At 48.7% G+C, this 143,422-nt stretch overlaps 1 protein-coding gene and 1 long non-coding RNA gene across 2 annotated transcripts; one reads left to right on the forward strand and one right to left on the reverse strand.

The window, feature by feature from the left end:
- Positions 1 to 25,510: 25,510 nt before the first annotated feature.
- On the reverse strand, positions 25,511 to 39,155 carry LOC144225895 (uncharacterized). Its single transcript, XR_013333461.1, has 4 exons — positions 39,096 to 39,155; positions 36,216 to 36,344; positions 35,646 to 35,748; positions 25,511 to 25,636 (listed from the first exon to the last, which is right to left on the reverse strand). It is a non-coding gene; the product is annotated as an uncharacterized LOC144225895 (long non-coding RNA).
- Positions 39,156 to 47,342: 8,187 nt separating this feature from the next.
- SH3PXD2B (SH3 and PX domains 2B) lies at positions 47,343 to 118,594 on the forward strand. Its single transcript, XM_077757317.1, has 13 exons — positions 47,343 to 47,386; positions 49,275 to 49,355; positions 61,030 to 61,105; positions 68,979 to 69,055; positions 81,051 to 81,142; positions 83,426 to 83,451; positions 91,006 to 91,140; positions 94,980 to 95,084; positions 99,081 to 99,198; positions 102,361 to 102,587; positions 104,455 to 104,504; positions 105,403 to 105,528; positions 112,249 to 118,594. The coding sequence occupies exons 1-13, from the start codon at positions 47,366 to 47,368 to the stop codon at positions 113,797 to 113,799; spliced, it is 2,685 nt and encodes an 894-aa protein (XP_077613443.1). The 5' UTR covers positions 47,343 to 47,365; the 3' UTR covers positions 113,800 to 118,594.
- Positions 118,595 to 143,422: the final 24,828 nt, after the last annotated feature.

Genomic DNA, 143,422 nt, shown 5'->3' on the forward strand with positions numbered 1-143,422 from the left:
CCTTTACTCTTCTCCCCATTGGGCCTTGAGCACTTCCTTGCACCCCAAAGTCACCTTGTACTCTCCGTGCCCCAGTGCGGGAATTGGCCATTTCACCAAGGAGCTCTTTGTGGTATATTTAGAAACCGAGGTCTGGGGGACAGAGGTGCTCACTGATGCTGTACTTTAGTGTTAGTTATGAGTTTATAATGATTGTTCCGAGTCAAGTTCAACACCACAGATTTATTCTGCACTTTCCTCCATCCCAGAGCTACACCTTCCTTCTTCCAGAGGGAGAACTCTGGCTCACAATAACATCAAGATATTAACTCCATTCCACAGTAGGCACAAATTACCACCCCATCGTGACGCACAACACTGACTACAAAAGCCCTACTGAGTAAAGATCGTGATCTATTTGAGGTTCTTTTCACCCTTTCATTATATCTGACTAAGAGTATGGAGTCACAGCCCTGGAACTGCTTTCATGGTCTGAATGGTGGTCACCAATTCGACAGACAGGTTTATTTGTTTCTGTCTGTATTCAATTCTAAGGTTGCTTTCTCCATCATGGTCGTTCAGGCTTTTTTTTTTTTCCTTTTTTTCCGATTACTATCTACATGGCCGAAAAGTCAAAAGCTATAAAAAGATAGTGACTCTTTCAACTATATCTTTCTTGCCTTATTCACACTTACTCCCACAGGTGACCATTTTCATTCTTTTTTTTTTTTAATTTTTTACATTATTTTTGGGAGAGCGCAAACAGATGAGGGGCAGAGAGAGGGGGACAGAGGATCTGAAGAACAGGCTCTGCGCTGACAGGCTGACAGCAGCAAGCCTGACACAGGGCTCAAACTCACGAACAGTGAGATCGTGATGTGGTTGAAGTCGGACGCTCAACCAACTGAGCCACCCAGGTGCCCACCATTTTTATTATTTCTGCCTTATTCTCCCCATGTTCCATTTTTATGAAACAAAAAAAAAAAAGGACAAATACACGTGCATGCCTGTTCTTATTTCTCTTTCTTAAAAAAAGAGTGCACACTACAAGAACTTTTTTGCACTTTGCCTTTTTTTTTCACTTAAAGATACATCTTAGAAACCACTCCAGATGAGTTCCTGGAGATGCTCCTCGATCTATTTGAAAAATTAATTTTTAATCACACAAGCAATGACAGCTCTCTTCTCATCCTTTAAAAGCAGACCCAGGACGCCTGGGTGGCTCAGTTAGTTTTGGCTCAGGTCATGATCTCATGGTTCGTGAGTTCAAGCCCCGTGTTGGGCTCCGCGCTGACAGTGCAGAGCCTGCTTGGGATTCTCTCTCTCTCCCCTCTCTCTCCACCCTTCCCCTGTTCACACACACACACTCTCTCTCTCAATAAATAAACTTTTAAAAATTTAGTAAAAGAATAAAAGCAGAGCCTGTAAGGCTTAATTCTATCTCAACATTTCCCCAGTCTCCCACCTCCTTGTGAAGCTATCTCGAGTTCGGTGATTATCTTCCCAGACCTCTTCCCCATGAATGCACGTAAGGTACACACACTTGGAAAAGGTTTCTTTGCATAGATCGTATCATATTTTAAACACAATTCTGTAGACCAGCTTTCTTGACTGAACAATGCGTGAGTATTCAGCCATGCCTCTTCGTAACGTCCCCCCTTCCCTATCTGAAGAAATACTTCACCTCCTGAAGGCCCAGGCCAAGTGTAACCTCCTCTTAAAGCCTGTAGGCATTGCAGGAGTGAAGTCGTCCTTACTCCTATGCTCCCGCTGCCAGTGAGGATACAGCCTTTATCCGGATACATTCATGGTATCTTTAACTATAGTCTTTATCCTGATACATTCATCATAACAGGAATGCTGTATAAGGTATGTGTGGTGTCTGTGACACACACCAAGCCCTTAGCACAGCCTTAGACAAGCACGTGCTGGCTAAGTATGGGTGCTCCTGAGAAGAAGAGGGCCCATGTTTTCACTGAACATTCTTCCAACAGGCATTAACCGCAGACCTACTGCATGCCAGGCCTGGGTGAGACACTGGGTACAGAGTGGAGGAAAAGGCAGACGTGGCCCACTGGTCAATTCCAAAGGCAGCATGGGGTAGTAAATAGCACAAGTTCTGCAACTTGGCTGCCTGGGTTCAGATGCCAGCTCTGCTTCTTAGGAGCTGTGTTACCTCCTAACCCTGCTTTTGTTTACGATTCTGCTACATCCGCGGCGCCTGGGTGGCTCGGGTGGTTAAACGTCCGACTTCGGCTCAGATCATGATCTTGTGGTTCACAGGTTCGAGCCCCATGTTGGGCTCTCTGCTGACGGCTCAGATCCTGGAGCCTTCTTCAGATTCTGTGTCTCCCTCTCTCTCTGACCCTCCCTTGCTCATGCTGTCTCTCTTTCTCTCTCAAAAATAAATAAAACATTTAAAAAAATTTTAATAAAAAATATTTTAAAATTTGCATCTGAGGTGAGTGATTCACTCAGCTGACCAATGTCCTGGCCCCATCTCATGCCATTATTTCATCCCTTTGTGCTTCGGTTTTCTCATCCGGAAAACAGGAAAAACAATAGCACCTCCCTCTCAGTGTTTCAAGAATTAAATAAACTAATATATATACAGAGGTTAGACCAGAGCTCAGAAGGTGTAAGATGAGTATTCGCTGTCATTAGGACCATAGTGCCTGAGAAGTGGGGCACACACAGTTAATGTTGGCTACTAAATGAATACTACAATAGTCAGTGCATGCTTAATATTTAATTTGGCACCTCTTACAATCTTCATATCAAGCAGGATTTTTCCATAATCATCTGGAATATGCAATGTGCTCAGTGGTGCTCTTTGCCCTGCAATGACTTGCTTTAAGTGTAATCCCACAGTTCTTTTAAAACATTCCCCACTCAGACTCAGAATTCTGCATTCTTGCAAAACTCCATTCGTCTGTATCCATGATCACGTCATTCCTCTTCCCCCAGCACACTCTCTGAAGCTCCGGGGCCCCCACTGGACAGGGTTACTAATGGACCTCAATCGCCCGCCATCATTGCCTTCATTATCTTGCTTCCTTTTCACATTCAGTCGACTAATTCATGAAGGGCATTTACAAAAACTGTCTTCTGTTGAACGTCTTCTGTCAAAGCAGAACCCTCAGGATTGCCAGGCAGACCCGCCTCCCTCCTGACTTAGAATCTTCCAACCTAGAGCCCGCCATCCATCTTTGAGCTCTTCCTTCCACTCAGCCTAGCCCCTCCCAGTGCTAGTTGGCTTTTAAATACACCTCAATTATTAATCTTTCTCTCATTGAATTGTTCCTGTTTCCTTTCTTACTTCATAACATGTTAATTATTTTTCTTCCATTTTCTATATCATTTTATTTGCTTTCCATTCAGAATCTTGATATTCTACTCTCTAGCTTCCTTGCCTATTTAGTTCAAAGCAACAAATATTGATCTCCATTCCGTTGATACTTCCTAGTTGTCCCCAGGGCCATTTAATGCAGCCATTTGTAAAGCTTCTGTCTTCCCGAATCCGTTTCCCTTGTGATTAACTTCACAACAGAAGCCATTGCCACAATCAAAGCTATGGTGGGCCCTGGCTCCACTCTTGGGAAGCTCATCTACCCTGGCCTTGATCTCCAGGTCCTCCCACAACCTCTTAGTGCCTACAGGAACCTCCAGTGCCTGTCCCTAACTCTACTGAGAAAAGATGGCCCCAGGGGTCGCCAGACACTGGGAAAATGAAGTACCCCCAGCAGAATCACTGACAGCTTCTCAATCACAGTAAGGGCACATTTCATTGATGTTTCTCTTGGGTCCAAGATCTACTCAGGAGAATGGCTTTTATTTTTTGGGTTTTTTTTCTTTTTCTAAGTAGTTTGAGCTTTTTCTTTTAATTTAAATTAGTGTTATTTATGTCTTTGTTCTGTTGCCTTGTGGGTGAACGATACAGACAATGTGCTTTCTGCCTTTGGTGTGTAATTTCACTCTTCTTAGTGGTTTCAGGTAGGATCCATTTTTGCAGCTGGTATGCAGGCACCATAAAGAAGGTGTATTTTTTATTTGCCGGGTACAAAGTTCCATGGATGTCCATGGCACCAGGAGGAAGAGCCACCCTCCAATGAGGGCTTGCTGTGTGTCAGGCTCTGTACCATGCCCTTTCCTCACAGTCTCGCGTGTACTCCCCCTGCAAGAAATGTCTCCCGTGATCCTCACCTTACAGACAAGAAAACTACGGCTTAGAAGGGTTCAGTAACTTGCATAAGGTCACACAGTGAAAGGCGTGGAGCTGGGATTCAAATGAAAGTCTGATTGTTCAGTTCAGGCTAGTTTATGATGGAAGACTTCCATATCAGTGACTCAGGAGCTCCTGGGGGACATAATGAGCACCCCCCATCCCAGTTTCCAAAATACGAGCATGCCTACAGATGTGCATTTTTCTGAAGCAAGGGTTTGTTGAGCTCATTGGATTCTCCAAAAAGGTCAAGAGGCACTGTTCTGTGTCCATATATATTTTTTGTCCATTTCATCTATCAAAGATGGGCATGGGTACTTTAACATGCCCCCTTCCATCTTGGGTTTCTTTCTATTTCTATTCTGTTTTATCTATTTTGCTGTTTTCCAGTACATCAATGCCTAGAACTCATATCATCAATGCAAATGGTACCAGTTTCTCGAGAGAGAGGGAAACAAACCACAAGATGCTCTTAATGACAGAGAACAAATTGAAGGGCGATGGAGGGAAGTGGGTGAGAGAGAGACTAGATGGGTGACAAGCTTTAAGGAGGGCACTTGTGATGAGCACTGGTTATTGTATGTAAGTGATGAATCACTGAATTCTACTCCTGAAACCAATATTGCACTCCATGCTAACTGAAATGTAAATAAAAAGCAAAGCAAAACAAAACAAAAAAACCCAGAAAACAAGTTGTACTTCTTTCTCAATAAAAGATAACTCTCTACACCTAAATAACTACGTTTTAGAATCCAGGTTTACTAACCTTTGGTGGCTATATACCATAGACCCCACATTTCCCTTCACTGAACTTTGGTTCTAGAAAGTAAGACCCCCATTCCTGTCATTAGGAATTCCTAATCATTCCTGTCTGACCCTGGTTAGACTCGGCAGAAACCTCAAGCCCACAAGGCCAGACACACGTGTCTACAAATGAATTCCTACTTCCTCCCTATAGACATGCTTCCGCTCCCAGTTCAAGCAGGTAGCAGGCTCCGGGCTTCCTTGCCTCTCGGGAGATTGGAAGCAAGGCTTTTTCCTTCCCAAACCCAAGGACGAACAGGATTCCCCAATGAGAACACGCTTGAAGAAGAGGATGAAAAGTAAAGGAGTTTGATGGCCTCCTGCTCCCAGTCAGGCTGTGCTGGTCCATCCTGAACATACGCAGTCTCCTAGATCACCAACGTTGGCCGAGGACGTTCTGTGACAGGGATGGGACAGAACGAAATAGACCAGTTGTCAGTCACACTCAAGCAGAGAGAAAAACAGAGACCCTCAAGCAATCCCTTAAATTAGCAAACATCCCCTCCCCCCTCTCCTGAGTTCCTCCCACCTCCTAGGCACAAAGTATTACCCGATCACTGAATTGCCCCACTTCCTGACAGCACCCAATCCAAAACAACCCCCCATGTCCCCTAACAGAGACCCCAACTCTCTAATAAGCCCCCTAACCTCTCCTACCCAGATGCCACAGCCCTCCATGGTGTGTGTCCTGCTCGATGCGGCAGGTGATACGCCCATCACCTGAGCTCTTGGGCTGGAGGGCATCACCGAGGATTTCCCCCAACAAAAAGAGCCCCCCTCCCCAGGCTTGGGGAGAAGCAAGAGGGTCTGTAGAAGGGATCTGTGTCCCCTCTAGAGCTGCACCCTGAAGAGCAATGGGAATTCTGCAGAGACCCTGGGGATTCCCAGAAAGGCTGGATCCTGGCCTGGAGCGCCCCCAAGCCTCCCCAGAGACCCTGCACCCCTAGCAGGGTGTGGATGTTCTGGGCAGGGGACATGGAAGACCGCATGTGCTAGAGCCACGGGCAGCTCCTCAGAAACGGCTGGCCACGACGCCTGGAAAGAAGTTGCCCCGCTAGAGCCTAGGGGAAGGGCTGCCTTGAGAGTGGCTGAGATGAATTTATCCAATAACCAGCAGGTTAGAGACAGTCAACAATTAGATGATTTAAGAAAAAGAGAGGCTCCTGGGTGGCTCAGTCGGTTGAGCATCTGACTTTGGCTCAGGTCATGATCTCGAAGTTCATGGGTTCGAGCCCTGTGTGACAGCTCTGAGCTGTCAGCACAGAGCCTGGAGCCTATTTCAGATTCTATGTCTCCCTCTCTCTCTCTGCCCCTTCCCTGCTCATGCTTTGTGTATCTCTCTCCCAAAAATAAAGATTTTTAAAAAAAAATTTTTAGAGAAAATTAAGAAATTAGGTCTTTCTTGGATACATACATCCGTGGCCTGAGTTCCATACCTACTACACTGGATTAAGTAAAAACGGGGATTAAAGAGACACTGCCATGTCTTGATTAACTACAGAGACGAAGCTGGACTTCCAGAAACTCTGCACCCAGGTCTGAAAGGAAGCCTTCACTCTGTGTTCATCTCCCATCCCCGTTTCTTTCTGCAGGTCTGTCTGATCCTTCTCTGCCATTTCACATGACCCACCATCCAGCGCTCAAGCAGGAGATGCCACCTCACAGCTCCCGAATGGACCCCTCTGTGCAGCCTGGGGTCCTGGGAAAGCACAGCTTGAGGCCAGGGGAAGCACTTTCCTGGAGACTAGGATTCAGGGAGCAAGAGAGAAGGGCAGGAGGGGGAGCCGTTTGAAGATGTGTCCCCAAGCTGCCAGGGTTTCAGGTGACTGGCTGCTTGATCCCACAGGCCTAGCAGAGAAGTCATCCTTCTGAGGGAAGGGAGGGAGGGCATCTCAAATGCCTTCTTACTGTTCCTTGAAAGTAATTACCATTCCAGAGCTGCCTGGACCTTTGGTCTACCACCCAATAACGTGATCAGGTGAGTCCTACTTACCCATCAGCTCTCCACTTAAACGTGACCTACTTAGGGCAGCCAGCAGACAACTGGTCCCTTTGTCATTGCTGTGACCACAAGTTCACATGCGGCCATGCACACAAGTCATGTGATCTCTGCAGACACACCGCTTCTGTTCAAATTCTGACTATGCCACTCATCAGCTGTGAGACCTTGAACAAGTCATTGAATCTCTCTGTATTCAATTTCTCTGTCTGCAAAATGGGAACAAAAATAGCATCCACCCCACAGTCCTGCAGTGAGGATCGATTTATTATTTGCAGAGTGGATAGAAGTGTGGGGCCCAAGGTAAGTGCAATGGTTGTGTAAATAAGCAAATAAATAAAAACACATTTGTTATATTAATGGCAGGTTAATAGTAATAGAAGTTTTGTTTTTTTAAGCTGGAAGTATTTTTAAATCTCCCCAAAATATGTCACGCCTGGGTGGCTCAGTCGGTTAAGCACCCAACTCTTGATTTCATCTCAGGCTATGATCTCATGGTTTGTGAATTCAAGCCCCATGTCTTGGGATTCTCTCTCTCCCTTTCTCTCTGTCCTTCCCCCACTCATGCTCATGTTTTCTCTCTCTCTCTCTCTCTCTCTCTCAAATTCAATAAATAAACTTTTAAAAAATTGAATAAATCACCCAAAAAGCATCAGAAACATAATAATATATGTGTCCTAGGCCAGGAATCCAAATTGGTGACCAAAGAAGTCAAGGCCAGTTTTATTCTAGAGGTATTGGCCAGTGTGACCAATTGAGAGCCTAAATTGCCCTTCTGTCAGGTTCAAGGTGCTCGGTGGGCACAATTTAGAATCCCTGCCAAAAGCAGGGATCTTTGTACAATATCTTTGGTCTGGGACTCTGACAGACTGTCTTCCAGAAATAATTACAGATCAGAAGGAAGCCAGCCATGGGATAGACTGAAGCCTGACTTTGTAGCACTAAGCCCAGAGCTTAGGCAAAATCCTTTATGAAGGAAGATAATATCATGTGGGGCCTCAAACTATTTCTACAAATCCTTTCTCAAATAAAATGTCTAGGGAACAAAAAATGAAGATACGAGGAAACAAGACAAAAATAAACTAGAAACAGCAGAAACAACCAACCACAGAAATAGATCCATAGAATTCCGGATGTTGAATCCTTAGACAGACTGTGAAATGCTATGTTATCAACTCAAATGCCATTAATGCTTAGAGATAGCATTATTGATGTCTTACCAAAAGAAGAGAGTTAGGATGCCAAGAGGTCTCATGAGCCCCTCATTGCTTTGAAATGGATTTCAACCACATGATGAGATCAGGCGATTTCTTTTGCCTTCAGTAGCATTGCTTGGTGAATGATGGGCAATCTTTTGCATAGTTTCAGGATCTAAATGCAATACAGGGCTTCTAGCCAAGATGAACTAACAGAGGCCAGATTTACCCTCCAATCTGCAATAACTGGAAAGTAGGATAAGGTGTACGCAACCACGGCAGCTGTGATATTGGGCATCAACAACAAAGGATGGTGAGTGACTCCAGGGAGTCAAGGAATAATTGAAGGGAGCCCTGTGGTGCCGCAAACACAGCTCAAGGAGGAGAGACCTTGGCAGCCTCCCTGATTACAGAGAAAAATCTGGGAGTGTAGGGAAGCCAAGATAGCTAGAGTTTGCAAGACAAAGTATTGGAGAGAAGGATTCTCAGAGAGAACCCAGAGATCTACAGAGGGTCCCCTGTAAGTATTCAGTTGAAAGTTGATCAGCACATGCATCTGAGGAAACTACCCAATGCCAGGCAAAGATCTACCTTTAAAGATTAGAGGAAAATGTGTGCGGAGCCCACCCAGGGGCAGGAATCATGCCGTTATCTAACAGCAAGAGCATAAAACCTCCTAGTGATGCTCCCACTCATTTCTAAGGGACCTCAGGGTATCATTTAGGCATCTAAATGAGGCATCTTGCGTCAGTAGTGGGGAAAAATTAGCCCTGATTAAATGCAGCTCTGCTATTTCATAAAAAAAAAAAACCCATAAAGATCTGAAAAGATCAAACTGTCTCCAAATAATGTAAGTGCATCCCAGAACAAAGCTCAACAACGTCTATATGAATATAAGAATGTCCAGCACCCAACAGGAAAAAATTCACCGTATCTAGAATCTACCATCTTCAACATTTCTACTGCCAATACTCTGGTCTGGGCCACCATCATCTCTCACCTGGATGATTACAGTCACCTCCCAGGAGGTCTTCCCCTTTGCCCCTTGCTTCTAGCAGTCAGGATAGGCCAAGTTATGCTGCAGTAACAAATAACTCCAAAAAGCCCAGCCACTTAACTAGCAATGATTTCACTCTACACCCACATTCAGCAGGTCTAGGGGGGCTCTCCTCATTTGTCTTGGTCCATTCGCACTGCTATCACAAAAAATGCAACAGACTGGGTAGCTTAGAGACAATGGAGATTTACTTCCCACTGTTTGGGAGACTGGGAAGTCTGAGACCTAGCATGGCTGGAGACCTCGCTGGGTCTTCACAGGGTAGAAGGAGCAAGGGCACTCTCTTGGGTCTCCTTCACAAGGGCACTAAGCCCATTCGTAAAAGCTCCGCCTCCCAAAGCCCTCACTTTCCTAACATCATCACTTTGGGGGCTAGGTTTCAACATACGAATTTAGGGGCACGGGAGTCACATTCAGACCACAGCATCTTGGTCTTGGCAGGACCCAAGCTGGCAGAGCAGCCGTGATCTGGAGCACTGCCAGGCAACAGAGTAGAGGTGACATCGCCTATTTGCCCTTCTGCCTGGAAGTGAGACACTTTGCTTCCCGTTCACATTTCAGTGGCCACGGAAGTCTCATAACCCACTCTGAATAGGGGGTGGAAGCCTGCAATCCAAGCATGTGTCCGGGAGAGCCGGAATCCGTTCTCCTTCTAGCAGACACAGTGATCTCGGTAAAACAGACATCAGATCACTCTGCCCCTCAGGGTCAAAGCCATTCCATGGTCCCCACGAGGCCCTGTGGAAGTCAGTGTGCCACTACCTCTCTGAGCCCATGTGTCCTGCTTCTCTTCATTTTCCCTGCTCCCCTCCAACCACACTGACCTCCTTTCTGTTCTCAGACATGCCAGCCAGGCTCCCATTTTTGCACTGGCTATTATCCTCTTCTAGAGGCTTCTTCCCGTAGCCACCAACATGGCTCACTGCCTCACCTTCAAGATCACCTCCTTAATGAAGCCTACCTGTTCCACCCTATATAAAATTGCTTCCTGCTCTCCGACCCCCATCCTCCTAGGCCCCATTAGCTTGCACTACTTTTATTTTGCTCCTAACACTTTTTACCTTCTAATATCCCTATTTCTTATGTTTATTGCTGGAATTGGACTACCACAAAAAAAGGACCGTTACCTGGTTTATTCACTGATGTGTCCCAAGAACCTCTTGCAGTGCCTGGCACATATTAGGCACCCAATAAGCACTGTGTATGGAAGTGATAAATACTTGCTTACAAGTGATAAATAAGTACTAGTGAATACCTAACCGGGCTCCGTGGGCTACCTGCACTTTGGGATCATGCTCTGACACGCTTTATATGAGTAGGCAAGGCTGAACCCTAATCTTCATATTCGATGCAACAAACTTATAGAGTAACCAAGCAGTTAGATTCACCATTCATGGGGTTGTGGGAAGCACTAGGGATGATTAAACAGTAATTGATGGGGGCGCCTGGGTGGCTTAGTCGGTTAAGCGTCCGACTTTCACTTAGGTCATGATCTCGCGGTTCGTGGGTTCGAGCCCCGCGTCGGGCTCTGTGCTGACTGCCAGCTCGGAGCCTGGAGCCTGTTTCAGATTCTGAGTCTTCCTCTCTCTCTGACCCTCCCCTGCTCACGCTGTCTCTCTCTCTCTCCTAGAAAAAAACAAAAAAAAAAAAAACAGTAATTGATGTTCCTGGGGCAGGAATGGGGGGGGCAGGGGCGTGCCACTTGGCAGCAGTGACAAGCTGGCTGCCACCCTGTGGCTGAGTGAGGAAATGCACCCAGTCTGATTTTGGGAAACTGACAGGCAATCTCTGTCGTGTAACACTTTTCTGCAAGTTTCTCTAGGCTCTGTGACCGAGATGGGAGTCCTCAGGCTTGGCCTCCTCAGAGATCTCTGGAGTATGTGCCCAATGACCTGAAATGTAGCCCAAACCCCTTTTTGTTATCTGTATGACCTCTCGCACACTCACACATCCAATTTGTTCATTTGTTCATTTCTCTCTTTTTTTTTTAAGACTGGAATTTTTAAAAAATATTTATTTGTTTGTTTGTTTGTTTGTTTTGAGAGCATGAGCAGGGTAGGAGCAGAGAGAGAGAGTTAGAGAGAATCCCAAGCAGGCTCTGCACTGTCAGCGTAGAGCCCTGTGCAGAAACTCGAACTCATGAACATGAGATCATGACCTGAGCCAAAATCAAGAGCCAACATTTACCCGACGGCACCGCCCAGGCGCCCCTCCATTCATTTCTTCAACAAATATTTGCTGAGCAGCTGCCAGGGATCCAGACACTGTGGGAAAGAAGAGGCCCTACCTGCCTTGTGGGGGAGAAAGCCATTCATTTTTTCCATAACTATTCACCTCTGATGAACCTATGAGACCGTGCTGATGTTGCAGATAATAACTGATGACAGACTGAGGTGGCTCATGGAGCTGATGCCTAGTGACAGAGAAGTAAGATCATGACAACATCAGTGACAAATGCTGTGAAGGAAATGCACATGGGAGAGGGGGGCTCCTTTAGGGAAGGTCTCAGAAGAGATGATGTTTAAACTAAGGCCTGAAAGACAGCAATGGGCCATGTGAGGGATAAGCATTCCAGAAGGAGGGAACAGCACGTGCAGAATGGTGAACATTCTAAGAATGGAGAGAAGGCCAGAGTGTCTGCAGGGGAGTGTGCCAGGGGGAGGGGATGAGATGAGGTCAAGAGGTCAGCAGAGGCCAGACTCTGCAGGGCCTTGACCATAGTGAGACCTCGGCCTTTGCAGACATTCTCTAACTTCCTTTTCTAAAGACCCACCTAGCTGGAGATACAGAATGGTGTTAGAGGTGTCCGTCCATTTGGGCAGCAATAACAGAATAGTATAGCCTGGCTGGTTTATAAACAACGGAAAGTAATTTCTCATAGTTTGGGAGTCTAGGAATTCCAAGATCAAGGTGCTGATTTGGAGTCTGGCGAGAGTTCACCTCCTAGTTCATCAACAGCTGTCTTTTCACTGTGTCCTCGCAGGGCAGAAGGGGTGACGGAACTCTCCAGAATATCCTTTATGAGGGCACTAATCTCTTTCACAAAAGCTCCACTATTGTGACCTAATCACCTCCTAGAGACCCCTAGCTCCAAATTATATCAAACTGGGAATTAGATTTCAGTATGGATATGGGGACGCACACACATTCAGCCTGTAGCAGGGCATCTACTTAATGAAGATGAGTGCATACAACATTAAGAAATCACCAGTCCTGGGCACCTGGGGGGCTCAGTCGGTTGAGTGTCCAACTCTTGGTTTCAGCAAAGGTCATGATCTCACAGTTCATGGGATCGATCCCCACATCAGGCTCTGTGCTGACCGTGAGGAGCCCGCTTAGGATTCTCGCTCTCTGTCTCTCTGTCTCTCTCTCTCTCTCTGCCCCTCCCTCACATGTGCACACTTTCTCTCTCTCTCTCTCTCTCAAAATAAATAAATAAACATTTAAAGAAAAGAAAACACCAGTCCTATCCTCAAGTGGGGTCTTGCTTCCAGAAAGAACATGGGTCACGCACCCACTAGATCCGAGTTCAAAGCCCAGCTTCACCACTTTTCTGTGCTATGACCCTTGGGCAACTTCTCTGAACTTTGCTTTTCTCACTTGAAAATGGGAAAAATAACACACTGCACGTTTCTTGGACAAATTAAATAGAGGAATGGGTATAGAATGTCTGGGGCTGTACATAGCACCTGGCAGATGCTCAGTAAAAGCCACATTACAAGACACACACACACACACACACACACACACACACACATACCCCTTTACAAAGTAGGGAAAAGACAGATACAGGCACAATTTACAAACACAAAGGAGATAGAGATGAAAGCAGTACTGAAGGGTCCAGGTCATGGAGGCCTTGAATGCCAGTCTACAGCACACCAAACACCTTGAGCAGTGGGGGTTGGGGGCAGGGGTGGGGTGGGGCATTGCTTCTCTTTAGGAGGAAGATAATTATGGCAGCTGGGAAAAGGAAGAAGATGGAAGGAAGCTGTGCTCTCCTTCCAGCCCCTGAAATGTAACTTCACTCAAGTTCCTCCCCACCCCCCAAGGCTCTGCCCTGCAGCCTGGGCCCCTGGAAATTTGCTTTAAAGCCCACTTCCTTACAGCTCATAAGCTATTCTGCGGATCACGTGTGCCTGGCCACTGAATGTTTGCAGGTCCGGCTGTGTTCATTATGAGCATCTTGCTGTGGCAGTCTTGGAGCGAAAGAGTCTCTTTTCAAGTCCCCTGCCTCTGTTCTGGAAAGAGGTCTGATTCCATCTCAGACAGCTGATGGAGAGAAGAAGGAAAGGAGTGGAGCCTCAGTTCCCTGGGCCTGGCCGTCTGTCTTGGGGACTTGGGATTTGGGAGAAGTAAAGCCTGGCAGTCAGGCAGACATCAAAAATCAAAAAAAGACCAGAACCTCACTCAGCCTGATGGACTCAATGCCCCTCGAATGTGTAGCCCTCCTCCCAAATAAACCTGCCATATGGAATTCCGTGGTCCGTTGGCTTCAGCATTGATTTTCTGTGGTAGGCAGCTCTCGAGTTTGCAAAATGCACATCTAGAAAAGAAATATAGAAGAATGAAGTCAGCTAAGGCAGCAAATTTACCTTTTTCTCTGCCCTGTTCTCTTCACACCCCAATCAGGGAAAATGCCAGCGTTCCCAGGAGTGTGGACACAGTGAAGCTTGGTGTGAAGAGGTCTCTGAGGAACAGGTAAGGACGAAAGCCAGCCCAACCCTGGAGAGGACTTAGGTTAGAGTTAAGTATATGGAGATAGATTCATTCATCCCACAAGCATTTCCTCGGGGGCCTCTCTATGCTGGTTTGTGCCAGACTCTGGGGGATCTGAGACAAATGAGACCCATTCCAGCTTCTTGGGGGCTCAGAGTCTGGCAAAGGAATCAGATCTATAAGAAGGAAATAATGACTATGACAACGGATAGTGATAGCTGGCGGGGGGGGGAGTGATGGGGGGGCTGGGGAAAAAATTACATATCAGGGATGCAGGGCTTCCTGGAGGAAGTGACATCCAACCTGGGCATTAGAGGCTGAATAAGAAGTCACTGGCAGACAGGGTGGGGAAATGAATCGCTTATGCTTAGGTATGCAGGTAGGAAACAGCAAAAATATTATTTCCTTCTGGAGATCACAAGTCATTTCTATTTTGGGGAACATGGAGGCAGGTGGTGGGAGATGAGGCTGGACACAAAATCAGGGGCTAAAAAGAGAGTCAAGACTAGGAAAGAGTAGACGTAGTTCATGGCAGTTGGGATTAAAATTAGGTTTGACTAATAGGCAACCAACGGAATGGGAAAAGATAGTTGCAAATGACATATCAGATAAAGGGTTAATATCCAGAATCTATAAGGAACTCACCAAACTCCACACCCGAAAANTAAAATAAATAAAATAAAATGTGTTTTAAACAGCAGGAAAAAAAATAAAATTAGGTTTGAGATTTGGATGCACTTAAAGGGCGATGTTTGGCTGTATCAGATCAGCTAATAGCAAAATAACAAAAATACATATACTTCATATGCATTATCTCATTTAGACTTCAGAACAAGCCAATGAGGTCAGTGGCTATTCTTATTATATCTCACAGGTCAGGAGATAGAGTACAGAGAGGTGGTGTGCCTTGCCGAAGCTCACACACTTGGTAAATGGTAGTTGCCAGGGGCTGGGCAAGGAGGAATGGAGAGATATTGCTTAAAGGGTACAGAGTTTCAATTTGTGAAGGTCAAAAAAGTCCTAGAGACAGTTTTTGGTGACAGTTGCACAATGATGTGAATGTACTTAATGCCACAGAACGTTACACTTACAAAGGGTTAAAATGGTAAAGTCTATGTCATGTATATTTCACTACAGTAAAGAAGAAGAAAAAGGAAGACAAAGGAAGGGCACGGAAAGATGCAGATATTGCATTTTCTGCTACAGACAGGTGGCAGGAAAGTTCGTCTTCTCAGGCCTTTCCTGCCACCGCAGAAGAGGTGAGCACAGGCAGGCTGAGGACCCAACTTTGCCACTCGGGGTGTAACTAGGGCCAGGTCGCGTTGCCTTTTGGGGAAAACCGAGGAAGCTGGCTGATTCACAGATTTCCTCTAGTGTCTGCCTTCTGTGGTTCTGCCTTATTAGGAAGGCCTGGCTCATTCAGAGGATGAGAAAGGAACAGAATAGCCAGACCTTCAACATACTGGACATTTCCAAGTAATCCGACTCGCGATATGCTTCAGAAGAATGTGTCTTACGGAAACTATATCAGTCCTGGCATGAAACAGATGCTACCCTCAAACAAGGTCACCAGGGGATGTTTACTAAAAGGTCCCCTTGCAAAGGTGTGGCAGGGCTTGGCAGGGCTTGGGGAACCAGAAGGGGAAGGTGCAGTACCCAAGGCTTGAAGCAGTAAGACTGTTAACATGCTTAGTGGAAAAACAGGTCCCAGGAACCCTGAGGGAAAAGGTATGTGGAAGGCCACCTTTGGAGGCACAACCCTGCAGGAAAAAAGATCACTCGGGAAATTAATGCCTAGACCTCTCTCTTCTTCTGCCCGGGCTCCCCATTGGCCAAGCCCAAGAGGAAACTGAGGACAGGAAGCCTGTCCCTGAAATCCTTACAGACCATCCTCTGGGGCCAGGGCAGGGTGGCAAACCCTGGCAAGGAAGTTAGAGGGGCAAATGGAGCAATGGGTCCAAAATGAATCAGCACCAAACTATCCAGGAACCTGGCCAGGGCTGCTGAGAAGCATCCTCCCCAGGATGACCCCCACCGTCTTTCAAAAGCTGACCTTGGATCTAGGGTGGGAAGGAGCCTTGGGCTCTTTCAGGCCCGGAGGGGAGCTCTGCAGTTTGTTGGAAAGAGCCCCTGCTTACTAGCGTGACAGCATTGGCCAGGATCCCATCCATGCATTGATGTGTACATTCATTCAAACGTTTGTTCAGCCAACATCTGAAAATGACTCTGAGCCAAGCCAGGGCTAGGAGGTACTGGATGAAGAAATGTGGAACAGCCCCAGCCCCCCCNGAGTATGATGGGTTCCTTCCACCAGTTCAGTGAGTCTGGAAGGCTGCTGTTAGTCACCTCCTCTGTAATATGGGTCAACCACCTTTTCCTTCCAGAGCTGTCTCGAGGATTCAAAGGGGACATTTCGGAAAAGCGGAAAGAAGGTTCTGCACCTGGTGTGGAAGAAGTGCTCCATATTTGGGAACCAATGGCGTCTGTTACCAAGCACCCATCTGCCCCTCACGCGTTCACCACCCTATTACTCGCTGTTCTGCCACCATTGTTGGAAGTGTATTCTACCTGTATTTGTTGTGATTTTACTCCCTGAATCTCCAAGGCTCGGGTCTGGGTTTTAAAATACCCTGGCCAGACACTGCCGACAGCTTCACATGCATCTTCACACGGCGAGGACAGCCCTGGTTGGTAGGCAGTGTACCAGGCCCATTTTACAGATGAAGGAACTGAATCCTCAGAGGTGAAGCAACTCTCCCAAGGCCGCAGAACAGACAGCGGCAACAATCGGTATTTGAACCCGGGAGCCAGGCCCTCGGATCCGGCTCTGGACCGCGGCTCCTGAGGGAGCGCGTGCGGGAAGGAACCGACCAGCAGATCAGCGACTGGACGGCGGATGCGCGCCCGCCCCCTCCCCCGGCCGCCGGGGCAGGGCGCCGGGACAAAGNTCGAGCTCGTGCCCCGCCCGGGGCGACCGAGAGCCCCCCGGCTCCGAAAACTTCCGAACCGTCAGCTCTCTCCCCACCCTCCTCTTCTTTCCCCTCCTCGGCCCTGCTGCTGCGAGCCCGGGTCTCTCCAGCTCCTCCCCCTCCCCCTCCTCTCTTTTGCCCGGCTCTCCTCCCCTCCTTCCCGTCCTCCCGCCTCGCCCCTCCGCAGCTCCTCTCCCCCTTTCTGTCTCCTCCTTGGCCCCCCACTCCGTCCTGCCCATCTGTGGAAAAGTCTGGCCCGAGCCAGTGTAGGGGACAGAGAGACAGAAAGAGGGGGAGGGGGAGAGAGTCAGACAGACAGACAGACAGAGATAGAAGCTCCTGTGCTCAGGCCGCCTGCCCTGTCCCTCCTTGTCCAGAGGCACTCAGACCCGCAGTGCCTAGCCACAGGTAGCCCCTCCAGGGATCGCCAAGTTTGACTCCAGCCGTTTGGAGCAGCCAGCCAGCCTGAGCGATCCCTGAGAATGGATCCTTTGAGTGCCTGCACCGTGAAAAGGTTTAAAAGAAAAAAGTCCCTGCCCTCCTTCTCCAATAAGTTCTGTTTAAAAATGTGCTAAAGTTTTCTCCTGGTACCTCCCTCTGTAAAATGAGAATCTTGTTTAGAGCTGGTGAGGACTTGAGAAAATGGGCCAGTAACCTCCTTTTGCAGATGGGAAGGCTGAGGCTCCCAAGAAGCTGCAGGTTCTAGAACACGGAGCTGCCTTCAGGCCTTCCCTGCTTCCGGAAGGTGTGCCAGGGCACGCGGTGACCCCCACATGGGAAACGGATTCTGCAGCAATCTAGGAGCTGAATCTGGGTTCAAGGGGCCATGGGATCACCTCAGAGGTTTTGGGCAGAGGGATAATGGGTCTGAGGGATGTTGGGCCCAGGTGAGGCCTTGGGGAGGCCTCCTTTATTGGAGGGAAGGGGGCTCTGGTGTCTCTGGTGGTGAGAAGGGGGCAGTGGCAGCGCCTAGCTGCAGAGAAGTTAACCAGGAAGGAAAAAAGCAAGAGGGAGGGAAAAAATCCTAACAAAGAAGTGTAGAACAATGAATAGCAAAGGGCGTTGGCTGGCTAAATTCAGCTCCTCGGCCTCCTTGCAAGTTGTCTGGGGATCTATTTTCTTAAGAGGCTCCTTCTTATAGAGCAGATCTACATGCCGTCGGTGAATAGCTTATAAAATTCTGAAAGGAGATAGCCAGAATTCACTCTGCACTCTCCACGAGAAAGGGTGTGCTGTGTGAGTCCGTATTGTTATTGGCTGGGCAGCCAATAGCCCTTAGCCAGGCTGTGGGAAGCTATTTCCTGGACCTGTGGCATCTTTAAATAGAGTGAAGTTTCCCTTGATTCCAGAGCTGAGCTAAATTGTCTTTTTTTTTTCTCTTCCTTTTGTGTGTGTGTGTATGTGTGTGTGTGTGTGTGTGTGTGTCAGCTGTTTCAAATGCTGCCAGATCGTGGTTTCTTGTTTGAGCTTGTTGAGTGTGTAACTGAGTTGCCTTTTGGGTATGAGGACCGTTTTCACCAACATGGCAACAAGAGGAAGTCTAAAATTCTCCATGCTGCCTCCACCCAATCTGTGAGCTGGCAGAACCAGAATAGATACAGCCACCACAAAGTGGGCATCATCCTCCACTCTCTCCTGTCTGCTCCCAGCGCACACATACGGAGGCAGAGGTTCTTGAGCCCATTTGACAGATGAGGAAACAAAGGCTCAGAAAGGTGAGGTCCTCTGCCCCGAGGTCACGGTCACAGGCAGAGCAAGGATGTCAGTCCAGGTCCGTTGGACACCAAAAAGTGGTGTTCCGCCGGACCACTACACTGCTTCCTACAGCCCATACCTTCTGAGTTTCCTTAAGCAAAGGCCCCTTAAGAACCAGGAAGTCTGCCATCATTTGTGATCATCCTGCGGCTTTTCATTCCCTGCTTAGTCAGATCCACACCCGCCAGCTTTTTGAAGGTTCGGCAGCTTTAAGGAGCATCTTGCTTAGCTTTCCATCCCTTTTGAAGGGTCCTTTGAGACAAGTTACAATATGGATTCGGGTTTAGATCGTGGCCTCAGCTTGATAGCTGTGTGGCTTCTCTGAGCCTCAGTTTGCTCGTCCGTACCGGGGGTGGGGGGATGCCCACTTCCTAGGGGGAGGGGCCACGTGATACCAGGGCTGGCTGCCATAGCCTTCAGAAGGCTGCCTCCCTGCTCCGTGGCGTCCATGTCACCCTGCTTGGGAATGTGCCGAAGTCACATGTAGAGGATTTCACCAAAAACTTGTTTTTCTGCATGTGGATTTAGTCACTTGTGACTCAGGGGGGTCCCCTCCCTTGGACCCAGCCTTTTGGGTTCATCAGAGGGGTGATGGATTGAACGGGAGCCTGAGTCACCTACAAGAACAAGGCAGATTTAAGGCCATGGTGGCAGGGGACCTGAACCCACCAGAAACTGCCAGAGCCTCCCACCCCACCACTCTGGAAGAAATGAGCACGGGGACACCTACTGGCGTGGGCCTAGACTCTCATCCCATTCGGTACCCTCCTCTCAGAACCTGGCCTGGCCACCCTGGAGAGAAAGCATGAGAAGTGAGTTTGGACGGTCCTCAGCTCTGCTGTGTGACCTTGGGCTGCTCAGTCTCTCTCTCTGAGCTCCAGCTTCTGTAATCTGCAGGTTGTATATACTGCTCTTCCCTCTAGGACAGAATTTCTCACCTCAACACCGTTTTTTGAGCCAGATCATTCTTTGCAGCCGAGGGCTGTCCTGAGCATTGTAGAATGTTTACCAGCATCTCTGACTTCTACCCACTAGGTGCCAGTAGCATCCCCCTCCCAGAAGTATCAGTTATGGAGAGTTCCGTTAGCCATGCCCCCTACTTTTCCACCCCCTCCTCCCCATTTGCAGCCACCTTCGTCACCACCTGTACATCCTGTCAGTTGCTGTGGAAGGAACAAGTCACAGAGACTGTAGATGTCATAGGGAAACTGCATCGGAGCTCGGGACTGGGCCACCTGTCGCACCTGACAAGGCACCTTCGTGATCAGGGTGGCATCCTGTCCCTGCCCAGCCTCAGCCTTCGTTGCTTGCGGGCCAGGCAGACATCCCCGGTGGGCCCAGGGGCAGAGCCACAGGTCAGGTCTGGAGAACACAGGGCAGAAGCCTCAGGGCCTCTGAGAGCCTAACTGTTGGAGAGAGATTTTTGTTGATGAAAAGACTGATAATAATGGTAGTATTATTTGGCAAGTGCCCCCTGGAGCCACCACCCACTGTCAGAGGCAGGGGGAGATGAAGGTTTAGGGAGCTGATCCATTTCTGTGCTGGATTTCTGAATGAATGGAAAGGGGGTTTTCAAGCGTGATACCCAGGGGAGACGCTTCCCAGCTGGGTTGTCTTCTGGCTTGAGGGGAGGAGCCAGCGCGCCCTGGACGTTTTGCAGGTTTTATTCGGATTGCCCCGTTTCCAGCACTGGAGTGGGATGTATAGGAGCCTTGGGTTTAGAGGAGAGTCTCTGTCTGCAGGAAGCAGGAGACCCTGGCTTGCTTTTTCTTGAGACCTTTGATGTTAAGAGGAGCAAGATGGTAGTAGTGGTTATGGCAGCAGTGACCCTAACAGCTGAAATTTGATCAGCTGCTGTGGGTCAGGCACTGGATTATGCTCTCTCTATAATTAGTCATCATAACAGTCCTTTCAAATAGGTACTTTTGGGGGCGCCTGGGTGTCTCAGTTGGTGGAGCATCCGACTCTTGATCTCAGGGTCATGAGTTCAAGCCTCACGCTGGACATGGAGCCTATTTAAAAAATAATAATAATAATAAAATAGGTGCTTTCTCGTATGAATCCACTGTTTCGAATATACGAATACGTAAAATATCCATCGACCATCCGGCTCTGTCAGATCTTACTATTTTGCCGTGTTTCAGATCATTAGGTTTGTTTTTTGAGAAAGAAGACATGGCAGATGCAAAGCCTCTTGTGTACCCTCAGCTCCCTCCAGCCCCCTCCCCCACCCACAGGAACCAGCGTCCTGCATTTGCTGTGTGGTTTGTCATTCCCATGCACTTCAAAAAAAATAGAATATTCAGTCTGTTAGAAAGGATTTTTCTCCTCCAACAGTTTTATTGAGGTGTAATTTACATACCATAAAATTCACTCATTTTAAGTGTATGTTTGCTGATTATTTTAGTAAATTTACAGAGCTGTGAGACCCACCATTACAGTCCAGTTTTGTAATATTTGCATCAGTCCCAAAGAGACCCTCGACTGGTCTGCAGTCAGTCTCCTTCCCTCCCCAGCCCCTTTTAACGTTTTTTTACCTTTTTAACTGCCCCAAATCTTGCATTGGATGTTTTAAAACTACATGAAAACATCGCCTTTTCAAGATCTATGCTGATGCATATGGCCCTAGTTTCATTTTAACTGCTGTTTAATACTCCATTTGAGGGGTGCCTGGTGGCCCAGTCAGTTAGGCGTCTGACTCAGGTCATGATCTCATGGTTTGTGAATTCGACCCGTGTTGGGCTCTGTGCTGACAGCTCAGAGCCTAGAGCCTGCTTCAGATTCTCTGTGTGTGTGTGTCTCTCTCTCTGCCCCTTCCCCGCTTGTGCTCTGTCTCAGAAATAAGTAAACATGATAAAAAAAATTGTTTTAATATTGCATTTGGATATACCGCTAGTTATTCTAGCTCCTATTGGGGACTTTTGGGTGTCCCCAGCAGGTCAGGTCTGTGTGGCTGCTTCCTGCACATGTACCCTAGGTGGGGTTGCTGGGTCTGGGGATTGGTGCACTCTCGCCTTTACATTTAGATCCACCCAGAAGAGTGTCTGTGCATCCTTTGCTGTGGGTCCTTGCTAACACCCCAGACTGTCGGACTTTTTAGTTTTTGCCACGCTGCCGGGTGTGTGTACCCCATGGTGGCGTGTGCTTGCGTGTTCCCTGCTTGCTGGTAACGTTGAGCATCTTTGCACACCCTTGTCGGCCATTTGAGCGTCCTCTTCCGTGAACTGTCTGTTTTATCTTTTGCTCCTTCCTCAGTATATTGAGTTACTTGTCATCTGTTCATTGGTACGATTTATTCATACAGTCAAGATCCTAATCCTTCAGGTGGTTACGTTAGGGGTTCCCATTCTCCCCTTAAGACTGGAAGGGATGGCATGCACCTAACTAAGGTCACACAGCATGGGGATGGAGCCAGAGATGCACGTGGTCTAGAAGAGGTGGCAGCCATGTGATCTCTCCCCTGAGCCAAGTGACCGCGGGTGTGTCACCTGGCTTCTGGACCCCAGTTTCCTCCCCCATCTCACTGCTCCCTCAGCCTGGATTGATGCAGCGCAGGCAGCTCCAGCCCTAATCGTTCTCGCCCCACGAAGTTCTGGGTGACTGTGCCTGTGGAGTGATGGGGTAGCAGACCTTGTGCTACCACTCTTGGAACCTCCCTTCTTTATTCATCAGGTTCCTAGAGCCCCGGGGTCACAATTCGAGCTGCTGAGTTCAGGTAGATCACGCCTGCCTTAAGTATTACTGGCAACCTCAGCTCAGCCTATAGGAGCCTCTGGCTGGCGAACTTCATGGTCTGGAACACACTGGGAATCTGCATTAGCTGCATTCGGATTCTAGCTACCAGTTACCTGGCATCCCCTCTTTTGCAGAAACACGCTGGGCAGGGCATCAAACTTGAGTGGAAAGAACTTGGGTGTTAGAGATAACATGGCCTTGGCTGACTCTGCCCCCAGCCTTAGTTTCTGCATCTATAAAATGAATACAGTGTCTTCCTCCTAAGTCTGTTGTGTGCTCTTTTGATAATGTATGGACTCTGTCTATACTCCATGCCTTCTGCCTGAGAAATAAATGCCAGCGACTGGCATATTTCTTTCATTACAAAAAGACCAAGATTTTTGTTTTAAATGTTTGTTTATATTTGCGGGGGGCAGGGGCAGAGAAATAGGATTGAAGCAGGCTCTGTGCTGACAGCAGACAGCCCGGTGTGGGGCTCAAACTCACCAACCACAAGGTGGCCTGAGCCAGAGTCAGTCACTTAACCAACTGAGCCACCCAGGCGCCCCGAAATGACCTAGCTTTGAGTCCTCCTCAAGCACTTCTGAGTTAGATCAGCTCCCTGAGGTTATGTAAAATGGAGGCAGGAGTTGTAATAGTATTTCCCTAAAGTGTGGGCCATTATGAAAACTGACTCGTGTCACATAATATTTAGCCTGATGCATCATGTATAAAAGGCACTTAATCAATCATAGTGGTCGTGAAAAATAATACGGACAGTAATAATAGCCAGCCCCAGGCTGGACGCCCTAGAGCCCCTGGCATGGGCCCTCAGCAAGGCTGAGCCTTCCTATCTACTCTGGGTGGGTTCTTGTCCTGTGCCCTGTGTCACAAAGAAGCAGTGCATGAAGTAGGCATTAAGGCCCCTCAGGTAGGCTTTTTGTTGTTGTTGTTTTTAAATTAATTTATTGGGGCGCCTGGGTGGCTTAGTCGGTTAAGCGTCCGACTTTCCGACTTTCCGACTTTCGCTTAGGTCATGATCTCGCGGTTTGTGGGTTCGAGCCCCGCGTCGGGCTCTGTGCTGACTGCCAGCTCGGAGCCTGGAGCCTGTTTCAGTCTGTGACTCCCTCTCTCTCTGACCCTCCCCTGCTCACGCTGTCTCTCTCTCCTAGAAATAAATAAAACATTTGAAAAAAAAAAAAATATTAAAAAAAAAAAATTAATTTATTTATTTTGAGAGAGAGAGAGAGAAAGCAGGAGCAGGGGAGGAGAGAGAAAGAGAATCCCAAGCAGGCTCCACACCGCCAAACACAGAGCCCAACGCAGGGCTCAAACTCATGAACTGCAAAATCATGAGCTGAGTACAAACCGGAGTCCATGCTTCACCGAATGAACCACCCAGGCGCCCCTTGGTAGGTTGTTTTTTTTTTTTTTTTTTTTTTGTTTTTTTTTTTTTTTTTTTGATGGCTTTTGCTTTCTTCTGATTGAAAAACAGTGGACCTTATTATCCGTTGCGTTGTGCCATCCTGATCGGTCTGTCCCCACGGATGCAAGAAGCCAGATAGGTCACCCTCGACAGGAGCTATCAGCCGCTGATTACACTCTGGGCTCCTACAGCTGTTTCAAGATCGGGGCGGGGGGCAGGGGGATTCTCATGCCTTCAGATTACTTCCATGTCACTTTAGTTCAGACTTTGTGTCATTCCATGCTTCTGGTGAGCAGAAAAAGTACCCCCGACAGCCTGGGTTCAAATCCCTGCTCTGTCACCTACCGGCGGTGTGACTGCAAAGGACTTATCCTCTCTGAAGCTCTGTAGAATGGGAATAATAAGTTCCAATTTCATAGGACCGATGTGAGGTTAAACAGGTCTAGCGTCTCATAAATATGAGCTTTATTAGGAACATACAGATGTAGTATTGATGATAGTAAGAAGTTGGTAACCACTTAAACGCCCATCAGTGGAGAACAAGAGAAATACAGTGTACTGTATCCACATGCTAGGACACCGTCAAGATGGTGAAAATATATTCTGTCCTCTGTCCTGGGAATATTAAATAGTAAAAGCTGGTTGCAAAACAACGTGCTCAGGCTGATTACGAATGAAGGATGAAAATATGTGTCTGTATAAGCACAGAAATATAGCTGATAAAACATGTCACTTTTTTTTTTTTTTTTGCTCGTCTGTGCTTCTCTGCCTTCCAAATGTTCTGCTGTGAACCCATATTCCTGTTTTTAGTGAAAATAAGAAAAAAAAAACCCAGCAAATGCTCTTTTTAAAAAAGAAGCAGTGCCAAAGTGTGGGTGGCTTCAGCCGGGTCCCCACATCCTGCCCCCATCCCGTCCTGAAGCAGCGGGGTTCTCCGGAGGTAAGCGCTGGCCTCGGACACTCTTCCAACCCTCCCGGCTGCCGCTGCCGAGGGAGGTCCCTGGATGTGGCTTTCCAGTGCGAGAGCCCAAGAAACGGAAAGAAAGGAGTTTAAAATACCTCGAGGGAAGGGCTGCGCAGATGCTTTTCTAGTTAAAATGCTGCTTGCTCAGCGGGGCCAGGTCCTCCTCCTGCCTGTGGCCGAGGAGGGTCGGAAAGAATTGGGGGCCCGAGTTCTGTGGTGTGCACCGAGGTCACGGGCATGAGAAAGTTCACCCAGCTCGGGGGGATGGCCTGCGCCCCACTCCCTGGGTGTTCACACGTTCACTTTTGGCCCACCCCAGGGTGCACGGGGGTCAGCGTGAAGTACAGCAACTTATCACACTGCCAGAGAAGTACTAGGGGACCCCGCCATTTGTTGTACACCTGAACGGCTAGGACACTCATATCCTGATTGCAGATAGTGAGTGCTTTTTTCCTGGGCCAGAGGGCTGTGCCAGGGGGAATAGTCTTGCTTTGCGTGACTCAGTTTTTGTCCTTCCCCCTGGGGAGGAAGGCCAGCCGTGGGCTACTGCAGCTGCTACAAAGGGGCTGTTGGCTGAGGGTCCTGTCAGCCTGGCGGATACAACAGCGAATCGTGGGCACCCATCCCTAGCGGAGAGAAAATGAGGCTTCTTTTTTTTTTTAAATTTTTTTTATTTTTTTATTTTTTTTTTTGAAAATGAGGCTTCTTGAGGCCACATGGCCAGAGGGAGGGTTGTGAGTGTGGCTTCTGCGCTTGGAGACTGAGTTCTAGTCTGATTCTGCCATTCACTCACTGTTGGCCTCGAGCCTTCTCCTCTGGGAAGTGGGTGACTCTGCAAATTAAATGAGCTTTTGTACAGAATGCCTGAGGACAGTACTGCCGGGACACTTGTCCTTGGAGCTTCCTGGCCTGGGGTAATGCCCAGAAACTGGGGCCCCGTGGCTCCTTCCCCGGAGCGCTTGTCAGCAGGGTTAGCCAGACCCTGGCTGGAGCTGGCAGTGCGGCCCGTGCCGTGCCGTGGGAACCGGCCGTAACTGACTCAGGAGTACCGTGGCTTGCAGTGGGCCTGTGGGCAGGGGTTAGGGTGGCTCTGGGACTCTCCCAGGAGCCCACACGTCCAAACTTTGTCACATGCCCATCGGCCCTCTGCTCCCTACTCCAGACTGCAGCGTGTTGCCTCCATCCTTGCTGGCTCGGATGCAAGCCTGCGGGTGGGCAGTGAGCCCAAGCACAGGGCCCTCTTCAGGTGGGGAAGGGAGAAGGGACTGACAGTGTGTTTGTTGTGTGCAGGTGGACAGAGCTCTGCTGACTGCTCTGCAGCCATCCCAGGCCTTCCTCAGGCATCCCTAGGGTTGCCAGATTTTCCAAACTTAGCAAGATGTCCTGTTAAATTTGAATTTTAGATAAACCTGTGATACTTGGACCTACTTATACTACCAAAGGAATCCTTTATTATTTGAAATTCAAGTTTTACCAGGCATCCTGTACTTCAGCAATTCCACCAAAACCGCCTCTTGCAAAAAGAAACAATAACCAAGAGACCTTTGCACTTTGTGGTAGTGACCATGTTTCTTGAGAATTCACTGAGCAAATATAAATCCTTCAGGAGCCAGGCACTTTGAAGGGCAGGGATGACATACAGATAAACCAGGAATTCAGACTTCAAGGAGTTTCAGTGTCTCAAGAGACACAGGTAGACGGGGTGTTTCGGAGCCCGTCTGGAACTTGGGGAATATGCAGAGGCCTGTGCACTTGGGTTCTGGGGAAGCTGGACTTGGACAAGGCAGCATGGCAGAGGTGACCCAAGGCCGATCACAAAGCCAGGGACGGATTCCACGAGTAGAGAAAGGAAGAGGAATTTCAAACAGAGAGCAGGAAGGCAAAGAAATGGAAACCCAGCATGAGGTGTGTTTGAAGAAAGCAGGAGAGATTTGAGTGATAGAGATGAAACTCACATGACAGGTGCAGCCCAGATGGACCTGGGGGCTCCTGAGTGGGCCAACATCCACAGAAGAATACAAAGTATGGACCTCACCCTCAAGAAAGCCAAGGCCCCAGTAGACACAGCTGGGGGCCAGAGGTCGGGACCAGAGGTGTCCAAAAGGAAGTCACTGGAGTAGTCAGGGAGCTGGTACTCAGGGCCCCTCCTGCTGCCTGGATGGTTAGAAAGGCCTTTCACAGGAGAATGGATGGGGCAGAGCACAGATAAAAAGTGGGAGGCTAGAAAAAGAAAGCACCTGTCCACAGGAGGGCTGTGTGCAGTGAAGATGAAGTTGAGGTGGGAGGGACGGGAGGGAAATATTAGATGGGACTGTGGGAGTCCAGCTGCAGGAAGAGAGAATCTGATGGGCCAAACCCAAGATCACCTGGCCATCCTTTGGCCAGGCAAGGGCCGGATACTAGGATAGATATTCCCCCTAAATTGCAAGTAGTGAGAGAGACAGTCATTGTAAGAGATTCAGGCTACTGTTGCTGAAGAAGGAGCTGGTGGAAACCACTGATGTCTGCTATGTGGGTACTGTTATAAGTCCATTTCACAAGTGTGGAAACTGAGGCTTGGAAAGGTGGAATAAAATTTACCCAGGATTGCACTCGGCTGTATGTGTATCGTTGACTGTAAATGAGAGTATAGTCTCTCTCTGCAGACAGGAAGAGAAACATTGCCTTAAAACACATAAGGATAATATTTTCTAGTCTGCTTCATTAAGTAGAATTGCATGGACCCCCTGCCCACCGCATTGGCAAAGAAAGCTAGAAACTCACACAGTGGCGTCACCATTTCCTCCTCCCCAGCCAAGGTGTGAATCAGCAGCCTTTGGCTTCAGGCCACTTGGCTGCCAGTCCCTTGCACAGATGTGGGTTTATTGTCTGCCCTGGGCCAAGCCTGGCCCCAAGCCGGAGAGAGGCTAAGATAGCCAGGCAGCCTTTGTCCCCATGGAGGTCACCATCTGTTGGGAATTCATCATTACCGCATTGGGGCCGTGATGAGGCATAGCATGGGGCTGTGGGGACATGGAGTGGTCTGAGGCCCAGGCTGCCTCCTCTTCACTGGGACAGAGAGGTATGCTCTGAAGGGGGAAGGCCAACTAGCAGAGTGTTCTCCATGTGGGTAGAATTCAGAGGATCCTGAACTTGGAAGGGGGAGAGTTCATCTTTATCTGCAATAACCTTCGGCCATAATTTAGCATTGCCTTCCATTATGAATGAAGGCAGCACCCCTCAGTGATATTAGTAACACCTGGGACTTTGTCGCCCATGGTAGTGTCATATCGCTTTATAATTATTGCATGGATCGCAAAGATCATTTCTTTATTGTCTGCTGGTAGTAAGTAGATCACCTACTAATTGAGAATTGTGTTACTCATCCTACTGCTAGATTTCATTAAGAAAGAGGTGCCTATGTTCACCATTTTGGTTTTTGAAACACTTGTATTATAATTCAGTTTCATTTGAAATCCTATGTGCCTTATTTTATTCATGTTAAATCTTTCTGAGTAGTGGTCCATACGTTTCGTGAGGTTGCCAGAGGGGTCCATGGCACACAAAAAAAATGAAAGACTTCTGGGTAGAAGTTTCCAACTTTGGGGGGTTTGACCTGGTTCCCAGCTTGGTGACCTGGAGTAAGTGTCATAAACTTCTCTGTGCCTCAGTTTTTTCATCTGTAAAATGAGAGTAAGAATAGTACCTAGTGTGGGCTGTTCCACATAAAGAGCTTAGAGCAGTACCTGGCATGTGAAAGTGCCAGATAGTTACCTGTTAGTGTTCTCTATACCATCATCATTATCACCATTACTTTCCATGATAAGTGACGCAAATGACATGACTCAGGTGGTCTGGAATGATCGCACGTTGAAAAACCTACTCTAAATGGACTAGCCCAGGATGCGCCCCCTGGGATTTAAGGCCGGTTTCCGGGATGATTTCTGTATTTGCATATTCAGCAGTGTGGTAATTCAAGCAATGTTGAAAATAGCCTAGATGTTTGTCATTGGAGATATGAGTAGGTAAATGATCTGTGGCCTTCAGGGGACTCTGAAGGGTCCTTTAAAAATGGTTTGTTCAAGAAGTTTTAATGAGATGGGGAAATGCTCACCAAACAATGCGAGTGAAAAAGACAAACTGTATGCACAGTGTGATCTTCATTTCTTGAGCACTTCAGAAAAGGGTCTGGGGAAGAAATATGCCCCAAACATCATCTCTGCTGGTGGAAACACGGACAGTTTTAAGACCTCAGACTTTGCTGTCAGAGTTTATTATCAGCCGGAGTGAATGAGTTACTTGACCTCCCGAGGCCTTACTTCCTCCACTATGGAATGGAAACAGCAGTACAATGCAGCCTCGTAGAAAGTACATCTAGGCTGCTAGCTGTTGTGAGGAATTATATTCTGTTTTCTATTGCATTATATTCTTGTTCAGTATCCCGTGTTTCTCTGGAGGGAGAGGACAGTGTAATATGGCGGAGGCAGGAAAACTTCCAGGGGAGAGGGAAGGGACCCTGCTTCTCTTGCGCCGTTTCCCCTATCTCCTTGACTTGTGTATAAAGCGTGAGAAGCTGGCAGCGAAGTCCACATAGGAGCTCGAATTGAGGCTGGGAGGACTGCTCTCTGCAGATGAGCCCAGCAGGGTATGGGGACAGGGGCGGCCAAGGATACTCCCAGAACTTGACCGTTAGGAATCACTACGGGTTTTGCAGGAAAAGGGGCTCCTTGTCTGTACAAAGCTTGGAACCCACTTCTATAGCCCCCCTCCTTTACCTGCTGCAAGAATCCCTTTCCCCCCAGGGGCACCTGGATGGCTCAGTTGGTTAAGTGTCCAACTTCAGCTCAGGTCATGATCTCACGGTTCGTGGGTTCAAGCCCCGCATCTGGCTCTGTGCTGACAGCCTGCTTTAGATTCTGTATCTCCCTCTCTCTCTGACCCTCCCCTGCTCATGCTGTCTTCGTCTTTCTCTCTCTCTCTCTCTCTCTCTCTCTCTCTCAGAAATAAATAAAACATTAAAAAAAAAAAAAAAGAATCCCTTTCCCCCTATGACACCTCTAATAGGTAGCTGTCCCCAGGGTCTGAGAGCTCCGTCCTTCTGCATTCTCATCTAGTTCTTTTCTACTCCATGTCCCAAAACCCCGGGGGATGAGATGAGGCCAGGCTTAGGGGTGGGGGGCAGTTGTTTAGGGAGTGTTCTAGATTGTTCTTCCTGCCTGTCACCCAACCAGGGCACCCAGTTTTGATTCTGAGGCTCTCAGTGGACAGATGCCATTGCAATGCCCATACATTGGTCTAGTCAACTGTTGACTTGTCTTCTCTCCCCACTGGGCCTGAGTCCCTCATAGCCCAGGGCTTGACTCAGGACAGAAGCCAAGTGTGTGCCTTGAATGAAGCCATAACTGCCTGGGCTCTCTCAGTCCCAAAGTCCCATGATTCTAGGATGATGGCCGTTGACATTGTTGAGCTGAGACAATCAGATTCCTTGTGATGACCTCCTTTTGGCACCAGACCAAGCCTTTCGTCATAGTTGTAAAGGCACGGGCTTTGGAGACAGCCAGACCTAGATGCAAATCCTGGCTGTGTCACTTTCTAGTTGTGCAATTTGGGGTGGGTTACTTAACCTCTCAGAACGTCAGTATCTTCTTCATTTATACATGGAGGAGTCATCCCAGTACATGACACATAGTAAACACTCAAGAGAAGAGTAACTGTAATTCTTAGTCTGGGCCAGTGGAAACAGAAGGAATCCTCTCACCCTCTGGGAACCTGTTAGGTTGAACCAAATGAAATTGTCCATTTTTTACCCACAAATGGTGGTTTCACTGGGTTCAATGTAATGATCTGAATTTATTTGGGCCTAAGGAACTCCCTCTGCTTACATGGGAGGGGAGTAATGTTCACCACTAGACCAGGCATCCTACAGACATTACCCCACTATATATACTACAGCAACCCGGAGAGATGGGGAAATACTATTAGCATCTCTGTTTTACAGGTGGGGAAACTGAGGCTCCTCAGTAGCTTGCTCGAGGAAATGTTACAGAGGGAGTTGGTCCAACTCAGAGTCTGTGCTTGGCACTGTTGCTGCCCTGAGGCAGAGCTGCCCGTCCTGTGTGGTGTTGCCTCGCCCCGTGGCTGCGAGAGCTCCCAGCATTCTCTTGGGCCCCCCTGGCCCAGCAGCTGGCAACTGTGGACTAGAGACCCCCCAGGATGCCGCCTGGGGGCCCCCACATTCCTGGCCCTCGGTCAGACTGTCTCTGCGTCCACAGTTTTCTGCTGCAGTGCCTTTGGCCTTGGTTGGAGGACTGGAGGCTGATAAGGACTTGTGTCTGTTATCTTCCATCCTTTGGGAGTGTTCTTCCCACGCCCTCCTGTTCACCTGTTGGTTACAGGTCCTCCTGGCATCTAGACCCTGGATCCAGGCACAGTGTCCCCTTGTCCAGCCCTTGACCACAGCCCCACTGAGGCAGAGCCAAAATGGCCACTCGGGGCAGGAGGCCAGACAAGGAGCCCTTGCAGAAACCCAGGCTGCTGACTGTGTTGGTCTGAACTAAATAAGGCCATCGGCTTTTCCAGATTCAGTTACCCCATCTATAAAATGGGGAAGACAAGTAGGTCCTGCCCCATAAGGGAGTAAGGATTAACCGGTATGTGCATGGCTGGTAGTAAGGAAGTGCTCATTAAATGTGAATCTGTGTTGTTGTTTTGCTGTTTTTCATTACGAGGGAAGCACTGAGAGCCTCTAAGGAGGAAGGAAATCTGGTCAGATGCTGTGTTTTAGAAATATCCCTGTTGAGGTGAGCAGAGGGGCAGGAGGACCCTGAGGGAGCGGCCGCTGGCCTCCAAAATGAGGTGGCCCAGGCCTGAGCCGAGGCTGTGAGGTGGCGAGGCTGTATGGTGGCGGAGACAGCCAGCAAGGGGGCAGCATGAGCCAGTGGGGAGGGGAGGACCCAGGATGAGAGCTGGCTGGCTGCCCCATTCCTTGCTCTGTCATCTGTCCTGCATCTTTCCAGCCACCCTGGCCCCCATCTCCTCCTCCACTGACCTCCCTCCCAACTTGAAAGTCCCAAGTCCTTTTGACCTTGTTTTAGAAGGTGCCAGACTTCTGGGGTCTTCTGATCTCTGCAGGATCCAGACTAGCCAGGCCTCTGCACACATTTCATTGCCTCGCACCCACCAACTGTAGGATGAGGGAGAAGTAACAGTTTTTCTTTTTTGAGTAGCTGCAGGTAGGCACCACTGTTACCCCATTTTACAGATGGAGAAGCAGGCTGAGACAGGACTTCCCCAGGCCCATGTAGCTAGGATTTGAACCCAGGGTTTGAACCCAGCCTTTGGGAGGGTCTGGCCAGAGTCACACTCTGGAGTTTTAAAAAGCACCCCAAATGTACTGTGCAGCCAGGCCTGAGAACGTGTCAGGGACAGTAATGTGTGGTGGGGGCATGTACTGGTTTATGCTCTCCTGTAATCTATACACTAGAGAGTGCCTGCTGCTCCCTGGCACTTTTTGACACCACATATATCGTGGCCTCATTTACATTTCAAAACAGAGACCTGTTGCTCAAAGTCACCTGGCTGGTAAGTGGTAGAGGCAGGATTCGAAGTAGGCTCTGCAGTTCGTCGGAGCCAGGGGAGATGAACATACTTGCTTACGGTCCACGTGACTCCTTTTTACCTGGTCTTCTCGGTTAGGGAATGGGCATTCTGAAGCAAAATGAATCTGGTTCAAATTCTGGCACTCTCCTTACCCAGCTGCATGGCTTTGGGGCAGTGATCTAACCTCTGCCGTGAAATGGGGTGGCTAGTAAATCTCATTCCATGGGGTTTCCTGAGAGCAGAGTTCTGGGGATTGAGTGGTCATTAGGTGTTGGTCCTCCTTTGGAAAACTCCTCATCCCTCAAAATCCAGAACAGTTGTTTTGGTTTTTTGCTTTTTTTCTTTTTTCCCTCATCTGGAAAGGCTCTCTAAGTTCTCCCCGCAGAATTAGCCCTCATCCCCTCTGCGCCCCCGCAGCGTCTGTAGAGTGCTTCTAGAGAGCTGTGGCCTGTGATGGGGTCTCTGTTCAGTACCCGCTATGTCCCAGGCACTGCGCCGGGCCCTCTAGGTAAGAACTGAGACCCATCTGACCACGTATACTGAGCTTTTCCCACCGTGTCACACAGCTGGGGTTTAGATCTTGGCCATGTCACACGGTGGCTGTGTGACCCAGGGTAAGCCAGTTGCCCTTTCCGAGTCTCCAGATCCCATGACGTAACATAAATGAAGTTCTTGGCATAGCCCCCTGATCAGCCCAATAAATGCGGTCCCTTCTGACTCTTTTTCATTACTTGGGCAGCTTTATCCCTACTGGCTGTATGTCTTGCACATAGTGGGTGCTCCTCTTGCACATAGTGGGTGCTCACGTTGGCTGCCCAGTCCTCTCCAGGCAGCCCCATTAAGGCAGAACGGGTCCCAGCTGGAAATCTCTCCGCTCTGTTCCCTGCATGGCCCTGGGCTCCCCTGAGGCCGGGCAGCCTTGGAGATCCCCACAAGCCCTAAGTGCCTGCCCTGGAGGCTTTCCTAGAAAGCCAGCCTGCAGGTTGGTCTCAGCAAGCCTGGGCTGCAGCTGCCAGTACCTCTGCTTGCCATTGGAACATTCCCCGTGCTGCTTCGGGCCAGATGTGTGTGAGGACGTGGTTGGCAGCCAGAGGCTCAGGCGGGAGCAGCACACCCGGACCAGCGAGTGTTTCCATCAGTTCCATGTCTCAGTTTAGAAGAATGGAGGTAGCCCAGGCAGCCGGGCAGGGGTTCCTGCTGCCCACCATCTGGAGAAGACTCTGGCAGGGAGGGAAACCCAGGCTCTAGGGGTGAGCAGCTCTGTGTGCAGGCACACAAGGGGGGATGGCTGCATGGGTTTCACAGCACGACATTCCTGACTTGTCCTTTGTAACACAGCTTACCTCGAAAGATCTGAGTTGGCCCCGGGGGAGACAGACTGGCCGTGCCTCCAGTGCCTCATCTCTGTAATGGGGTTATCAGGGATGGTGCTGGAAGGCGCCCATAGTCAGGCAGTGTGCCAAGCACCTTGCGTGCATTAGCTCCTGTGATCCTTAGCCAACCCTAAAGAGCAGGTACCGTTGTCTCCGTTTTATAGGTGAGAAAATGTAGAGGCTTGGAGCCGTGTATGAACGTGCAAAGTCACGCAGCAGCTTTCAACAGCGTGGAGATTCCTACCGGGGTACTCCAAAGCCGGCACCTGCTTGGTTTTTAATGACATTAAGGAGCGATTGGTGTGTGCGTGCGTGTGATTGTTATTTTTAATTGTTAGTTGTGTGTGGTACAATTCCGTCTCTGGTGTGGCATCCTCAGTTTTTATGTGTGTATGGGTTCTGGTAACCCCCGGCACAGACAGAGTACGGAACCGTTCCGTATCCCCCTGAGGAACTCCCACAGGTGGGCCTGGTGGGACACTACTTCCACTTGCCGTTGAACGTGTGCCTGTGCCGTGCTTTTTTTCTCCATCGCCTGTCCCAGAAGCCTAGGGCCCGATGCGGGCCCCATGCCCGCATTCTCCAGTGTCACAAAGCTGGTTCTGTTTCTAGTACCCTTGGCTGCTGAGCTGTCCATTCAGCCATTTCAAGAGCATTGTTACTCTCCAGACACAGAGAGCCTTGAGTGAGATCACCTTGATTTATGACTGTGTGGCCCTGTTCTTGGCCTTTGGTCACTTTGCCTGCCTGCCTGCCTGCCTGCCTGTCTCTCCGTCTGTCTGCCTTTCTGTCATTCACCAGACATTTCCCAAGGGCCTAATGTCGCCAGGCACTGGCAAAGCCATGCTGCCCCCGATGGATGTGGCCCCTGCGCCTTCAGGGCTCCCAGGGGAGAGGGGGTGACGGTCCTGCAAACAGAGCAGCACACCCGGAGGAATGTGTACTGAGAGGGCAGCCCCAGGGGCTGTGGGAACCCAGAGAATGGGGCCAGACTCAGACGTGGGGTCTTCAAAGGCTTTCTGAGCTGACCCCTGAGTGGTCAAGAGGCACTAGACAGGCAAAGGGAGAGATTTTGCTGCCAAAGGCCATGGCATGGGCCAAGAGGCCAGGGAGAGCCTTGCTGGGAGGAGGCCCCCTAAACCCCATGGCATGCTACTGTTGTCTTCCTTGACAAGGCTGAAGGTTCCAGAAGGGCAGAGGCTCCAGCTCTTGGAAGGGAGCCTGGTACACAGTAGGCACCCTGTCTGTATTGGCTGGACGCATGAGTGGCTGAATGAACTGAAGTGTTCGAAGCAGAGGCGAGAGACACAGTTAGATTTTCACTTTAGAGAGAGCACCCCTTTGTCCCACCTCCCTGCCTGGCACTCCTCTGCCCACAGGTCTTCAGGGACCCTCAGCCCCACTGTGTGCCCTATGGGTGAGGAGCGGTCTGAACACAGCCCTAAACCAGAGCATCTTATCTGCAGCTAACTCCATAAGCACTTGGATTTGGGCCCCGTTCCAAGCATTCACTTAATTGAAAAGATTGGGGGGGAAAAAAAGAAACGTTGGCAGCCGGCCACCCTCAATGTGTCACTCGCTGTAGAGCCTGAGTTTGGTGATTCCTGCCGCTGATGTGGGGACAGGGAAGTTCTGGCCTGGGGCCAGGACACTGGAGGCCTGGCCTTGGGAAGCTAGGAGGAAACAGGACCTCAGAGGCTGAATAGGCCAGGATCCATCTGATGTCACCTGCTCTTCGCAGCTGGTGACCTCAGGCGTGCCACATCACCACTTCGGGCCTGGGTTTTCCCCCCAAGGCCTGAGCNTGTTCATAAAGCACTTAGCATAGGGCCAGTGTTAGCTGCACAGCCCCCAACATGGTCCGTAATCTTGTCTTGGGCCCCTGCTCACCTTGGTCCTGCCTCGCTGTGACACCCTGCGATGGCCTCCTAGGTCTCCAGGACATGGTGACACTTGGCAGCATCTCTCCAGGAATAGACTTCATGTACCTTCTCTGGAAAGATAAATACACGGTCTTCAGCGCATCCGGTGGCGGTGCTGCTCGGGGGTGCTGGGAAATCAGACAAACTGCAGGGTGTTGCAATTCCAGAAAGTGGCTGGGAGTGCTGACCTACATAGGCCAGATGTTGGGCAGACAGCTGGGGAGAGCCGGCAGATCGGAACCAGAGGGAACTCGTGGCCTCCACGGGGAGCGGCAGAATCATGTTTCCCATTAGTTAAGCCCTCGAAGCCCATCCAGCTGCCTCTTCCCCCCCCCTTCTCTCTCTCTCTCTCCCCCTCCCTGCCTCCTACCCACCTCAGACTGGGCTCCCCCACCTTAGGCCAGCATATTGCCAGAGACTGGAGCCCAGCCAGCCATTACCAGGCTGTCCCCGGAATCCGCCAACCCAGCAACCCAATCATTGTGGGAGCTTAATGGAAGAGGGGGTTTGCACCCGCCTTTTAAAGCTGGTTTCTTACTTAAACCAGGGTCTGCGTCTCCTGGGCGCCCTCAGACTCATTCCCAGGAGCCTTCTCTGCAGGAAGTGGGTTCATCTGGATCTTGAAACTGATGCAGCTTCTTGATTTCAGGGCTGCACGTGCTTTTGCCTGTAAGGTTGTGGCACAAGACAGCTTCTGTTATCGCTGGCGGAGTACTCGCCACAGACACTGTGTGACTGCGAGCAGAAGCCGTAGCCTCTCGGTGAGCTACGTAAGAGACCATTTTCCCTTCCTGCATCTCGAAGGGACTCTGCTGCTCCTCAGATCTGAAAAAGAGCATTCCAGAGCAGAGCTCCTCACCCGCTCCCAAGAGGACCGCTGAGTCTGGTTCCAACCCTCCTATCTGCCCTCTGCGTGGCCAGGGCAAGTCCCTTCTCCTCTGTGACCTCATAGCCCCAACTATAAAGTAAGGGATGGTCTGGGGTGCCTGGGTGGTGCAGTCAGTTAAGTGTCGAGTCTTGATCTCAGCTCAAGTCACCATCTCATGGTTTGTGGGAGGGATCGAGCCCCACGTCGAGCTCTGTGCTATCAGTGCAGAGCCCATTTGGGATTCTCTCTCTCCCTCTCTCTCTGCCTGCCCCTGCTCACATGCACTCTCTCTCCCCCTCTCTCTCAAAATAAATAAATTATTTAAGAGATAAAAAATAACACAAGGGATGGTGTAGAGCAGGATTTCCAAGTATTTTAAAGTCTTGGAGCCCCGCTATGGGCAGTAAGGATCGTGGGCAGTGGAAGAGCCCAGGCCCTATCGGATCCTTCACTATTGGTTGCCCCATGCAGCGTGGACCCACAAGGTCGGGGCTGCAGGATGCTGGGTCACACCCTCCTTCATGTATACAAGAGCCTAAAGTGGTGCCGCCTAGTGGAAGCCAAGGTGGAGAGGCCCAGCCACCTCACCAGGATCCTGGGGCTCCTCACAGGCCAGTTTGGCCACTGGCTTAATCGCATCTAAAGTCCTCCATACAAGTCATTGTGCAGGAGGCCCCAGGGGGCAAGAGGATCCTGCATAGAAATTTGGACACTGTCGTGGAAGCAGAAAGAGTCCACGGCTGGCAGGTTGCTGCACCTCTTGGCCCATCCGTATCCTCATTTGTAAAATGGAGGGGTTGATCCAGATCAGGGATGCTGAGTATGCAGCACACATCCTGCAATCCCCGTGCCCGTGGCAGACATTGCTAATGGATCACAGAACTCCGTCTTGCTCATGTGCCTTTCTTACAACCGCTGCAGGAAAACAGCCTCAGCCCCTTCTGCGCCACTGGTGCCCTCTCTTTAGATATTTCTTTCCATCTCCCAGGTCATTCCAGACTGCCCACCAGCACTGTAGGGCCAGCAGAGGGCTTCCAACTTGAGAAATGTTGTGGGCTCATTGGCCTGTAAACAACGGAACTCCAAACCGAGTGAGAATGGCAGTGGATTCCCCCAAAACAGTACTGCCCTCATTCTCGAGCCTCCTCCTGGCCCGTCACAGTGTCTGGCATACCCACAAACCACTGTGCTACATAGTCCTAATTCAGTATTCTTCTTCAGATTGACTCCGTTTTTTCACTTACATTATTTTTAAAGGTGAAGCTTTCACCATAAATGGAAAACTAGCACTTGCTAGAAATAGAAGGAAACTAAATAAAAAGGAGAAGGAAAAATCGGTGTGTTCAAGTTCTTCCTGGCTAATGTTGCCTGCCCTGAGCCATCCGCTTTTTAAGAAGAGACCAGCAAATGTTGGAGAAAGTGTTAAAAAGCCATTTTCGCCAGCCTTCTGAAGGGAAGGGAATGTCAGCATTTTCTTTCTATGGGATTCCCTGCAGGTTCGTGCTGAGATCCCGTATCAGCTAATACTGGCTCGTGTGCCCCTTGCTCCTATGTACCTTGAGACAGTGATCTTAGGAAGGACTGTCACTTTGGAAAGCCCTTGGACCAGACCCTTTCCCCCACCCCGCCCCCCAAATTCAAGCTCTGGCCATTGCAATCCGGACCAGACTGTAATCACTCCTTCATGACTCGAGCAGCAGCCCCGCCCCTTCTAAACAGTATCAGCTGGACTCTAAGCTGGGTCCTTTGCCAACCCCAGAAACCCCACTGAATAGATGTGCAAAGTGAAGTGATGTTGGAAAACGTTCCCCCGTGTCTCAGAGATTTTATTCATGGGGCAGAGACCCCTTCTCATGTTTTCAAGTTCATATGATGAAAGCGCATGAGATCACAGCACGCCTGAGGCAGAGCGACAGCTGTTTCTTATCATGCTGGCCCTGGGGCTGTGGCGCTGAGGCCTCTCCAAGAGCTGTGGCCACGTTTGGGCGGGTCTTCAGGGATAGGGGTGACAGGTAACCAGGCTGCTGGGGGCTACCAACGCCTTGGCCTGTTTCAGGCCAACCACCGCTCCTGGAGTGTTTCAAGGGCCTCCAAGCTCTGTTCCCATTTAAATCTTTATTCATGGGCAAATTGGCCCCTTAGCTGTTGTCACTTGGAAATGGGACCGAAATGCCTGCATGCTTAATGGGGGCCCTCCCGGCACTGGGAGCCCCCACCCCCTTGGGCCGGGCTAGACCTGCCAGGTGGGGTGAGGGTGGAGGGCATAGGGAGCACGCATTACATACCCTCCCTCAAGTCCCCCGCCACAAGCTGAGATTCCAGCCAACATAGATTCCATTTCTGGAGCTTAAAAAAAAAAACAAAAAAAACCCCCCACCAAACTCGTTTGATCTTACAACGCTATAAGGTTGGAAAGACAAACATTTTATCCCCATTTTTCAGAGAACAAAGAGGCTCAAAGAGGCCGAGGACTTACCCTAACTACCAGAGCGAGGCTGGGGCAAACCCCAAATGGCCACCTCCCGGCTTCCTCCCACCCCATGCTCTCACCCGTGCCATCGGCTGTCCCGGCACTAGGTGCTCTGCGATCTGGAAGGATATTCCAGAGACATGGCCTCCGGCCTGAGCCTGGGAAGTGACAGAAGATGCCGTCCAGGGCTCAAGACAGGAAAGTGGGCCACAGCCCCTTCTGTCTTCCTTTTTTCTGATTATAAAAGGAAATCTGAAAAATACAAGAAGATTTCAAGAACAGAATTTAAAAAAAAAAGTCCTACATATTCCTGCCAACCCAAGCAAACCATATATATGATCTATATGATCTGTATCTCACTGGTTTATACACGGAACACACACATTTATATGCCCCACAGTCAACCTGCAGTATTTGTAAATTCGTAATCCAGCATCAAAACTTACTGCGCTTTAGTGTCACTTGCAGACAATGGACATGTGCACAGCAAAGAACATGGTGTGCGTGTGCCCAGCAGAGGTTGGACAGGGTGACACTTCAGGTTTCAGCTCTTATGCACTAAACAAGTGTCTTTTTCATAATCCCTTTAGTGCCATTTTTTTTTACACTTTTGTACATTTGTTAGTTATTTCACTTTTGTTTTTTTAATGTGTATTTTTGAGGAAGAGAAGGAAAGAGAGTGTGAGCAGGCGAGGGGGAGAGAGAGAGGGAGACCCAGAATCGGAAACAGGCTCCAGGCTCTGAGCTATCTGTCAGCACAGAGCCCAATGTGGGGCTCGAATCCACAAGCCGTGAGATCATGACCCGAGCTGAAGTTGGACATATAACCGACTGAGCCACCCAGGTGCCCCAGTTATGTCACTTTTTAACATGACCCCAAACATAGTGCTAGAGTGCTGTCTAACGTCCCTGAGCTCAGGAAGGCTGTGATGCGTCACAGCAGAGAAAATACATGTGTTAGATAAGCTTCATGTAGGCATGAGATATAGGATCACTGGCCCAGAGTTCAATATTCATGAATTTATAATATACGCTAAATAAGGTGTCTTTACACAGAAACAGCCAGGCTGTATACCGATTAGTTAATGAAAATGTTGGAAGCAGAGCCTTGCAGGACCCCAACCTTGTATTTTCCCCAGGCGCAGTGATTCAGTATTTGCTAAATCAGTGTTCTCAAAGCCTTTATAGAGCATAGCTACCACAGATGATGCATATGCATGCACACACCTACATTTACGTATAGTACATATCACTTTTTTGAAGATGGAGATTACATTTCTTTTTTCGTCTGTTCTTTTTACCTAAGATAGTGCCTGAACTTTCTTCTGTGTATCATAGAATTCTTTTAGTTGCATAAAACTCTCTGCTCGCCAAAAGGGGAATTAACTGGAAGGCCCAGGCCCCTGTCGTGCGTCATAGAAGCCTTGGGCGGGCAGGCGGGCCCTGCTGGGACCTGAAGCACCGGCCAGCGCCGAGCAGGCTCTCCCTGCCTCTCCTCTCGGTGCCTTCCCTTCCTTTGTCCGTCTCTGCACACCAAATGTCTGTCACATTTGGAGTGTGGAGGAACTCAGGCTGCAACCTTCCTCCTGGCTAGAGCTGACATCTGGTCTGATTCTAGAGGATTCCTGGGAGAGAAGCTGGTTGGCCGCCCTGGATCGGTCAGCTGTGGCCATGGGACAGGCAGAGCAGGTGGTGCTTCTCAAGTGGGGGGTCCAAGGACTCTCAGCATCTACCAGAGGGTGTGTTTTTTTCTGTCTTCTGAGAGCAGCCTAAGTTGAGAAAAGTAGCGTCTAGAGGCCTCAGGACAGGGGAGTCCCTCAGAAGACAGGGGTCACTGTGGCCAAGGCCACAACTAACACCATCCATGAACATATGGGCTTCTTCATCCTTTGTGAGGTACCTTGTGCAAGGTCAGACTGACCTAGGACTCTCTGGAACAGTCTGCAATCCTTGGTAGAGGAGGGAAAGGCCAGGGTGGGTCAAGCCCTGGCACCAAGCAGGCTCACAGCTATGTGGTGACCCTGCATTTGGGCCAGACACAGAGCTCCTATCCACTGAGGCTGAGGCCCGGGGGTGAGAGTAGGAGGGGGCAGAGCCCTGACTCATCTGACAGCTAAGAAATGTGTGCCCCAGCTCAAGTGAGCAGGGCCTGTGTGCCCAGGCCCTAGAGAGCCCAGTCCCTCTGACCCCCACGGGGCCTAGAGAAGACAGAAGAGGCAGGGCCCTGGAGGGGGTGGAGAGATGGGAGCTGGTGGGTGGGTCGTGGGAGGCGCATCTGTAGGGGCAGTGAGCAGAGACAACGTCTCCCTGAGATTTACATCCCTGTGTTTAGCTCATAGTGTTGATGGTAACGGTAGCTTCTCAACACGGACCATTTACTGCGTGCAGGCACCATGCTGGGCACGCTGGGCACAGTCTCGTGTAATCATCACCCCAACACCGAGGTTGAAACTATTAGGATCCTCAATTTTTACAGAGAGGAAGCTGAGTCACAGAGAGTTTCAACCACTTTCCCAAGGCCATGCAGTCGTCGAGATGAAAGCAGAGGTGAATCATGGCCGCCTTAACTCCTGAGTTCCACAGCCTCCTGGCAGGCTCTCAAAAACAGAAGAAGGAGCACACATCTTCCCACAGGCCCACAGTTCAGCTGTGGTCCAGCTGCCGGGGTGGAGGCACGACTCCCTGGTGCAGCAAAGCCGTCAGGGTTTGAGGTCACCTGGACCAGAGTCCTCATTTTGAACTTGAGAGCTTGTGACCTCAGGCAGGCCTCTGCCCTTGTGCGCCTCCATTCCTGGCTAGGTAAATGTGAGATGTGTTAGCCGAGCCTGCAGGCCCCTGGGAATTTGGGAGACACCGCGGCTTGGCCGTCTGCCCAGCTCTACCCCAAACCCCCGGTCATGGTGTACCCCCACCCCACAGCCCTCCCCTCCACCAGTTCGTCTCTGTACTGACTTAGAGGAAGTGAGGAAACCCAGCACTTCTGGTCCTGGTGATGCTGAGCTTGGTGGGAACCCGAGCCTGGGGAGTCTGGGCTTTGTAAATCACGCAGGCCTGGCTGCTAAGATTGAGTAAGAAGGGGTTTCCGTGGTGGCTAATTCCAGCTGAAGGCCTCCCATGAGGGAGCAGGAGGAAACCCTTGGGGCCCCTCAGACGCCATTGTGGTCTATGCTTCCTCATTCCCAGGAAGAAGCCTCAGCTGCTCCCGGGGACTCTCTGCTCCAGACAGACAGGCCGGTGGAAGGGGGTGTGAAGCAGGGCACAGGGCAGAGAGGATAGAGGGGCCATCTGAGAGGCACAGCTGGACTGGGCAGACCTCAGGTCTGCCTTGGACAGGCATTGCAACCTGTGACGTGACTACCTGGCATCTCGCTTTCTTTCTAGTTTTTTCATGAAGTGTAGGTTTTTCCACTGTGCTCAGTGCTGGGCATACAACACTCAGGGAACAAGACAGACCCTGTCCCACCTCTCAAGAGACTTAGAACCTAGTGGGAAGGCAGACACCTAGCAGTTGCAGTAAAGCTTAATTGATTTTGTGATGGGGAAACAGGTGCCAAAGGAGGCAGGCAGCAGGAGACCCAACTGAATACTGGTGGGACAGGAGCAGTCAGAGAGGGCTTTCTGGAAGAAGTAGCATTTGAACTATGCCCTGTTAGTAGATTTCTAGAATATCCCACACTCTGAATTTGTCTGATTGTTTCCTCGTGGTGTCATTTAGCTTGTTCCTCATCCTCTTTTATTTTCCGCAAATTGGAAATTGGGCCGAGAGGCTTGAGATTCAAGTTAAACATTTGGGCAGCCGTATTTGACAGAAGATTTTGTGTTTTCCATGTTGCATCGCCTTGGGGCCGCACAGGGCCTGCTGTGTCTTTCTTGGTGATGCTGGGTTTGGGCATGGCTCCGGTTTGACTACCAGATCTCCCCTAAAAAGGTATGTTTTTCCCTTTGCTGGGAGAGTAATCTGGAGAGTGATGCTTTCACACCGTCTGACCATACTAATCCGCAAGCCATTTACCCGGCGGTTCCGCATCCTTCCGGGGTGGCTGTGCCATCTTGCTTTCCTACCGATGTGTGAGAGCCCTGGTGACCACACACTGTTGTCAGCACGTGTTTTTGTCAGTAATTTTTATTCTGGCCATTCTGACAGATATGCGGTGATATCTCATCATGGTCTCAGCGTGCCTTCCTCTGATGGCTAACGATGTTGAACATCTTCTCACGTATGTCTTTGCATCCACATATCATCTCTGGTGAAGGGTCTGTTCACACCCTTTGTCCATCTTGTGATCACGTTGGTTGTTTCCTTACTGTTAAGGTTTGAAAGTTTTTTTAAAAAAAATATGTTCTGGATACAAATCCTTTCTCGGCTATGCAGCACATGTTTTGAAGGCTGTACTGGGGAGAACATTTCAGTGTCATTTCCAGGAGAACATAGTATGGACTATATAAATCTGATTTTGTTAAAAATTATGGTTTTAGGGGTACCTGGGTGGCTCAGTCGGTTAAGTGTCTGATTTCCGCTCAGGTCGTGATCTCATGGCTCGTGGGTTCCAGCCCCGCACTGGGCTCTGTCCTGATAGCTTGGAACCTGGAGCCTGTTTCAGATTCTGTGTCTCCCTCTCTCTCTGCCCCTCCCCCCTCACACACTCTGGGTGTGTGTGTGTCTCAAGGATAAATAAACATTAAAAACATTTTAATTTTTTTAAAGTGTGATAAAATATATATAACATACATTTTACCATTTCAACCATTTTAAGTGTCCCGTTCAGTGGCATTAAGTACATTCTCATTATTGTGCAATCGTCACCATTGTCCGTCTCCAGAACTTTTATGTTTTCATTAACACCATTAAACACTAACTCCTCATTCCCCCACCCCGTCCCCTGGCGACCACTGCTCTACTGTCTGTTTCTATGACTATGACTATTTTAGGGACCTCACATAAGTGGAATTGTATAGTATTCGTCTTTTTGTGGCTGGCTTATTCCACTTAGCATAATGCCTTCAGGGATCATCCATGTTATAGCGTGTGTCAGAGTGCCCTTCCTTTTTTAAGGCTAAAAGTCAAGATTAGATGTGTTAGGATTGCTTTGGTTACAAGTAATAGAAACTTAAAACTGGCTTAAACAAGAAAAGAAAGGTTTTGGCTTGTGTCCATGAAATGGCCAGGATGCTGCTGGATCTGGGGGTTCCGATGATGTCACAGGGCTCAAGCCCTTTCTCTCCCTCTTGGCTACTTGCTTCTGGGTGGAGGTGCTTTCCACCCGGTTCTCCCAGCTAGCCGTCACTGTAGGGAAAAGGGGCCCTTTCCCAATCGTGCCATCAAAAGCCCCAGAATTGAGTCTCATCCGACTGGCTTGGGTCACGTGCCCATCCCTGAAGCACTGTGGCCGGGGATAGGCAACAGTCTGGTTGGCCAGGCCTGGGACACACCCCCATTCCCTAGCACAGAGACTAAGGGCACTAGAGGAGTAGTCCTCCAAGGGAAATCAGGTGCTTTTACCAAGAGGAGTAAGGGAATACCAAATAGGCAGTAATGTTGGACAGCTGCTTTGCAGGGAGAACTAAGTGTGCCCATCCCTTGTGTGCCAGGCACCGGGCAAGGCCCCATGTGCACCAGTGATTGCACTGAATCCTCAAGGGAAATTAGAGAGAAGGACACTGTGGCCACAGAGGTTGGGTCCAGTGAGTCTCACCCAGCGGCACGGCTGGTGTTAGAATCCAGTGAGTGTGCCCTTTCACTCGCCCCCAAACCCTGGGCAAGACCAAAGCCCTGCATCAGGGCGATTCTCACTAAACGTTAGATTTGTGCCTAAAAATGCAGACATCATATTGCATTCAGGGGTTGGTTCCAATAAGCCAATTAGGCGTGCCACAGAGTCCTTGTACCATATGTACAGAACTTTAAAAACTATAAACAAGAGATCAGAAATGAATTGTGTAAGCAGAATTTTTTTTCCATTTATGGGAATGCCTTTTTTTAATTGGTTTTAAGAAAACAATTGAAACATTGATGTTCAATTGAAAGGTTGATGATCAACCTTTTTTCCCCTTTTTTAAAATTTATTTGACTAGCTTTATTTTGAGACTCACTTTATCTTTTTTTAACATTTATTCATTTTTGAGAGACAGGGTATGAGTGGGGCAGGGGTAGAGAGAAAGGGAGACACAGAATCCTAATTGGGCTCCAGGCTCTGAGCTGTCAGCATAGAGTCCAACATGGGGCTCGAACTCATGGACCATGAGATCATGACCTGAGCTGAAGTCGGATGCTTATCTGACTGAGGCACCCAGGTTCCCCCTTTCCCTTGTTTTTTAATCCACATTAGTATTGCTCTTGACAGATAGATATCCAGACTTTGCTTAAGCATCCCTTCTTTGCTTAAAATCCCTTCTCCTCCCTGTGGCCTGCAAGCCCCTCAGAATGCCGCTGGTGCCGCCTCCCAGCCCCAGCCTCCTTCCTCCCCTGGGGCTGCTTCCACAACGGCCTTGCTGCACCTCAGACATGTCCTCACTTCTCTGGCCTCCGCATCATTATTCATCCTTTTCTTTCTGCCTGGAGTACTCTTTCCTTAGCTCTTCTCCTGTCCATTTCCTGTCCCTCCGGGGTCCGTTCAAAGCCCACTTCCTCCAATAGGCCTTCCCTTCCGAGGACCCTCATCCATCCCAGCTCCCCCATCATGCACTCACAGCAGGCTCTGGGGCCCTTCCTAAGCACTGACTGGAACTTACGATTACATACATACCTGCTTGTCTTGCTGGCCTATTGCCCGTGTTTCCACTTCCCAAGGGCGAGGTCTAGGCCTCTCTTGCGCCTCACTGTGTCCCAGCACCCAGCTGAGTGCCTAGCACACAAGAGGTGCTTAATACATGTTGTAGAGTGAATGACTGAATGACAAATGGGAGCCATTCAGAATCCCTATGCTGGAGTCTTGATGAACAGAATTGATGTCTTTTAAATAAAACTGACAACTATCTGGGTGGCTTTGGAGACACGGTTCCTTTTTGTCAGAAAATCGCCTTTCCGAGGTGACTCCTAAAGGATGCCTTGACCTGTTCTTTGGCCCCATGAGGCCCCCAGGACCAGGAAGCACAAACAAGGGAGGGGGGTGGGCCCAGATGCCCAAATCCCTGATGTTGAAATAGCCTGTTTTTATAAACAGGGATGGGATGGCCACTGGGGAATCAGCATGCAGGGTACTAAGATTTCTTGAACTTTTCCTTTCTGCCAGGCAAGGAACTCAGAGCCTTGCCTCTTATACTCCTCATAACAATGTGTGAGACGGGCGTGTGAGATGGGCTTTCTGACCCCACTTTACAGTTAAGTATGCTATGGCCCCAAGGGTTAGGAAATTGTGTGAGCCTAGAACCCACGTTTCTTCTCTCTGTCCTGCTTCTTTGAAAGAAGATCCATGCTGGATTTGGAGAGGCCATTTGTGGTGGACTTAGCTTGACACTACTCAAGGCACTTCCCACCTTGTCCTGGATTATCTTTCCATTATTCATCTCTTCTACCTAGAAGTCCCTGGTGTTCACCCTGGTCCCTGCCTCCAGCCCCCCATAGTTGCTCCCCGGGTTCCATTTTGAATGAAAGTGTCCTTGTAAAGTTTCCGTGTCCTTCAAAGTGTACCGTGATGACTCCGGGCTTCAGAGAGCTCTCTCCTACCTCCCATCGTCCATCAATCAGGACTAGACTCCATGTGTCAAAAACTCAAACTGGCTTCAAAAATAATTCTAGAGGGGCGCCTGGGTGGCTTAGTCGGTTAAGCGTCCGACTTTCACTTAGGTCATGATCTCACAGTTCGTGGGTTCGAGCCCCGCGTCGGGCTCTTTGCTGACTGCCAGCTCAGAGCCTGGAGCCTGTTTCAGTCTGTGACTCCCTCTCTCTCTGACCCTCCCCTTCTCACGCTGTCTCTCTCTCTCTCTCTCTCTCTCCTAGAAATAAATAAAACATTTAAAAAAATAATAATTCGAGAGGGCACCTTTGGCCCAGGGTGTACTGGCTTAGGAAACTTGACAGACCAGGAGTCGACTGAGGTTCAGGCAGAGCCGGACCTAAGGGTCCGACGGTGTTACCAGGAATCTGCTGATGTCGGCGTCCTTCTGAGCCGTGATGAGATGGCCCACAGGAGGTCCAGGAGCACTGCCTCGTAGCCTAACAACCTCAAAGAAAAGACGGCTTGTCTCTCTTGAGGGTTGGAGCCGAGGAGCTGACCTTTGTGGCTCTGATTGGCCCAGCCCTGGTCACGTGCTCATTTCTCAACCAATCGCCGTGGATAGTGAATGGCACCCACCTCCGTATCTAAGGCGCGGTGTTGAGGTGGGGAAGGAGGCTCCCAGGAGAAAAGTCAAAATGCTTTGGTTGAAAGGAAAGGTAACCAGTACTGGTGTGCGCTGCCCACCAGCTATTTTCATGTGCGTATGTGTTGTCTCTCCAGCCGCTCCCCAGCTCACGGCCGCTCTCAAAGCCGAGCGCCTCCAGTTCACACAGCATTTCAGCGTTTCCAAAGAGCTTTCACATCTATACTTTTTAACTGTCACAGCCACCCTGTGGCCGCAGGTAATGTGTGCAGGTCAGGACCAGGTTATGACTGCGCTGATTTCTTATCCCTTGAGTGTCCAGGAGGTGTCAGGGCCACGATATTCCGCCTCTGACCAGCTGCCGCCCCAGATTGCCCAAATTTGTCATCATATGTTATTTTCTGTGTGTGCCGTGACTCATGACAAAGGTGGGAAACGGGGCCCTGTGGTTGCACCCCCATCATCAATCTCGTGAGATCCTCACACTGTCACGCTAAGCAGATGCCATCAGACCAATTCACTGATGAAGAAACGCACGTGGAGGGAGAAAAGGAGTTGGCCGGGGCCCCCCATTTGATGGAAGTGGCCATGATGGCTTAGCTTATGAAAAGAAAAAATACCAGAGCACTAAGAGCCGCAGGTCTCGGTGACTTCGGACAAAAGGCAAAGTTTTAAGAACGACTGGAAAAATAGCCAACCCCGTGGCTCTGTGGATTGAGTGGAAAGCAAGAGACCTCTACAGGGCTGAAAATAACACTATCTCCCAAGATGAGCAGGGTGCTAGTGTTTTCCATTCTTGATTTTTACTTTATCCTGTGTATAACTCTCAGATGTGGGAGTTATACCCATTCTACTGAGGAGGGAGCTGAGGCCCAGAGAAAGCAAATAACTCGTCCAAAGCCATACACAGCATGGTCAGCAGCAGAGCTAAGATTCAAACCCAGGTCTTTCTGACTCAATCTTGTGCTTTACTCCAGAGTCCTAGAGATGGAAGAGCTCCCCACCCCGACTTTTTTCTTTAATTTAAATCCAAGTTAGTTAACATATAGAGTAATAACAACTTCAGGAATAGAATTTAGTGATTCATCACTCACATATAACACCCAGTGCTCATCCCAACAAGTCCCCTCCTTAATGCCCCTCATCTCTTTAGCCCATCCCCCCACCTGACACCCCACCAGCCACCCTCAGTTTGTTCTTTGTATTTAAGAGTCTCTTATGGTTTGTCTCCCTCTCTGCTTTTTATATTATTTTTGCTTCCCTTCCCTTATGTTCATCTGTTTTATATCTTAAATTCCACATAAGAGTGAAATCATATGGTATTTATCTTTTTGTGACTGACTTATTTCACTTAGCATAGTACACTCTAGTTCCATCCACGTTGTTGCAAGTGGCAAGATTTCATTCTCTTTGATCACTGAGTAATACTCCATTGTGTGTGTGTGTGTTTGTATACACACATACACACACACACACACACACACACACACCCCGTCTTCTTCATCCATTCAGCCATCAGTGGATATTTGGGCTCTGTCTGTACTTTGGCTCTTATCGATAGTGCTGCTGTAAACATTTGGGTGCACGTGCTCCTTTGAATCAGCACTCCTATATCCTTTGGGTGAATACCTAGTGGTGCCATTGCTGGGTCACAGAGTAGTTCTATTTTCAATCTTTTGAGGAACCTCCATACTGTTTTCCAGAGCGACTGCACCAGTTTGCATTCCCACCAGCAGTGTAAAAGGGTTCGCTTTCTCCATGTCCTGGCCAACGTCTCTTGTCGCCTGAGTTGTTCATTTTAGCCATTCTGACAGGTGTGAGGTGGTATCTCATTGTGGTTTTGATTTGTATTTCCCTGATGAGGAGGGACGCTGAGCATCGTTTCATGTATCTGTTGGCCATCTGGATGTTGGAAGAGCTCCCTTGGTGTTAACGGCCATCTCCTCTGTACCCCTCTGCAGGTCTATATCATCCGGGTTACATGGTCCAGCGGCTCCACGGAGGCCATTTACCGGCGCTACAGCAAGTTCTTTGACCTCCAGGTAAGGATTTGGAGTCTCCGATGTGCTGCAGCATCGGAAAAGTTTTCCATTTTGACTTCAGAGTCTTGACCCTCACCCACAGTGGACACACCGTGTTCTTGTTTTATTTCCTAGACATAAAAATGATGTCCAGTGTGCTCCCTTGAGCAGCACAGGTACTGATGTCAGAATGATATAGAAATTAACATGGTCCCTGTATAAGAATGACATGCAAATCTGTGGAGCATATGTTTGACTACCCCAGGGGGAAAAAACCTTCCTGGCTTCAGGCACAGCTTGACCCAGGGTTTTTACGGCACCACCTCACCCACCTCCTTCCTCTCATCCTGCATTCCTGCCTTCAGCAGCATTGGCTTTATCCTCAGAACCTGTGTGGTTACAGAATGCTCTGGGCTCCTACTCAGCAGGAAGGAGTGAAAGGTCACTTCCCAGAAGTCCCAGCAAACACAGTGTCCTGCACACCATCCCATCTCTTGACCTCACGTGTTCTCTTAGAAACCTGGGCGATATTAACCATAGACATCCTCGGTTGTATGAACCTAATCCATCCGAGAAATATTGAATAAAGAATTTTCAGAACCTGTATTTCGTGATTTTAAAGGGAGAGGAGATGATAATGTGCTTCTCACTGGTCTCCCCAGTATCCCTAAAAGAATCTCAAATGCCTACATAACAGACTGCCAAGAGTCATTGTGTAATGTAAACCAACGAAGACTCCTGTTATCTAATTATTAACACGCAGTGAACTCGTTAGTGGTGTTTCATGTTGACAAAATGCAACACAATCAAACAGTACCGTATGTAAATTATATTTTTCTAATGGTCTACAGCAAACACGGATGTGCACAAAGGGACTGTATGTTGAGGATGCTAAGATACTGTCTAAAATAGACTTGGCAGGAGGGGTGTGGGGGCCAGGAAAGGACTGAACCCTGGGGGAAGGGAAAGGAAGTGACACCCAAGACCTTTGAACGCAATGAGCAGGGACTACAGTCCTGTCTGAGAAGGACTGAGGTCCACACCCTCCTAGCCAGGTGCAGGGACTATTTAGGCAGATCTGTCACAGCAGGTCTTCAGTTTAGAGATTGACTATGGGGTAAACACTTTGGCAAGTTGCTAGACTGACTTCTTATACACAGGGTGTCTTTGTAGGGAAGACTGCCTGTATTTTGCTTCCCGAGGCCTCTTGCTTGGCTGACACTTCCAAAAAGGATGGAGGATAAGAGGGGACAGAGAACGGCGACGATCAGGATGGCTGTCCTGGGGATTATGGACATCCACAGAGCAAACGGCCCCCGGCAGCTTAGGCAGGAAGAGAGGAGTGGGGTAGATTTATGGGAGGAAGCAGGTGTGCCCCACGGAGCCCAGAGCAGGAAATGAAGCCGGCCTCACAGGGCCCCGGGACCAGCACCTGAATGACCCTCTGAGGCCCAGCAGCTCGCCAGCTGTCTGTCACTGTGGCCCCCGGGTCTCCCATCAAGCCTACTTTGTTCAGCTGCTAGCCTGTCTGGACCAGCTTCCTCCCGTAGCCCATCGGCCACATCCCCCAGACAGCACCTCAGTGCCCCCTGGTGTCAACCCTCTGGGATTTCTAGGTGCCGAGTCCAGTTTCCAGGAGAGAGAGAATCTGATTGTCCCGAGGGTCCCGAGTGCACGTCCAAGCCTATCCGCTGTGGCCAGAGGGATTGGGGTGTTGGCTCCAGCATCAGCTGGAGGCAGAGGCTGGATGACGACGGGGGTGAGGGGTCCATTGGAAATGGAAATGTCCATTGCTGCTCTTTTGCAGCCGGGCGGCGCACCCATGGCTTTAGACCTTGACTCCCGGGATTAGAGAGACTGGGTTTAAGTCTCAGATTCGTCCTTCCGGTCTCAGCTTGGTATCACCTCTGTATGTTTCTGAGACTCAGTCTCCCCATCTGCTTGATAAAGAATGACAGCACTTTCCTCGTGCATTCATGGTGACGGTTAATGGGGCTGTGCCTCGCTCAGTAAGCACATCAGCTGCCATTAGCTGTCCCTCTGTTCAGATGGGACTTGCCCGAGGTGACCTCATTTGGGAATGCCTGAGCCAGAGCGTGATCACGAGTCTCCCTGGCCCCAAGCCTGTACTCCCTCCGCTCTCCTGTTCTGACTCAACTTTCTTATTTCCACCAGAACTTAAAAGTGAGGTTTTCTTCCCCACTCAGCATAATTGGCAATAATTGGGGGTTTGGTAAAACGTAAATAGCTGCCTCGGACTCCCCTCCCTGTTGGTCCGGAGGCTGTAGTTCAGCCGGCCTTAAAGAGGCCCAGATGGGTGGCTGGAGCCCGGAAGTCCTGGAATTCCAGAGGGCCCTGCTGTCCTAGAAACGGCCTACCACCCACCCCCCAAATCCCGGAGGAGGAAGCTGGAAGAGGGAAGGACAGGACCCCACCAACCAAAGTCAGCTGTTCCCAAAGACCAGGCAAGGAGGCCATCCCATGTGGGGCCGTGACACCCTAAAGTGGGGTGATTGCACGATCCCACCCTCCCCTTCCTCCTGTCTGGCGAGTAGCCTTGGCTTTGTCAAAAGTAACTTGGCACAGAAGAGCATGGGGAGGGCCAAGCTTTCGTGGAGAAACAGCTAGGCCAATGTGGCGTAATGGAAAAAGCAGAGGGCTCGGTCAGGAGACTTGGGGCCCGGCCACCTGTGCTATGAGGCCTGGGGCATGCCTCTTAACCCCTCTGTGCCTGATTGTCCTCACCAATGACAAGTTAATGACAAAAGAAAGAGCTGGCATTTCTGGAAAATGGGCTGCCAAGCATCTAGATATAATGACTCCTTTAATCCTCATACTAAGTTTATTGAATTACATAGATGAAGAATTTTAGGCTCAGAGAGGTTAAGTCATTTGCACAAGGTCACACAGCTAGTGAACGTCAGAACTTAGATTTGAAACCAGGCAGGTGACACCAGATACTGCACTCTTAGCCACTGTGCTGTCTAGTGCTCCTCTCTCTAGTGGCTGCTTCACAGAGTTTATATGGAGTTAAAAGTGATGATGTGTGTCCAGGAGAGCCAGATCTGCAGAGCCAGAAAGCAGATCAGTGGTTGCCAGGAGCTAGGGGGAGGGGGAAAGGGGGAGAGGCTGTTAATGGGTACTGGGTATCTTTTTGGGAGTGATGAAAATGTTCTGGAATTAGATGATGGCCCCGGTAGCACAGCCTTGGGAATATACTAAAAGCCACTGAATTGTACACTTTAAAGGGGTGAAATTTATGGTATATGAAGTTTATCTCAATTGCTTTTCTAAAAAGAGTGATGATGTGTGTGAGCAGTTTCTGGGTTGTCAAGCCCTGAGCAAATGTCAGCTGTTGGGATTATTGATGGGCGTGGGTTGCTGCTAGGAACTGGCATAAAGATCAGAGAAGGAGATGATGCCAGTTTAATAGAGTGGTTAAGATCCTGGGCTTTGATCCAAACACTGCCACTTATTGGCTGTGAGATCTTGTTTTAGTCAGAACTGTTTTAGTTGCAGATGACAGAAACCTACTCGAAATGGATTATTCAAAAAGAGCGTTGATTGGCAAAATGTAACTGAGACATCTAAGGGTGCTTGGCTGCAGGTGTGGCTGGATCCAGGGGCAAAACTGTCGATGAGGACCTGCCTCTCTCCACTTCTTAGCTTTCTTTGTGCCCAAGCAGGGTGGTGGGTAGTACAGTGATGGCCACAGCTCCAAACTCTATCCAACAGGTCAGGTCAGTTCAGTGGCTTCAGGAAAAAGAACGCCCCCAGCGATTTAAGCAAAAGTCTCATTGGTTTATCTGGGGTCACTGGCTGGGTCAATCCGGGCCAGCCTTAGGGACTGGAGTAGAATGCATGTCAACTGACCGAGGAGTAGAAATATTCCCCAGAAGAATCAGACCCCTGCTGCCAGAAAGGGGGACATATCCTGCAGTTGACAGAAAACAGTGTTCCTTCTGGTCTGGGCGAGACATTCAGACGGATGAAATTGTCTCCAGAGAGGCTGCCTGGGATAGAAAGGAGGAGCATGACTCCGGTTCCTTTGTGGGAAGAGACTCACAGTCACCAGCGAGAAGGTCTGTTATGACAATTCGCCTTCCAATGTGATTTCCTGACTCTCTTACGTTTAGAAGAGCCAGACCCAGAGCCTAAACTCTTACGTTTAGAAGAGCCAGTGTGGCTGCCACTCCTAGCTAACATCTGGCCATGTGTCTCATTCACACGAAGGTGCAGGAAATAGAGCTCTGGGCTTGGAACCAGACCCAGCGTCAGGTCTTAGCCTTCTGTCTTCCCAACTGTGTGGCCTCGGGCAGGCCGCTCAGCCTCTCTGAACCTCCCTTTCTGCCCTAGTCTCAGCCCACGTTGGAGAGTCCATCAGAGCGTGACAGAGGGAGCTGGAGGTGGCCAGAATGCCCACAGAGTTGAGGGCAGTGCCCAGAGGAAGTGTGGTTTGGTTGAGGGGCATGGTAACCATATCAGCAATCATGTACTGAAACGCACCAGGTGCCCGTTTTCGGTGCCATCTCATGCAGTCCTGATTTGCAAGCCCGAATCAGCATTGTGTCCACGTCACAGATGGGGAAACTGAAGCTCAGAGAGGCAGAGTCACGTGCCCAGAAACAGCATGGCTAAGATTTTCAAGCCGCGGCACAGCAGAGTCTGAAACCTGTGCTCCTAACCACTGAGCCTCCCTGCCTCCCTGAGGCCCCGTATTGCCTTCATCCATGTCTCTTCAGATATAGATTTGCCTCAGAACTCTGCCTGTGGCTGGCCTTCAAAGGCGCATTTGGCACTCCCTCTAGATGTGGGCTGAGCCTGTCTTGAGGGCTACTCTCAGCGGACCACAAGCCCATCACAAACAGGCCTCGGATGCGTGAGGGGGTCCACTCTACACCGCGCTGTGCGGCCTTTGCTCTTTGAGTTTTCCCACTGGTTCATTTTGTCCCCCAAGTGTTCAGAGAGGGCCCTCTGTCCTGGCCAGGGAGCCCAGGCAGAGCTTACTTCCTGGAGGAGGTGACATCTGACAAGGAGGAAGGAGTTGTCCTTGCTGCAGGACGGGGGAGGGCTGTCCACAAAGAGGAAACACGTGTGCTGAGGTGTAGAGGCGTGAGGAAGCAGGACTTCTAGCTGGGCCTCCTGTAGAATTCCAGTGGCGAGGGACACAGAGCCAGCTGGGTCACTCTGCCCAGCAGGGAGCTTTTGGGAGAGGTGCCATCACACATGTGCCACACGCAAGAACCCTCTGTCCATGGGGACCCAGAGAGGGCCGCTCCTAGACACGGGCTTTCACAGGGAGCTGCTCCCTGGATGCAGCACACATCAGAGCTGAAGGCTACTTGGAGGCAGCCTCTGGGTCTACGCCTTCGTTTCTCCCCAGAGGAAGGAGCTTAGACCCCGAGATGGGAGAGGCTGTCCCAAGTCACACAACAAAGTCATTTGTTCCCATTGTGACTGAGACAGGACTGGCTGCCCTCCTTCTGAGAGTTTAACAGCCCCAGGTGCACTTCTGAGCTTTGGGGACTGTCTGCCCAGAAGCCCCCACGCTCCACCCCAGAGGCCAAAGGGAAGGGAGTGTTTTTCTGGTCTTTTCGGGGGGTCAGGTAAAGGGGTGGCAGAACCGAAGAGTTCCCAGCCTTGCCCAGCCGGGGAAGGCTTCCCAGCAAAGTCCCAGCCAACAGCTGGCCCAGGAGCCCGCCAGCCATTATTTGTCAAATGCTGCCTTGGCCTGGTGTTCAGATGCACTCCTTCCCACAGACATCACCTTCTGAAATTGCAGCGTGCCTCCTGCAGGCTGCACATGCTTAATAGAGTCTCTCTCGGGGCACCTGGGGGGCTCAGTCGGTTGGGTGTCTGACTTCGGCTCAGGTCATGATCTCGTAGAATCTTTCTCCCTTCCAGTCTGAAGAGCTCTTCCCATCTCGGCGGTGTGTGGCTTAGACAGTACCGTAGTTGCCCTTTTCCACACAGTTAGCAGTTCTGCATTTCTAAAGTAGAAGGAGGCAAGGCTGTGTTGGTCAGCCGTCTCAGTCCCGGTCCAGGTCCTGTTGCTGCCACCTGGAGCATATAATTTCCCTTCTCCTGGACAAGGGCTGGCCAAACCAGAGAACCCCCTTTTTACTCATTCGTTCATTCATTCATTCATCCCTCCCCTCTTTTCACTGTTGTATGCCAGGTACCTAGCACAGCCCAGTGGAGTGGGGAGAAGGGGGAGGGCAGGCCAAAGGGTGGGCAGACCGGTACGGAAGTCAGCTGAGGGACGGGAGGCAGGCCCCACGTGTCCATCGGGACGCCAGAGCATGCTTACATCTAGACCAGCTGCTCGAGGGGACAGAATCCCCAAAGACAACGAGCCATGGCACCCAGGCCCAGGCAGGCTGCGTCCTGCTGTGAGGACCACGTGGCTCCCGGCCAGCCAGCAACTGCACAGGACGGTCTCCGTGGCCTCCTCCGGCTCTTCTAGGTTGTGAGGCTTTGTGATATCGAGGGAGGAAAGCCCTCCAAGGCCAGTCTGCCATTAACACAAACCACGTGTGGCCCTCCACACCAGCCTCCATGCTGTTTTCCTTGGATGCCGCATCTCCTTTCTCTCTACCACAAGCTGATGTCTCGAAAACTGCTGACAGAGGGTTCTCTCATCCCCCTTGGAGGCCTGCAGTGTAGCCACTTGACGTGGCTCCCTGTCCCTCCCCGCCCCTCAGACTGACTCACTTTCCTCCTTGGTTTCCAGCCCTCCTCACCCTGATCACCACTCCCTTGTATTACCCGGGGGGGAGGGGCATGGATTTTCTAGTTCCCGAGGATAGCCGTCCACAGGGGCACTTGGCCTGGCATGCTTCTGGTCCTGCTGCTGCAGACAGCCTGGGTCTGGGGGTCCCCACAGAGCGTCTGGAATGGGGCCAGGGGGTGAGAGAAGCCTGTAAACCTGGACACACTAAGACCAAAAGCAAAATAGCTCCCGCCTCCGATCGTCTGTCCTTGCAAATAGTCGTAGACTGTAGTTGCCATTGACAGGGTGGTAAAGTGAAATAAACCTGGATATGGCTATATCCGTATATATATGGAGGATGGGTGTTCTAGACCAGCCCTGCACTGTCCACTGTGATGGCACGAGTCATGTGAGACTATTTAAATTAATAAGAATTAAATTAAATTAAAAGTTCAAGGGCGCCTGGGTGGCTTAGTCAGTTAAGCGTCCGACTTTCGCTTAGGTCATGATCTCGCAGTTCGTGGGTTCGAGCCCTGCGTTGGGCTCTGTGCTGACTGCCAGCTCAGAGCCTGGAGCCTGTTTCAGAGTCTGTATCTCCCTCTCTCTCTGACCCTCCCCTGCTCACGCTGTCTCAATCTCTCTCTCCTAGAAATAAATAAAAAAATATTTTTTAAAAAAATTAAATTAAAAGTGCAATTCTTCAGTCTCCAGAGCCGCATTGCAAGTGCTCAATCTTAGAGCTCAGCCTAGGGCTTAGCGGTGACCATAAAGGTCTAGGCAAATACAGAACCTTTCCATTGTTCCAGAGAGTTCTGTTGGACAACCCGGCTCTGGCTGGGAGGGGCCGTGGATAGTCTGAGGAGTTTCGCTAACTTTAAAACACAACCTTGTGATGGAACGTTATTCAGCTTTAAAAAGGAAGGAAATTCTGGGGTGCCTGGGTGGCTTAGTCAGTTAAGCATCCGACTTTGGCTGAGGTCATGATCTCACAGTTTGTGCATTTAAGCCTCATATTGTGTATTCTGCTGTCAGCCCAGAGTCTGCTTCAGATCCTCCGTTCCCCACTCCCTCTGCCCCTCCCCCGCTCACACACTCGCACACTCAAGTGCTCTCTCTCTCTCTCTCTCTCTCAAAAACAAACATTAAAAAAAAAAAGAAGGGGCACCTGGGTGGCCCAGTCGATTAAGCATCTGATTTTGGCTCAGGTCCTGATTTCATGGCTCGTGAGTTCAAGCCCCGTGTCAGGCTCTGTGCTGACAGCTTGGAGCCCGGAGCCTGCTTCAGATTCTGTCTCCCTCTCTGCCCCTCTGCTGCTCGCTCACTCTCTCTCTCTCTCTCTCTCTCTCTCCCTCTCAGATATAAATAAACATTAAAAAAAAGAAAAGAAAAAGGAAATTCTAACACCTGCTACAACATGGATGAACCTCGAAGACATGATGCTGAGTAAAATAAGCCAGACACAAAATTCTTTATGGTTCCGTTCTCTGCAGTACCTAGAATAGGTAGATCTATCTGGATAGAAAGTGGAGGGGTGGGTGCCAGGGGCTAGGGTAGCAGAATAGGGAGCTGGTGTTTAATGAGGATAGAGTTTTAGTTCAGGAGGATGAAGAAATTCTGGAGCTGGCTCGTGGTAATGGCTGCACAGCAGTGCGCATGTGCTTAATGCCACTTAATTGTATGTTTAAAATGGTCAAAACGGTCTCTGTTAAGTGTATTTTACACAGTTTTTAAAAACACGCAGCCTTGGGGCACCTGGGTGGCTCAGTCAGTTGGGCGTCCGACTCTTGATTTCAGCTCAGGTCATGATCTCATGATTCATGAGCTTGAGCCCCACACTGGGCTCCACTCTGGTGGTGCAGAGCCTGCTTGGGGTTCTCTCTCCCTCTCTCTGCCTCTTCCCTGTTCATGCTGTCTCTCTCTAAATAAATACAACTTTAAAAAATTTAAAGAAGAACACAGCCTCGCAAACTACTAATTATTCCCAGAGAACTTTCAGAATAACGTATTCTTTATGGACAGAGAGCAAGGACAGAGGATATATTGTCAAGCACTCTGTGTCCCCAAAGGGCTCACATTCAACATTCATGTCCATAAGGACCCTGACAGGCAGGCTGTGGGCCTCATTCTGCAGATGGTGAATCAGGCTCCCTGGGTGAGGAGTCTGGCCACTGACACACAGCTGACGTGAGGAGACATCAGGATTTAACTCCAGGGCCGTCTGGTCCCTGGAGGTAATATTTGTGGTTATGCTTTGCGGCATCAACCCCAGCTCTGCTGCCTCAAATTCATAAATAACACTTGGGGAGACACATCAGTTCTTTGGGCCATGCTTGTCTGGTTAAAAAAAAAAGCAAGCCAAGACAAAGGACAAGAGAGTAGCTTCCGGAGCAGACTGTTAAAGACCGTAGGAAGCACCGGGGGAAGCCTTTTTAGCTGGTGTGCACATTCCGACAGGGGTCAGGAGGAAGCCGGGAGAATGGAGACCAGGCATAAGAGGGTGGATGGATTACCGGTGCAGACCCTTTTTGTCCCCCCTCCAAGTTCCCTGTAATGGTGTTTCAGCATTGTCTTAACAAATATAATTGAGAAGGACAAAAAAAGATGGTGTCGGGCAAAACCTATAATCGCTGAAAGACTCCGCAGCTGGGACCGATCAATCACCCCGCTTCTCAGAAGAAAACATGTTCACCTGTGCACAGAATATTATAGTCACTTCACCTCAGGCTGATTTTTCACATTTGCACAATGTTCCAGAGCCACTTCTGTGAGTGATCTTAGGGAAAGAGAATGGGATTTACATTAGGATACTTGAACTGGCTGGACCACCACTCAGCTGGGCGACCTTGGGCAGCTGCCCCTCTCTGCTCCCCAGTTTCCCCTATCCATGACATGGGGAGCATACATTTATATCACAGGGTTATTGTAAAGGTCAGATAAAATCATACGTAGGAGGCGGCTTATTAACTAAACTGCCAAGCAAACGTTAGTAGTGGTTACTGATTATTACTTAATATTAGTGACACAAATATTAACTAGGGTACTTAGCAAACATGTAAAGCGCTCCTCCAGAGTGTTTACTCAGTGAACATTCTTTGCTTCAGTCAGTTTTTATTGAGAGCCTACTTTGTGCTGACATTAAAAAGCTCCTGGATTTGAAGAAAGAAGCCCACCTTTTCCAGCACGCCTGCTGTGGCCTCACCATTTGCTGAACGATGGTGGACCAAGCCTTTCTCCATCACCACACGGCACAGAGTAGGGCCAGGGGAAAACCACACATAAAACCATGGCCTCTGGGCAGCCCTTCGGGGCGCTGGCCAAGCCGAGGAGCCCCCACTGACCCTGGGGCATCCCACTAGACAGCACCAGGGAGGCAGGGAGCCCCCGCCCGTTTCTTGAGCCTGAGGAGCCATCCGTGTGAGTTGTCTTCACTACACCATAGAGGCGGGCTGTGTGACGGCACAGAAGCCATGGGCTTCCGTCTCTGGCCCGTCCACTTGCTGGCCGCCGGCCCATGGCACATTTCTCCACTCTCTGGGCTTCAGTTTCCCGGCTAATCTTGTCCACCTTGAAGGAGTATTCTGAAGATTTAGTGAGAGCATGTGTCTAAAGAATCTGGTCTGTGCCTGGCACGGGTAACCTGCTTCTCGCCGTCTTCCAGCCTCTTCTCCCTCCCTTTACGCGAGAGCCCTGCTTATGCCTCCAGGGCTGTTCAGAGCTGCTTTCGTTCTTTTGTAGGGACGGCTTAAAAGCCAGGGTGACTCTCCCCTTGAAGTAAAATGATGGGCGGGCTCTTCACATTCTAGCCATCACTCTGGGACACTTCAGACTCCCTTTCCCTCTACTTGAATCCTGGGCCCAGATGCCAGTAGGACAGTCACACCACTCTGATACGGCCTCTCTTTACCACAAGGGTTCATCTCTCCCTGGGGCTGCTTGTCCGTCAGCGGTGGCTGGGGGCTCCGGACCCTCAGTGGCAGAGAAGCCAGTGTCTGGAGTGTGGCCGGTCACATGGCAAAAGGAAGTGGGGAGTGGTGAGTCACGCACCGCTCATAACTCTTCCGCCCCAAAGTGACGTGTGTCTCTTCTGCTCACATTTAACTGGCCACATCCTACCTCAGGGTGAGGGGAGTACAAATCTACCATGTGCTCAGGAGAAGAACCAAAAATCTGACGACAGCCTTAGTCACTACCATGGCCCGGCTTTAGTCCATAAAATAATGCTGCAAGTTGGTATCATTATGGCCAACTTAAAAGTTGAGGCCCAAGGTATGTCAATTCTCCAGGACCACAACAGCAGGTCCTTGTGATTTTGTGTATCAAGTCCGAGGCATTCATCGCGCTAGTGAAAGTCTTCAGCTTGGGTAGTCTGCCCTTCCTCACCCCCACAGCAGCCTACCCCCCTCTCTCTCTGAAAGTACTGCCTACGCTACCCTATAATGATCAGTTTCCTTTTCAGTCTCTCTCTAGACGATGAGTCTTTCCATCTCTGTACCCTGTGTGCCTAGCACAGGCTTGGGCACAGATCTCTCTGTGGAGCCAACCTGGGGAAATCTCAGCAGTGCGTGGGAGTGTAATGATCTCACAAGCGTAGACCTAACCATGCTGAGTCTCAGTGGTTTGTTCCTTAACAAAACCTGCAGTTCTTAGGAAACAGATTGACCGACTGTCAGCAGAATTCTGGTGGTTCCGGGGGTGTTGTTCCCATTTCAGGTCCTGTGGCTAGAGACCCCCCATGAAAACTGAGAATAGTCTCTCCCCGCTCTGAGCCTTCACTAATATGGCGGCTGTGGACATAAAGAACTGTTTTCATGGAGAACCTAGGTCAAGTTGACATTGCCTTCCCCATTAGTCTGGGTTTCTGAAAAGCTGAACAAAGTGAGCCTTTATATGTCAAATCACATATTTCACATAATTCTCTTAAAATGTCAGAGATGCATGTACCATATTAAAGGCTTCCATTTTTGCTGTTCTCTCCCTGTTTAGATGCAGATGTTGGACAAATTTCCCATGGAAGGAGGACAGAAGGATCCCAAACAACGGATCATTCCCTTTCTGCCAGGTAGGTGAAACACATGCCGTCGGAAGGGGCTTCTGGGGGTTCTGGTACGGCCCCCAGGTCTCTCAGCTCAGTTTCCTTGGGGCATAGTACCAATGACCAGAGTCCCAGTCGTTTGTGGAAATTCGTGCCTAAGAATATGGGCTTTGGCAGCAATAGCACTGCTAGGAATTTACCCAAGGGATACAGGAGTGCTGACGCATAGGGGCACATGTACCCCAATGTTCATAGCAGCACTCTCCACAATAGCTAAAACATGGAAAGAGCCTAAGTGTCCATCAACGGACGAATGGATCAAGAAGATGTGGTTCATCTATACAATGGAATACTACATGGCAATGAGAAAGAATGAAATCTGGCCTTGTGTAGCAACATGGATGGACCTTGAGGGTGTTATGCTGAGCGAAATAAGTCAGGCAGAGAAGGACAGCTACCATATGTTTACACGTATAGGTGGATTAGGAGAAACTTAATGGAGGACCATGGGAGAGGGGAAGGGGAAAAACAGTTGGGGAGAGGGAGGCAAACCATGAGAGACTCTTGAATACTGAGAACAAACTGAGGGCTAATGGGGGTGGGGGAGAAGGGAGGGGGATGATGGGCATGGAGGAGGGCACTTGTGGGGATGAGCACTGGGTGTTATGTGGAAACCAACTTGATAAACTATGAAAGAAAAAAAAAAGAATACGGGCTTTGGGGTTAGATGTCACACCACCCACTTAGGCAAGATATTTCACCTCCAGGATCCTCAGTTTTTTCTGTCTCTAAAATGAGAATAATTAAGGGCGCCTGGGGGGCTCAGTCGGTTAAGCGTCCTGCTTCGGCTCAGGTCGTGATCTCACGGTTCATGGGTTCGAGCCCCACGTCAGACTCTGTGCTGACAGCCAGCTCAGAGCTTGGAGCCTGTTTTGGATTCTTTGTCTGCCTCTCTCTCTGACCCTCCCCTACTCACACTGTCTCTCTCTCTCTCAGAAATAAATAAAAAACATTTAAAAATTTTAAATAAGAATAATTAGAGCTCATAAAGTTTTTGTAGTGAGTGGCTTCTTTATTAGGGCTGCAGTATTAATTTGCTATTGCTTTATAATGAATTAACACCAAGTTAGCAGTTTAAAACCACACTCCTTTATTATCTCACAGTCGGTTGGTCAGAAGGCCAGGCAGGTCCTGCTGGCTCTCCGTTTAGGGTCTCATAAGGCTGCAGTCATCATCTTGTCCAAGGTGGCTCTTGTCTGGAGGATTGGGGCAGGATCCATTTCCAGCCGCATTCAAGCTATTGGCAGAATTCACTTCCTTGCAGCTATAGAGCTAAAATACTGTTTCCGGGGCATCTGGGTGGCTCAGTTGGTTAAGCATCTGACTCTTGACTTCAGCTTAGGTCATGATCTCACGGTTTCCTTCATGGGTTCAAGCCCCAAGTCAGGCTCTGCACTGACAGCACAGAGCCTGCTTAGGATTCTCTCTCTCTGCCCCTTTCCTGCTTGCACCCTCTCTCTGTTTCTTTCTGTCTCTCAAAATAAATGAATAAACTTTAAAAAATAAAATAAAATACCTCTTTCCTTGCTGGCTGTCAGCCAAGGATCCCCTTTAGTTTCCAGAGGCTTCCTATAGTCCTTATCCATCTTTAAGCTGTCATCAGGGCATTGAATTTTTCTTGTACTTTGAATCTCTCTGACTTCTCCTTCTGCCACCAGTCAGAGAAAGCCATTTGCTTTTAAGAGCTCATGCAGGGGCATCTGGGTGGCTCAGTAGGTTGGGCTTCTGACTTCGGCTCAGGTCATGATCTCGCCATCTGTGAGTTCGAGCCCCACATTAGGCTCTCTGCTGACAACTCAGAGCCTGGAGCCTGCTTCAGATTCTGTGTCTCCCTTTCTTTCTGCCCCTCCCCTGCTCACACTCTTGTCTCTCTCTGTCTCTCAAAAATGAATAAATGTTAAAAAAATTTTTTTGAGAGCTCATGCAGTTACATTATACCTACGTAGCTAATCTAGGGTAATTTCCCTCACCTAAAGTGAACTCTGGCATATATTGTAATATGAGCCCAGGAATGAGATCTCATCGTATGCATGGGCTCTGGGGACTAGAATGGGACCTCTTTGGGGGTTCATTTGAGAAATTCTGTCTGCCTGTCTACCACAGCTCCCAAGCACCTTCTGAGTGCCAAGCACCACTCTGGGCACTGTGGAGCAGTTAATACAATCATGGCTGGTCCCTGCTCTCAAGACATTAAGGGTTCCTTTCCCCCCCAAAAATTTCCTTAGAAAAGGAACAGCATAAAGACTTCAGCTCAAAAACAGGGGCTACCGAACCAGAGTTATTGCTTCAAGTAGTAACATTGGCTGTCTACTGCAGGCCAGTCACTAGGCTAAGTGCTTTACATGCATTGCCACTTTTAGTCTTCAGAATAACCCTGTGCCCATTTCACAGATGAGTAAATTTAGGCTCAGAGGAATTGTAATCATTTCCACAAACAGCAGAGCTGGGATGAAACACAGGTATGGCTGGCCCCAGAATTCATGCCTGACGTCACATGGCCCAAGTTCAAATCCCCAGTGCCCCACACATTCACTCAGTTACCTTTGGTAAATTATTTAACCATGCGGAGTTTTATTTCCTTTTGCAAATTGGAGATAATCATCATACTTAAATGACAGAGCTGTTACCAGGATGAGCTAAGAGACTGGCACGGAACTAGCAGCAACCAAGCACTTATGATTTTTATGTGCAGGTAATCAGCAAATTGACAATCACCCCAAATCACAAATATTTAGAGCTGGGAGGGCCCTCTCAATCTTTTTCATTTTGCCAACAGGCAACAGGCCCAGAGATGAAGGGGGCCTCCCTGGGTCACACAGGAGCCCACGCTCCCCTCCCCACTCCAGAGTTCTGCAGTCTGCAGCACATCGACTGGGTTCTTCTAGATGTTAGCTTCACCAAGTGGGTTTAGAGACATGGTAGATGTATTTGCCAGTCCCCCATCCACTGGGAGAATCATTTGCCTTAAAAAGCTAATGTTTTTAGTTCTTCCACGGAGAAAGTGTGCAATCACACTGGAATTTTTGTTTCCTATTGGAGAAAACCCCGTGCACCAACTGCAGCAGCGAAATAGCAGTGTTTCACAGTGCGTGCTTTAAAGTCCAGCGGACCCAGTTCTGTGACTTAGAGCAGATGACATCCCCTGCCCCCGAGCCTCAGTTTCTACATCTATAAAATGGGACAGTAACTCGCATTTTACAAGCTTCTCGCCCTTGGACCTGGTGGGTTCTCTGTCAAAGTCAGAACCAGGATCCTGGGATATTCCTTTGGAACGTCTTGGTGTTGATATTTGAGAGTCATACATAAATGATCAGTCTGAATATTCAAGCTGAACTGGACTCTAAATGTAGGCTTTTCTTCAGGGAAAGAAAGGAGAGCAGTAAGTTATAACTCTTTACCAGACAAAAGGCAAAACCAGTGCTGAAAAAAACTTCCCAGGACAGGGAAGAACTTGAACCGACCCTCTCCCAAGCCCCTGAAAGCTTTTGTGGTTACGTCATCCTCTTCCACCCACAAACTTTGGAAAATGCTGTTCTCAAAGACTCAGCCCCGTTTTCCCTGCTCAGGGTACCCGCTTGCAGCTTGGAGAGGTCTAGTTGGGCCCCCGACCCCTAGAACATTCCTTCATGGCCTACCTCTTGGCTTTTCCTCGAAGCCAAGGCCAACGGCAAGGACACGGGAGACCCATTCCCTTCCTCAGGCTCAGTTTTCTTCCAGGACTGCCCCGTCAGCAGAACAAAAGCAAGTCTCATGTTAGCACAAAGGCGGGGGGAGGGGAAAGGAGCCCTGTACAATTTTCCATCCCAGCAAGAGCTGGGGAAGCCAACTTGGCAGAGGAGGCGGCTTGAAAAATAAGACTTACAGTTTGGCCTTCCACCGCTGTGGAAAACAAAGCCTGCCCATTCCCACCAGAGGCTGTGCTCTCTGCCAAGCACCCTTTCTACTCCGGGACGGCTGGCCTGCTGGGGAAGGCTCAGGATCACCCTCCTTCCTTGCAGCTCGCGCAGAAAGGCATCAGGTGCAGAGAAAGGCCCGACTGGCATTTCACTCAGAGCCACCGGTCAATGAGGTACTGGCCACATGCTTCTGCCCCGCAGCCCAGGGCCTGAGCCACGTTCCAGTTCTGCTGCGGGTGGACGATGAGTTAGCCCACTGGAGATGGGTCCTAACAAACTAAGCTGCAGGTTGAGGAAAGAACATGTGCTCTTAACTGCAAAATATAAGGCAGTATTATCTAACCTATTTTTTTTTTAATTTTTTAATGTTTACTTATTTTTGAGAGAGAGACACGGAGAGTGAGCAGGGGAGGGGCAGAGAGAGAGGGAGACACAGAATCCGAAGCAGGCTCCAGGCTCTGAGCTGTCAACACAGAGTCCAACGCAGGGCTCGAACCCACGAACTGTGAGATCTTCACCTGGGCCGAAGTCCGTCGCTTAACCTACTGGACCACCCAGACACCCCTAACCTATTTTTTTTTTAAGTGATTTACTCTTTTTGTGAGCACCTAGGAAGGGCCAGGCCCTGTGCTGGGTGTGTCATGGAGGTTACTACTAAGAAATAGGAGCTGCTCTCCCATTTTACAGATAAGGAGATTGAGGACCTGAGAGGTAAATGAATTTCCCAAGGCAGCATAATCAGTAAGAGATGACCTTGGAATTGGCCCAGGGCCTCTCTGACGACAGAGCCTGTGGCCTCCTTGGCAGGTGCGACTGCTGCTGCGGGGCTTCCTGTCCTCAGACATGTACTCAGAGACCCCTGTCCCACTGAGGCCACACAGGGAGAGAAGTGGTGCTTTTGTGGTTGTGTCCACATCCAGGATACCATGAAGGTGCCTGAGTTCTCCGTCCTTCTCTCTCAGGCCCAGCCTGTGCTGTTCCCGTGGGCCAGTGCTAGCACCATGCCTATTGTGAATGGTTTCAGTCGGGTCACAATCTCCCCAGTAAGAGGCCTGAACACCCCACTCTCCACCCTTCCTCTGATTTACAGAAAGGCACATTGTATCAAAATGGGACCAAACGTTTTACGCAGGGTCTCCTCTCCAGTTCTGAGAAACGGATTAGAGGCAGGAAGCATTTGCTGTAGGAGATTTCTCTTCCCAAGCCTGCATACCGTATTTTGCCTAAAGGTTCAGGGATTCTCTGGGGGGAGGGCTCTAAACTGCAAACAGTCCCACCCACCACCCACGAGGGTGNTGCCCCACCCAAAGTGTCAGCAGGGCCCCTCCCTGTTGGGACACACAGACTGTCAGTGCCAAGAGGGCAGCCCCCGGGTGCTGGCCCGCAGAGGGCTCACGTAGAGACTGTTCTCTATCAGCTGACCCAGAGCAGGGCTGCCGGGTTGTAAGCCCGCCCCGCTTTGCTGCGTAATTTGCTTTTTAATTCCAACTGACAAGCAAATTTCCTGATTCCAGAAGCAATGCATGTTTATGGTGGGAAATTTGGGGAAAGTCAAGGAAAACAAAAAGGCTCTGTCTTCTACCCTTTGGAGACAAGCACTTTGAAGCCTGTGATGCATTTTCTTCTCAATTTTTCTTTCCTAATAGACATGGTATGTCAGAAGCTTGACTCATTAAGCAGAATTATAACAGTCACCATAATAAACAAAGGGGATTCCTTGTTCTTAAGGAATATGAGGAAGATGGATTTTATTTCACTGTGGGTTGTTGTTTTCTTTCTAATTGGTGGAAATTCAGCAAAAAACGAACAAACAAAAATAAACAAAAAAAAAAACCTGCACTCTTAGGCAGACCATATCTACCCAATTCCCTAATTGTGCCCTTTTCCCCAAGAGCGAGTGGTCAGATAGTTTTAAATGTTAGATTAACCACATCGTCTCTTTGGGTGCAAATCTCCCTCACCAGCTTGCATTGCCAATCTTAAAGTCAGTAGGCTGTTTCCCGTCATCCCTTTCCATTCTGTCTTGTTGTGAAGATTCCTTTGCACCCTTTGCACCCTTCCTCCTATCCTGTTCCTGCTCACCCAGGCTCCTTCTGTGCAGTCTCACCAGAGACTGCTGGTTGAGCTCTCCTCGCCCTGCCGGCCTCATGGCCCGCATGCCTCTCCCTGACCTGCTTCCTCGGGTCAGGAGTGAGTGAAGCTCTCCATAGCTCTCCGCGCTCTGCTGTCTGAAAAGCTGTGGTCTCCCTGTGTCTTCCTCTTTGACTTCTCCCTAGAGACCTCTTGATACTCTGATAAGCTCGGCAGAGGGGTTTGTCTCTGTCCCTTACCTTTTCCGGCCCCCGTCGGTGTCTTATTTCTGATGTTGCTCACCCCCTCCCTGTGTGACGGATCCAAAAGGGTAAGGCCAAGCCGTCTTAATGGTCAGTGCATGTACTTGGCCACCATCTCCCCATGACTCATGGGAACTCCCCAGTATTTTTTTTTTTTGCTTCATTTTTTTAAATGTTTGTTTATTTTAGGAGAGAGCAGGCGTGTGTATGTATAAGCAGGGAGGGGCAGAGAGAGAGAGAATCCCAAGCAGGCTCCGTGTTCTCAGCGCAGAGCCCGAATTGGGCTCCATCCCACAAACCATGAGATCATGACCTAAGCTGAAAGCAAGATTCGGACTCTTGACCGACTAAGCCACCCAGGGGCCCCTCACCGATTTGTTTGAAACAAACCTCACCCATAACGTTTTAGCACCTTGGATATTTCCAGACATCCTCAGTGGCATCGTTTATATACTTGTCTTTGCCTGTGACCTGCCCACACGTCACACTGTAAGCCCTGATCCCACATCCAGTGCTCAGGACACCCGAGCAGGTAGCTGATTGATTCTCAGTTCGTTTTCAGTGAGATAGGAAGGCTTGGAACTCTTCTGTTACAGAGAACCGATTGTAAGGAATTGGAAGGATGTGTCCTGTGGGCCAGCGAAATCCACCTTTATACATTCATCAGACATGAGTGCCTTCTGTGCACATGAGTGCACACGATTGACTAAGGCCCAGTCTGCCCCTCTGCGTGCAGAGCTCCATGACTAGTAGGAAAGAAGATGTAAATCAACAATGTGATGTGTGCAGTCAGAAAGACACATGAATTCTTAGTCCATTTAAAGTGGGTAAACGTGGGGCGCCTGGGTGGCTTAGTCGGTTAAGCATCCGACTTTCGCTTAGGTCATGATCTCGCGGTTTGTGGGTTCGAGCCCCGCGTCGGGCTCTGTGCTGACTGCCAGCTCAGAGCCTGGAGCCTGTTTCTGTCTGTGACTCCCTCTCTCTCTGACCCTCCCCTGCTCACACTGTCTCTCTCTCTCTCCTAGAAATAAATAAAAAATATTAAAAAAAAATAAAAATAAAAAAATAAAGTGGGTAAACGTTTCCCAGCTGGGAGAGTGGGTGACGTGGGATGGGGAAGGTATTCCAGACAGAGCAAAAGGCACAGGATACTGAAGAGTGTGCAGTGCTTGGGGAATGTAAGACGAGACTAGGTGTCCAAGGAAGGAGGGCCAAAGGAGGCTGAGCGGTCAGGTTAGGCACGTCAGTGTCCTTGCTGCTGCTCGCCCCATCAGAGAGCCCTGGAGTTGGATCATCAGATCTGACCTTCCTTCCCCATCTGGTAGGAGCCCCTTCCTTCCACAGGACTGGTCCAGCCTCCCTTAGCTCATCAGAACTTGCCCAGTGGGCCCACTCCCTCAAGCCCTGGCACTTGAGCTTTGAACAAGCCTTTGGGGGATCATGCGTGGGGTCATCCCAGCCCTGGGGTCATCCAACAGGGGATATTAAGGAAAGCCAGGAATTTGCATACCACCCACACCTACCAGAGGTGACCGCATCCACACCCTCCAAGACTACTAGGAGCTTCTCCTTGCCCACTTACAGTGTCACATGTGCTTTTATTTCCTGCAGGCAAAATTCTCTTCCGACGAAGCCACATCCGGGACGTTGCCGTCAAACGCCTGATCCCGATTGATGAATACTGTAAGGTAGGTCTGAGAAATGCCTACACTTCTCCTGTATCTCGTGTCTTCCCTTTGGGTTGTTTTCTTCTTCTTCTTCTTCTTCTTCTTCTTCTTCTTCTTTTCCTTTTCTGTGTACAAAATAGCCACTGCGAGCCATCTGCAGTTCAAAGAAATGTAAAAACAGAAAAATAACCACCCATGATCCCTCAACTCAGATGCAACAATTATTAAGGTTTTTACACGTTTCCTTTCCATTTTTTTCTCTACATGCATTTCTTCATGGTTTTGACACCATCCCACATGTGCCATTTTTGTTGCTCTTTCGTTTTTCTTTAATAGTGTAATGTAAGAATTTCCCTATGCTGTAAGAACATTCTCCTGAGCCTCCTTTAAATGGCTGCATAGTATTCTACTGTGTGTGAATGTCCCAGAAGTTAGTTAGCTGACCCCTGTTGTTGGACAGTGCAACTGGCTTCCAGTCCCTTGAATGTTCTAAACCACAGGGTGCCTGTCTTTTGGTTGTATTTCGTTTGACTTGAGGCTGTGGTTAGGGAGAAAAGCATGCTTTTCCTCTGTTTAGGTTCGCTTATCTTTGGTATTTATTTCTCTAGCTTTACATCACTAGATGCTCTGATTGGAGAAGGGTAGGAAGAGCAAGAAATACTTTAACAATGGAGCACTAAATGCTCTCTCTCCTAAGATCAGGAACAAAGCAAGTACATTTTTCTTGCCACTTCTGTCCTACATTTTGCTGGAGGATCTGGTCAGTATAAGCAGGCAAAAAAGGAAATAATAAAAGGCGTACAGTTTGGAAAGGAAAAAGTCAAACTGCCTTGCTTCACAAATGGCGTGATTCTATTGTAGAAAATCATAAGGGATCCACAAAAAAACTGACTAGAACTAAGACACGAGTTTAATCAGATCCCAGGATACAAGATCAATATCAAAACTCAGTTGTATTTCTAAACACTAAGCATGGACAATCCAAAAATGAAATTAAGGAAATAATGCCACTCTCAATAATATCAAAACAGAATATTAAGAATAAAGTTATAAAAGAATTACGAGGTTTATACATTGAAACTACAAAACGCTGTTGACAGAAGTTAAAGCAGCTCTAAATTAATGGAGAGACATTCCGTTCTCACAGATTGGAAGATTCAGTAGTGGCAAAATGGCAGTTCTTATTACTCATAAGAATGAGTAATTGCTACTCAGCCATTAAATTAAAAAAAAAAAAGAAAGAAAGAAATCTTGCCATTTGCAATGACGTGGAGGGAGCTAGAGAGTATAATGCTAAGTGAAATAAGTCAGTCAGAGAAAGTCAAATACCATATGATTTCACTCATATGTGGAATTAAAGAAACAAATGAGCAGAGAGGAAAAGAGACAGAGAGAGACAAATCAAGAAACAGACTCTTAATTATAGAGAACAAACTGATGGTTACCTGAGGGGATGGGTGAGGTGGTGTAGATTAAGTACCAGGTATTGTATGCAAACGTTGAATCACTGTGTTGTACAGTGATTACAACACAGTGATATAAAACTAATATTATACTGTATGTTTACTAACTAGAATTTAAATTAAAACTTTTAAAATATCTAGAAGAGTAAATTAGATTTTGAGGGTTAGGATGAATGTCTTAATGAGGACAATGTGTTGTATATTTGTGTGTGTGTGTATAATATGTGTGTGTGTGTGTGTGTGTGTGTGTGTGTGTGTGTAGAAAATGATATGAAAAAGACAAACAACCATACAGGAAAAATGGACGAAAGACCGGACTGGAAATACAAAGAGAAACAAATCCCGGGGTGCCTGGGTGGCTCAGGCGGTAGCCATCTGACTCTTGGTTTTAGCTCAGGTCATGATCTCATGGTTAGTGAATTTGAGCCCTGCATTGGGCTGTATACTGACAGTGCAGGGCCGGCTTGGGATTCTCTCTCTCTCCCTCTCTCTCTCTGCCCCTTCCCTGCAGTAAATAAACTTCCCAATGACAAACAAAAACAAAAAGATACAAAATAAAATAAAATAAAGTAAAATAAAATAAAATTGCAGTTCTCCCTCAATTGACCTATAGATTGAATATAATCTCTGTCAAAAGCCCAGTAAGCATTTTTATAGAAATTTACAAGCCGATCCTAAATTGTACAGGGAAATGCAAGGTACCCAAAATAGCCAAAGCAGTTATGAAAAAGAACAAAATAAGAGGCTTCTACCACCCATTTTCAAAACTTCCTACAAGCTACAGCAGTGAAGGCAGTGAGGTACTGGCCTAAGGAGAGGCATGTAGATCAGTGGAACAGAAGTAAGAGCCTAGAAATAAACTTTTGTGAAATTTATAGTCAAATGATTTTCAGCAATGGTGCCAAGAAATTCAACAACAGAAGGATATTCTTTTTACCAGTGTGGGGATAACAGGACAGCCATTCGCCAAAACAAAAGAAAAAAAATATGTTGGATCCCTACCTCTCACCATGCACAAAAATCAACTCGAAATGGATCACAAGCATAAACATAAGAGCTAAAATTATAAAACTTCGGAATAAAACATGGGAGAAAATCATCATGACTGTAGTTTAGGCAGAGAGTTCCTCGCTATGACACCAAAAGAGGAAAATTGATAAACTGGACTTCATTAAACTTCCAAACTCTGTACTTCAAAAGCATCCCTCTGAAGAAAATGAAAACACACGCCACAGATTAGGAGAAAATATTTGTAAACTGTATGTCTGACAAGAGACTTGTATTGAGTCTATATAAAGAACTCTTACAACTCAACAGTAAAGACGACCTGGTTTAAAAAGAGACAAAAGATTTGAATAGAAATTTTACCCAGGAAGATGCATGATGGTTAATAGGTACATGAAAAGGTGTTCAACTTCTTTATTCATTAGGCAATGCAGAATAAAACCATAATGAGATACCTACATAGCCCTTGGAACAGCTGTAATCAACAAGACAGACAAAATAGCTTGGCAGTTTCTTCCAAAAGTGAAATTACCACATGACCACTCTTTGATATCTACTCAAGAGAATTGAAAAAACTGTGTCCACAGGAAGACTTGGATGTACATGTTCGTAATGAGACTGATCCATAATGGCCCCAAGTTGGAAGCAACCCAAATGTCCGTCATCAGGTGCATTGATAAAGAAAATGTGGAATACTCCTACAATAGACCATTATCCAACAATAAAATGCAGTTAAGGACCAATAAATGCTGCAACGTGGATAAATCTCAAAAACAGGATGCTAAAAGAAGCCAGATGCAAAAGGCTATGTATCGCATGATTCCATCTCCATGAAATGTGCAGAAGAGGCAACTTTATAGAGACAGAAAGCAGATCAGTGGGTTCCTAGGCCTGAGGACAGTGCAAGCAGACATGGACTGCAAATTAGGTGGGGGAAATTTTTGAGGTGATGGAAAAGTTCTAAAACTGGATTGTGGTGATGGTTGCACAGCTCTATAATTTACAGCATATTATTGAATTGTATACTTATAATGGGGGGATCTTATGTACGTAAATTATACTTCAGTACGTCTATTTAAAAAATGTAAAGGGGGGCAGCGTGGGCACCGATGGCCCTTGTCTTGGCAGGAGATGTCGTGGAAGGGCAGAAAACCCGTCCTGATCACTCCTGTCTTCTTTTTGCTAGACAGGAGCTCGTTTCATCCCCCCGTCAACCTTGAGAAGTAGGCTCTATTATTCCCACTGTGTAGATGAGGAAACAGAGGCCCAACAAAGTTACTTACGAAGATGGTATTACAGGGTTTGATGGTTGTACTCTAGCCTTTTAGGCCTTGGCACTCACATACCACTTATGGCCTCTCTTAAAGTAAGAATTCAAGAGGTCAGAATATTCAGGCATCTGTTTCATGGAAGCAGATAAACTCAGACTCTTTCTCTCCTAAAGATGCCCTTAAAAAGAGATTGGGAAGTGAAGGGCAGGGAAGGTCACCCAGGCACAAAGATGCTACTGCTGCCTCCCAGCTCTCAGAGGAAAGTTCGGATCATCTTGTCTTTGTGTCTTTTCAAACCTCTAGAGCCTAAAGGTCCCTTGTCCCGGCCTTGCCGGCAAGAACTTTGGCCTGCAGGGGTCACCTTGGCCAGCTGGGAATTTCTCAGACCAAATTGTGCTACCCTACTTCTTCCCCTGCCCACCCCCAACTGCTCGCCAGAATCACACTTTCTTCATACCCAGGGGCTCACGAACCTCCAGACATTTGATTTTGAAAAGGAGAGTTAATAAAACCCTGGAACAAAGAGATAGCAGCAGCTGCCTGCATCTGGCTGATACTTGGAATGGTACGGAGATCATGAATTCACTTGGATTAGCCATAGGGTAGGAGCCACTTAGGTTTTATGAACCGCATGGAAGTTACCACCCCCTGCTATTAATGCATCATAAGAAGCAGACCAGATATTTGGGGGTTTAGGTTGGCCAAATTCCCTGGCTTAGCTTCAAGAGAACTGCCCTCCTGGAAGGAGATGAAACTATCTATTCACACAGTCTGCAAAATCTTTTACAGACTACATAGACTTCTACTTAGCATTTTGGGTATCTGTTACTGACATTGTTGTGAGTGGACATAAGCCAATTTAATCTATCACTCTTAGCTTTATTTTAGTAGAAATTGGTAGTCTCCAAGAGGTAAAGATAGACAAAGGATGTAGATATCCCCAAACCTAGTTTCCAGCTAGGAAGAAACCTTCAGCTCTACTAGACCTATTATAAAGTCACAGTAATTAACAATTGTGGTGTTGGCATAAGGACCGACAAGCCACTGGAACAATACAGAGAATCCAGAACAAGACCTGTGTGTATTTGGACACTCTAATCCTGGCAGAGGCAGCCTTGCAGGCCATTGACAAAAGGGTGGATAGTTCAGTAAATGGGAATCCTTACGGGGAAAACAAACAAACAAAAGGTAACTAATCCCTCCCTCACACCACACATGGAATCATTTCCAAGGAAGTTAAAGACCCAAACGGAAGAGGCAATACTATAAATGGTTTTAGAAGGTAAAAATAGGGGCACCTGGGTGGCTCAGTCGGTTGAGCATCCGACTTCGGCTCAGGTCATGATCTCACGGTTCGTGGGTTTGAGCCCCACGTCGGGCTCTGTGCTGACAGCCAGCTCAGAGCCTGGAGCCTGTTTCAGATTCTGTATCTCCCTCTCTCTCTGACCCTTCCCTGCTCATGCTGTCTCTCTCTCTCTCTCTCAGAAATAAATAAAACATTTTTTAAAATTTTAAAAAGAAAGTAAAAATAGGGAACAAAACTTCATAATCTCTAGGTGTAGAGGGGTTTCTAAAGATACAAAGTGCCAACCATAAAGAGATTGACTTATTTGACTACACTGAATTTAAGAACCTCTGTACATTGAAGAACACAGTGAAAACAAGACTTGGCCAAATTCTGCCACATACATGAGCATTTATTATCAAGCAGCTCCCTAAACAGCCTCTCAAGTTGTGCTGTAAGCTCACTGGAGTACCAGCCGTCTGTCTGACATCACTTCACGTGAACACTTTCTTGAGACAAATGGAGGGACATCCCAATGCCAGGATCAGCTGATCCCATGCTGGCATGACAGTAAAATCCCCTAGGTGAGACAGAACACAGCGGATTCAGAATCCTAGACCATTTTGGAGGATGGACTTGTCAAGTTCTTTTCATGCAAGGTAGAGTATCTGAGAATATTTCTAGAACATGCCTCATTCCACCAGTAAAGAAAATCATTTCTAACAATGGTTATGCTGGTGGATAAAGGCTATGGTGTTGATCAGAGGTAAAGACCACAGAAGCCATGAAGTAGTCTTTTCAGGAGTGGGGGCTCATGATTAGAGTGGTTTGCTTGCTAACAATGATCATTTCTGGTGAAGATACTTCAGAATTTAACTGTCATTGGAGTGTAGCTTAAATCTCACACACACACAAACACACACACACACGTGAGTATGCACCCCCATAATGTAGTGTTTTGTTTTGTTTTGTTTTTTAAAGACAGAGCACGAAAGAGGGGAGGGGCATAGGGAGGGGGAGAGGGGGAGAGAGACAGAGGTGTGGGGGAGGCTCAGCATGGGGCCCAACACGGGGCTTGATCCCATGATGACCCTAGGATCATAACCTGAGCCAAGTTGGACACTCAACTGACTCTTGATTTCGGCTCAGGTCATGATCTCATGGTTGGTGGGTTTGAGCCCTGCATTGGACTCTGTGCTGACAGCACTGACCCAGGTTGGGATTCTTTCTCTCTTCCTCTCTCTCTGTCTCTCCTCTGTTTGCGTTCACACGTTTGTTCTCTCTCTCTCTCTCTCTCTCTTTCAAAATAAATAAATAAACATTAAAAAATAAATAAACGATAGGTATCTAACAGCTAACAGACTCTAGCTATTTGAGGCCTCCCTTCAAGAGTTTTACTATATACTACCACCTGCATTATTATTATTGCTTAAATTAACTTACCTTTTTAACTTCTTAAAAATGTTATAACACAACCTTAATATAAACCTGGCATCACTTGCCATAAAAATAAAAGTAAGAGCAGTGAAACAACAGCAACAAAGAATATGTCTTTAACTCTTAGACAGCTGCTGCCTCCTGCCTGCCCGAGGTGCCACACAGCCCGGTCCTGCTCTTAGGAGGCAAGTTAGAAAAGCCTTTTCTTCTGGGAATTTCACAGTTTGAGGTCTTACATTTAAGTCTTTAATCCATGTGGAGTGGATTTTTGCATGTGGTGTAAGATAAGAGCCCGATGTCATTCCTTTGTATGTGGACATTGTTCTCCCAGCTCCATTTGTCGAAGAGACTGTCCCTTCCCCCATTGTATGTTCTTGGTGCTTTTGTCAAAACTCAGTTGCCCAGATGCATGGATATATTTCAGGGCTCTTGGCAATGATTTCGTGGATCTGATACCAAAAGCAGAGGCAACAAAAAATACAAATAAACAAGTGGCACTGTATTAAAATAAAAAGCTGCACAGCAAAGGAAACAATCAACAGAGTAAAAAAAGCAACCTGCACAATGGGAGAAAATACTTGCAAATCCTGTATCTATTAAGGGGTCAGTCTCCAAAATATATAAAGAACCCATGTATCTCTGTAGCAAAGAAGCTAATCACCCGATTTTAAAATGGGCTAAGAACTTGAATAGACATTTCTCCAAAGAGGATCTCCAGATGACTCACTGGTATATGAAAAACTGCTCAACGCCACTCATCATCAGGGAGATGCACATCAAAACCACAATGTGATACCACCTCGCATCTTCCAGGATGGCTATTATTTAAAAAAAAAGAAAAGAAAAAAACCCACAACACAAGTGTTGGTGAGGATACAGAGAAATTGGAACGCTTGCACACTGTTAGGGGGAATGCAAAATGCATCCGCTACGAAAAACAGTATGGAGGTTCCTCAGAAAATTAAACATAGTACTACCATGTGATCCAGCAATCCCACTTCTGGGTTTATGTCCAAAGAAAGTGAAGTCAGGATCTGGAAGAGATAGTATTAGCCCAGTGTTCACTGCCGCGCCATTCACGGCAGCCAAGGTGTGACAACAACCTTCACGTGGTATATGCACACAAGAGGAAACGGTTCCGCCTTTACCAAGAAGGGTGTTCTGGTTGTGTGACAATGTGGGTGAATCTTAAGGATGCTGGGCTCAAGTGAAATAAACCAGTCACAGAAAGATAAAATACTCCATGATTGCACTTACATGAGGCATCTAAAATAGTCCGACTCATAGAATCCCAGAGCGAAATGGTGCTAACCAGCGGCTGGAGGGACAGAAAAATGGGAAGTCACTAACCTGTGGGCATCAAGTTTCAGGCAAGCGAGACGAATAAGCTCTAGCGGTCTCCTGTCCAGCAGCCAGCAATACTGCATGTGCACTTAAGGTTTCCTCTGAGGGTAGATCTCATGGTGACTGTTCTTAGCACACTAAAATAAACTTTTTGGAATCTAAAGACATGGGCACCCGAGTGGCTCAGTTGGTTAAGCATCCAACTCTTGATTTTGGCTCAGGTCATTGATCTCACAGTTCTTGAGATCAGGCTTCCTGCTGACAACATGGAGCCTGCTTAGGATTCTCTCTCTCCCCTCTCTCTGCCCCTTCCCCTCCTCAAAGTAAATAAATTTTTAAAGATAATAAAAATAAAATATAAAAAGAGAGAAGTGTTCATTCTCTGGGGCACTCTTTTTGAAGTTCTTTTTGAAGCTGAGAAAACTCAACGCCCTCACTAGCCAAACCACTGTTATTTAAGAGTCATGCTCCTGGTTCTAGAATCACCTCTGGGAACCCCCACACTATCCCTGATACAGTACCGAGAGACAAAGAGTTAACTTAATGTTAGCAAGCAGCTAGTACATGATGGAAGTCTTAGAGCCACTTCCTCACTTACTCAGTAGCACAACCTTCCAACGTGGGTGTTAGTGAATTCCATTTTACGGATGAGCAAACTGAGGCTTGGAGAGGCGATGGGACGTGGCTAGAGCCAGAATCAGGAGCTGGGTCCGTCTGCCCTTTTACTGTCACCCTCAGCAAACAGCACGTGTTCTGACCTCTCCCCTCCTCCCTGCATCAACCAGCCACGTCCATCCAAAGGGCCAGGATTCTATCCAGGGAAGAACCGAGTCTTTCTGGAACTGTGGTTCTTTGTCTTTCCTAACCAAAACCAAGACGGTCCTGGAGTATTTCTGAAGCAGAATGATTTCTCTGCCCCGGGTCATGTTTGTACTGTTAGCCTGTCCTTCCAAAATGGACGGGGCAAACATCAAAGCATTCAGTGCCGCCTTTTATTAGTAACTTGGCCGTATTTTATGGCTTGAGGGTTTGGCTTTTACTTCCCAGGAACTGCTCAGAACCAAGAGAACTTGGCATTGTCAGGGCATTTCCATGGGCCTGGTTATCCCTTCCCTCACTGGTCCTTCTGGAGCCTCTGCTCATTTCAGCAAGGAGCACCCTGGGAGGCCCCCTGTAGGCGGAGGTCATGGCCACCTCAGGGCCCACCGTGCTGTCCCCAAACAAGGCCACGTGGCCACATCCAGGCCTTTTCCTTCTGTCATTGATCCAGTGAATACTTTCAACCAGGTACGAGGGTCTCCCCAGCACGATCTTGGCATGAGGAACAGCCACGCCCCCTGCCCTCTGTAGAGCTGGGGTAGAGGAGCTGGTGTTGGCCAGTCCTGGGCTCCCAAGTCCTACTTCCTTCCCCAGAGCTTCCATCTGCCCATCCTTGGAGCAGGCCGGCCCTCCCAGGATTACATGGAGTGATGCAGACAAGTGCATCTCAGGAGCCGTCGAGGGCTGAGCCCACATAAGGGAGCGGTGGTATAGCTGTGTGGGGCGGCTGTGGGGTTTCTGCTCACTCAGCAGCCGGGATACGCCACGTCCAGCGTGTAATCAGCTCCTTCATTATGTGGTTCTCACTGTAAGAACTGCAGGGTTTCAGAGGAATGACGGAGCCACAGGGTCCCCAAGGTGGCAGCCCATCCCAGGAAGAATGACTACTCCAAGCCAGAGGAGAAGGAGGTCAGGAGCCAGAGGTGGGGGAGGGAAGTGCCCACTGTCTCCCTTGTGGGCTGTCTGCCTCTGACCTGGAGAAGATCAGTTCCCGGGGATTTGCTGCAGAGCAGGAGCTACTTCAAGGCTAACAAAATCAACAAACCACAAATACCAGGCCCCATATGGACAGTGGCTGGGGACGTCACCCTACGAAAAGACGTCCACCCACTTCGCATGTGTTCTCCCACTTCAGATCTGGGACAGGAGCCCGACTCAAAAGGCGATGCAGGGTCAGCAACCCAAGTAACCATCCTTAGGTGAATGAATAAACAGAAAGTGGCCTATCCTTCTGGTGGAAGGTTACTCGGCCTTGAAAAGGAAGGGAATTCCAGCACACACTACCACGTGGTTGGACCTGGAGGCCGTTAGCTAAGCGAAAGCAGCCTGTCATGAAAGGACAAGTGTACCATCCCACTTACGGGAGGTACTTAGAGTGGTCAAACTCGCAGACGGAATGCAGAATGGTTGCCAGGAGCTGGCAGAAGGCAGAACTGTCTAATAGGTACAGGGCTTCAGATTCGCAAAACAGAGTTCTGGGGTTGGCTGGTGATGATGTTTGCACAACATGGCAGATGGACTTAATGCCACTGAACCGTGTGCTTACAGATGCTTAAGATGATGGGCCGCCTGGCCAGTTCAGTCAGGACAGCGTGCAACTCTTGGTCTCAGAGTCATGAGTTCGAGCCCCATGTTGGGCATGGGGTCTACTTTAAAGAAGAAAAAAAAAGGTTCAGATGGCAAATTTTATGTGTATTTTACCACTATTAAAACTTTTTAAAAATCAGGAGTGCCCGGTGACTCAGTTGGTTAAGCGTCCCCCTTCAGCTCGGGTTATGACCTCGTGGTCCATGAGTTCGAGCCCCCCATCAGGCTCTGTGTTAACAGATTAGAGCCTGGAGCTTGCTTTGGGCTGTGGATTTCCCTCTCTCTCTCTGCCCCTCCCCCACTCACACTATGTATCTCTCTCTCTCAAAAATGAATAAATGTTTTTTAAAAATTGGTTTTTTTTAAACTTTTAAAAATCAGAAAAATAACTCAAAATACCCCCTCCAGGAAAGGTGCAATTGGAGACCTCCTCTGCATCTGTCTCCCCCTTAGTCCGTCGTAGCCCAGAGCAGGGTTGGGGGGTCACTTTGCAGAGGGTGAGTGGGAGGGGGTTTTTAGAGAGCTGTTATGGAGAAAATACGTGTCATGTTTCTTTCACACCCAACTCACACGCAGCACGGCAAGGGGGCGCATGAGTCCTGCCTCGCTCCAGAGCATGACTGAGGGGTGAAGCAGCTCACAGGATTGCCTGTGCTCCTCAAATCTGCGCAAAGGCCCAGGCGCCCTCCCCGCACACACATCCTTAATAAAGTGCGTGCATGGAGCAGCGCTACTGCACGCAGACCTGCATCCTCAGGGACTGTGCCAGAAGGGGCTTAAGTAGATGTGTTAAGCCGAGCTGTTAAGTCATTACGGAGCCATGTCTTAGTTTCAGGCCATTTCATGATGAGGATGTGCCCTATACTGTCTCATACTGGACACAGAAACATGCGGTTCTGGGCACAAAGACATCTGTTCAGTCATTGAATGGATACGTACTGGTAGATAAATTGGCACAACACCCAGTCCCATATGTGCCCGCCACCCACTCCTTATTCAGTCCGCTGGCACACCTTTGAGGCTCCTTTAACTGATGGGCTGGGGTGGCACATTTATCTGGTTTGATCTTTGAGAGAGAGGAAGAGAGCGAGCAGGAGAGGTGCATAGAGAGGGTGGACAGAGGATCCGAAGCAGGCTCCAAGCTGACAGCAGCTACCCCAACGCAGGTCTTGAACTCACAAACCGTGAGATCATGACCTGAGCCGAAGTCAGATGCTTGACCAACTGGGCCACCCAGGTGCCTCCTTACCTGGGAACTTCTAACCTCTTCCAAATCATAAAGCTGTGCCTTCACTTTAACACCGCAGCTCCGTGAGTTAAGACATCCATGCAGGCGCGTTGGAAACCAGCTAAGCTGGATTCCCCGGTAGGAGCTGGGTCAATAACGTGTGATACGTTTGTGCAGTAGGCACCCAGTATCCAGCAGAGATGAAGTTGTAGAATAGTGATGTGCATGAAGTCCATATTTGGTGTTTTATCTAAGTGTGTGCATACTATTTGTTCAGATATGCCCATACTGTGTGTGTGTGTGTGTGTGTGTGTGTGTGTGTGTGGCATGCATGTGCATGCACGCACGTGTGTGTGTGGTCCCCAGGCCAGCAGCAGCACCAGGACATTGTCAGCCACTCACATTCTCAGGCCCCACCATGGATCTACTGAAGCAGAAGATCTGGGGCTGGGCCCCCACTGTCTGCTTGCACGAGCCCCCCAGAGATTCAGGTCACACCCAAGCTTGAGAACGCCTGGCCCACTGTGCTCCAGACACCCCCTTCCTCTCCCTGGACTCACTTGTATCTCTTCTCCAGGCCCTGATCCAGCTGCCCCCCTACATCTCTCAGTGCGATGAGGTGCTGCAGTTCTTTGAGACGAGACCTGAGGACCTGAACCCCCCCAAAGAGTAAGTTGACGTGGGTACCTCCCCAGAGTTTGCCCTCACAGCCGTCCCTGCCTCCAGGCCGGCCCCAAGAGGAATGGGAATAAAGCAAAGTAAAGATTTTTTCTTAATATGAGAGCGAGCGAGCATGGGAGTGGGAGAGAGGGGCAGAAAGAGAGCGAGAGAGAGAATCCCAAGCAGGCTCCTCACTCAGTGCAGAGCCCGATGTGGGGCTCAGTCCCACAAGTGTTTTGTGCCTCTGAGTTTCTGCTTCCTCATCAGTAGAGTGGGCGTGGCTAACCTTGATCACACCTGGGAGGATTACACACCGCCCTGCCCATGACGGAGAGTCTGGCACATGGCAGGTACTTACCTGGCGATGTCTTCCTGTCTTTAAAGCAGGCTTAGAGGGGAGGAGGGCTGCTGAGGGCCCAGGGGATGGCTCTGGGGTCACAGCAGGCCGGCTCAGGTGGGCCTCGGTTGTTGGTTGTTGGTTTCCGCGGCAATGAACAGCAGCAGAAGAGCTGGTCCCTTGGTCCGATTCCTGAAGCTCATACCCAAGTCAGGCCTGAAGACAGAAACGGGTCGTTCCCAGCAGTCTGTAGGGAGACAAGATGGATTCCAGATGGTGTTGGTAAAGGAAGGGTTTTTGCTGCCACGCATGGGAAAACTTGGGACCATGGCAAGCATGTCACACAGAGAAGCTAATGTGCCTGCATGAGCCCACACATCCCGCTGCTGGAACCCGGCAGCTCCCTACTGCCCCTGCCCCTCCCACTGTGGCTGGGGCCGCAAGACAGCCAGCAGCAGCAGTCTACGGTAGGCGGGAGCCCGGGTGCTGACATGCAGTACAGCATGGACGGCCCTTGAGAACACAGCCCCAGAAGGGGGACATCACCGAAAGCCTCTTACCATATGATTCCATTCGTCTGAAACATCCAGAATACACCAGTCGTTAGAGACAGTGAGCAAATTAGTGTTTTCCAGCCATTGGGAGTGGTGGGAATGGCAAGTGACCGTTTACAGGTCCAGGGCTTCCCTTTGGAAGGATGAACAGTTTCTGGAATTAGATAGTGGTGATGATTGCACAACCTTGCAAAGATGCTAAAAACCAGTGAGCTCTACACTTGAAAAGAATGAATTTTATGATGTGGGAATTATAGCTCAGTTCTTAAAAAATTAGGTAAATCTGGCGTGCCTGGGTGGCTTGGTTGGTTGAACGTTCGACTTCGGCTCAGGTCATAATCTCCTGGTTTGTGAGTTCAAGCGCTCTCTGCTGTCAGCTGGAGCCTACTTCAGATTCTCTGTCCACCTCTCTCTGCCCCTCCCCTGCTTGCTCACGCTCTCTCTCTCTGTCTCAAAAATAAATAAACATAAAACAAAAATTAAGTAGATCTGGGTTCAGCTTGCTACTTACTAGCTGTGTAGGCTTAGGAAAGTTACTAACCTCTCTGGGTATCATTTTATTCATCTATATCATACGCGTTAGAAGAGTACTTATTTCTAATACTTATTATGAGTATTAAATGAGTGAACTAAAAGTACCTAGCAGGGTACTAGCACAGGGTAATAACACTTAGCTAATGTCATTGTGCCACAGCATCTCTCTCAACCCAACCATCCTGTCCCCTCCCTTTTCTCTTTATAACATGGGAAACCTCTTTACCACTGGGATAATTTACGTAAAAAGTATTTGTGAACCCTGATTTGTAATATCGCATTTGTAATGCAGCTGTGTATACATTCTGAGGTGGTTGACAAGTCCAAGGGAATCATTACTCGTTGTTCCGTGTGAATTCTAGCCCACAGTAGTGTTCTGTCTGCCACCATGAGCGAGGTGTGTTTTCTTCACTGCTCTCCAGATTCCTAGCCAGTGTTGGCGTGTTTCCCTTACCACTTAGTGCCACGAGCTCTCTGCTTCCTGCATATGGCTCAGGGCACCCCCAGGAAGTGGGACAGGGCCTCTGCAGTGCCTGGTGAGGTGGGCATCAGGCTCAGTGCAACATGGCAGCCTAATCGTGCTTTTATACTGTGTGCCGCCCACCTCAGCTCTTCCCTAGGGCCCCCTGCTCTACAAACAGACTGGAGATGCCAGTCCCGCGGGCACCGGAGCACTTACCAGGCAAACTGAGAACATGAAAAGGAATTCTTTCTTTTTTCAAGAGTGTCCCTGGGGCTGACTTCTATTTTCTTCATTCACTGGAGATGATGCAGAATGGAGAATCTCAGTTTCCTAACAGAATAACTCCTATTTCTTTATAACAGTACTGACTCGTGGTTCTCTCCCACCCCTTTCTTTCCATGCAGGGAGCATGTTGGGAAAAAGAAATCTGGTAAGACAATTTTTCCATTTTCTCCCATTCATTCACTGTTGCGCATGCCCCAACTTCGCACCTACGATTGCCTGTCCCTGGGCACTGCCTGAGGGATGCAGCATGTGACTGTACGGGTGGATGGGTGGGTGGATGGGTTGATGCTTGACTGTTGATACCCCAGCCTGTTTTGCAAAAGCAAGTATTAGAGGTTGTTGCATCCTACATCAAAAAGTTAGAGACCGACATCTCCTGACCAGCTGTAGGGGGTCAAATACCTTTATTCTGCTGGAGACAGAGGAATGTGGTGACTCACAGCCAAGAGCCTTCTCCTCAAGTGTTGGAAGGGATCAAAATAGGAGGGACGCTGGGTCTTAAGGAGTGAACGGGAGCTTTCCACAGAGGGAAGGGGCAGCTGGGGCTGCGGGGAGGGGGCGCAGGCGGGGCCAGCCTCGGGGCCACCGCTGTTTTTGCTGGGCGAAGAGGGCTGCTCCTTCAGGCACCTCTGGCACGCACTCCCTTCTCCCGGGGGGCCAGTTCCCCTCCTTCCCAGCACCCCGCTCCCACGCCCTAGAGCAATGATGGGAAAAGAGAAGGTGGGGATTTAGGTGTGCACGGAGGAATGATTGAGCCATCGCAGGCCTGGGGTTGATAACTTTAGATTCACAGTAGTCCAGCCTTTTCTTCTGCAAACCCAGGATTATCTCTCCCCTCCCCCCCCCATATCTGCAAAGTCCCCCTCCCACGACACCACACCTGGAGCCAGCAGGGTCCTCGGAGCTTCCAGAATTCCAAGTTCTTTTATGTATCTAGGACTCCAGGAAGTGTGAGGGCATTGATAATGCTGTGGGGAGAGAGGGGCCAAGCAGAGATCCCAGAAGTGAAAAAGGATGCCTGCCCTCCTCTTGTGGCCCTCCATTTCCTCATCTGTAAAATGGGGATAATAATAGTAATCTATCTTGGAGGATTATCATAGGGTTTATCGTAATATGTATAAAGCACTCAGAACAGCATATTTTAAGGGATACATATTTGCTGCTATCTTTAGACTGCTACCTTTAACTCCAAGCACATGGGTGCCCCTGCCCAGCATCAGTAGAAAGTCCAAATTCAGTAGCTCCGGTCCCTTTACTGCCCCCCTGGGTACAGGGCCTGTGGTCAGCTTTACAAGGCCCAGGCCATTCTAGCAAGGAAAAATAGAGAGGAACTGGGTCTATGCCTCAAGGTCTGGAGCCTGGAATGAATGCCTGCCTTTCCCCAGCCGGTCTGTTTACAGCTGCACTTTGCATTTAATAGGTACCGGCCAGACCGATGGCATCCTGTTCAGGCTACGCGTGGTCCTTGGGCTCTGAGGATAATGATACGTTTCTTAGAAAAGAACAGAGAGGAGAAGAACTCTTGGGCTGGTCACAAGAGTTTCTGGCTCCGAGTGTGCAGAGACTTTGCTGCAGGGAATGGCTAAAGGAAGAAAGGAAAGAGACAGCTCTAGTTTGCAAAAACCAAAGTGTCCGGTCAGAACAGGCTTGATGAGGGGACTGGTCTGGAAGAGAGGGAAGAGGCTCTAATTTGTGGTGATGACTGTTACATCATTCACCTGCAATGATGGGGGGTGGGTTTATTTATAGTTCAGCTGGATGGAAAATAGCATTTTTCTTTTCAGACTAAGGACCCATACTAGGATGAGCCTTATTTTTTTATATGAGCTTTGACCTCTTTCTCTATGTTCGAAGTAACCTTCTTGATTGACTGAAAGGGATTTAAGATTGACAGCCCCAAACCCAGAGATTTCTGTGCCGGAACTCCGAATTGGAGAAAACTCAACTGTCTCCAGAATTGGCCAGCAGACTTTGGCTAATGTAGTCTCAACTTCTGCTCATCTTGTAAGAAAAAAAAAATCCTCCCACCAAAATTTAAGAGGTCATCTGATTATTTAAGGAGCATCTTTCTTCTTGATTTTTCTACCCCTATTGAAGTATTCTCTGATTTACTGACTCTTTCAGCAAGACTGGCAGTATGGGCAGTTTCTGAAAGGAAAATCCCACCTTATCATTACTGACTATATTTTGCTGTAACTAAAAAACTGTTGACTGAGTGGCTTCAACAACAGCAGCTTATTTCCTCCCAAGTATGGATCCTGGAAGTCTGAGGTCAAGGTGCCGGCATTGTCAGGTTCTGGAAAGAGCCCTCTTCCTGGTTTCTAGACTGCTGCCTCCTCACTGTGTCCTCCCATGGCAGAGAGAGAGCAAGAACAAGCCCTCTGATGTCTCTTCTAGTAAGGGCGCTATACCCATCATGGGGGCCCCACCCTCATGAGCTCATCCAAACCTAATTCCCTCCCAAAAGCCCCACCTCCAAATGCCATCCCGTGGTAGTTAAAGCTTTAGCATATGAATTTCAGAGGACAAAATTCAGTCCATGGCAGTTATCTTTAAAATTTGAAACATGTTGGAGCCCCTGGGTGGCTCTGTCGGTTATGCATCCACCTTTGGCTCAGGTCATGATCTCGCAGTCTGTGAGTTCGACCTCCACATCAGGCTCTGTGCTGACAGCTCAGAGCCTGAAGCCTGTCTTTGGATTCTATGTGTGTGTCTCTCTTTCTGCCCCTCCCCTGCTCTCTCACTCTCTCTCTCTCAAAAGTAAACATTAAAAAAACTTTTTTAATAAAATTCAAAACATGTCATCATGAATCAAAACATTCCAACTAGGAAAATCTGCGGTAGATTAGTCACTGTACCTCGAGAATGTTTTGCAGCACTTCCTCAGGGTCAAAACCGCCCTTCTACTGTCGAATCTCCTCCTTTATGCTGACCTTTTCCTTCTCTTATTCCTGCTGGACCACAGGAATGACCCTCCTTACCTAAGAATACCTTGATTTCAAACTTGCAGCTCCTAGTACTTAGCTATCTGCATTGACTTGAGGTACTGCTATTACTGTGCATTATAGAGCTTGGGTGCAGTATCGCTGTCCACCAGTAGGTGTCTCCACCTAGAGCCTAACTGGCCTGAAGCCTAGCGTGAGGATTCTAGCAGTCAAACCAATGAGGTTTTCATCAGCTGAGTGCTCTGGGTAAAATGAAGGTAAAAGAACTGGTGCTGGAAAAGCATCCCTGTGCACTTCCTTCTGAACGACTTCATGGCAGGATACTTCAGTGTAAAAGCTGCTGCAGAAGAAGGAGATAATAAGACTCAGACGCGGCCCCTGAGCGAGTCTTGGAGGAAGTACCAGCCCTGAGCCCTCTGCCAGTACCAGATCTGCTCCTGGCCAGCCCAGAGTCCTAACCCTTGCCCTTTGACCTCCTCAGTTCCTGGAATTGTGTCTTGTTTGCAGTGAGTCCCATGACTTTCTGATCCTGTCACTGCTGTTGGTTCTCCCAAATCCCCTTGGCAGCCTGGTTGAGAGAGTTGGTGCAGAAATGAATAGATCAGTCCGTTGATCAGAATCCTGAAATCTCTGTGGCACAGCTGTACCACCATCAGTTGTTAAAACTGGGTGGCAGCAATTAGCTTTTTGGACAGAGTAACCAGACTTAACTGGGCCCTTTGACTTAATCAAAGCTCTATTCCTACTTGTAGGCAAGAAGGAACCGTCTTTGCCTGCTCATAAGACGGACAGGTCCCTCTCGTAACTGTGTGCTCTTAGGGCGAGGCCTGGAGCCATGCAAAGCAGAAGAATTTCTAGAAGTTCCCCTTCATCGTTTGTCGCTTCACTCCACAAATATCCATTAAATGTCTGTGCCGAGTGCCAAGTAAACAAGACAGATGCAGCTGTTGATTACGTGTTTACTAAGCACCTACTGTGTACCTGACAGGGCTCTAGGGCTCTAGGCCCCCAGGGAATGCAAAGGTAAACAAGATGTAGAAAGCGTTTTTATGGTCTGGTAGAACAAATAGGTGGATAAAGAAAATGAAGTGCTGCAGGCACGGAAAAGGAGGGCACTTTAATTTCTTTCTGAGGAGGGACGTCCTCCAAAGGTGAGTTTTAGAATATTCATTCCCCCCCCCCCTTCAGATGCTCATTGAGCCTGGTAGGTACTGTCCACATTCTGGGCCAAGTGTTGGCAAACTTGTTCTCTGAAGGGCCCAGATAGCAAATATTTCAGGGTTTGCAGGCCACATACAGGCTCTGTCAATAATCATAATAATTTTTCCTCTTCCTCTCATTCTCCTTTACAACCCTTTAAAAAATAAAACAACTTTCCAAAATCCCCTTGCACCAAAGCAGACCACATGGGCCTGCGAGCCTTTAGGCAGGGGGTCCAACACTAAACAAGAGCCTGAGTCCCTGCACTCACAGGGCTTATGTTCTAGAATGGGAAAACAGATGAGAAAGCTAGTGAATACACAGACTCTTGTTATTTTTTTAAAAACTCTGTGACAAAATAAAATTAGGCAAGGCAGTGCAGCTTGGTCCGAGAAGATCCCATTGATAAGATACCACTTGAGCCGGCACCTGATCCATGCAGTTCCCTGTGCCACGTTGGGGAGTGGAGAAGAAATGATCAGAGAGATTAGGCAGGCCCCCTTAGGCCACTGGGCTTTTCCTGACTGAGGTAGAGCCATGGTAGGGTCTTGACCTTTGGGGAACATGATCTTACGCATCTTTTGAAAGTATCACTGTAGCTGCTGTGTCAAAAACAAGTCATAGCAGTCAAGGCTGGGGCAGGAGAACAGTTAGGAGGCTCAAATTAGGCGGGTGCATGTGAATGCAGGGAGAGGAAGAGGCATCCTGAAAACAGCCTATGCTGTTTTACAGATACACCAGGGATGACAAAGCCAAAATCCAAGGCCATAAAGGCCAGCAGAGTCCAGATTGTAGAGAACCTGAGGGCACTGGGGAGCCACAGCAGATGATGAGCAGTGGGTGGCATAATCAGAGTAGCATTTTTGGAGCAAGCACTCTGCAGTATGGAGGACAGAGTGGAGAGACAGGATAGAGACCAGTTACAGCTGCCATTTCCCCACCACCACCACCCCAAACAAGCCTCATTCCATCCCTCGTGCAGAGGATGTGAGCAAAGTCAGGTGACAAAGCATGAGAAAGGTCCACAGGCATCAAACCTGTGGCTCTGTGACAAAGAATCTGGACCTGCCTCTAGGGGGCAGCAGAGAGCCCCCCAGGAGTGAGCGCAGCTGCACTGTGACTCCACCAGCCCCCTGACCTCCTGCCTGGGAGACCCCGGGCACTTCCTGAGAGTGCACCTGAGCAGTGGTCACAAGTTCCAACCTGACTGTGGACTGGGTACTTTTCTCCTGTCTTTCCAGTTCTTTCTCTCAAGTTAACGCCCAGGGAAGCCCAGTTGGCCTGGGTACGGCCCACCTGAGGGCCAGATCAGAGGAGTAGCTTCATTACTGGGATTGTGATCCTCAAGGCAGACTATATCCTGGGGTAGAATCTACAGACCTTGGAGTCTCTGCCTCTTGCATCACCTGGGGAGATTGTCCCTGGCTCGCAGTGGCCCAGAGCCTCTAGCAAGCCAGCATCTACCTCCACCCATTCACGTGATAGGACCTTTGTGGGCCCAGCACCAGGTGGTTCTGGACACCGTCAAGCAGGCGGGCTTCAGACCACTCTTCCTTCCCTAGCGTCTTTTCTTTCCTCACCTACCCCCACCACACCCCACCACACTGGGAGCTTTGACCAGGGGGACCTGATTCACATCTGGCTTTGTCACCTTCCAGCTGTGGGACCCAAAGCGAATCACTTGCTATCTCAGAGCCTCTCTTTTCTGGTCCATAAAACAAGGCAGGAGCCACCCCCGGGGTGGTTGTGTTGACCCCGTTTATGTATGATGTGTAGCCGTACAGTGTGTGTGATGTGGTGGGCGTTCATGTGGAGCCACCCCCCTCCAGACCTGCTCCCGAACCTTCAGTCTACATCACCCTCTGTCTGTTCTGTTTCTGTCCCCAAGCATTCTCTACCCAGGGTAGCCCTGGGACCCTCCCCAACTCCTGTTTCCCCCCATTACCCTCAGCTAGGAAGGGGGACTTGGCACAGAGCCAAGAAGTGGTGATGCTTCACCCCGCTACAACGCCCTGTTGTGGTTTCCCACATCAAAAGTTCAGAGCATGTGGTTGGGACAAAGGGCTGTCATGCTCCTTCTGGATGCCAGAGGCTGGAGGGCACCGGCAGGCTGGCAGATACTTCACCACCAGCTCTCTGATCATGAGCCCCGCTTTGTAGCATCTGCCAATATCCATCGTGTAAATACCCCCACGGTGGCCGGTTTCAAGCTTACCAGTAAGGCGCCACCCAGCAGAGCCGGGAAGACACGCGCCAAGTTGGCTCTGGGTGACCTGGCTGTCACACACCATGACTGGGTGACCTGGACCCAGAAGCGTGGGATTTCCTGGATATTTCAGTTGTTTACGAAAACAGTAGGAGGAAATACTGTGAATCAGGACTTGCAGAAAACCAAGGCCCTATGGCCACAGATGTCCCTTCACATCACCCGTATTCTGTGGTATCTTTTCTTTTATTAGTCAGGTGTGTCTTAGCGTTTACCTGGGACCACACAGCCCCAGAGGCCACCACCCACTGTGTCCTGTGGAAACAGCGTCTCCTGGCGCGCCTGTCCACACGCCTCTCTGCCACTGCCACTGTCACGACCCAAAGCCAGCGTGTCCCCTGCCTGACAACCCCATGATCTCCATGTGGTCTCCCGCATTCTTTCCATGCTCCATGTGGCAGCCAGAACTCTCTTTCTAAAGATGGGAATCCGTACTTGTCGTTCCCTTCTTTAAGCCCTCAACTGGCTTTCTACTCAAGGGTGAAAAAAAATCCAAACTTCTTACCCGCCTGCTCTGACCCATACCTGCCCATGTGTCTTCCTATGAGACCACTCTCCTCACTCCCTGGGTCACCCTCCCCCCAGCTCCTAGAAGGTTCCAGGCCCTTTCCCATCTGAGAGTCTGCCTGCATCGCTCTTTCCCTGTCCTCTCAGGTCTCCTATCCATGCCCCCATCTTAGGGAGGCCTTGCTGACCACCCCATTGAATGTGGCATCCCCTTGCCCAATTGGTCTTGGTCCAGCATCCTGGCTGTTTCCAGCAATGTAGCTCTCAAACATTGATACTTACATAATCCTGTATACTTGTCATTGTATACATTGGTTTTTGTGCCCCAACCAGGTTAAGTTACTTGAGACTGGGAGTCCTATCTGTCTCATTCACTTAGTACCCCCAGCATGTTCTAGAGTGTCTGGAACATCACAGGTGACTTGATGAATTAAGAGATGAGTGATTTTGGATGGGTGGATGGATGGATGAGTAATAGCAGAGGGATGAATGGATGGAAGGAGAGACTGAAATGCATGAAAGCACTTTCCCACCAGGCTATACCATATCTCAGCCAACTCTGAATCCCCAGTGCCTCTGCACAGGGTCTGCATAGAATAGGCATTTGGTACATTTTGGTGGTTGCACGAGCAGATTAATGCAGGGATGAATGGATGAGGTGACCCTTGAGGTAAGTCCTATCATAGCTTCTTTCTCTCTTTGGAATGGTCTCCTTACCCTCTCCCTGCCCCTGGCTCCCACTCCATTACGTGTGATATCTGATGGGGCTTTGTACCCACAGGGGGTGACCTGACCTCAGTGGACCCCATGGTCCTGGAGCAGTATGTGGTGGTGGCAGACTACCAGAAGCAGGAGAGCTCGGAGATCAGCCTCAGCGTGGGGCAGGTGGTGGACATCATCGAGAAGAACGAGTCAGGTAGGGGAGCTAAGCTGTCCCCTCCCTGCCCTACACATCACCAAGCCCCGAGGACGGGAGATGTTTAGAAACACAGAACCTGCTGCAGCTGATCTGAGCTGGGCGGTGTGCACAGATCCAGCCACCAGCCTCTTAGAAAGCTACCCCTGTCTGATCACAGTGCCCATGTACCCCACTGGGTCACAGTTCCACCAGCATCCTGCGGGGTCAGTGGTTCCCGATTTATTCTGAAGGTCGCATTTCGAGAACATGTCTTCTCCATTCCATGGGAACTTTGCCTTTGATTACCATGGGAGTCTTCACGAAGGCTCCACCTTCGTGGGCTGTGGGCTCTGGTGGGACGGACACACCCCCTGTCTCTTCGGCCCACCTGTCATCCCTGGCCAGGTCGGGGACACAATGTGGCATGATCTGACACTGAGCCTGAGTTTCCGTTGGAACCCTGCATCTCACAGCTGCTTCTCTCTGACCATCCATTCTGTCATATGCAACATAGAGAAAGCTACCACTTCAAAGAGCCGTTACATGGATTAAATGAGCTACTACTACCTAGAGTGTGCTGGCACACAGTAGGTACTCAAGGATGTGGGTATCCTTCCTGCTTTACTTCCTTAGCCACAGAGTAGCCATCAGCACCATCAAAAGAAAAGGGCAAGGAGTAGGGGATGAGCAGTTCCTCTCCAGGAAGAAGTGGCATAAACCCACTGACATTATGGTGGCTAAAATGTAGCATTGCTTAATAATATGGTTAGCGGGCCAGTTTTTGTGACACCCCAATGGCCAGTGAAGGGCCAACAAACAGAGGAAAGGATCTGCATCATGTTACCATAGTCATGAGATCCACATTAGCCAACCAAACACTGTAATTACTCAATATAGCAACTACCATCCCTGCCTCACAGCCAAAGAAAAAAGACTCCCAAGTGACGTGGTCACTCACCCAAGATCTCATGACAGGTTACTGAGCTGGAATTCCAAACCAATTCCAGCTGGCTCCAAGGGCCTGTGACTGTCTAATTCCTGGGAATGAACGTGTGCTCCGCAGGGACTAAGGAAGGCAGCCCCCACCCCTCTGGGTGCCTGCTTGCATGAAGTTGGGCGACTCCATCGCTGAGGAGAGAGTAGAAGCCGGGATGGGGTGTTGAGGCCTGGTATGTCCAGAAGGCGGCAGGGGAAGGGAGGCAGATAGTGAAGTCTTCCAGTGGCCAAAAAACTAGCAACATTTTTTATTATATTTACTGGCCAAGTAATACGTGGACATATTCTTCTTAAAACATCCATCATAAAGTTAAAATCTGCTTTTTTCCACTAGCTTCATCCTTAGTCCCCTTTCAAAACCCCAAATGGACCTTCTGTCAGTTTACTACGAATCCTTCTTGACAGTCGTATACATGCTCATTTATGTACGTGTGTATACGTGTCTTTGTGTGTGTGTATATGTGTGAACTGTATGTCTGCATGTGTGCCCATACATACGAATGTAACCATATGCACACACACAACATTTCGCATGTGTTGTTATAACTTTATAGTTTCTTTAACCCCAGTGTTATCATTCTGCACCTTTTGATCATTTTGATCTGCAGCATGCTTTTTAGTCAACGTTTAGCTTTTCTTTTTCCCTTAACATCCGCATACAATTTGATCAACATAAGCCATATTTTTCTCTAGTATGAATAGTGTATCTGTGCACACAGGTGTTTCTTCAAGTCAGATAATGAGACATAGAACTCCTGGACCGCAGGTACACATATTTTGAATTTTAAGATCCTGCCAAATCGCCTCCAGACTGCTCTCCCTCTAACAATGCATGAGTTAAGAGCTGAGACTGTGAGGTGAGGACAGCCTAGGAATGAATCCTGGCTCTGTCACTTTCTTTGTGACCTGAGTCAAGTCACTGCCTTTCTCCGAGCCTCGGCCTCCTCATCTGTAGAATGGGGCAGTCATAGTAGGCAGCTCATAGGGCTGTTGTGAGGATCCGGCCAGTCAGGTGTGAAGCACTGAGACAGTCTGGCACACGTTACCGTTGTTGTGTTGTGAGTTTCCAGAACCCCCACACAAATACCTATGGATACAACTTCTTACGAAGACATACAATGTATCTTCTCATTTCTGGTTTCCCACAGACGTACCCACCCCATTCACTTACACACACACACACACACACACACACACACAAATACCTACGGATACAACTTCTTAGGAAGATGTACAGTTTATCTTCTCATTTCTGGTTTTCCACAGACGTACCCACCCCATTCACTCACACACACACACCCACACACCCACACACACATCCCGGCCGCCAAAGCTTGTATTGTAAAAGGAGTGTCCAGCTGAGTAAAGTAGGTGACTCCCAAGTCAGGGAGGTCAAAAGCAAAGGCCTCCCTCTCAGACCAGAAAGGCTGCTCTGTAGTCTGCCCCTCCCTTCTCTTCTTTTTTGGGGTCTCCAGCACTTGGAGGTATGTGATCTGGGGGAGCGGATCCTATTTTTCCATTTATATTGTGCAGAGCCGGTGGGGCCCTGTGTTAATTTCCTGTTGCCGTTGGGACGAAACATCATCACACGCTGAATGGCCTCGAACAACATAAATTAGTTACCTCACAGTTCCATAGGTCTGAGGTCCACAGTGGGTCCCACTGGGCTAACATCAAGGCACTGGCAGGGCCGAGTTCCCGTATGCAGGTTCTGGGTAGAATTTGCTTCTTTGCCTTTTCCAGTTTCTAGAGGCCACCCCACACCTTGGCTCATGGCCCCTCCCCAGTCCTCAGAGCCATCAGTGCTGCACCTTTCTCGTCTTTCCTCCGCAGCCACACACAACCCCCGACTCTTCTTCTACTTCACCTGTAATTATGCGGAGCCCACCCCAGTAACCACAGATAACCCCCTATTTGTAGTTCCGCTGCTTTGCAACCCAAATCCCACCACCTGCAACCTTAACTCCTTGACACACGCACAGGTCCCCAGGATTAGGACACAGACGTTTTGGCGTATCCTGCCAGCCGCAGGGTGCAGGCCCTTCTCTAAGGAAGGAGGACCTGAGCCTGGGCGAGAGGCCTCTCAAGCAGTTACACTGCAGCCAGATTTACGTTGACATGAGCAGATGCAAAACTGATGTCTCGGATAAGTCATCAGGGCTGTGGCTTCAGTCTCTGAGGGCCCTGGGTGCACATAGCAGCTCTGCCCTAAGCCGTGTGAACTTGGACCAGTGTCCTGACTTCTTGGAGCCTCAGTTTCCTCATCTGTGCAGTGGGGATGATAATGTGATAAGATTATATAAAACAGCGCAAGTAAAATGGTTAGCGCCTTGGATGCCTTAGTGAGGATAGCTGCATTCTTTACTTATCAGCGCAGAGCCCAGCGTGGAGCTCAGACTCCTGAAACTGAGATCATGACCTGAACCAAAACCAGGAATCAGACGTTCAACCGACTGAGCCACCCACGTGCCCCTTCTTTCTTTTTTTTAATGTTTATTTATTTTTGAGAAAGAGAGAGAGTGAGTGGGGGAGGGCCGGCAGAGAGAGGGGAGACAGAGCAGGCTCTGCGCTGCCAGCAGTGAGCCTGACACGGGCCTCAACCTCACACACAGTGAGATCATGACCTGAGCCGAAGTCTGATGTGTAACTGACTGAGCGCCCCAGGCGCCCCAAAGTGGATTTCTTGGGCTATTCTTAGCAGGTAGCAGGCGGCTAACAGGGGTAGTTGGGTTCCACGATAAATTGGCAACTTTCTTGCCTCTCCCTGAGCGTGGATGAGTAGTGGCTGAACCCATTACTATACTCTGACCCCCAGCCTTTCCATCTACCCAGCTAACATCAGTCCCCACTCTCATTTCCAGGTTGGTGGTTCGTCAGCACCGCAGAAGAGCAAGGCTGGGTCCCTGCAACCTGCCTGGAAGGGCAGGACGGTGTGCAGGATGAGTTTTCCCTGCAGCCTGAAGAAGGTAGGAGGGAGCTGGGGCCCCGCACCCGCTGTGGGGTTGTGGCTAACAGGAAGCCCGCCCTTTCTCAGGGCCCTTTGGGAGCCAACCCAGGCGGGCCTGGCCAGACCTGGGAACCTCACACTTCCATGGGACTCCCTCCCAGGAGGGCCCCAGCCCAATGACCCCAGCACCTCACTGTTCCTCCCTTGAACCATTCTGATGACCAAGATGCTGGGTGCCTCCCTGCTCATTTGCGGGATGTCTGAAAGTATCTATAAACGTGTGCTTTCTCAGTGACCAGTCTGGGCATCAGCATTAGGACTGACCCTCTCCACTTCATGTGCACTTCCGTGTCCTGAAGAACTTACCCTACAGGTGTCCTGAAGGGTGGTCCCTACAATGCCAGATTGCTAATGCCCAGCTGTCTCAGTTTACCCCACTAGAAGCACTCCTGAGCCTGGAGCATGAGTCCACCTTAGCTAATAAATACAATAGAGTCAGACAGACGTGAACGTGAGTTAGCTGCACCCCTTACGGGCTGAGTTGGGCCAGCAGCTTACCCTCTCTCCACCTCACTGCCGCCTCTAAACATGGAAACGATCATGTCTGTATCCTGAGGGTTTTTTTTCTTAATTAAATGAGATTCCACATGCAAAGCATTCGGCAGAGAACCAGAAACAATAAATAGGGAAGAACAGTTACTATGTAGCTGTGTCTTACCCAGGGGTGAATATTTGGGACTTTTAGTGGACTGTTTTGAGGAAAGCACAAAACCACGTTTTGTATTTATCAGAAAAGAGGGTGAGAAGAAGTGGGGTAGTTCTGTGCTGGAAGGTTAACCAAAAATGTGTATATGGGGTTGCATTTAGTTTTGTTATAGCCAGCACCCCTCATCGAAAACATCTGTCAGTTTCTTCTGTGTTCTGTGCGGCCCCCAGGCACTGAGGGGCTGGGCCAACGCAGAGAATCCACTCAGATTCGGAGGTCGTGGGACTCAGTTTGTGGGAACTGTAGCTCCCTTAGGCAATTAATGATGACCATTGTGGGCACCCCCCTGTAAGAGACTGATTATTAACCCCATTTTACAGACGGGGAGACAGGCTCAGAAAGGTAGAGACGTTTGCCTGGGGTCACACAGCCAGAAGATGGAGAGGTACCACATTTTCCTTCTCCCTGACGCAAGGGCTGTCTTTTAGTGCCTCTTTATAAATCACGCTAGGAATAGAATTCTATCTACTGGTGGCCCCTGCACCCAAGTTCAAGGTTAATACTCGGGAACTTGGTCCTTTTAAGATACCTGAGGCTTGGCATAGGCTCAGAAATCATTCCTCCTCCATGGGAACACGCGCTCGGAGTCTCTTTCACCTCCAGACGCTGGCAGTGCTTTCTTCTCACCTCTGCCTTCTACCCTTCGCCTCTACATGCTGCCTGTCCAGTCTCGTGGAGGTACTGGTCTCTGCCCCGGCCCGCGGGCCGCCGCCGGACTCTGGGGGACTTGTATGCCATCAGCTGGCGTCAAGGTGCCTACCTCCCTGTTCAGTGTTTGGAGCCGGGTCCCTGCATCTGCATGCGCCTTCCTGCTCGGGGACTGCCCGCGCCTGCTGCATGTGAGAGACAGTGACCTTGCCTGTACCGCATGTGTGTCAGCATGTAGGTTCGGGCGGTATTTCTCGGCCTGGGGCTCTGAAGTTTCCCAGGTTGAAAAATAATGCCTGGGGCCTCTATCACGCTGAGCCAGTGACCTGTTTCTTTGGTCAGCCACATCAGAAGGGAAAGAAACCCACCTCAAACTGTCATGGGCCAAAAGGGAAGTGTATCAGCTCGTCACTGAAAAGTCTGGGGGAAAGACTAGCTTCCAGCATGGCTGGATCCCGGGGATTGAAACACTGTCGGGACCTAGGACTTACTCTCCTCCCTCCACTCTGCTCTCCACCTTGCTGACACCATCTTCTGGGACCGCAGTTCCAGGCACCTTTCAGAGATACCTGCCGAAGAGAGTGCTTCTCCTTCAACACACGTCTTAAGACTGGTTCTGACCGGCCCGCTTGGGCCACACGCTATCCCTGAACCAGTCACAGTGGCCAGGGAAGTACAGCACTTCGGCCACACCGGTTCCTGCACCACCCCCCCTCCAGGCAGTGGTGAGGTCAGCCTTGCCCAAACCACGTGGACGGAGGCCAGTAGGGGCAGTGAAGGAAGGGCAGATGGGTGCTGGGCATGCAGTGGCGGCAGGCGTCCGCCATACGATCTGCCAGGCCTCCCACCTTAAGGTTCGTCTGGAGTCACTGAGTGTGTCATGAGCCCAGAGAGCGCCGCCAGGTGCCAGAGAATCTCCCCGTGGGATTCAGCTGAAAGGCGGGCCCCCAGGAGTCCAGGGCCCACAGGACTGACTGCGTATAGTCTAGGCCCAAGGCCTCACCCCTTCCCACCCAACCAAATGGAACTTCCATGCATCTACAGGCCCTGGACTTCTGGGGGCCCACCCTTCAGCTGAATTGCCCCCGTACTCCCTCACAGCACCCGCACCCACCCTGCGGCTCCCGTGAGTGAGGGAAACAGCTTACTCCGCTGTCCACAGCATATCTGCAACTTGAGTCAGCTCAGCCCCCACAGAGCAGGTCAGTGGGCTAGATCAATAAATAAACAAACTCCCTGTGTGTCGTCCACCTCCCTCGACACCAGCTGGGCAGGCCACAGACAGCCTGTGGGGTTTTCCTGAAGAGAGAGAGTCGGCCCCAACATGCTGGCCATCAGCACCAGCCCGCAGCTGGCTCGGTCACTCCCCAGGGGCCGGATGTAAGCAAAACAGGAAAGCCCTTTCCTGTCCTCGCCAGGGTCTCCTGGGACACTCATCTGTTCTGTCTCAGCAGTCCCTGCTGGCAGTGTTGAGCACGGGAGCTATCCGTTGTTCTCCGGAGGACCCTGCCAGCATGTGACAGTGAGCCATCGTCCCAAGCAGAGCCTGAACAATGGTCCGTGGCTTTGAGGGGACAGAGTGAGGCACACTGTGAGGTGGAAGGCACCCCAGTTACATTAAAGAAAGTTGAAGCAGGCAGTGATTTTACTGTGTGTGTATGTGTGCGCATGCACGTGCATGTGTGCATAAAAGTTTTATGTGATACACTTTAATACAGTGTTAAATGTCACTTACCTCTCAATTTTAAAAACAAAATATTAAAAATAAAATTGAAGCTTCAGGCATGGTTGGATCCAGGGGCTTGAAAATAACTAATGAAAAATAAAGATCAGTTACCAGCTAAGTAATGAAAATTGCTTTTAAAAATTAAAGAAGGAAAGAAAATTGCTAGCTATAGCCTCCTTGGTAGTGATTTGAGCCTGAAAGCCACCTGCTGCTGAACCCAGCTTATCCCCAAACCCTCTACCAGTGAGAACTATGGAGGAGCCACAGATGATTTAACCCCCTCTGGCACGAGCTAGGTGGCTCCCACCAGGCCTCTGGGACTTGTTCCTTTATGAAACATTGACTAATTTACGGAACAGTTACACAGTATTCCCAGTGCTAGAGACAGAGGAATAAGTGACACAGACACAAATCCCTACCTCACGGCATTTATATTCGGTGGTGAACACAGACACAGAATACAATCAGCAAGGAAAGTATATGGTGTGTTAGAAGGTAATTTCTGGTATGGGAAAAAAACATAAACCTGGGTAAGGGGGACATGGACGCCATGACCTTGTGTGAAGCAAGGTCAAGGAAAGTGGCCTTGACGCACAGCTTTGAGGAAGACGAGGATGAATGTGTGACGCTGAGGGACTCCAGAGGGACAGAGGGATTGGGACCTGACTTTTGTCCTGTGTCCTGTTGCTGCTTGCACAGGGTCATCCAGGCCTAATGAGGGCCTCGGGGGCGGGGGGGGGAGGGTCCCCAGAAATTTCTGGAAGGGATATTTCCTTCCAGTGGGCAAGGGCATCTCATGGATCACAGCCTTGGCCATCAGTATCCCGGGATTCTCACTGTCTTTGACTTTACCCAGCATCCCTTTGTCCCCGCAGAGGAGAAGTACACAGTCATCTACCCGTACACAGCTCGCGACCAGGATGAAATGAATCTAGAGAGAGGGGCCATGGTGGAGGTGATCCAGAAGAACCTGGAAGGCTGGTGGAAAATCAGGTACCTGCTGCACCTGCGTGGGCTTCAGGTCACATGGTCTCTGGCTGCTCAGAGGTCCATGCATGATCGCAGATGGATGGGGTGAGGTTTGGGCCTGAGCCAGAAAAGGACTGCTTTTCCTTGGTGCTGTTCGGACTCCGTCTCTATCCAGATCCTTCTCTAAATATCCTTAATAAACAAACCTCCAAACACCCCAAACCACAGATAGCAGTAACTTCATTGAGGAAGACTGCTTTCCACCTCCATGTGTTTCTTGTAAGGGGAAGCTGCACTGCTGTGTGCGGGTGATTTCCAGCTCCAGCCCTGCTCTAACACCAGCAGGATGCATAACACCACAGGGGCTGTAACTCATCCTAGAGCCGATAGTTGCTCTTATCTCGGAGGTCAGTGGTAAAAGTAGGAAGCCGGCTTTCAAACTCTTTTTTTTTTTTTTAATGTTTTTATTTATTTCTGAGAGAGGGAGATACAGAATCTGAAACAGGCTCCAGGCTCTGAGCTAGCTGTCAGCACAGAGCCCGACGCAGGGCTCGAACCCACAAACCGTGAGATCATGACCTGAGCCAAAGTTGGACACTTAACCGACTGAGCCACCCAGGCGCCCCCAAACTCTTTATCACAGCTCTTTTGCCTATGGGATGCAATCTGAACCCTATCCGTACGAGGGGCGGCCACCTCCTCCTGGCCTGCCTGCCACTTCCCAGTTTTAGGCCCGGGAACCCCTCCTTGGCTACCCTAGTTGGGAGGCTGTGGCGCCAAGGCATTAGGACAAGAAAAGAATCCTTGGGGCCTGGTGTCTACACAGCAGCGTGATCCAGGGTATTAGGGCCATTCATCAGGGTCCCGCCTGTGGCATTTCATTCATTCACTCAGCAAACACACCAAGAATCTGCACTGGGCCAAGCCCTGTTCTGGGAGTCAGGGAGTCAACAGCGAGAAAGACAGGGAGGTTCACACCAGCAGGCACAGAAGACAGGCTCAGTTCCCGGGCGTGAGGACGCTGGAGCACAGACGAGGGGTTCCTGAGCTCGGGGCAGGACGGCTCCTTGAGGGTCTAAGGAACCGAGGTTTGAAGCAGGAGTAGTGACAGCGACCCCTAACATATCCTGAGTATATAAGATGTCAGCTACATTACCAGTTATCCCAAAACTTTGTGGCTCTGGCATTCAAGGAGTGGCTTCTTTGGGTCCCTCTGGAGGTTGTGGTACAATGTCCATGGGGCGCATACCATCATCTGAAGGCTCGGCTGAGGCTGGAGAGTGACAAAGCCAGGATTGAAAACTGTGCCTTTCTCACCCCAGAGCTACCCACCTCTGCGTGTGCTGCTCTGCTGTGGCTTTGGGACTCTAGACAATTGTCTCGTCCTGAGGGCCTGATTCTAGGTAGCATGACATTTTCCCATGAGGACAAGAGTTGCTTCCTCTCAGAGGGCATTTTAAGACTGAAAGGCATCAAATTCTGCAGATTTCTATCTCCTATAAATTGGCTCCCAATTATAAAGGACCTTTCTCGTCACTGAAACACAGTGCTATTTAGTTCTTAAAGTGATTCTTGACAAGAGATTTGGCCTTGCTGTGTATCATCTCCAGCCATCCCGGTCTCTTCCACTCTCCCCCAAGGTGTGGGCATGTGTTTTGTGGGCCAGACCAGCAGAGCGCTTGCAAATAGTTGACATCCAGGTCTCCCAGGGAAAACTGCCCTGGAGTGGTGCTGTTTGCCAATTTCCATAGTGTGAGTACTCCCACCGGCTGATGCCAGCCTCCCGGGCAGTATTACTGAATGTGGAGTTCGGAAGAGACGTACACAGCCAGCTGTCCCAACTTAGCGCCAGCAGGCTCTGCCACCCCTGCGATCCAGATCGACCCCTCTGGTCATGCGGCGAAAACTGAGCTCCGCTGTGCAGAGAATTAAGTGATCACATTCATTGACTCCCTGTGGAATTCAGTGAGCTGTCTGTCAGGGTGTCAGTCACTCTGTAGTTCAGTGACCACCAGCTGACCCTTAGCAAGCCCCTGACCGGTTTGGTTCCGATCTGAATGTGTGGTTGGGTTTTTTGTTTGTTTGTTTTTTAAAGAGATAGTGTGAGTAGGGGAAGGGCAGCAACAGAGATCGTCTCAAGCAGCTCCGTGCTGCCAGCACAGAGCCCGGCACGGGGCTCGAACTCACGATCCCATGAGATCATGACCTGAGCCGAAACCAAGAGTCAGCCACTTAACCGACTGAGCCCCCCAGGCACTCCCTGAATGCATATTCAATCTACATGGTAACCAATGTGACTGGAGCCACGCCCTGCCTGTGCCCAGCTTTGTGCCAGGAGCTGGGGCTGTGGGAAAGAGGCAGCAGAGCAGGTTAGGAACAGAGACTGGACTGGTGCCGACTGCCTAGGTCTGAATCCACTTCTGCCACCTCCCAAGGTCGGACGGGTGAACTACATCAGCAGCTGTAAAGTGGTTAGAACAGACCGGCACACAGTAGGCGCCCACTACGTGCCAGCTATCATTATCATTATTGTCATCACTGCAACGACGGACGGGGCAGTGAGTGTAGCAGAGCTCTGTGGCTGCTCGCCTTGGCCAGGCCCGTGGGCAGTTTGTGCACTTGGCCTTTTATTTCTTCACCCAACTCCCTGGCACATCAGTCACGTGCAGGCTACCCCAGGTCGTGTTCTGGCTGGGGAGACAGAATCGCTGTAGCCCAGCGTCCCCGTGTGCCGCAGGTGCTAGGGTGGTGGTGTGTGCGGGAGACAGTGGAGTGCCACGGAGGGAGGCTTCATTCTCTGTGAGGCTCAGGAAAGGTTTGAGAAAGGAAATGACATTAAGCAGAGCTGGGGAAAAAAGAGCAGGAAGGACAGTGGGAAGGGGCTTTCCCGGCACAGGGTTTCCAAGAGCAGAGGCCGGGGGAGTGAAAGATGGTGGTGCACTTGGGAGACTGCAAAGCTTGTGGGGTGGGAAGGGCGTGGGGTTGCTGCTAAGAGACGAGGCCGGGGAGACAGGCAGAGGGCGGGTTGGAAAGGCCTTGAGCACCGAGCTGAGTCAGCAAGGGGTGTACCGGCCTCTGGCCCCTCGTTTCTGCCACCTGGGACTTGGAGTGCGACGCACAGTAGGAACACAGCTTCTCCCCGTGGGCTTGGCAGAGCAGCCTGTCCAGCTTGCATCCTCTTCCCAGGTACCAGGGCAAAGAGGGCTGGGCCCCGGCCTCCTACCTCAAGAAGAGCAGCGGGGAGCCCTCACCCCCGAAGCCAGGCCCTGGCTCATCCGCCCACACCGGCGGCCTCGACCTGGATGGAGTTTCCCGGCAGCAGAGCATGGTGGGCAGGGAGAGAGAGCTACTCAACAGCCAGAGGGACGGCCGGTTTGAAGGCCGCCCAGGGCCCGACGGCGACATCAAGCAGCGTGAGTGATGCCCCACCAAGCTAAGGGGCTGAGGACCTATTATGTGCCAGGCTCCACGCTCAGAGCTCCTCACGTGTTGTCCCTCATCCTCACAACAGCCCTGTTGCCTCACATCCTGTAGATCGGAAAACAGACCCAGAACCCAGTAGCTTGTTCCAGACGGTGGTTTTTCCTCCATCTTATGTGGATCATGATAGCTTCTATTTCCCAAGACCTACTATGTGCCAGGAATCTTATAGTTAGTCTCATTGGCTCCTTGTAACAACTTTAGAGGGACTAAATTACTTCTGTTTTATAGATTAGGAACCAGAGACATGAGGTGATTTGTCCAAGGCTGCCCAGCTCACAAATGGTAGGGCCGGGACTTGAACCCAGACCCGCCTGACCCCAACACCTGTGATCTCTCTGCATGGCTTCATTTCTGAGCCAGAAGAAGTTGACCTTGTGCTGAGTTCACTCGAACAGTTCTTTATGCATTTTACGTTCCAAAGCCTCCTGTACATATGCTCCCATGTAACGTTCCCAACACGCCCGAAAGTAGGGGTTCGTTATTGTCTGCAGCGAGCGCAGGACCCCCCGCCTCCAGGCACGTGTCCCTGCCCCGGTTGTGCAGGGCAGGAGGAAGCCGTCTGCTGGGAAAGTCCCCTGGCCCAGCTATACTTCTCCAGCTGTTTGTAGCAGCTCAGCAACTTATAAAAGTCAGTGAATTCTTGAAACTCAAGAATTTCTCCATTCTCTGCTCAGCTGATTTCTCAGAAGAAAAAAACACTGACTTGCCTCGGTGGGGGTTCTGGCCAGCCCCTGGTGTCTGTGATTCTTATCTGTCATGGCCAAGAGCACAGGGTTCCTATTAACGCTGAGCAAATAAGAATCAGAACCCCCATGTCTTTGTTAGGAGATGGGTTCCAGTACTCAAGCAGAGACTCTCCCTACCCCTGGCGCGCGCGCGCGCGCGCGCACACACACACACACACACACACACCCAGTAACAGGGGCTCGGATAATTTAGATGTCCGTGTCTTTCTCACAAAGCTCCCAGCTCTGTGTCCAGGGCTGCCGTGGCAGCTCCATGCTTTCAAGGGTCTCATTACACAGTATCTGTGTTGCCCTGATCTGTCTGGTCCAAGATGGTGCCCCGCTAGTCCAGCCAGTGAAGAAGGCAGGGGGGAGTGGAGGACTTGACTCAGAAGCTATACACTCTCCACTCCGCCACGTCCCACTGGCCAGAACTTAGTCACGTGCCAATACCTAGCTGCAAGGGAGTCTGAGAAGTACAATCTTTATAAAAGCAGCCAATGGCTGGCCAAAACTCTGTTGCTAACTAATTCTAACAGAAGACAGGGGAGATGGGGATTTAAGAGATGAGCAACCCTCTCCACATCCCAGCTTCCAGACTTAACCCTCCGCGTGGCCCTGTGCTGAGCCCCCTCGGGAGATGCCACGTTTTCCACCTTGAGCCAGGAGCCTGGACCATTGCACAGTCATCCTCCTGACCCTGAGGCCCAGAGTGAAGGCAGCCATGTTCCAGAGTAGAATCCCCTGATGTCATCAGCCCACATTTGTTTGGTTCTGTTTATGTATGGCTTAACGTTGCACACCCACCAGCTGCCCCCAGACTCGTTCCTGCTCTTTCCTTACCTCCCAGCTGCGGCCCCTGGGTGGCAGGCAGGCATCACCACCCCCGCGTTCCACCGAAGCCTACATCGTGGGGCCTCCCTGGAGAGCCTCACGCTGCTCTGGCAGCACACAGGCGGTCCTCACAGTCCGGAGCCAAGTCTCCGCGGCCCCAGATCTTTCCTGGTGTCCCCTGAGGACTTCCATCTGTAGAATTCTGCGTGTGTGTCCAATAAGCTCTGTCTCTTTACAGGATCGCCCAAGATGAGGCAGAGACCCCCTCCTCGCCGAGATATGACCATTGTAAGTAGACCCTTGCTGCTGGGAAGCCAGGCCTTGGCCCGAAACTGGCCCTTCACCCCCACCATGCCCTTTCCAGAGATGCTCTCTTTCCTCTCCACAGCTGCCAGGACAAGTGTTGGTCCAGTCCGAGGGGGAAAGGCTAGGATCTTGGGGAGCGATGCAAGTTACCTGTGTCTCTGTGATGGTCAGGCCTCAGGTCAGGTCTCTCTGCTTCCTGAGCCCACTTTGCTTTATCGTAGATCTGTCTCCTCAAAGAAGGCAGCTCAAAACCAAAACCCAGATGAGGCATAAATATTGTTTGTGGTGCCGTTCTGGTATTTTACTCTCAAACCCTGTTTTTAATTCTTTAGAGACCTTTTCTAACTAATACTACAAAAACTGAGCCTTCTACCGTGTATTGAGCACCAGTTGGGTGCCCTGCAATGTGCTGGGTGCTGCATTACATGGACCTATTGAATGCTTACAGTGACCCTACCGGGTAGAGTCCCCATTCTACAGGAGATGAAACTGAGGCTCCAGGAGGGAAGTGATTTGCCCAAAGGTGCACAGCACACATAAGCAGTATTTCCAACCCACATGGGTCTGACCTGCAAACCTGTGTTCTTTCCATACCCTCGCTGCCTCTTGAATTCAGAGACGATTGTCCTGCCCCAGATTTTCATGATTGTAGGTACACACCCCATGTTTCTGCTCCTCACTCTGAAGCTGATGGGCCAGTGACCCATCTAGGAGACCATCTGCACGGTGCACGGTCCTCTGTGACTTGTCCCTTAGAATCCAAACAGGTCCACCAGCGCCCCCCGAGGATGATTCTGTGCCCCAGGGCCTTAGCCCCTCCCCGCTTCAGCCAATGATAATGGACTTCATGTGGATTTTGCACTGTGTTTCATTGTGGCAGCCTCGAGGTCTTAACCTGCCCAAGCCTCCCGTTCCACCCCAAGTGGAGGAAGAGTATTACACCATTGCTGAGTTCCAGACAACCATCCCTGACGGCATCAGCTTCCAGGCGGGTCTGAAGGTCGAGGTGAGTGCGCCTGGTGTCCCTCTGCCTGCTTGTCATTCTTGAACCATGGCACCACCCCCTGCCTCTCTCATTTCTCTCCTTTCCCTCCCTCCCTTCCTCCTCCTTCCTCCCCTCTTCTCTTCCTTCCTTCTCTCCTTTCTTTATGGCAGCTTTACTGAGCTATAATTCACACCATCCAAATCACTGACTTAAAGTATACAATCTGGTGTTTTCTGGTATATTTACCGAATTGTGCAACCACATTCAGTGTTAGAATATTCTCATCACCCAAAAAAGAAACCTTGTATACATTAGCTGTCACTTCCTGTCTCCCCTCCACCCCTCTCAGTCCCCCTGACCCCAGCCCTAGGCAGCCACTAATCTGCGTTCTGTCTCTATCGCTGTGCCTGTTTGGACATTTCATATAAGCAGAATCATACATTATGTGACCTTTTGTGACTGCCTTGTATTCTGTTTTTATCACCACCTACTTCCCTTTTGCTTCTCTCTCTCTTCATCCTGCTCCTTTGCTTGTCTGCTCTGTTCCTGCACAAAGACCAGCAACAGTCCTTTCTCCCCTTCCATTTTTTCTTTCCTCGTGGAGTTAGAGCTTGAGGCTATTGCCCATATTTCCCGGAGGGCCTGTAAGTAATGGTGTAGCAGTCGGGTGCCAGGCACTGAAGTACGCACTTCACATACAGTGTCTCTCTTAATCATTTACTCTTGTGAGGCAGGACCATCAACAGTCCCCATTTTTCAGATGAGGAAGCTTTGGCTCGGGGCGAGGGGTGAGGGGGAGGTGCTGTCCAAAGTCACCCAGCTAACACATGGCAGAGGCAGGATTTGAACCCATGTGTGACTCCAGATTTGACCCGGGGCCGTTAACATCCTGTTGTTATTCATCTGCCGGGCATTTGGGAACTTCAGGAGGGCAGGCGCCACATCTGGTTTTCACTCCCGTGTCCTTGCAGCTAGCCCAGCACTTAGCACATGGTAGGTCCGCAAGAAATACCGACTCAGTGAAGAGCTGTCTGCCTACCAGCATCCTGCGAAACACTCAGAAGGCCAGGGAGTGTCTTCTTCATTCTTGCCCACAGCCCTGGCATCGGGGCCGGTCCAGAGGAGGTGCTTTAGGAAGGAACGTTTGGATGATTGAAGGAAATTAGGTGGGGGTGGATGACTGTCGAACCAGCGCACAAGTGTGGCGTGGCCTGAGGTCTTTAAGCACTCTCCGAGAGAGCCACAAAGCACTGCTGTTCTCCTTCCCTCTCCGACACTTCCTGCCCCTCTCTCTCTTTGCCCTCATAACCTGGGGCAGCTGCCCAGGCCACTCAGCAGAAGGTAGCTCCCTGAAGGTGCATCCTGGGTCTCCCCACCACCCATTCTGCCTGGGCATCTCCAGAAAGCCGTCCTCCAGCCAAGTGTCTTTCAGCCCATTGAAAAGGAGGGCTGTCTGCAGGGAGCTGATGCCTCTCGAACTAATTCTTATAAAATGCAAATCCCACTCTATATAGATGGACCAAGGTGAAAGTAGAAATACCCAGTGTTCTGAAAAGGCTTCTTAGCTGTTCCTCCTGCCCTTTTTTTTTTTTTCTTTTGGCCTTTCTGGCCTTTCCAACTTCAAATTTACCAAGAGAACTCACAAGGCATCTTGCTTTGTACTGGAAGATCGTTCTACGTCCAGTTCCCCATTTTGCTTCTATAAAACATATACATTTGATTCAGCATGAAACCTGTGCCTTCTTCCTAACATCTTCTCACATCCCAGGCGGGTTCTCCATCCATAACCTGTTTCCGCTACTTTTCCGCCAATGCCGCTGGTCAAGCCGGTCCTTCTCCAGCTCTCTTACCCTCTCTGCCAGGAACGACCTTGCTTTAACCCAGCTCCTAGCACTCCACCCGCCATCTCCTAGACAGCACTCAAAGCTGTGGGGCACCTGGGTGGCCCAGTCGGTTAAACGTCTGATTTTGGCTCAGGTCATGATCTCCCAGTTAAGGAGTTCAAGCCCCACATCAGGCTCCGTGCTGACCGTGCAGAGCCTGCTTGGGATTTTCTCTTTCTCCCTCTCTTTCTCTACTTCTCCCCCACCTCATGCTCTCTCTCACCCTCTCTCAAAATAAATAAGGAAACTTTAAAAAAAAAAAAAAGGTACTGAAGGCCATTTTTTGAACTGCACTTGGCATCTCGAAATCAAACTCATTCTTTAAATCCCTGCTTCCTCTAGGAAGCCTCCCCTGATTCACATTGGTTTCCCTGCCCCGTCCTGTATGACTTCTCTGCCACTGTACATCTCAGTCTTCAGCTGAGAGCCAGTCCCTCCCTTCTGTATAGACTTTCTCGACATCATGAGAAGTGGGTGTTGTTCCCCCCTTTCGGTGACTGGGTTTTGTATTCCAAGCTGAAAGTTCTCTTCCTTTGGCGCTTTGCATAGATCACTCTGTTCTCTTCGCACATCTAGCACCGCTGGTCAGAAGCTACTACCTCCCTGATTCTTGCTCCCTTGTTCGTAATCCATCATTTCTTGATTCTCACAGGGGGGCTCCTCATTATCTTTAAAATGCTCAGATCTCGCTCAAGTGTGACTGAGTGTGACTTTCTTTATTTTTATTCTGCTTAGCACATGGCGGCCCTGTCTGATCTCAGCCTCGAGATCTTCCTAGAGAATTCCCCACTTATATACTTGTGTTAAATAGTGTCTCCGTTCATCCTCTATTCTTTCCTCCCGGGGCAGTTATGAAGGCCTTCTGCCTCCGTTCCCCACGTCTCCTGACTTTTCTGTCACGTTTTCCATCTTCGTCCCTCGGTGCTGCATTCCTGGAGCATCGTGCCTCATCTTCTAGCTCATTTGTTTGCTCTTTAACAGTTCAGTCCATTACTGGTTTTGTTTCCACGGTTGTTCTCACTTCCGAGAGCGCTGTAATGATTCTTTTTCCCAGGCGCCTGTTCTTGTTTCAGCAGAGCGTGTTCTTTTGTGAGTTTGATGCCCTTCCGTAATGCTCTCAGGATGGAAAATCTGTTGAATTTCAGGTCCTACTGTTATAGTCCGTTATCTCGTTTGTCAGCTGTGTACCCTTTGCAGGGCTCTTGGTTTGTTCCCGTTCTTCTCATGCTGTTAGGACTCACCTTGGGCTGTGCAAGAAGAGGCAGCAGACAGTCAGACAGGCCAGAGGGGGCTTGGACACAAGGTACTGGTCACCTCCCACCGGTTCCAGCGCTAGGCTAGGGACTTCTGAGCCAGCCACTGAACAGTGTTGGGGGTCTTTCCCAAGCTCTCCCATTCCCTGTTTGCGCTTGTGAGCAATCGCCTTCTTTACTCTGCCTGCCCTGAAAGGATGGCCGAAGGGGTGTGAGGGATCAACCACCTGGCTGCCTCTGCCATGGTATCTCAGTTGATCTCCTGGTGCTTGTTCCTGGTCTCCCTGATTCCAGGTTCCCCCACCTTGAAGTCCCAGGGTCCGCTCCACCTTCGGTAGTAGCCACCCCTGCAGCAGCTCCGGGCCACAGCCTCCCTGCACTGCCCTGTCCATCTGTGAGTCCTCACAATTCCTGCTCCACTAACTTCACCCCGTTCCTCCTTCAGAGCTTGGCTTTGTATTCGTTTATTTCCCTGGCTTCTCCACATACAGGGGAAGCTGCTATTCGCTCCCATCTCGAAAACAGAAATCCAACTTGCGTAGTTTAAAGGTCTGGTTTTCTTTTCCTCAGAGAGCTGGAAGACACAATAAAACCACCTGTCCCTTTAAGACCAGGAGTTTCCGCACGCACCATTGTTCAAGCATGCTGGCAAACTGAACATTTGCCGATAGGCAGCACCACTCCCTGGCTCAGAATGTTCTGAAATCAGCCCAGGGCAGCTGGGGATGTTGTGGGCAATGCAGCTGAGGGCTGAGTCTGCGGGCAGCAGGGAGTTCATGGGGCCCTGGGGTTTCCTGGGGCTGTCGGGGTGCCTCCCGCCAGTCTCCACCCCCCACTTCAACTAGAACCAGTCCCCTTTCTTATTTCTGGCCTTTGTCCTGTCTCTCTGTGCTAAAGCTGATCCATTTAAAAGCTCACATACCCAGGGCGCCTGGGTGGCTCAATGGGTTAAGCGTCCGACTTCAGCTCAGGTCATGATCTCACGGTTTGTGGGTTCGAGCCCCCCATCACGGCCTGGAGCCTGCTTCGGATTCTGTGTCTCCCTCTCTCTCTGCCCCTCCCCTGCTCATGCTGTCTCTCTCTCTCTCTCAGTAATAAATAAATGTTTAAAAAAAAAAGCTCACATACTCAACATTGTTTTCCAGAAAACACAGACATAACCCAGCCTTGAAACTTCTCTGCTCATATATGGTTCTACCAGTGGTTGCCTGGGGGACCCTAGCGGGGAGTGGTTGCCACAAAAGTTCTGGACTTCCCCAAGTATTCTCATCTCATCTTAGCCTCCAGATTTCATTAAAAGAGCCACAGTGTTTAAGCTGTGGACCTACCAGGGTTGCCTTACTTGCCTGCCTGGACTGTGTACATTCAAAACATGTGCTGATGCTGCTGCTCTCGGCACCTCTCCATGCCGGGCACATTACGCACTTGGTAACAGTCTTCACAGAAGTCCCAAGAGGTCAATATCTTCAGCCCATTTTGCAGATGCACCTGGGACAAAGAGAGGTTCAGTCCATTGCCCAAGGTTATATTGCTAGTAACTGGAGCTGGAATTTGAACACAGGCCTCTCTGGGTTTAAAGCCCAGGCTTTTTTCCTTCCACTCCATTCTTGTGATCTGGCATTTGTTTTTATTCATAACAGCTCTTGGCCTCTCTCTGGTAAATGAAAACTCACATAAATCGTGATCAAGAACACAAATGTTGAGCGCTTTTGCCATAGTACTTGGCATAGAGTATAAGCTTAGCAAATCTTCATTGATATATTTCGCCGTGATTTTCATCCTCTTTTCATTCTCTCACGTACACACGTGGAGTTGTTGAATTCGCGGATGTGCCGACAGTGACTTGTGTGCCCAGGGTCCCCTTTAATTGTTACCAGAGCCATCGTGTGTTGGGGAGATGCCAGTCACCCTCATTTAAGGGCTTGCAGTTATCAGAACCCTTCCTGGAAGACCAGTGAGGGGCTTGTTAAACACATTTGTCACGTGCATCCTGCCATGTCCGTGACCTCCACTGTAATTGAACAACGGGAAACATTTACGTTTTGGCATTTACCAAGGGCCACTGTGTGCATTCGCCACTGCAGGCATCATGAGAATCCTGTCAGGGGATCCTCGTTCTCGCCATTGGCCTGCATCTTGTGCTGTGGGATCTCAGGAGGCATGTGGCTGTGCAGGGGCCACACAGGCAATAACAGGTGCAGCCACAGCCAGAACCCGCACCGCGGGCCCCGGAGCCCAGCCTCTGCCCTCTGTGCGCTGGGGCCGCGGCTGCAGGTCCTCTCCAGCGAGGCTGGGCGGAGCAGTGCGGGGGCAGAAGCACAGCGTGGCCCTCTCTGCCCCGACACTTTCTCACCTCAAATACAGCTCCTCCCCAGGCCAGTTCCCCTTTCACGGGCAAAGGCTCAGGCTCTGGGACCACAGACCTGCCTTTGGCTCCCGCCTCCACCATTAACTTCCCACGTGACCCTCTGCAGCTTCCTCAGTTGTCCCGAGGCTTGGGTCTGCATCTGTAAAATGGGAGGATAATCCCCATCTCATAAAGTGGCTGCAAGCATTAATAAAAGAGGCTGTTAGGGGACTGCAGAGTGTCGGTTTGCTCAGGCTGCTGCCACAAAATGTCACAGGCCGGGTGGTTAAAACAATAGAGGTTTATTTCCTCACAGTTTTGGAGGCTGAAAGTCCAAGATCAAAGTGTTAGCAGATTCAGTCTCTCACAGGGCCTCTCGCCTTGGCTTAGAGACAGCTGCCTTCCTGACTGTGTTCACACGTGGGCTTCCCTCATTCTGTGTGTGCTCTGTGTCCTAATCTCTTAAAAGCACACCCAGTCGTGTTAGATCGGGGCCCACCCATATGACCTCATTTTAACTTCATTACCTCTTAGGAGGTTCTGTCTCCACATACAGTCGTATTCTGAGATTTGGGAGTTAGGGCTTCGACACAGGAACCTGGAGGGAACACAGATCAGCCCATAACACGCAACATACACACCTTCCAGTCAACTCAGCCATGTAATACTGAACAAAAAGGAGACAGGAAGTGTAAGGTCTTAAATATCGTGGGTGACTCCACCCACTGTTCCATTCCATGGGTGTCTGTCCCGGAGACAGGGAGGAGGAGATGAGATGGAAGGTTCTTTTACCTTCATCAGCAGAGGCCCCCCTCTGTCTGAAGATGAGCTGAGTGTGACTCCCATGTTTAAGGATATACATTTTTCACACAGCATGGCCCTTAAACACCAGCCAACTGCTTCGTCTGGTGCTCAACCAAAAGAGCAGCGATCAAGGCTAGTTTGGGCTGTATGTGGGTTTCACCTTGTACTTCTTTAGAATTGTAGCAGACGCTGCTGGCAGCCTGCCCTGCATCCTGGCCCACCTGACGTGACCTGCAGCCGCACACAGGTCCCTGCATGTGACAGCCTCCCATGTCCTACACCCCAAGGAGGGCACTACCCAGAAAGGCCAGGGGATTAATACGCTGTGGGGGATCTGCTGAGTGAAAAGCCCCTGCTTCCAGAATCCAGTCACATGTGGGTCCTCCCAGACTGCTCTGGTCCACTGGCCCTGAGACCGTCCCTACTAAGTGCTCTCCCCTGTCCCGCCCTCCAGGTGATCGAGAAGAACTTGAGTGGCTGGTGGTACATTCAGATCGACGATAAGGAAGGATGGGCCCCAGCCACCTTCATTGACAAGTACAAGAAGACAAGCAATGCCTCAAGGCCCAACTTCCTGGCGCCCTTGCCTGGCGAGGTGAGCCAGCTCCGCCTGGGGGACGCAGTGGCGGTGGCGGCGGAGAGCAACACGGGCAGCGAAGCCGTCGGCCCCTCCCGGCCCCTGCCCGAGGCACCACATGGTACCGCGGACTCCGGGATGCCGTGGTCCAAAGACTGGAAGGGCGGCAAGGAGGTCCTGAGGAAGGCGTCCTCCGACATGTCCTCGTGCGCGGGCTACGAGGAGATCTCCAGCCCCGACTTGGAGGAGAAGCCCAGCCTCCCTCCCCGGAAAGAATCCATCATCAAGTCGGAAGGGGAGCTGCAGGAGAGGGAGCGCCAGAGGATGGAGCAGCTCCGAGGCTCTTCGCCCAAGCCCCCGGGCATGATTTTGCCCATGATTCCAGCCAAACACACCCCCCCATCCCGGGACAGCAGGAGACCGGAACCCAAACCGGACAAAAGCAAGTTGTTCCAGCTGAAAAACGAGATGGGGCTGGAGTGTGGCCACAAAGTCCTGGCCAAGGAGGTGAAGAAGCCCAACCTCAGACCCATCTCCAGACCCAGAGCTGACCCACCAGAGGAGAAGCCAGAAGTTACTCCCCAGAATCCTTTCTTGAAGTCCAGGCCTCAGGTGAGGCCCAAACCAGCTCCCTCCCCCAGGACAGAGCCACCTCAGGGCGAGGATCAAGTGGACATCTCCAACCTCAGGAGCAAGCTGAGGCCCGCCAAGTCCCAGGAGAAAGCCCTACTGGATGGAGAGGGTGGTCACCAGGCCGCCGGGGGCCAAGACGCAGCCTTCAGCCGGGGCGCCCTCCCGGGCGATGGGCCGGGCCGCACCCAGGACAGGATGGCCAGACAGGACGGGCTCAGCCCGAAGGAGGTGTCCTGCAGAGCCCCTCCGAGGCCAGCCAAGACCGCAGACCCCGGGCCCAAGACCGCGCCCGCCCCTCTGCAAGAGGCCCCCCCGCAGAGACCCGTGGTCCTGCCCCGCAGACCACCGCCCCCCAAGAAAGCCACTTCGTCCTCCAGGCCCCTCCCAGAGGTCAGAGGACCGCAGCGGGACGCCAGCGAAGGCAAGGCAGCTCCTGGCCCAGGCCGGGCCCTGCTGGTCCCTCCTAAAGCCAAGCCTTTCCTTCCCAACTCCTCAGGTGGCCATGACGACACGCGAGGCAAAGGCAGCCCAGGGCCACGGATGGCGGGCAGGGCCGGAGAGAACAGAGAGAAAGTAGCCGCCACCCCCTCCCCCAACGCCGATGGCCCGAAGGACTCTCTGTACGTGGCTGTGGCCAATTTCGAAGGAGACGAAGACACCAGTAGCTTCCAGGAGGGGACGGTGTTCGAGGTCCGGGAGAAGAGCAGCAGCGGCTGGTGGTTCTGCCAGGTCCTGAGCGGGGCCCCTTCCTGGGAGGGGTGGATTCCCTCCAACTATCTCAGAAAGAAGCCGTAGCGCCCTCCTTCCCTGCCTGGCGGCCCCGTGCATCCCTGCTGGCTCTACCCACATATTTAATATGCCTCTTAATTTATCAACCTTCATGCAGCTTCAAAGGAAGGAAGGCTCTGGAGTCCTGTGGTTTCTTCCCTCCCGTCACAGCATTCCCGGAGGCCACACACCACCCCCTGCTTTCCAAGCCAGCATCCCTGCCTTAAGGCCAGTGGCATTGCCACCCTGTGTAGGCCACCTAGCCACGGGACCCGTGACTCTCCAAGACCGGAGCCCCTTGTCTGGACACTGCAGAAACGGTCCCTCCTTGCTGGCACCCCGCCCAGCCTGTGACGGCTGGCCCCAGCTTCTCCATGTTTCTAAACTCCCAGGGACTTCATTTCCTCAGTTTCCAAAATGCCTGGTAGCGGAAAGAACTCCATCCCCTGGAAGTCGGCCCCGTTGCCGATCCCAAGGAGATGTCCTCCCCGAGGCTCGGGGCCCAGGAGCCTCTCAGGTTCGACCAGAGGCAGCAGTCCCAGGAGTGGGCCTGAGGGTCCGCTGAGCCATCGCGCCCTGTGCCTTTGGTCTCGGGAGCCGGATCCTGAGGGGTGGCTGCAGCCCCCGCGTGCTCCGCTTCCCCACGGCAGGGCCTTTAAATAGGAGTCCCACCCCACCAGCGGCCATTTCACCGTCTCCGTAGAGCGAGAATCTCAAAGGCGGTTTGAAAGGAGCGGTTCACAATCCATGCCCCTTGTGAGTAGCTAGTAGGTGCCGGACTCTGTACTTGGCACTTTACATCACGTCGTAACCCTCACCACACCCCTCCCTTGTATCCCTGTGTTAGGGATGAGGAACCCCAGACTCCGTGCGCCCGGGGGCACACGAGCTAGGAAGAAGAAAGAAGCCTTGACTCTGACCTCAACGCCAGTGCCCTTCCCCCAGGAAGAGGCTAGCCAGGCAGGGGAGAGGAAGGAGCTAGCGGTGTCAGGAGCGGGTGGCCAAGTGGCTTCCTCCTGCTGTGGGCGCTAGTGTAGCTGCTCCCACACCCCCCAGCCCTCCCGCCATTACAGCTTGCACCGAAGGCTGCCGGGCACCGGCCGTCGACAGCTGGTCCTGCGCGGCACGGGGTACCCCGGGCTCTAGCGGTGGCCACGGGGCCCTGTTTCCTCCTCCTGCGCTGCTGCCCCCTCTGGGGGATAAAGCTCGTGGAGCAAAGGGAGCAGAGGTGGTCTCACATGCCAGCCCCAAGAGCCCTAGTGGCTCAGGGACCAGGAGCTGGGTGTCCACAGGCAGACACCTCCCGGCCCGCCCTCCTGCTGCTTCCCGCTCCTCTCTGACATTCACAGAGCGGTTTCCTTTCTTTCTCCCTTTCTTTCTTTCTTCCTTTCTTTCTTTGTTTCTTTCTTCTTCCTTCCTTCCTTCCTTCCTTCCTTCCTTCCTTCCTTCCCTTCTTCCTTTCTTCCTTTCTTTCTTCCCTTCTTTTCTTTCTTTCTTTTTTTTCAATTGCATGCACTCTCCCTCTCTGTCCTCTCACTTCCACCCATTTGGACAGATGCGCTCCACTGAGGCACCCAGAGGCACAGCTATGTCACAGAATCCGACTCAGGCCCCAGGGTACCTGGCTTCAAGCCCAGAGTTCCTGCCTGTGGGCCGGGCTGCCTGGTGGGTGAGAGGGCAGAACCCCACTTCACCCCCACCCTCCCCTGCAGAAGACGATCCAGCTCAGAGATGTCCAGTTCCGTGATCATCTGCTGTGGCGCTTTGGGGACCACGGGGCCAGCTTTCCTGGGGATGCCCACTGTCCATCTGCAGTGCCAAAGACTTCCGTGCCAGCAGCCCTCTTCTGCCCTCCGCTCCCCCCACCGCCACGTGGGCTCTGGATGCTTCTGCAGGAGAAGGAGCATCCTCTGAGTCACAGTAGCATCTTTATTCCTTCCTTCAGTCGGTCCGTGGACCCCACCCCTGAGGAGGCCCCCAGGCGCCTCTAGCACCACCCCCTTGCCCCCTGGCCCTCTGCCCAGACCCGCAGGGAAGGGGGGCAGCTGGGAGGGGGCCACCCACATCTTTGACATTCCCTCATTTGGAAGGAAGCCAGCCCATAGCATGTTTTTCAGAGTTTTTGACCCACTTTGGCTTAAAACAGCTTTTAGGAAGCCGTTATGCAGGATTCAACTACATTTCAAAAGACAGAATTCGGTCTCTTTTTTTCTGATTCACTTCTGCTTTTGTTGACCTTTTCAAGTGTTTCGTGAGCGCCTACCCTGTGCTAGGCACTGGGCACACGGGGATGCGCGTGGCTGCAGGCCCAGCTTGAGAACTCTGGCTTTTTTGTTTGCTGATTCCACCGAAAGGTTCATCTCTGGCTCCGCTCCCTCCTCCCGGAGGCCGGCTGGGCGGGAAGGGGCCCGTTCCACCTCTCCGTGGGCTGGAATGTTCCTGCAAATGAACCAATTCGCCTTTTTATCACTAGTATTCTTCTGACATGAACTGAAGGCACCGAAGCCTGTTCACCGAACTTTGCTCAGGACACATCTTTGGCCTGAGGACCCCTCTCGGGCCAGCTCTGTGTGCCACAGGAGTGGGCACTTCCTCAGGCGACTAGAAGCAGGGGGTCCTGATGGCCAGGGGCTTTCCCTAGCTGTCCTGGCTCGGGGACTTCGGCTTACAGCATCCAGTCCTTCGGCCACTCTATTGTGAGCGGCTGGTGGAGCACATGCAAAACTCCCTTGAGGTGATGCTCACAGAAAAATGCCCAAGACCACAGTCAAAACTCCCACACCACGCTCAGGGCAGGTCATTGGTGCTTAAACTCCCTCCTTTAACTTAACCCTCACGACAACCCTGTGAGGTACGTAGGGTCAGTCCCGAGCTGTGGAAAGAAAGTTGAGGTTCACAGGGTGAAGCCCTGTCCCCAGTTTCACTCAAGTCATGATCAAGTTGAGACTCAAGGCCAAGGGTGCTTTCTCCCCAGTGCCCAGGACTTTTCCCCTGCCAGTGGCAATCACATGTGCATGAGGCAGGTGACCCTCCCTCATAAGTTCGGTTTCTCCTCCCCTGACCTCGTGATCACTCGTGGCCATAGGTCACGGGCCAGACGCCAGCGCAAAAGGCAGGCAAAGCTGGCCGTTTTTCCCTTTGCTCACCCCTGCCTAGTCCCTCATGACAACTGTTTAGCTTACATCCTGTGACAGACCCACAGCTGACAGTGCCAGCCAAACCCGGGAAAATCAGAGTTTTAGGGTCACCGCTTGGCAACATAGGCCTTTGCAAAACGTTCTGCTCAAAATCCCTGCCGTTGGGTGGATTCATGTCATTGTCCCAGGCCAAGCCGGGGGAGCTGGGCTCCGGCCCAAACCACTTTTAATGCCCTGCCGCCCTGAAGAATTACTAGAGCCCACACGGGCTCCCAACAGCCATTGTAAGCCTCTGCCACAAGGCCTTCCGTGTAACCAGATTCTCGGGCAAAGTTCTTGGCCTTAGACGTTCCTGAGCCCACCGAGGATCTCACTGCCAGGTGGGATGTCGGGAAACAGACTTGCCATGTGAAAGGGCAGGCGCCCTATCTCCCCAAGTTCTGGATGCTCCTCAGGCTGAGGGGTGGCCCGTTCAGTATTTTTACAGCCTGTATCAAGTACAGACCACTGAGTGGGATAAAGAAGTCACTCCTGCCTTAAAGTCGCTGCAACATCAGGAATAGAAACATTCGGGGCTTGGCTTCCGTCCTTTCATTGTGCCCACGTCTCTAAGCGTTGGGTCAGGCCGCTCCCTCGGAGGTGTCGCCCTTCTCTGTGGATGGTGTCAGTGGGGACAGAACAGCCCGAGCCAGGCACGGCAGTCTTTTCCTCCCCCTTGGTTGTCCAGGCCCGCCCTTTGGCACTTTTGCTGCACACCAGCCATACCACACCGTAGACCAAAGATGACCTAATGTCAACCTCTGTGGCCTGGAGGGGTGGGAAATCGGCCCCCACTGAGGTGTGAGGGTGTCGGGTGCCCTCTGTGAGCCTGGAGGAGTTGCTCCTACCCTGGCTGAGGGTCTGATCTTTAGATGGACCACAGCCAGTCCCCGCGCTGCAGAGCTAAAACCCAGAAGGCTCCACGGCCTTCACCTGCTCATGGACCACCTGCTGAGGACCCTTTCCCACAGGCTTGAACGTCCAGCTCCGCGGGGTAATGTCTGGCTTCTGGTGCTACCCTGCCGAGTTACCCGCACGCCCGTCCCGCGTCAGCATTCCCTCTTCCTTCCTGTCTGCTCCAAAGTAGGCCCCTCCGTGCCAGTCAGGACAAGGGACTCAACTGCTGTTGTCCTTGAAGAGGCCAAACCGAGTGCTAGAGCCAGTGACCCCCATTTCCAGGTCTTCTATAAACATGCAAAAGGGTGGGCCCCCACCAGGCTTGATACAGCAATAAGCAATTCGAACGCAGCTAAGGTGTCCGTGTTTTATCCCGGTGTGTGCCTGTCTATGCCTTTGTGCCCATGTGGCTGTTAATAGTGCCCCTTTCACTCTCCCAGGGGAGACGAGAAACTCTGGGCACCTTAGCTACCCCCACGTGTCCCGCTTCAGAGCGCCACCAAGCACCTAGCGCCATTTCTTCCGTCCCTCCGGGAACAGTGGAGCCCTGGCCATCGTGCCCCACCCGGCTCCATCTGCTCCTGGCGTGACGCTGGCCATCCCCTGGATATCACAGCACTCCTCGTCCCCTCTTGGCAAACTGGCAAATTCTGGTGGTGGTTTTTGTTTCCTTTTAACACACACACACACACACAAATACATGAGGATATATAATGTGAGGGGGGGAGGGAGGGTGGTGAACAATTAGCCATAGCATGTATAGAGTATACATTAGACTTTTTTTTTCTTTTTCTTTTTTTTAATAAAGAAGTGCTTGACTGGTTTCAAGCCTCATTGTGAAGATGCAGCATCTATGGATTTTATTTGGCTAAGGAGTTTGGGCTTGCGTTTGGGGAAGCTGTTTGGCCAAGAGGGGGTGACTTCTCTGTCAGGGTCCTAGTGCATCTTGGTTCTTTGAATTACAATGTCCAGAAATTAAGGAGGGAACATCTTTGTATTCCCTGGGCGTCTCCCACATATTCTCAGCTCTGTGCCTAAGGATGGAAAATTCAACACATCCGAGGTGTCTCGCACTTCTCACTGGTGTCGCCTACCCATGGGCAACAGTGTAGGGTGGAGCGTGGGGGTGTAGCCACGCCATCTGCTCTGGGGAGGGGGAGGGCATTGTCTGACGTGTTAATACCTTCCCAAGGGCACAGGCAAGGCCAAACCAACCCCCAGCCTCCGTGGCCCTCAGGTGAATCATTAGACAAAATGACACCACCACCCGCCTTCCTAGGGAGGAAAGAGCAGAACCGACAGACTCCCTGAACAGAAAACATCAAAAGGGGAAATTTACATTCAGTATTCATCCTCCCTTGGATGAAAGGTTTCAAAGAATGCAATTACCTTCTGGACCTTGCTTAAGGATAAGGGTCATTTGTATATTAGTCTCTGTCCCCCCACCCACCCCCAAAAAAAAAAAAAAAAAAAACATTACCTGCTTCAGCACCCTCCCCACTCCGCACCTTGGGAGCATTTTCTCCCAAATCTTCCAAACTAATTGTGGTTGTTCGTAAGAATACAACTGGTAATGACATGGGATTCCTGGAGCAGGCATGCAGGGACACCGGACCCTGATGGGATGGGGATTGGACCATGGTCACAAACCACACCTGGCTGCCTCTCTCCGGGGTTGCTCACCGCATTGCCTTCAGGTATCAGTCAGAACTGACACATCTTCCATTCCCTTTATACGGTTTAAGAAATACCAAGCCAAACACGCGCCAGCTCACACACACACCTGCACACACGTTCCTTCCTTCCTCTAAGCGGTCATGGGATATCTGTGTGTCTAAGACGCAGGTTGTGGGGCCACTCTCCTCCGAATCCAAGGTGTTTAATGGCCACCACTTCTCTAGTTAGTATCCATGGAGTCCAGACGTGATTCCTCACCATCTTGCAACCCATGCCTCCCAATCACCCCCTAGGCTGCATCCCTTGAAAGTCAGAATCAGTAGGAATCTGCATCCTTTAAAAGCACAATTGTGAGGAAATGGCCGGCATGCTCCACTTTTGAGAAGTGGCTGGACTCTGCACATTGCCCAGCATAGGCTAAGTGTCCAAATGGTGCTTCATATACCATTATTAGCAATGTCACCATTATTTTTCTGAGCATTTACTATGTTCCAGGCCTGTGGGATATGCTACGTACACTTTTATTTCATCCTCGAAATGCCCTATAAGGCAGATAGCTCCATTTTATATGTGAAGGCACAAGACCAAAGTGTCACATAGCTAGCATGTGGTGTCTGGTCCCAAAGCTGACTCTCTTACCCCATACTGTGTCCCCTCCCAAATGCTAATGAAAGCACATATCTCATCCTGCTAAAACCATTTCCTGGATTCAAAATCTTAATCAAGGACTACTTTCTCTTCCAAAAACCTAACTCTATAATTAAGGGAAAAGATCTAACTTTTGTTGAGAACATCCTATTGGCTGGGTACCTTACAGATATTATCTCTTAAGCCTCCACTACAGTTCTTCTGGGTAGGAATTATTATGCCTATTTTATGGATGGAAATTAATAGTTGGAGAGATTAAGTTTATCTATGGTCACAGCTAGTAAGAGGATGAACTTGGGTATATAGCTCCAAAGCCTGTGACTGTAATGAACCATCACAGCTTCCAAATGTGTAACCCCTCCATTCAGCACTTTTAAAAAGTGTACTTTCCAGAACAAATATTAATAGATATTTTGAAATCAGTGTTCTGTGGACACTGATCAGGAAACTGGAGAAACACTGGGTTAAGTAAAGTTAAATAGTTCCTTTATTACAGGATGTCTCAAAGCTTCATATAATAACATGCAGTGTGAACGTCTGAGAGGAAGTTATTTACAGTGGCCTCCTCAAACGGACTTGACAGTGAAACCATTCACAGAGCATCTAGCAGGAGCACTGCTTCGTGTCATAAACTCTGGAAAATGTCAAAGTTTACAATTCAACTCTCCCTTGGATTCAGTCTGAACCACCATCCTTAGCTGATTCGTCACCCTGACTCCACTGTGACTGCCCCTCCCCGCAACCCAGTCCTCAATGCTAACATTCATAGCATCGCCAGTACAAAATGCTTCCTGGACCAGAGAGCTGCTCATGAACGTGGAGATTTCTTATTGGCTGTTGGTCTAACCTGAAGCAATCTGAATGGGCTTCTCCGTAGTGAAATTGCCCCATGTAGCAAACTGTTCCCAAAATTGCCTCCAGGAATGCAGTTTGTTTTCTACTTCATAAACAAATCTCCTTTAGAGAGCTTTAAATTAATAGCAGTGTTCAGAGCATTCTGATTCAACTTCATAAAGTCTAGATTACCTCCTCTTAAGACCCAGGACCCAGACCCTACACCTATGTTCTCTGGCTTCCTTTCAACCACATGGAAATTGGCCACACTTGTACAGTATAGTTTACAATAGTCATCATCAGTTTTCATTGAGTATAAGCAATAAAAAATTTTAGCATATATGTGGTATATAAATATATGTATTACTACATGAATATATCATGGACTATATTTTTAGGCAGCAAATTCTTGCACTCCAGGCTTGGTGTCCCCTTCCACATAAAGGTAACGTCACTAGAGGGACGCCTGGGTGGCTGAGTCGATTAAGCGTCCGACTTCAGCTCAGGTCATCATCTCACAGTTCATGGGTTCGAGCCCCATGTCGGGCTCTGTGCTGACAGCTAGCTCAGAGCCTGGAGGCTGTCTTTGGATTCTGTATCTCCCTCTCTCTCTGACCCTCCCCTGCTTGCGCTGTCTCTTTCTCTCAAAAACAAATAAAAAACATTTAAAAAATTAAACTCAAGTGCAGAGAAAGGCAAGCTATATGTTAGACTCCTTAAAAACCACCTATTGGGGCACCTGGGTGGCTCAGTTGGTTAAGCGTCCGACTCTTGGTTTCGTCTCAGGTCATGATGTCACAGTTCATGGGATCCAGCCCCACGTGGGACTCTGCACTGACAGCATGGAGCCTGCTTGGGATTCTCTGTCTCCCGGTCTCTCTGCCCCTCCTCCACTCCCTCCCTCCCTCTCTCAAAAATAAATAAACATTAAATAGTAACCTATTGGCTACTGATTAAGTTAAGCTTCGCTAATTTATTATAGTCGTTTTTATAATAATAAAATACATATGTAAAATTAAAAGTGAAGGATGAACTACAAAATATATAATTAAAAGACAAAATTTCTCACTACTGTGAGATAATTAGGTTTATATTGGCCTCTGCCTCCAGTTCCTGAACAGAGAACTCCTAAAACCCTTGTAAACTGCCTCAGTGATAAGAGCACCGGGAACATCTTTTGTTCGAATATTTGGTCTTTGACCCCAGGTTCCTGACACGGGGCTCCTGAAACCCTTGTGATCGCCCAGGTGGTAGGCGTAGCTCTGGTTCGAATAAGGTTCTTCCGGGTGAGCTCCCCGATGGCTGCCCCTCCCCATTCTCTTAAGAGAAGAGAGGGGCTGAAAATGGAGTTCATGATCAGTGTGCCTACGTGATGAAGCCTCCATAAAAATCCCAATAGCATGGGGCTCACAGAGCTTCTAAGTTGGCAAACACACCCACACCCCGAGGGTGACGCACTCCAGTCCCATGAGGACAGAAGCTCCTGCCCTCAGGCCGCTCCCAGACCCCACTATGCAGATCTCCGTCTGGCTGTTCACTTAGAGCCTTCATCATACCCTTTTATAAACTGGCAAATGTGTTTCCCTGAGCTCCGTGAGCCCCTCCAGCAAATTGATTGAAGCCGAGGAGGGGATCATGGGAACCTCCAATTTGTAGACAAATCAGACAGAGGTTGTAAGTACCCTGGGGACCTAATACATTTGGGGGGGGCAGTCTTGTGGGACTGAACCCTTAACCTGGGGTATCTGATACTGTCTCCAGGTAGATAGTGTTAAAATCAAGTTAAGAGGTAGGACACCCAGTTGGTAGTGCAGGGAATTACGTGGGGGGGGGGGGGGAACAGACAGACATTTGGTGACCAGAAATGTAGAAGGAAAGTTTTCCGTGTGAGCAGTAAACGAGACACACAGGAAGGAAAGACACAGGTAGGAAACAAGTGTTTTGAATTCAGCCACGCTCCAGTGGCTTGTCCCATGCACCTCCTGGGGTGTGTGGACCCCACTTTGCAAAACACTGACAAAGCAACCATTACGGCCTTTGGGGTTCATCAGACCTGGTTCTGAATTCTGGCTCTGATACATACTTTATCTCTCTGATACCTAGCATCCTCCTCTGTAAAATGGGGACAATCATCTCACACAGTTGTGAAGATTCATGGAAACAAGGTTGGCCTAGCACAGAGTAGGCGCTTCTAACAGCACATCATAATTATTATTGCTTCTATAAAGAGTAAAAAGAATAAACAGTCTTCCGATATTTTCACTGCCTAGTACAGGAGTTAGCAAACTTTTTTGTCAAGAGTCACACAGTATTTCAGGCTTTGAGAGGCAAGAGTCAGAACTAGAATGTTATGCAAGAACTTACATAACTATTTAAAACGGAACCATTTGAACATGTAAAAATCATCCTTAGCTCTGTAAAACAATAGCAGCTGGGCGGATTAGGCCCAAGGGCTAGTCTGCTGACCCTCGGCCTAGTCTATATCCATCTTCTATTTTATTACTGTTCTCTAAATGAAAGTTTTCCAAAATGTGTTTATGAGAATGTCAGTCCCTCACATGATCATGAAAAACCATCATGTGGTCAAACCCATTTGGCAAACACTTGTATAAGTATCTTCCAAGCCTCTCTCCCTGGAGATCCGTGTGACACACTAGCACATTAAAGTCTCTGAGAATTCCTGTGGTAAAGAAGCTGTTTACCCTGGTTTAATCCAGAACTTCCAAAATGTATTTGACAATACAATTCTCTTGTTCATGTAACACCTAAGACCATCCCACAGAATATACTTTGCCATCAGATGCTCTGCCTCTGAGCTATACCCCCGGCCACAGAATATACTTTGGAAAATTCTGCTCTAGATCCTAGAACGTAACCATTATTCAGACTTTCCCTGCACTAAATTGTGCTTGTGCCCCAAAATGCATACATCTGAGGAACCTGACTTGGATCATATGTGTTAGTTACTATCTTCAGCCAGGTAACCAGGCCACCTTGGTCTTTAGTTGGAAAGAACTATTGACCTTGCTGACTTTTCTCCCTGTGTTTATTTTAGGACCGTAAGAATGTTCACTTGCAGAATGTTAAGGAAGTCCCTCTTAGCGGGACAAGACGCCTCATACAGCACCTGTGTGCCCTGGGAAGCATGCCCTGTGTGTTCTTGGAGGGGATCTGAGAGCCAGGCTGCCATGAACCTGGATTTGCTAAATTACTGTCCCCATGGATTCCTTTTATTGTGGTGAGATGCACATAACATAGTGTTTATCATTTCTTCATTTTTAAGTGTACAGGTCAGTGCCATTAAGGACATCGCTATGTTGCATAACTGTCACCACCATCCATCTCTAGAACTTTTTCACCTTCCCCAGCTGCAGCTCCATCCCCATTACCACCAACTCCCATATCCGCTTCCCCCCACCCCCTGCTAAGCACCATTCTGCTTTCTGTCTCTGGGTTTGACTCTTCCCGGTACCTCATGTAAGTGGACTCATACAGTACTTATCTTTCTGGGGCTGGTTTATTTCACTTAACATCATGTCTTCAAATTGTGGCACATGTCAGAATTCTCTTCCTTTCTTGGGGCGCCTGCGTGGCTCAGTCAGTTAGGCGTCCGACTTCAGCTCAGGTCATGATCTCGCAGTTCGTGGGTTTGAGCCCCGTGTCAGGCTCTGTGCTGACAGCTCAGAGCCTGGAGCCTGCTTCCGATTCTGTGTCTCCCTCTCTCTCTGCCCCTCCCCTGCTCATGCTCTTTCTTTGTCTCTCAAAAACAAATAAAATGTAAAAAAAAAAAAATTTTAAGGGCACAGTTCTCAGTTATGAGGGCCTCTACCCTCATGACCTAATCACCTCTCAAAGGCACCACTTCCAAATACCATCCTAGTGGGATTAGATGTCAACATATGAATGGGGGGGGACCCAAACTTTCAGTCCATAACAAGTCAAACTTGGTTCTTTTCTCATTAGCCCATGGAGTTGAAAGTACAAGCCTGGGACCCCAGTTTACTTGCTAACAGAACTCAGTTGTTGAGGCCAACATTCAGATGATCTAGAATATGCCTAGATCCTTTTAAAAAATCATCAAAATGAAAATGCAAAATTTAAACATTCTTATAAATAAGTTTTCTACCCCGGAAACACTGTCTTCCTAACCGTCCCCCTAACTGTGCCAACCACCAGGGACAAGCACACAGACCCTCTCCAGCTGGACAGCTTTCTGCCACCAGCCTCTCCAGTTCCCATGAACATCCTACACAGGGAAGAGAGGATACAGAAGCTCTGTGTGTGTTCTGGAAGGCATTCGGAAAGTGCTGGGATCACCCGATGATGGACCTGCACTCTAAGGCTGGTTCCGCAAGAGCGCGCAGCCCGAAGCTGCTTCTGAAATTTCATTTTTACCCAAAACTTGGTGATGGGGGGAAAAGTTTGGATTAGGGGTTTAAGCAATTTAACCAGTGAGTTATGTTACACATTGTCATGTTGAAACAAACAAGGATATGGGATGCAGTAGACTATAAAATTTGCCTGCACTTTTAAGATAAAACTGCAGACTTCTAAGAAACGTTGGCCTCAGTGGGCTGCTCCAGGCCAGGCCCCAGGCCCCTCGAGCACACTTGTAAGTAAGTAAAGTTTGAGAAACTGAGTGATTCATTGCTGCTGCCCCTGGCAAGTAGGGCAAAACCAATTAGGAGATTCTCCTTCCAGGTGTAGTCTTCTAACTGGATTCATTATCAATCAAAACCAGATGCCCCACAGAGGATGAGCTGTACAGATTCTCATAAAAAGCCCCATGATAGTGGTGCTCTAAGTGTGGGCAGAGAGAGCTTGTTCATAAAAGCAAATACTTCTGAGAACCTCCTGCTTTGTGAAACTTCTTTAGTTTTTTTAAATGTTTATTTATTTTTAAGAGAGAGATACAGAGCATGAGTAGGGGAGGGGGAGAGGCAGAGAAAGAGAAAGACACCGAATCCGAAGCAGGCTCCACGCTCTGAGCTGTCAGCCCAGAGCCCGATGTAGGGCTCGAACCCACAAACTCTGAGATCATGACCTGAGCTGAAGTCGGACACTTACCCAACTGAGCCACCCAGGTGCCCCGTGATTTTTAGAATTCTTATTAATTCTTCTGGTCACGTGGTGGGGAAGCCCTTCCATTAAGTTCTGCCTGTATTTAATTACCTTAAGAAAATACTTGGTAATTTTTCAGCTAAGGGGTGCAAGTTTGGGGTAAGGATGGTGGGAGGGGAACTCCCGACTTGCCAAAGGTGCACCTCAGATATTCTGAACCAGGACCTGGGGCCCAGACAAGACCAAGGTCAGACATTCGGGTGCTACCACACCCTCCCCCGTCCTTTTGAACCCACACATGTACACAAACTCCATGAACAGGATGAGGGCTCCCACCTCTGTGCTCACCACTCAGCATCGAAACCTGGATGTTCCAACATCAACTCAAGTGTCCCTTCTGTGCAGGCTGAAAAGACAGCTGCCCAGTGGTAAGCTCTCCAGTGGCTCTGGCGACAAGGAGAAGAGAGAGCAAGCAGCCCTTGCAAGCTGCCTTCTTTCAGCCTCCAGGGACAACTTGTCTCCTTCAAAGTCCGCCCCTCCCCTCTAATAGTGGGTCAGTAACATCAGCCAAGAACGCATCCTGGGTTGTGTGGTCCAACTTGCTGTTCACATCAGTTAAGAATCCAGTGTGCCCTTGCTGAAATTCCTTCACACACCCCTTCTCTGATTCCCACAGATAGACTTCCAGGGGGCGAAACTGCCTTGGCACGAGGTAGCTGAGCCTAGATGCTGTACAGACAGTCCTGAAAGCTCCATGTTCAGGCATGAGAGCTCAGGAGCGAGCAGCCTAGTCCTGGGGACTTCTCTGGGCCAGAGACGGTGCTGGGAGCTGGGGATGGGGAAATGGGGAAGGATAGTCTAGCCAGAAAGACCAACCTATAAATGACTGCAGGTTAAAAATGTGCAAGGGTAGACGTGGCACCGTGGAAGCTGCCAGCTGGGGACCAGTTTGTATATTTTCGTGATTGCAAAGTGACGTTCGACAACCCCCATTTGATCACCCTTTTTTCTGGATCTAATAACGCTCAGTGAGGTCCACAGTAGAAATAATTTTGCTTTTTAATTGAAAGTCTTTGATCCTCTTTTCATAACACTACTGAAGTATAATAAGATTTTGAAAACCCTTTCTGTGGAAGGAAACGAAAGGAAGAATGCTTTGCAGAGAATGTTGCTATAACACTGACCACATTGCACGGTAATCCTGTGTTTATGTGTCTGTCTCCCTCCCCTCCAGGGCCCCCTCCTCAGACTGGGATCCTTCCTGGCAAGGATCTCCCGTTACTTTTCTCTGCCTCCTGAGTGTATGCTGGAAAAGATGGACAGCCCTCTGTGTCTGCTGTGGGAATCAGCCTCCCCAGTAGAGTGGCAGGAGGGAAAGAAAGAAAGCAAATAGTACTCCAGAATGCTTCTGACCAATGTTTGCTTAATGTGGGACAGTGCAGCATGGTAATTAATTCGTTTAGACCTGAATTCTTGCCTGTTGAAGATAATAACAGGGTTGGCATAAGGATTAAATGAGCTAATAGGTGTAAAGTGATTAGAACTACCGTTCTCACTGTTATAATTCATATAATTCCACCTGCCTACGCACACATGAACCCTCAAACACTTGTATAGAGAGGACACTGTGACCTTTAGCTGCCCAGAATCTAGTTTCCTTTCCTCAGGTAGCATCATCCTCATTTTCCTTTGAGGAATCAACCACTCCGCCCCTACTCCCAATTCGCGTGATTTGGGTGGGGCAGGCCTCACTAATTGGTGCCAAGAATGAGCATGTGACCCAGATCTGGCCGATCAGGAAAGCCCAGTCTCCTGGCTACAGCTGTAGCCAGTAATGGGCACATGACCTAGCCAGCCAATGAGACTTGATCTTTGCGGAGATTTTGAGGTGAGGAGCTCTTATCTGCTGGGCTTGCTAAGCTCGGCGACATTAGCCTCTAGATGCTGGTGATCATGCTTGTCACCTCGAGTGCTGAGACTACCTGAGAATGAAGCCCTAAGCAAAGAGCCAAAAGATGTGGACAGAGAGTCTGGGTGACACTGCTGAAACTCCCGATCTAGCTGTGCCCGAAGGTGAATGGATGACTGGGTTTTTGTTTTTGTTTTACTTAGGTCAGTTTGAGTTGTTTCTGTCAATGGTCATCAAAGAGTCCTAATATACGTAGGTAGTCAGAGAGTATGTGGATCTTCGATCACTTTTTTTGGATCAGTCTTCTATAGATTGAGTCTCACCAATTCACTTCAACAAATGGGCACTGTGGGGGTTTGGGGGGGAGAGCAGGGAACATGACCTTCAGTAAGACTGCCCCTGCTCTCAAGGTCCATATCTAGAAGGGATTACAAACTTTACAGCCATAACATAATCCATGTTGTATTTGAGAGGTGAGGAACATAATAGAACAGGAAATAGAGGAAAGCCTGTTCTGCCATAGAAGGGAGTATGGCCGCTTTACCATAAAACAATTTGCAGGGACACCTGGGTGGCTTAGTCAGTTAAGGAACCGACTCTTAGTGGTCTCAGCTCAGGTCATGATTCCAGGGTGGTAGGATTGAGCCCCATGTTGGGCTCAGCGCTGACAGTACAGAACCTACTTGGGACTGTCTCTCTCTCTCTACCCCTCTGCCAGCCCCCTCTTTCAAAATAACTAAAAAAAAAACCAAAAAACCCACCAATTTGCAGACATTTAAAAGTGTTCTCTTGCCTGGGTTCTGGAAGCCATTCACAAGCTGCCTGTTTCAATTAGATTTTAATCACCCACAGCTAGTGTATTCCTTTAATGAGTGCCTGATGTTACCAGGCGGAATGAAGTTTGCTTTATGCCGGCTCTGAATGTGTGCCCACCTGCTTCACGATACCTAGAAGTCTCCTTCTGGAAGCAGTCCAGATATGGAGAGCGGGAGCCATGGGGGCGGGAGGGGGGGGAGGCGTGGGGGCCCAAACAGAAAACCTACCCGTCATACACCTACAGAAGAAGCATAGAACTCAGTTACGCCCTGTCCTCTTGTGAGAGGGTGTGTGATTTCAGCTAGGGCGCTGAGGTAGTGGTATTGTGTTGGCCACCGCTTGCTTTTCAAAGTAGCAAAAACACGAAGCTCCACCCACCTAAAGCTCTGATACACAGAACATCTCTTGTACCTTTGCGTGCCCTTCCTTTCCTCCTCACCTGCCCAGGGTAGTCTAAGCCCTTTCACTTGGCACCCAGGGAAGGTTCTTCACAGGTGTGCCGGGGATTGCCCCGGGTGCTTGGGAGACAACGATCAATAAAACCTCCTCCCCTCAAGCAGGAGAAACCCCGTCAAACAGACTTACAGAGAATAAAATGTCCAGGGAATAAAATTAAAATGTATTGACTTCTGGAACTAAAAGTTACAGGGAGTAAATTTAGGCATCACTGGATCTAACTCAGATGATTTTCAGGATTTAGTTTTTTTCTTCCCTTCTCAGCTGTGCTTCCTTCCAGGTTGGCTTCCCTCTTGAACAGGCTCTCCCTCATTGGAAAGTGGCCCCAATTTTTCCCTTAATGGGGACTCCAAGCAGCTCCAAGTTTTACTTCATCCCAAATTCATGGTCAGAAGAAAGATTCTTCTAAATGGTTGTTTCCAAAAAAGTCCTGGTTGTGACTCTTACTGTCTCCCAGAGTGAGTCATACCCCTTCCTCAGCCAGTCATGGGTTTGGATACACCAGTTGGCTCAAGTCTGGGTGTCACGACCACCCTGCAGTAGGGGATGGAATTGGCTCCATGGGATTGGGTCCTGAGTGGGAGGAATTGGGTCTTCAAAGGAAATTCAGGGCACTATTACTGAAAGATGAATGGATACTGGGCAAGCGGAAACTACACAGACTAAAATCTAACCATTGACTATTGCATGAAGTCCATTGTCTGGTCATAAAACAGTGTTCTCTATGGGGTCGGGAAAATTGTTGGAGGGCAAGACTTTGTGGGGTATCGTCAACATTTTCCAAGGGACAGAATGCTCTTGTTTTCAGGAGTTAGTACAAGTATCCAGAGAAAACATCTGCTTATTTGCAGACTAGAGAAAGAAGAGGCCTAAGGTAACCGAAACTTCCTCAGGAAGATCCAACTCCATGTGTTCGAATTATTTGCTTAACAAGCACCTTTCTGACCTTGGTCTCTTGAAAGGCCCCACCTGCCACACTAGGAGAGCGACTCTGGCACAAATGACCAATAGTTGTCTTTCCAGACATAGATATAAGGTGGCTTTCCACTGTGATATCTATTCCTTGTCTTCTCTCAGCTTTCCTCCCTTGGTGAAAAGACAAAAATCAGGTACTTAAACTGGGAAAGCCTCCGCAGTGGAGATGGTGTGTCAGTAGAGCAGCCAGAAGCAATCAGTCTCTCTCTTTGCTACCTGTTAGCTGAAGAGTTGCCCTTTCCAGAGACAAAGTCGTAGGAAAGGGCAATATTTTCATCCCTACCAATTAGCATCCTGGCTTGCGATAATTTAACAAGTATTTTTCTAAATAGTTACCACGTATTCATGTCGGCCACCTGTGGCATGTCAAATTATTTTTGGTTCCAATTTCTTACCCGTCTCTGTATCCACTCCTTTAGCCTGTGATTTTTTCCTCTCTCTCTCTCTCTCACTAGGGACAGAATGGACTTCTCCACCCCTTGACTTTGAGCTTGGCCCTGTGACTTGCCTTGGTCAATGGGATGCTGGCAGATGTGCCCCAAGCGGTGATCTCAACCTGTATTTGTGCAGCTGGCTGTGCCTTCTTGCACCACTCCCTTAGCCATGAGAATATACTGTCTCCGCGTTTTGTTCCAAGAGCAACGAGAGACACCTGAGGCCAGCCTTGACTGAACCCTCAACCTGAAACAAAATTCAGTTTGGGGAGCCACCTGATATAAGCCAGCCCCTGCTGAACTGAAGACTCATGGGAAGGCATAACTTATTTCGAAATAATATCAAACATCTAGAAAAGTTGTAAGAATAGTCCAAAGAACCTCTCTATCTGGAAATACTAATAGATAACATTTTGTCCCACTTGCTTTATCATTTGTTCCCTTTTTTTTTAAGTTTCTTTTTGAGAGAGAGAGAATGAGTGGGGGAGGGCAGAAAGAGAGAGGGGAACAGAGGATCCAAAGCAGGCCCCATGCTGAGCCCAATGTGGGGCTCAAACTCACAAACAGTGAGATCATGACCTGAGCCAAAGTAGGACACTTAACTGACTGAGCCACCCAGGCGCCCCTTGCTCTCCTTCTATGTAATTTTTTTTTTCTGAAACATTTGAGAGTAAGTTACATATATCCTACCTTTTTACCCCTAAATCCATTAGTGTGTTTTGCTTAAGAATAAGAACATTCTCGGGGCGCCTGTGTGGCTCAGTCGGTTAAGCATCCGATTTCGGCTCAGACCACGATCTCACAGTTTGTGGGTTCGAACCCCTCGTCGGGCTCTGTGCTGACAGCCAGCTCAGAGCCTGGAGCCTGTTTCAGATTCTGTGTCTCCCTCTCTCTCTGACCCTCCCCTTCTCATGCTGTCTCTCTCTCTCTCTCAGAAATAAATAAAACATTAAAAAAAACAACAACTGTCTTCATGTATTTAGCATCCATTGATGATTTTTGTCTGAACTAGTCTTTGCTGCTGTCTTAGCTCAGGCCTCTATAACAGAATACCATCAACCATGTGGCTGAAATAATAAACATTCCTTTCTCCCAGTTCCAGAGGTGGGAAGTCTGAGATCAGGTGCCAGGGTGGGCGGGTTCCCGGTGAGGGCCCGATTCCTGGTTTGCACATGGCCATCTTCTCTTTGTATCCTCAGATGACAGAACCAGACAAAGGGCTACCTCTCTTCCTCCTCTGATAAGGACACTAACCCCATCATGGAGGCTCCTACAGTCCTACTTCCAAAGACCATCACATTAAAGCTCCGACACAGGAATTCCAGGGGATCACAGACATTCAGTTCATTGCAACTACTGCACTTGGAACATGATGAATTCCAACTCCAGCACTTTCTTCGCATTCACCAGTCCGCACTCTGCCATAAGCAAGCGCCTCTCTTGTGTCTCATCTATTTGTCTATCTATTATGTGTATATACTAATGGAGTTCTGTTATCCTCGGTGATTTATAATTCATTGCTGTCTTTGTATTTCGGTGTTCAAATCGTCCTAGATTTGGCCGATGACAGCTCCTTGAGGCTGGCTCTTGTGTCCTTGTGACATGTCTCCACCATTCTTTTTTTTTTTTTTTGCATTTTTTAATTTTTATGGCCATTGGGGCTCATTTTATACTTTCTCTCCTTCTATGCCGGGATATGCCTTTTCTGGAAGGAGTCCTGCTTCGTGGTAGTGTGGAATGGTATTAGAACCCAATCTCGGGGTCCAAGACATGCTAATAACTATTTTGCTTCTAGCTACACACACATACATACATAATCCTATGCACACACACATATAAAATATATTTACATGCATATATATATAAACATATATATGTAAACATGTGATAGGTATTTTTTTGTGTCAGTTTGGTGTGTGACCAATTAAACATTTTTTCTGAGGGTGTCTGTGAGGATATTTCTGGGTGAGATTAGCATTTGAAAAAAAATTTTTAATATTTATTTTTAAGAGAGAGAGACAGAGTGGAGTCACAGGAGGGACAGAGAGAGAGGGGGACAGCTCCAAGCTCTGAGCTGTCAGCACAGAACCCGCCACGGGGGCTCAAACTCATGAATGGTGTGATCATGACCTGAGCCAAAGTCAGACTCTTAATCAACTAAGCCACCCAGGTGCCCCCCCCCCAGACCTTTGTCTTTTAACTTTGTTTGTGGTGGTTTTATTTTTGTAATGGTTTTATTTTTATGTAGTCAAATGAATAATTTTTTTAAATTATTCCCTCTGGAATTTTTAAAAGATCTTTAAATTTTTAAAAAACTTTTAAAGTTTATTATTTTGAGAGTAAGAGAGAGCATGTGCAGGGGAGGGGTAGAGAGAAAGGGAGAGGGAGAATCCAAAGCACTGGCAGTGCAGAGCCTATCACAGGGCTCAAAACCACAAACCAGGAGATCATGACTTAAGCCGAAACCAAGAATTAGATGATTAACTGATTGAGCCACCCAGGTGCCCCAGCATCTGGATTTTAAGACACAGTTTTAAAGCTTTCCCCTCTATCCAGGTTATAGAAAAATTCATCCATGTTTTTATCCAGTCCTTGTCTGGTCACCTTGTTTCATCTTTTATGTTTAAAGCTATAATCCATTTGGAATTTCTTCTAGTGTGTGGGATTAAGAATGAATCTAATTTTATCACTCTATTCCAACAATTTTCCACTTGGCCCCACACTAATTAAAAATTCTGTCTTTTCCTGGGGCACCTGTGGGGGCTCAGTCAGTTAAGCTTCCTACTCTTGATTTCAGCTCAGGTCATGATCTCACAGTTTGTCTCACAGTTTGTGAGTTTGAACCTCACATTGGACTCTGCACTGACAGTGTGGAACCTGCCTGGGATCCTCTCTCTCTGTTCCTCCCCTGCTTGTGCACTCCCAACTCTCTCTCTTTCTCTCAAATTAACTAAAAGAAAAAAAAAAGTAATAAAGCACATATGGAATAATCACATGATTTTTGTTCTTGGATGTATAAATATGTTGAATTACATTAATAGATGTCTAATATTGAACCATCCTTGCATTTCTATTCTAAACACCGTTTCGTCATGGTTTATTATTTTCTTAATATTGTGTTTGAGTCTGTTTGCTAATATTTTATTCCAGATTTTTAAAATCAATATTTGTAAATGACATTGGTCTGTACTTTTATCTTGTGTGGGGTATCTTTATCAGCTTGAAATATCAATGCCAACCTACTTCATATAAAGAATTTAGAAGTTACCTTTATTTTCTCTACTCTGGAACAACTTATGTAGTAATGGGACTATTTTCTAAGATTTGTTAGAGTTCTCTTGTGAAACTATCTGAGTTTGGTGTTTTGATGTGAGATAGTTCTTTAATAGCATTCTATATTTCTTCCTTGAAATTGATTTGTTTAACTTTTTATTTTGGGAAAGTCCATTTTGGCCAACTGTATTTTCCTAAGACATTATCCATTTCATTAGGTTTATAAATTTCTTTGTGTAGGGTTATGTATGTAAAGGACTGTTTTATGACTTTCTGCTTCCTCTGTATTAATTGCTACTTTCCTCTTGTCATTTCTTATTCCACGTGTTTCTGCTTTCTCCTCTACATACACTTCTAAGCTAACTTAGCTAGTGGCTGGTCTGTTTTCTGACTTTATTCAAAGAATCAGAATTTTTATTTATTTTGATCCATTGTTTTCTAGTTCCCTATTACTTCCTGCTTTTTTCTTTATTATTTTCTTCCTTGTGGTTTCTTTTGTTATTTTTTCTAACTTGAACTGGGAATTTAATTAATTTTAATTTAATTCAATTTATTGTTTAATTTTATCAAGATAGGTTTTTAAGGATATGAATTTTTCTTGGATATATGAATATTCCTTGGGATAGATGTTTTACGTGTATCCCATAGATTCTGATATGTGGCAATTCTGTAACTTCAGTAATTCCCTTATACCCAATCATCGTTAAATATAAGGTTTTTAAGTTTTCAGGTGGGAAATTATGCCAGTTATCAAATTATTGCATCTGTGATCCAAATTCACTCTTCATTGCCTGCTCTGTGAAAATGGATATGGGCCCTTTAAATATTGTGCCTTTGTCAGTTGGCACACGTTTGGCTTTGACAGTAGAGGGCGCTGGAGAGACAATGCAGGAGGAATTCCCATTCACTCATGCAGTAGGCTCCCTCAGCACGGGTAGCTTCTCCAAAGTCAGGCTTCTCAGATATATGAGCCTGTCCACTGCCTACCTCTTGCAGTACAGAGAGCCTCTCTAATGCAGCTCCTTCAGGATACATGGCTGTCTTAGCACCATGTTCCTGAAGCTGTAGCAGCTTTTCCAAAGTCGGGTCCTACAATACACAAGAGCTAACAAAACCCAGCAAGCAGCAACCTCCACAGGCACACCCTGTCAAGTAGTTTCATAGCAGAATGGCTATTATGAGATGCCCGCTATGAATAGTTTCCAGCCCAGTTCATGGGTTCGAGCCCCACATCATGCTCCATGCTGACAGCTAGGAAACCTGCTGGGGATTCTCTTTCCTTCTCTCTCTGTCCCTCCCCACCAAAAAATAAATAAGCAAACTTGAATAAAAGAAAAAAAAAACGAATGTGTAGCACTAATAAATGACTTAGCAAGATTGTAGGATGCAATGTCAACATACAAAAATCAATTGTATATCTATGTACTGTCAACAAACAAGTAGTAATTGGATTATAAAACCAACACTATTTTCAATAGCATCCAAAGCTGAAGTCCTTGGGGATACATCTGATAAAAGGTGTGCAAGACCTGTGTATTCACAACTACAAAGCATTGCTGAGAAAAATTAAAGAAGTTGTAAACAAAGAGAGATATAGCATGTTCATGGGTTGGAAGATTCAATATTGTTAATATGTCAACCTTCCCCAAATTTATCTATAGATTCCGTGTATCTCAGACAAAATCCCAAAAAATCTTTTTGGTAGAAATTGAAAAGATGATTCTAAAATTCACATGGAAATGCAAGGAGCCTAGAATAGTCAAAACTACTTTGAAAAGAAAGAACAACATTGGAGGATTAACACAACCTGATATCAAGACTTATTATAAAGTTACAGTAGGGGTGGCTGGGTGGCCCTGTCAGTTAAGCACCCAACTTCGGCTCAGATCATGATCTCATGGTTTGTGAGTTCGAGCCCCACTGCATGATATCATGGTTTGTGAGTTTGAGCTGTCAGCACAGAGCCTGCTTGGATCCTCTCTCTCTCTCTCTCTCTCTCTCTCAAAAATAAACATTTACATAAAAAAAAACAAAGTTATAGTAATCAAGACAGTATGGTATTGGCATCAAGAGAGACAAACAGATCCATGAGACAGCGTAGTAAGTTCAGAAATAAACACCCATGTGTAGATGGACAACTGTCTTTTTTTACAAAATGTGAAGGCAGGTGAGTGGAGAAAGGGAAGTCTTTCAACAAATATTACGAACAAATGGATATCTGTAGTCAAAAACAGAAACAAGGGACACCTTGGTAGCTCAGTCAGTTAAGCATCCAATTTCAGCTCAGGTCATAATCTTGTGGTCTGTGAGTTCGAGACCCATGTTGGGCTCTATGCTGACAGCTCAGAGCCTGAAGCCTGCTTCAGATTCTGTGACCCCTCCCTCTCTGTACCTCCCCCACTCACACTCTATTTCTTTCTCTCTCTCAAAAATAAACATTAAAAAATATTAAAAAAAAAAAACTTAGATCCATACTTCACACCATATACAAAAATTCACCCAATGTGGGTAATAGACCTAAATGTAAACCCCCAAACTCTAAATCTTCAAGAAGAAAACATAGAGGAAAGCCTTTCCGACTTTGGGTTAGGCAAAGACTTCTTATATATGATGCCAAAAGCATGATCCATAAAAGAACACACTGATAAATTAGACTTTATAAAAAATTTAAAATTCTGCTTTTTCACAAGATACTGTTAAGAGAATAAAAAGACAAGGCAAAGACTGGAAGTCAGTATCTGCAAGTCACATATTAGATAAAAGAGTTGCATTCAGAAAATATAAAGAACTCTCAAAACTCAACAAGAAAACAAAGAACCCAATTTACAAATGGGCAGAACTTATGCTTTACCAAAGAAGATATACAAATGCCAAATAAGCACATTAAAAAAGTTTTAACATGATTAGTCATTCGGGAAATGTCAATTAAAACTACAGTGAGAGCCACTATACATCTATCAGAATGGCTAATATTAAAAAATGATCCAAAACAAGTGTTGGCAAGGATGTGGAGGAAGTAGAGTTTTCACACGATTCTGGTAGGAAGGTAAATGGTAAGACCACTTCAGAAAATAGTTTGGCAGTTTCTCAAAAAAAAACAAAAACAAAAAAACAGAGCCACCCATTCTCCTGTAGCCATTTACCAAAGAAAAAGGAAGACATGTGCCCATAATAGACACGTTCATGAATGTTCACAACGACTTGACTTGCAATTATGAAAACAGTATATCCATACAATCGACAAATTGGTATACCCATACAATGGAAAATTATTCATTAATTAAAAGGAATAAGCCTTACCATATGGATGAATCTCAACATAGTTATGCTGAGTGAAAGAAGCCATACCAAAAAAGAGTACATATTTATATATTCATTTACAGAAATTCTTAGAAAATGCAAAGTAATCCATAGTGACGTAAAGCAGATCGGTGGTTGCATGAGGACTGGTGACTGGGGAGGTGCGGTGGAGAGGAATCAATGACCAAGGGGCATAAGGAAACTTTTTGGAATAATGGACATAGTATCTTGATTACAGGAATGGTTTCACAGCTGTAGACACATGACAACTTATAAAAATGTACATTGTATGTGCATTGTATTGTATCTAATTTTCAAAAATTATGCTGGCTGCTGGCAGGAGAATGTATTGTAGGATGAGGCAGGAAAAAACATGGAAAAGTGCAGATAAAGGGTTTTGCAGGAGCCAAGGAGAGAGGAGGTGGTGGTGGCAACAGAGACAGAGAAAAAGCAGAGAGATTCAGACTATATTTAATGGCTAGAATAAAGAGGACTTGATAATGGATTAGGTGTGGGAGGTGAAGATGGAGGAATCACCAATAGCTCTTGGGTTTGGGGCTTGAGCAATTGGATGGATGACGGTGCCATTTGTGGAGGATGAAAAAGACTAAAAAACAGTTTGGCAGTGTGGGGAGAATTGAGTTTTTCAAGGCCATGTGTTCTTTGAAATCCCATCTGTGGTCTGAACTGCATCAGGAAATGCCTGCTGTGTGAGTTAAAAATCTGGTTGCTGGACTCCACTTCAGACCAAATCAGAATCTCTGGGAAACTGTGATTTAATGATCTCCCCAGGTCACTGAAATCCATACTAAAGTTGACAGCCATTGGATTTCATTTCTCCCTTCCCCTTTTCCCTCCTTCTCACTTTTTTTTTTTCTTTCTCACTTGCTATATCTCCCTGAAGAATTAGCTTAGTAGGGGTGCCTGGGTGGCTCAGTTGGTTAAAGTGTCCGACTCTTGACTTCAGCTAAGGTCATGATCTCACAGTCATGGGATCAAGCCCCATATCAAGCTCCACACTGAGTATTGAGCCTGCTTAAGATTCTCTCTCTCCCTCTGCCCCTCTCCCCTGCTTACTCGGACTCTCTCAAATTAAAAAAATTTTTTTTTTAAACTTAGCTAAGTAAAGAAGGCACTGGAAGTATAACAATTGTAAACACATAACACCTAACAACAAAGTCCCAAAATTCATGAAGGGAAAACTATTATATGAACTAATAAATGAGCTCAGCAAGGTTGTAGGAGACTTGATCAATAGACAAAAATCAATTGTATTTCTATACACTTGTAATGAACAACCTGAAAAGGAAATTAAGACAACAAATCTACTTGTAAACAGCAAATCATTCAATTTACAATAGCCTGAAAAAGAATGGAATACTTATGAATAAATTTTTAAAACTTTAAAAAAATATTTTATTTATTTTTTGAGAGAGAGACAGAGCCTGAGTGGGGTAGGGGCAGAGAGAGAGGGAGACAGAATTCGAATGAGGCTCGAGGCTCTGATCTGTCAGCACAGAACCTGACACGTGGCCCAAACCCACAACGTGACCTCATGACCTGAGTTGAAGTTGAACACGCTCAACCTACTGAGCCACCCAGGTGCCCCAGGAATAAATTTTTAAAAACTGCAAGTCTTATACACTGAAAACTACAAAATATCATTAAAAGGAATTTGACACATAAATAAGTGGAAAGATATCCATGTTATTAAATTAGAAGGCTTAATATTATTAAGATGGCAATATTCACCAGACTGATCTATACATTCAACACATTTCCCATCAAAATTCTCCTGTTTTTTTTTTCCAGAAATGGACAAGCTGATAAAATTCATATGGATATATAAGGGACCCAGAATAGTCAAAACAATCTTGAAAGGAGAACAAATTTGGGGGGCTTGTATTTCCTAACTTCAATACTTACTATGAAACTACAGTAATCAAGACAGTGCGGTACTGGCATAAAGATAAACATAAAGACCAATGGAATAGGGGCACCTGGCTGGCTCAGTCAGTAGAGCATGAAACTCCTGATCTCAGGGTTGTGAGTTCAAGCCCCACATTGGGTATAGAGCTTACTTAAACCAAAAAAAAACGACCAACAACCCACAACCAATAAACAAACCCAACCTTTCAAAAAAAACCAAAACACCCATTGAATTGAGTCTAGAAATAAACTAAAACATTTATGGTTAATTGATTTTCAACAGGGATGCCATGACAATCCAATGGGGGAAAAGAATAGTCTTTTTTAAAGTTTCTTTTTTTTAAGTTTATTTACTTTGAGAGAGAGTGCGTACAAGAAAGGGGGGGACAGAGAAAAAGGGAGAGAGAGAGAGAAAGGGAGAAAGAGAGAATACCAACCAGGCTCTTCACTGTCAGTGCAGAGCCTGATGTAGGGTTTGAACTCAGAAACTGTGAGATCATGACATGAGTGGAAATCAAGAATTGGACACTCAACTGACTGAGTCACCCAGGCGCTCTAGCATAGTTTTTTCAACAAATGGTAGGACATTGGAAATCCACATGCAAAAGAATAAAGTTGGACCCCTACCTCACATCATACTGAAAAATGATCTCAAAGTGGGTTAAAGATCTAAATGTCAGAGCTAAAACTATAACATTCTTGGAGGAAAATAGATGTAGATCTTCGTGACTTTGGGTTAGACAGTGGTTTCTTAGCTATGAGCCCCAAAGCACAAGTAACCAAAGACACAATTGGATAAATGAACTTCATGAAAATTGAAAACTTTCATGCTTCAAAGGATACCATCATGGGGCACCTGGGTGGCTCAGTCGATTAAGCGTCTGACTCTTGATTTTGGCTCAGGTCATGATCTCATGGTCATGGGATCAAGCCCCTTATCAGGCTCTGAGCTGAGAGCATGGAGCCTGCTTGGAATTCTTTCTCTCCTTCTCTCTCTCTGCCCCTTCCCTGCTTATGAGCAGGCACATGCTTGCTCTCTCTCTCTCTCTCTCAAAATAAATAAAAAATAAACTTTAAAAAATAAAAAAAAACAAAGGTCACTATCAAGAAAATTATGGAACTATGGGAGAAATACTTGCAAATCATGTATCTATTAAGGGATTTGTGGTCAGAATACAGATAGAACACTTACAACTCAATATGAAAAGACAATACTATATAAAAATGTGCAAAGGATCTGAGTAAATATTTTTCCAAAAACTGATATACAAATGGCCAATAAGCACATAAAGACGTTCAACATTATTAGTCATTAGGGAGGTGCAAGTCCCTTGAGATACACTGAGATCTCACTGAGTCACAATGAGATGCCCTACCTATCCAAAACAGCTGTACCATTTCACATTTCCTTATGAATTGCCGACTGGGGAGGGCACCTGGGTGGCTCAGTGAGTTAAGCATCCAAATTTGATTTCGGCTCAGGTCATGATATTGCAGTTCATGAGACAGAGCCCCAAGTCAAGCTCTGCACTGTCAGAGTCCCACTGCTTGGGATTCTCTCTCCGTCTCTCTCTGCCCTGACCCGCTTGCTCTCAAAATAAATAAATAAGGACTTAAAGAAAATAAACTGCTGGTGGGGATATAAAACGGTGCAAACATTTTGGAAAATACTTTGCCTATTCCTTAGAAAGTTGAACATAGAGTTACCATAGGCCCAAGCAATTCCACTCGTAGATATATACCCCAAACAACTGAAAACTCACATCCATTCAAAAACTTGTACATGAATGTTCATAACAGCTTTATTCATAATACCCCAAACATGGAAACAACCTAAATGCTCATCAACTGATGAATAAAGAAAATGTGGGATAGCCACACAATGAAAAATTAATCAGCTATAAATAGGAATACTTCATACAACATGGATGAACCTTGGAAATATTATGCTACATGAAAGAAACCAGCCACAAAAGACCACATATGATTCCATTTATGTGAAATGTCCAGAATAGGCAAATCTATAGACACAAAAAAATTGATTAGTGTTGCCTGAGCAGGGGCTGTGAGTTGGGAAGAAATCGGGAGTGACTGCTAATAGGTATGGGGTATCTTTTTGAGGTGATGAAAATGTTTTAAAATTGATTGTAAATATACTAAGAATCATTGAATTATACACTTTATTATTATTATTATTATTATTAAAAATTTTTTTAACATTTATGTATTGTTGAGAGACAGTGAGACACAGAGTGAGCAGGGGAGGGGCAGAGAGAGAGGGAGACACAGAATCTTGAAGCAGGCTCCAGGCTCTGAGCTGTCAGCACAGAGCCCAATGCGGGGCTTGACGCGGGCCTTGACGTGGAGCTTGAACCCACAAACCGTGAGATCATGACCTGAGCCAAAGTCAGTGCTTAACCGAATGAGCCACCCAGGTGCCCCTATTTCTAGTATTATTTTTAATCAAGTTATAATTGTCAGGAGTGCCAGAGTGGCTCAATCAGTTAAGTATTCAACTCTTGATTTTGGCTCAGGTCATGGCCTCGCAGCTGTGAGATGGAGCCCTGTGTAGGTCTCCAAGCCCAGTATGGAGCCTGCTTAAGATTCTCTCTCTCCTTGTTCTCTGCCCCTTCAACTTCTGTGCCCTCACGTGCACACTCTCTCTTTCAAAAAAAAAAGAAAGTATAATTGTCATATAATATTAGTTTCATTCAGGTGTACACATAATGAATCAATATTTGTATATATTGCAAAATGATGGCCACAAGAAATCTAATTAACATCCTCCACCACCCAGATTATAAAATTTTTTTCTCGTCATGAGAACTTTCAAGATTCAATCCCTTAGCAACTTTCAAATACGCAATATAGTATTAACTATAGTCACCGTGCTGTACATTATATCTCTATGAGTTATTTATTTCATAACTGGAAGTTTGTACATTTTTACCCCTTCATTCATTCTTCTGCCACCTCCCCCAGCCCCCACCTCTGGCAACCACCAATCTGTCTCTGCATTGATGACTTTGGACTGGTTTTGTTTTTATTGTTGTTTAAAGTTCCACATATAAGTGAGATCATATGGTATTTCTTTCTCTGACTCATTTCACTTAGCATAATGCCCTCAGGGGCCATCCATGTTGTCACAAATGACAAGATTTCATTCTTTTTTTTACCCCTAAAGATTTAAAAATATTTTTTTAATGTTTATTTTTGAGAGAGAGAGAAACAGAGTGTGAGTGGGGGAGGGGCAGAGAGAGAGGGTGACACAGAATCTGAAGCAGGCTACAGGCTCCGAGCTGTCAGCACAAAGCCTGATGCGGGGCTCGAACTCACCAACCAGAAGATCATGACCTGAGCCAAAGTAGGACATTTAACCGACTGAGCCACCCAGGCGCCCCTTTTTTAAAGATTAAAAAATATATATATTTATTTATTTTTGAGAGAGAGAGAGAGAGAGAGTGCATAAGTGTGGGAGGGGCAGAGACCGAGGATCCAAAGAGGGCTCTGCACTGACAGCAGCTAAACCCACGAGCTGCGAGACCATGACCTGAGCCGAAGCCAGACACTCACCGAGCCGCTCAGGCACCCCAAGATTTCTTTTTTTATGGCTGGATAATATTCCGCATATGAATGTGTGTGTGTGTGTGTTTGCATCACATTTTCTTTATCCATTTATCTATGGATGGACGCTTGGGTTGTTTCCATATCTCGGCTATTATAAATAATGCTGCAATAATCATGGGGGCGCATACATCTTTTTGAATTAGTGTTTTTATTTTCTTTGGGTAAATACTCAGAAGTGGAATTGTCGGATCAGATGGTAGTTCTATTTTTAATTTTTTGAGGAACCTCCACACTGTTGTCCATAGTGGCTGCGTCACTTTGAATCATATGCTTTAAACTGGTGAAATGTATGGTATGTGAAATAGATCTCAACAAAATGTTATAAAAAAAGAGACGCACACACACATAGACACACAAAGAAGGCACCGTTTCTTTTTTTTTTTACAAATAGTTTATTGTCAAATTAGTTTCCACATAACACTCAGTGCTCATCCCCACAAGTGTCCTCCTCCATGCCCATCCCCCCCTCCCCCCCACATCCATCAGTCCTCAGTTTTTGTCAGCATTCAAGAATCTCTCATGGTTAAGAAGGCACCGTTTCTAAAGAAGGTCTTAAGTGGATTGAGCCATGCAGAAAGTTAAAATAGGTGATGCTAGATATGAAACAGAGGAGAGTTAATAAAGAGCCCCCACAGAGT

This window comes from Crocuta crocuta, unplaced genomic scaffold (genome assembly GCF_008692635.1).
Source record: "Crocuta crocuta isolate KB4526 unplaced genomic scaffold, BGI_CrCroc_1.0 scaffold131, whole genome shotgun sequence".
NCBI lineage: Eukaryota > Metazoa > Chordata > Mammalia > Carnivora > Hyaenidae > Crocuta > Crocuta crocuta.

Coding starts and splice junctions, on each gene's coding strand:
- SH3PXD2B (XM_077757317.1), top strand. CDS start 47,366: ATGCTTTGGTTGAAAGGAAAG. Junction 47,387..49,274: donor TGCTTTGGTTGAAAGGAAAG/GTAACCAGTACT, acceptor ACCCCTCTGCAG/GTCTATATCATCCGGGTTAC. Junction 99,199..102,360: donor GAAGGCTGGTGGAAAATCAG/GTACCTGCTGCA, acceptor TCCTCTTCCCAG/GTACCAGGGCAAAGAGGGCT.